The 144,179-nt window shown below is 37.5% G+C and overlaps 11 protein-coding genes and 1 long non-coding RNA gene across 13 annotated transcripts; 4 read left to right on the forward strand and 8 right to left on the reverse strand.

Moving 5' to 3' along the window:
* Positions 3,795-5,507, reverse strand: LOC18787520 (beta-D-glucosyl crocetin beta-1,6-glucosyltransferase). The gene has a single exon (XM_007220399.2). The coding sequence runs from the start codon at positions 5,463-5,465 to the stop codon at positions 4,095-4,097; it is 1,371 nt and encodes a 456-aa protein (XP_007220461.1). The 5' UTR covers positions 5,466-5,507; the 3' UTR covers positions 3,795-4,094.
* Positions 36,614-38,923, reverse strand: LOC18786510 (beta-D-glucosyl crocetin beta-1,6-glucosyltransferase). The gene has a single exon (XM_007220398.2). The coding sequence runs from the start codon at positions 38,737-38,739 to the stop codon at positions 37,369-37,371; it is 1,371 nt and encodes a 456-aa protein (XP_007220460.1). The 5' UTR covers positions 38,740-38,923; the 3' UTR covers positions 36,614-37,368.
* LOC18787001 (beta-D-glucosyl crocetin beta-1,6-glucosyltransferase) lies at positions 42,862-44,569 on the reverse strand. Its single transcript, XM_007220400.2, has one exon. The coding sequence runs from the start codon at positions 44,443-44,445 to the stop codon at positions 43,075-43,077; it is 1,371 nt and encodes a 456-aa protein (XP_007220462.1). The 5' UTR covers positions 44,446-44,569; the 3' UTR covers positions 42,862-43,074.
* Positions 46,352-48,167, reverse strand: LOC18787003 (beta-D-glucosyl crocetin beta-1,6-glucosyltransferase). Its single transcript, XM_007220396.2, has one exon. It carries the CDS (start codon positions 48,006-48,008, stop codon positions 46,629-46,631), a length of 1,380 nt encoding a protein of 459 aa, XP_007220458.1. The 5' UTR covers positions 48,009-48,167; the 3' UTR covers positions 46,352-46,628.
* LOC109947346 lies at positions 61,993-62,778 on the forward strand. Its single transcript, XM_020557291.1, has one exon. The coding sequence runs from the start codon at positions 61,993-61,995 to the stop codon at positions 62,776-62,778; it is 786 nt and encodes a 261-aa protein (XP_020412880.1).
* On the forward strand, positions 63,871-64,615 carry LOC109947347. The gene is made up of 3 exons (XM_020557292.1): positions 63,871-64,199; positions 64,285-64,369; positions 64,442-64,615. Exons 1-3 carry the CDS (start codon positions 63,871-63,873, stop codon positions 64,559-64,561), a joined length of 534 nt encoding a protein of 177 aa, XP_020412881.1. The 3' UTR covers positions 64,562-64,615.
* On the forward strand, positions 64,798-65,339 carry LOC109947058. The gene is made up of 2 exons (XM_020556432.1): positions 64,798-65,049; positions 65,145-65,339. Exons 1-2 carry the CDS (start codon positions 64,826-64,828, stop codon positions 65,287-65,289), a joined length of 369 nt encoding a protein of 122 aa, XP_020412021.1. The 5' UTR covers positions 64,798-64,825; the 3' UTR covers positions 65,290-65,339.
* Positions 73,649-75,523, reverse strand: LOC109947348 (protein FAR1-RELATED SEQUENCE 5-like). Its single transcript, XM_020557293.1, has 3 exons — positions 74,635-75,523; positions 73,905-74,541; positions 73,649-73,821 (listed from the first exon to the last, which is right to left on the reverse strand). Exons 1-3 carry the CDS (start codon positions 75,521-75,523, stop codon positions 73,728-73,730), a joined length of 1,620 nt encoding a protein of 539 aa, XP_020412882.1. The 3' UTR covers positions 73,649-73,727.
* On the reverse strand, positions 81,632-83,245 carry LOC18786999 (beta-D-glucosyl crocetin beta-1,6-glucosyltransferase). The gene has a single exon (XM_007217952.2). It carries the CDS (start codon positions 83,173-83,175, stop codon positions 81,850-81,852), a length of 1,326 nt encoding a protein of 441 aa, XP_007218014.1. The 5' UTR covers positions 83,176-83,245; the 3' UTR covers positions 81,632-81,849.
* LOC18784637 lies at positions 102,332-108,775 on the forward strand. 2 transcript variants are annotated; one of them, XM_020557043.1, is made up of 7 exons: positions 102,332-102,503; positions 102,616-102,695; positions 102,837-103,150; positions 103,378-103,498; positions 103,658-104,094; positions 105,209-105,524; positions 107,270-108,775. In XM_020557043.1, the coding sequence occupies exons 4-7, from the start codon at positions 103,391-103,393 to the stop codon at positions 108,497-108,499; spliced, it is 2,091 nt and encodes a 696-aa protein (XP_020412632.1). In that variant the 5' UTR covers positions 102,332-102,503; positions 102,616-102,695; positions 102,837-103,150; positions 103,378-103,390; the 3' UTR covers positions 108,500-108,775. The 2 variants fall into 2 exon arrangements, with proteins under 2 accessions (XP_020412632.1, XP_020412633.1); XM_020557044.1 differs by having other exon boundaries at positions 102,619-102,695.
* Positions 110,083-111,478, reverse strand: LOC109947532. Its single transcript, XR_002270301.1, has 2 exons — positions 110,980-111,478; positions 110,083-110,463 (listed from the first exon to the last, which is right to left on the reverse strand). It is a non-coding gene; the product is annotated as an uncharacterized LOC109947532 (long non-coding RNA).
* LOC18785491 (zinc finger protein BRUTUS) lies at positions 111,664-118,239 on the reverse strand. Its single transcript, XM_007219174.2, has 14 exons — positions 118,066-118,239; positions 117,636-117,845; positions 116,328-116,522; positions 115,973-116,226; positions 115,595-115,823; positions 115,096-115,264; positions 113,901-115,001; positions 113,728-113,797; positions 113,374-113,595; positions 113,160-113,297; positions 112,735-112,969; positions 112,550-112,609; positions 112,289-112,429; positions 111,664-112,198 (listed from the first exon to the last, which is right to left on the reverse strand). Exons 1-14 carry the CDS (start codon positions 118,237-118,239, stop codon positions 111,956-111,958), a joined length of 3,441 nt encoding a protein of 1,146 aa, XP_007219236.2. The 3' UTR covers positions 111,664-111,955.

The following is a 144,179-nucleotide window of genomic DNA, read 5'->3' on the forward strand; positions in this document are numbered from 1 at the left end:
TGTTTCAAAGTAACTAGGGGACACCCTCGTGGTGAGTTTGAAAACCATAACCCGTCATTTATATCAACTTTCAGTAAACTTATTCTCAACTAAACTTAACATATATATACCTTTATATGCCACAATCTGATGAAAGCCAAGTGCTATGATTCATCCTTTTCAACTATTGAATGTACATATATTAAACACTTAGCTAGTATGTTAGCCATATTGATCTCTGATTAACATATGGTTCAAATATTATATTAATAACCTTACAACATAATTAACCATATGAATATATAAGCATGTGATAAATCAATAGATAATTAAATACTCATCCTGAATTCACATAAAATCAAGAAATTAAGACCATAAACAAACCAATTGAACACTTGCACGCACATGAACTTTCTAAAAGCTTAAACATATTCTATGGAGCTCATCCTTATTATTTAATCCAAAGTCCTGGCGTTGGGCTCCTAGAAGTGCGTGCATTGAATTGAAGGTCATTCTCAAGCCTATGTAAGCTTTTTCACTGATTAGAACAGTCTAGAAGTGCCTCGGGACTCAAAAAGCGTTAAGTCCCAACAAGTCAACCTGGAACCCCGTGGGGTCCACAACCTCAAGACTCTGATCCGAGAGTTCCTAGAGGTTCTAACATGCCTAGGACATATGTCCCGAGAGTCTGGTCTCGATCGGAAGGTTGGACTACTCACGATTGCACGATTGGATGGTTACTGTAAACCTAGCCTTGGGTTGGCCTTTTCGAATTATCCGGGACTCCGATTCACGACCCATTGAATCCTACACAATCCTGGAATTACATAGATCAACATATAAGAAATTGAATGCGATCCAAATGTTCAAACGTATCAAACCCGAAAATCGCACGATATGCGAGATCCGTTCGGGGTTCAAACGTTGTCCGAATTGAGATCTGTAAATTCCTACTCACTCGTGACAACATAAGGATAATTTTAGGACTGAGAGTGACCTCACCAGGCTTCCACGCGCTGCCACACGCACCGGAAGAACGTGGGTGGCTTGATCAAATTTCGGCAACCAGAAATCTTCAAAACTGGAAATCCGCTTCCTACCCTAGGTAAAACACCTTATTTAGAACCACTTTTGTTCTTGGAGCTACCCCAAAAATGAGACGGAAGTGGCTGGAATCGAAGGCCGAAACTGGCCAAAACTTCAATCGCTTAATCAACCAACTAAACGCAGAAATTTCTCAAAAATAACACAACCAGCAGCTAGAACATGTTGAGAGGATAGAAAAGCATACCAAATTCGAAAGATTTGGTGGCCGGAGGAGTCCGAACAAGCTCCTAAAAATTTGCTAAAAAACTGTCCAACACTGCCTGTTTCGTGGCTGATTCTGGTGACCACGCCGGCGGATCAAAGCTGGGACCGGTGCTGCCAAGAACGGAAGTGTGTGGTGGCGGTGGTGTAGGAGAGAAGTTGGCTGGTCGTGAAGCTTATGAGGGGGATGAGAAAATCTGAGTTTTAAAACTGAACTTTGAAATATTTACGGTTATGTCACTTCGTTACAACTCCGATTTGAGCCCACTACGTGTCTACGGACTCATCTCGACGTGCTCTATGCAACAGTATAACTGTAATTTCCAAATTCCTTACCGGTCAAAAAGTCAACTTTTTCCCTAATAATTTATTCTATGGGCAAAATTATCTTTTTCTCTAATAATTTAATAATTAAAAATTAATTAAGGACCGGATTGTTACATATTACCTTTTAACACACATATTACCTTTGTACACAAATTGCTAAAAATAAAGAGATTTTAATCCAATTTTTGATTTTTTTGGTGGGAGCAAACTTTCTCATTGTTTATGAGTTTTGAGTTTTTCTCTCAAACTCAATATTATATTAACAAGTTTTAAAATTAGGTTAATTCATAGATGAATGATTGCTTGGTTGCATAAATTGAGAAAAATATTTTTAATAGTATAGATGATGTGGTTGTTATGCAACGATTTCAAAATATGAAAATTTGTCAAGGACAATTATAAATTGTAGTGAAATATTTTTTTTTTGGGTCAAAATTATGATTGTAATGAATAGACAATATTATTTTTGATATTTTAGTATGTCTTGAGTTCAAATTTTTTATTATTTATATTTTGTGAGATGCCTCCACACACATAAAATTCTAACTTCGCCACAGGCTGTTAGTGTGGCAGTGAGGCAAGTCAGCATGTGGAAGATGAAGTTCCACAAATTGAATGCATTGAGAGGATTTTTGGGAGAGTTTTGGCTTGATAGAGCTGAGATTTACAGGTGTGGGGCAAAATAAATATGTGAAAATTAATTTTCTTATTGGCGAGCTTCTTGGCTTACTCTAGGAAGGGAGATATGTGGCCTTGAGCTAACCATGGAAGCATAAGAATACTGACCATGCTTGGATTTTGAGAAGACTTCCTCGTTTTATTTATTTATTTATTTTTCATGACTCTTGTTCTTGAGGCGGTGGTTGGCTTATGGCCTCATATATAATTTGGTGTTTTTGGAGATCATATAGTGAGGGAACTCTGATGGAGATGAGTCATAGTTTGTGCAAGTGCATATGTAATTCCAATTTCCAGATTCAAACGGGATAAATTCTTCCAACAAAGGGCTCGTTTGGGAGTACTTCTTTCTGAAACGCTTCTACAAAGAAGCAGTTTGTCATTTGGATGTCACATTTGAAAGTGCTTTTACACAACATAATAGCGCTTTTGATATTTTGTTGAGTGTTTGGTTGACACAATAAAAGCACTTTTAAAAGTACTTTACAAAAATTTAAAGAATCCCAAAATATTATAATAAACATAGGAAATAAAAATTCACAGGATCCCAAAATAAAAACACAACTTAAAAAAGTATGAACTTCACCAAGTATAATTTTTAATCATTTTTTGAAAATAAAAAAGGAATTAACTAGACATAATAAGATTTTCAATTCTCTCACGTTTGTCAGCCATCTCATGCCCATGGGTTAGATTTTGTTCTTCAACCATCTCTTCCCCTATAGTAACTCCTGCCCCGCCAGAGGGAAGTAGCTCATCATCATCATCATACGGTTGGAATTCTTGATCTGTCATTGAATGACATCTTGTAAAGTTGTAAAGAGTCATTGAAGCAACAATTATTATGCATACATATAGGACAGCTCATAGGAAAGCATCTAAAACAATTTTTTTAAAATTTTTTTATTTGAATACAACCGATATTGGGAGTGTGGGGATTTGAACACATGATCTAGGATACAAGGGTAATGCTCTTAATTGTCAAAACAATTTTTTTCTACTTTTACTGAACACCTAACTTTTTACCACCAAAAAAAAAAAACTATATATATATTCCCATTTGTTTTTTTTTTTTCACTTTGATTTTTCTCAAGTTTTTAAAAAATAATAATTTTTCTTTCTCAGTCAAAATCTGAAGTCTTTGTGGTCCTTTGTTTTTCTATTTTGGTAAAAAGCTTAGGGCCTGTTTGGGAGTGCTTCTGAAACTGCTAAAGGTGCTTTATGACAACTAAAAGCGCTTTTGACAACGTTTGGCAAAAAAGTTGCGCTTTTGGGTCATAGAAGCGTTTTCTGGAGAAGCACCTGCTATGTACTTCTTCAGAAAGCACTCCCAAGTGCTTTTCCAAGAAGTACTTGGATTTTTTATGAAAATTCAAAATTTTTATTATAAAAGTGCTTTCGTTAGAAGTATTTATGAATAGAAGTACTTCCTAGAGAAACAGTCCCAAACGAACCCTAAGGTTTCAGTAAAAGTTTAAATTAAAAAACAAAAAAAAGGACAATTTTGACAATTCAAAAAAGAGGACACATATCACTCTTAGATTGAGCCATAATAGAAGTAAGGAGGGAGTTCCTTCTAATGGGTAAGGAGGGAAGTATTGTAAAAAAGGAAACATGTTACAAAAACACAAAGAAAACCTAACAGCATTACTTAAAAAAAGTAGAGAAGTCAAGCCCAACATTTTGAGTTTTATACACCTACGTGACGTGAGCATTCAATAATCATCCTACACATATGCTGATGTGAGCATTCAAAATCATTAGAATGATTTAATTGAAGACTCAACGTACGGACGTCTTTTTCACTTAGATTCCCTTCCCGTACAAACTTGCATCAGTTCCTCCACGACCCCATCAATCTCTTCATCCTCTTTCTTGTTCATGTTGTCTCTTATTTTCAATGCCTTTTTTCTCACTCCCTCTCCAATTTTCTCCACAAAAACATCTCTAATCACCTTTGCGACCTCTTCTCTTTGCAAACTTCCTTCACCTGTTCTCTTAACCTCAACACCAACACCCACCTCCTCCACTAGTCTAGCGTTGATCGGCTGGTCAAGATGCATAGGCATGGCTATAATTGGAACACCAAACTTGATGCTCTCCAACACTGAGTTCCATCCGCAGTGACTCACAAACCCCCCAACACTAGAATGCTGCAGTATCTTTGCCTGTGGGGCCCAACCCTCCATTATCACTCCCTTCTCTCCCACCCTCTGTAAAAACCCTTCTGGTAACACCTCTTCAACCCTAGTATTTTTCTCCTCCTTAGAAAATCTTATAACCCAAATGAAGCTCACTTTGCTAAGCTCTAATCCGTGAGCTATCTCTTCTATTTGCTCCTTGGACAGAAAGTACTCACTGCCAAAGCATACATACACTACAGAAGACCTTTCCATTTTGTTCAGCCATTTCATGATCCATGTTTCCTCATCAACTTTTTGATCCACTGGCTCTTGAACAAGCGTGCCAACAGGCACGATCTTTTTCCCCATTAAATCAGAGAGATAATCAATATATTTTTCTTCAATCCCCCTGGATGTCTTTACCAAAATGATGTTACAAGATCGAGCACTGCATTGCTGAACACGGTCTCCATCTTTGATGCCATTTGCTGAAGATTCCAACACGTTGTTGAACTTTTCAGCTTCGTAATCTTGAAGATAAATCGAAGGAAAAGGAAACTTGACACTAGGGTTCTTGAGATGTTGAATACTAAATGAAGTAAAGGCAGCACCCATGGTGATGAATTCGATGGATGGAAAATTTTGCAATGAAGCTAGAGAGGGCGCCCATGGTTGAAGAAAATCATATATGAGCAAATCTGGGCTTAGGGTTTTGAGGATGTTGGAGAAGTTGTTGCTGGACATATCAAAGGCCCTTTTGAGAGTGGACATGAGATGGGGAGGGAGGCCATTGGTGGTATGGTAGTGAGGTGGGAGTTCAGGCAAGTCATCATGTGGAAGATGGAGTTCCACAAATTCAATGCAATGAGAATATTTTTGGGAGAGTTTAGGCTTGATGGAGCTGAGATTTACAGGCGTGGAACAAATAAAGATGTGAAAATTTCTCTTGGTGGTCAGCTTCTTGGCTAGCTCTAGGTAGGGAGATATATGGCCGTGAGCTAGCCATGGAAGCATAAGAATAGTAAGTTTTCTTTGGTCAGAGTAAACCATATTTTGTTTTCCTTTCACTCTTTTGCTTGAGGTTGCTCGATTATAGGCTTATTGGTAGTTTTTTTGTAGCTAGCTCTATGCATATATATATATATATACACACACATTCATGGGAAAAGAGGCTTGGGGATGGGAAATCAATTGATTTCCTATGTTTGGTAAAGTTCGGGTATGAGAAATCGTTGCTTTGCACATGAGAAAGTAGAGGGGAAAGTGAAGCCCTCCTCCTTCCTTAGGTTTTGTTTTCCTCCTCATGGGAAAGTTTGGGAAAATGAGCTAATATTAAATACATATTTTTCATGACCATATTATCCCCATTAATAATTTAGAATTACATAAATGCATTCTATTTTTATTTGATTTCATATGGGTATAATTGAAAAATTAAACAAATTTTGTTTTACATTCCTACACAAACCAAACATGTGAAAGGAAATAAAGTGGTATTTCTTGGTTACTTTCCCAAGATTACCAAACATAGGAAAGGAATCTCTATTTCCCATCCCTTAGAAAATGACTTGGAAAGTAATTTCTCCTCAAATTCGTTCCGTGAACCAAACGGAACCTGCATAATAGAAGTTCCAAAAAAACACGTGATGATTGGATCATGCATATGTAAGTTCCCGAGTGATGATTGGAACAAGTTCCTAATGATAAAGACTCGAAACAAGAATAGTTTAAACTTTCTTCTTTGTTTGGCTTGATATAAGACGAATGCACCAAACAAACCGACTAATTGCTGGCACAATATAAATTGGGGCTACAATTACCTAATAATTAGGTACTAAGGGCTACAATTACCTAATAATATCAACTTTCATTATACAGATTTGAGAAACAAAAAGTTCAACTTTGATGACAAGCGATATTAAAGGAGGGCGTAATCAAACTTAGGATCTTGAGTGTAGAAATAAATACTTTTAACAACTTGAGCTACAAGCCTTTTGTAATATTAATGATATTTTAATTATACGTTTGAATAGTTCGCTTCCTTCTCTTTTATTTTCATTTGTTTATATTTAACTCTAATTTTATTTATATTTTTGGTCAAGGTAAAAAGACTTTGAATCTCTCTCCAATGATTTTCACAGCCGAAACTCCTTTAGTTTCCACAAATATTTTTTAATATTTCATGCATTTGTAAGTTTCCGACTCGGATGGTTCATGTAACCAAGAAGTTTAAACTTGTTTTTGCTTGTTCCGCCGACGAAAGCGCAACAAAAGGACAAACTACAACCAATACTTCTAGTATCACCAGTTCTCATTGAATTTGTTGCCGTGAATGTTTAGGATTCTGCCCAAACTAGTATTTGCGTTTCTGAATTGTTTGAAAACACATATGAAATTATGATTTCTCCTCCCCAGAAGACAAATTGACGAAGAAGTATCATGATTTTGATGACACAAATTAGAATCCAGGGTTTTCGAAGTGCCTAATGGACAACTATTAATTTAGAAATATATATATTTTTTTCGCAATGCAGAAACACATAAATCCCAAGTTTGAATTCATCCTATTTTTGTTTTTGTTTTTTCCTTTTTTAACCCAGAAGAAAAATTGAGTGCCACTCTGCTATGTAGAATGCAAGTTTTAGTTTAGATTTTTTTTTCTTTTTAGTCTCTTATTCTACATTTAGATCTCATATATTTACTCGCATTTTATTAAATCTAAGTCATTCAAACAATCTGACCACTTAACAAATTACAAGTACTCAAACTTAAAATCAGATTGGATGGACATGAGGCTTACACTGATGATTCTACACGTGCTGAGAATAGTCCTTTTATTTCTTTATTATTTTCTTGGTCGGGACTCGAGAGACAGGTGTAGTGTAGCGATGGAGACGAGGCCCGCAAGACATAAAAGTCTGAAGAAGAGAAGCGTGAAAGCTTCATTTAGACAGTTAAGTGCATACGTAACGTAAAGATTCAAAGACTATGTCCCTCTCCAAACAGGGAAAGATCTGAGTTGAAAGCAACAAACTACAGTCACAATAGGAAAGCATCTACAACGTAAAGAAAATAAGTTTACCAGAAGCATCGGAAAGATCTAGAGTCTGAAGAAGAGATACTGAAGTAATTGTTCATCGACTGAGCTTAAATGAAATATTAACTCTTTGTTGTGCCATAAGCACAAGATCTTAAGAAAAAAATTCAAGATAAACCATATAATATTTTCTAACCCACAAAATAATATAGAAAATAAATGCAAGAACAAGAGAATAGCAAGACACAACGAGGCTGCTTACAATCAGTGTAAATGAGCAAACAAATTCACCATCAACAAATTAGCATGCTTATGAAGTGTTTTGCAACCTCACAAACCAAGGCGCCATATACACCAAATGACTCTCACTGAAAAACTAAACAAAGAAACACACTCACACTAATGAAAGCAACGTTACAAGGTAGGAGATTGAATATTACATTTACAATACACTCATAAGTTACAAAAACTAATTACAAATATTTAGCGCATAGGTTACATAGAACTGAAAGGGTGGAATGATAAGAGCTATGGTGGTCATCCACCAACTCATGCATTTACAACACCGCCTCTTGAATGTCCACCATACAATACAATGATATAGTTGCGTCATTAAACACTTTGCTTGAAAAACTATATGGGACAAAACTTAGGCTACGGGAAAAAGAGTGCAACACAAATAATATTGATATCACATTTGTCTCTCCTACGGAATGAGCTTTGGTGATGTTTGTATAAAAATTGCGTACAAACCATTATTGGAAGATTGGGCTAGAGTGGGCTTTACCCTAGTGTTGACTTTGGAAAGAGACAAATTAGGCTTAGTTGTGTAAATTCAATCCAAAAAAAAATTAAATAATAGCCCACATCTACAGCCAAATACTTTAATACTTTAATTACTAAAGTTTTTTTTTCTTTCTCTCTCTTCTTTGGTTTATTCAGCTTTTGATTTGGCTCAAATAATGTTTATATCTCTCTTTGATTTTGTTTTTTCAAATTTATTGATGTTGCTTCTTTTGAAAATTTTGAAATATGGACCCTCCCTAACTAAACCACTCCATTGAGCAAAAGCCCTTGAGCTTCAAATTTATCTTCGTCTGAGCCTCTGAATTTTGGTTTTTTTTAGGTTTTTTTTGTTTGTTGTAGGTTTCTTTGTTCACATATCTCTCTAAAAATAGTATTTTTCTTAATGAATTCTGAAAATAGTTTTTAATTTGAAGGAAATATACGGAATTAGTAAAAAAGTATACCACTTTCATTAATCTGAAGGAAATATTGCTTTATATATATTTGTTTAAAAATAGGGCTTATAATTGATCTCAAAAAAAAAAAAAAAACAAATAGCCCACCCCTGTAAATATTCCTTAGTCCGCCATTGCATGGCATAATATTTGGTATGCTATGCTAGCATCTCATAAGCTCTTCAAGAGACCTGAATTTTATGATAACTTCTTAAAAAATTTGAATACATTTCAACGATATTAAACTTGAATTTGAACTCATAATTCAATCAAAGTACTCATTGAGGCAATTTAGATCATTTTCATTTTAAAAAAATTGGGTGCACACATTGAGCTTCATGCTCTTTACCTTCTTAGAGATTTTATTTGAGGAATTTATATTGCATCACATATTACATCTCTTAGGATTTGTTCTTATTATGTATTCTTTAAGAGATCTATTCTTGCAATATGCTTCAAACACTTCATAATCTTTATGAATTTTTCATGTAGATTTAAGGTCTCCATGAATATTGAGATTGAAACAAGGAGTAAAAGAGTTAAAAGTTTAAGAAATTTTTTCCCTGATTATTTTGTAATTATAATGTTGGTGAAAATCCAATTTCCTTTCTAGAATTTGTGAAATTTGTTATTTGGCTAAGCTAAAAGTATAATTTTGACAATAAAAAGCATATGAAAGTTTCTCTTTGGTTGGCTTCTTGGCTAGCTCTAGGAACGGACAGTGTGGCCATGAGATAACCATGGAAGTATAATAAGAATGCTTGGATGCTGTGAACAATCCATTTTCTGACTCTTTTTCTTGAGGTGGTTGTTTTCTTATGGCCCATCAGAGTTTATGGTCGACAGATAAGCTTCAAACACATGCATTGGTCGTGTCAGTTGCGATAAACTCTTCCCAACAATCAACAATTTCTAAGGTAATATCATCATTCAATCATGTGCTGAATTTAGAATTGTTTTCAAATCAAGGATTTGTTTTGGAACTCAGATTTTAAAACAATTAAAATTTAATTGGGAAGACTTTTTGTTTAAAGGAAGTTCGTTTCAATTCAAAAAATAATTTTTCAGTTTTTCAACTCAAAAGTCTTCTCAGTTTTCTTATTTTTCTTATTGGCGAGTTTCTTGGTTAACTCTAGGAAGGGAGATATGTGGCCATGAGCTAACCATGGAAGCATAAGAACGCTGACCATGCTTGGATTTTGAGAAGACTTCCTCTTTTTTTTTTCCCTGACTCTTCTTCTTGAGGCGGTGGTTGGCTTATGGCCTCATAATAGTTTGGTGTTTTTGGAGATCATATGGTGATGATCTGATGGAGATGAGTCATAGTTTGTGCTAGTGCATACGTAATTCCAATTTCCTGATTCAGATGGGATAAACTCTTCCAACAAATTAAGACTCTTATCATGCATACACATAAGAAGTGGAAATTTGCTTCTGTCTTAGTTTGGCCTTGATATAGGACAGCTCATAGGAAAGCATCCAAAACAATATTCTTTTTATTTTTTTTATTTGAATACAAGCGATATTAGGAGTGTGGGGATTTGAACACATGATTTAGGGTACAGGGTAATGCTCTTAACTATATGAGTTACAAGTCCCTTGCAAACAGTCTGAAATACTAAAAATAAAAAATAGATGCTCATCCATATGCACTGTCATGCCCCAACCCTTGGATTTACAAAACCTTGTGTTAAGACGTGATTCACACCTTAATTATAGAATTTAATAAAAACTATAACTAAAATGTGAAGAAAACATTTAAATAAATAAAATAAATATTTCACATAGAATATTCAGTGGAAATGACAACATGTGAAATCTTAAAAATTTTACATTATCTTACAAGTTGGCGTGACTTGTGGATATTGACTTACTTTCCTTACACACCAAGAATTCCTATTATAATTGTAATTGATTTACTTTAATTCATGATTTCCTACTGTAAATAGATTTAAGAATTTATTATTTACTTGCCCATTCAGGTTTCGTTGTATTATAAATATGACCTCCTACAAGGAGAAGAACATACAGAAAATTCCCACAAACAAATATTCTCTCATAGTTTTCATATTTTAGCATGGTATCAGAGCGGCAATCTTGGAATTGCTGACTCTAGTTTCAAACCCCCGCCGCCGCTATGGGGGTTGATGATTTTTTCAACCATCATGGAGGTAGCACCATCGACTCCTTCTCTCATTCTCAACTAACCATCGTTGAGTTGAGTGCCCAGATGGCTCCGCTCCTACAGATGCAGACTTTGACCCCAAACCCGATCCAGAATCAGGATCTTCTTTCGACAACCACGACCCCGATCTCGACTATGACAACGACGACCCCGACCCCTACTCTGAAGATGACCCCGACCCCCACTCCGATGACCCCAACCCCGAATTTGTCTCTGATTCAGAACCCGATCCCGATTTCGACTCCGACTCCGGCCTCGACTCAGGCTCAGATTTCGATCCAAATTCCTACTCAACTTATATCCTATGCATCTTCCGCTGCACAGATTATGACTTCTAGACTAACGACCCCGACATATGGACCAGATTGCACATATTGTGGTGATCCGAGACACACTTGTGAGACTTGTTTTAAATCGCATGGCTACCCCGATTGGTGGGCTATTCTTACAGATCAAGGACAATGCACCAGTAATGGTACTGGTTATGGATTCCATACTTCCGATAAGATTGATTCCAGGAGCTGGATAATTGATTCTGGTGCAACTGATCATATGACGTTTGATCCTGATGATTTTCTGAATACTACACAACCTCGACGAACTTGTATTGCAAATGCCAATGGTGTTACTTATCCTGTGACAGGGGCTGGCACTGTTGCACTCTCATCCTCTCTCACACTGTCTAATACTTTACTTGTTCCATTTTTATCCACTAAATTGTTGTTAGTTAGTCAGCTTACTAAACAATTGAAGTGTTGTGTACTCATTTACCTGAGTTTTTGTTTGCTTCAGGATATTCACACTAAGGAGATTCTTGGTCGTGGTACTAAGAGAGGGGGGCTATATTATGTCGATGACTTCAGTTCCGGCGTGCCTAACAGTGTGACACATCCCTTTGATAGCAAACAAAAGCAAATTTGGTTGTGGCACCTTCGATTGGGACATCCGTCTTTCAGTTATATGAAGCATCTTATACCAGATTTATTCTTAGGTTTCAAGGACTCCGACTTCACATGTGATACTTGTATTTTGGCTAACAGTCACCGTGTGCCCTACCTGTTGAGTACGAACAAGTGTACTTGTAAGATCCCACATCAACCAACGGAGAGGGGGTGATGTGCCTTATATATGCACACCTGCATCCATCTAGCACGAGGCCTTTTGGGAGCTCACTGGCTTCGGAGTCGTAGGAACTCCGAAGTTAAGCGAGTTGGGGGCTAGAGCAATCCCAGGATGGGTGATCCACTGGGAAGTTGCTCGTGAGCTCCTAGAAACAAAACCGTGAGGGCAGAGAGAGGGGCCCAAAGCGGACAATATCGTGCTACGGCGGAGTTGATCCCGAGATGTGACAATTTGGTATCAGAGCCACTCTGCCGTGTGGTGCGAATGTGCCGACGAGGACTTCGGGCCCTTAAGGGGGGTGGATTGTAAGATCCCACATCAACCAACGGAGAGGGGGTGATGTGCCTTATATATGCACACCTGCATCCATCTAGCATGAGACCTTTTGGGAGCTCACTGGCTTCGGAGTTGTAGGAACTCCGACGTTAAGCGAGTTGGGGGCTAGAGCAATCCCAGGATGGGTGACCCACTGGGAAGTTGCTCGTGAGTTCCCAGAAACAAAACCGTGAGGGCCAGAGAGGGGGGCCCAAAGCTGATAATATCGTGCTACGGCGGAGCCGATCCCGGGATGTGACAATTGTACTACTCCATTTACGTTAATTCACTCTGATGTCTTGGGACCTTCGCCTATCACTGCTCCTTCTGGTGTTCGATGGTTTGTCACATTCATCGATGATTGTATACAGATGACATGGCTTTATTTGCTGAAGAATAAAAACGAAGTGTTTTCCCGTTTTCAGTCCTTCCACAAACAGATGAAAACTCAGTTTAATGCTCAAATCCAGATTCTTCGCTCAGACAATGGTGGAGAATTTGTCAATCATGACTTTCAGACTTACTTCCAACAACATGGAATTATCCATGAGACGACTTGTCCTCAGACACCACAACAAAATTGTGTTGTTGAACGAAAGAATTGACATCTTCTTGAAACCGCCCAAGCACTTCTGATTGGCGCTCATGTTCCTCGCTATCACTGGGATGATGCTATTGTCACCGCAGTTCACCTGATCAACCGCATGCCTTCTGGTGTATTGACCTTTAAAACTCCCTTACAGGTGCTTGCGCAACACAGACCTCTGCTCTCTGTTTTGGTACTCACACCCCGAATCTTTGGATGTGTGGCTTTCGTTCATCTCCACAAAAATCAACGTAGCAAACTTGATCCCTGTGCGCTTCGTTGTGTTTTTATAGGTTATGCCACTCATCAGAAAGGCTACCGTTGTTATCACCCTCCTACCCAACGAACCTATGTCACTTTGGATGTGACCTTTCTGGAATCTGAGTTGTTCTTCCATGACCCATCATCCAATTCTACGCATCAGGGGGGGATACGAAGTGAAGAGCAGAATTGAAGCAACTTGGGAAATAAAGAAATTTTCCTCTGTACAGAAATGATTAATCATCCTGAGTCTGGAGCACGAGATTACTCTCTGTCGAAAAGCAACCAATCGCCCATTCATAGCGATCAATTGCCTCACCTACCTGATCCATGTGAAGATATTTTTGATCCGAGTCTCACACCTACAGACAATACAGAACAACAAGATGAAGACTCCCCCTCTAACTCAACAGTACCAACAGACCAATCTCCTGAGAATATCCTTGAGGTAACTACTCCTACTAGATTTGTGCATTTAAATGATTAAACTATTGGATATCAATTACCTTTCAGGGAAAATCGTGGGAAGCCATCAAACCGTTATGCACCTGATATTGGCAAGACATCCAAGTATCCAATTGCAAATCATGTATCCACTGAGAAGCTGTCTGAACAACTCAAGGCTTTTGTGCATCAGTTGTCTGCGATCCATATTCCAACCAAGGTCTCTGAAGCATTAAAATATCCTAAGTGGGTCCAAGCTATAAAAGAGGAGATGAAAGCTCTTGAGAAAAATCAGACTTGGACATTAGAGACTATACCTCGAGGAAAAAAGACTATCAGATGTAGATGGGTGTTTACTATAAAACACAATGTAGATGGATCTATCGAGCAATACAAGGCAAGACTTGTGGAAAAAGGGTACACACAGACATATGGTATAGACTATGAAGAAACCTTTGCTCCAGTTGCAAAGTCAAACACCATCAGAGTCTTATTGTCCCTTGCAGCTAATTTGGATTGGCCACTACACCAGTTTGATGTAAAGAATGCTTTTCTACATGGCGTACTCACGGAGGAGGTGTACATTTACATTCCTCCTGGATATAATACTACTTAGACTGGAACAGTTTGCAGGTTACGAAAAGCATTGTATGGATTGAAACAGTCACCACGTGCATGGTTTGGACAGTTCACCATGGCAATGAAGAACAATGGTTCAAACAGTGCAACTCAGATCATACTCTACTCTTGAAACATCGAAAAGGGAAGGTAACAACATTAATAATCTATGTTGATGATATGATTATTACTGGGAATGATAAACAGGAAATATCACAGCTACAAGACTATCTGGCTACGGAGTTTGAGATGATGGATCTAGGTGGACTCAAGTATTTCTTGGGAATTGAGGTGGCTCGATCCCAGCAAGGCATATTTCTCTCTCAAAGGAAATATGTCTTGGACTTGTTGACAGACACATGAATGCTAGATTGTAAACCTGCGAACACTCATATTGTTCAGAATCATCATCTTGGAGAATATCATGATCAAGTTCCAACTAACAAAGAAAGATACCAAAGGTTAGTAGGAAGATTGATCTATTTGTCACATACTTGACCAAACATTACTTATGCAATGAGCGTTGTCAGTCAATTTATGCACTCTCCAAGTGAAGACCACACGAATGCAGTTCTTCGGATACTTAGATATTTGAAGTCTGCACCTGAAAAAGGACTTATTTTCTGAAAGCATGGTCATATAAATATTGATGGTTATTCAGATGTAATGTAACAGATAGAAAATCCACATCCGGTTACTTAACATTCATGGGAGGTAATTTGGTGACATGGAGGAGCAAGAAACAGAATGTAGTAGCTTTATCCAGTGCAGAAGCCGAGTTCAGAGGCATGACTAAAGGAATTTGTGAACTTCTTTGGTTAAGAAAGTTGCTTACTGAACTTGGGTATAAACCTACATCCACAATGATTCTCTTTTGTGACAACAAGGCTGTTATAGCCATTGCACAGAATCCGGTTCAGCATGATCGTACTAAACATGTTGAGGAGGATCGACACTTCATCAAACAGAAGCTTGAGGCTAAAATGTTTCAGTTTTCTTTTGTGAAATCCGAGGATCAATTGGCGGATATTTTGACAAAGGTGATTTCCAGTAAAACATTCCACAATTCACTGGATCAGTTAGGCATTGGCGATATCTATGCACCAACGTGAGGGGAAGTGTTGGCGTGACTTGTGGATATTGACTTACTTTCCTTACACACCAAGAATTCCTATTATAATTGTAATTGATTTACTTTAATTCCTGATTTCCTATTGTAAATAGATTTAGGAATTTATTATTTACTTGCCCATTCAGGTTTCGTTGTATTATAAATATGACCTCCTACAAGGAGAATAACATACAGAAAATTCCCACAAACAAATATTCTCTTATAGTTTTCATATTTTAGCAAGAACTACTCGAGAGTTTACTAAAAGAGTAGTTCAGTATTCATCCACAAGCTATATACACAATACACTCTATAGATATGCCAAAATCATCGCAAGCTCTAGATTTTAGGTTCGATACCTGCAAAATCTATTAGAAGGGTGAGTGAAACCACAGTTTAGTAGGGACATAAACCTTTTCACGGTAAACTGATATAATTAAATTAAGTGAAAAATAATCACACAGCCAAATATCACATTATTAATAACAATGCATGAATGCTCTTCATTTAACCCGTTAATTCATATAATTAGACAAGCTTCACGACCCATACCATGCTTATACCACTTAGTCCCGAATGCCAATTTATATGAATTAACGCCCATTTCAATCATCCCATAATTCCCATTTTGTTAGTCATCTTGTCTAACTCCCTGTTGCCAGTCCTGAATCACCAAAAAAAAAAAACCATGTGCACTATGGGATCCCTGAGTACTAGTACCTGGCAAGAGTTAGACTCAACTACACAAAAGATCATTTCTATTACCCTCTTATCCACCATTATTTTCTCAACTTCAGAATTCTAGCCAAATTCCATGACATGATATAATTAAAATTATGCCTTCACAACAATGTGCCCATTTAAAACATCACTAATGCACATATAATTATGCCCACATTGTTCAAATAGTTAAGAGTACGTAAATACCCAATACATGGAACGTCAATCAAACAGTACCACGCATAATATAATGCTCAAGAAATTTAATTAAATCAATCTCTGTAAAAGGCCCCTAAGAAACCCCTGCCTTGATACTAAAGCTTTTGCTAGACCTATAAGGTGTTTTCCAATTTTCCACCGCATTCACAAACTCTGTCTTCTACTTTTTTTCTTACTTCTCTCTACCACTATTTCTTTCTCGTTTTCTTTGTTTTCACTTGTTGTGCAACTTAATGTCCTATATATATACAAGGAACAAGTCGGCAGTAAGTGATTTCCTATTGGATGGTGTATTCGGTTGTTATAAACTTACTAGTAATAGTTATCAATGTAGTTGCAGATGAGGAAGAATGTTTTTGTGACTCTTCCAATCCCTCTAATCCTATTTCTTATCTTCTTGGTGAGTTGATAGCCTCGATACTTAACAGATTTTATACTTTGACACGTATTAACAAGAACTATTTTAAAAACATATACATATATATATATATAATAGAATATGTATATATGTAATACACATATTTATATATAATAAGAATAATATATATGTAATAAGATATAAATATTTATTAGAACAGTATATAAAATAATATATATCATTCTTATTATAACAATAATTTTAATTTTCCCAAAATAATATATATTTAAAAATATGTGGTTTCACATGCATGTCCTTTTTGCTATAGACACTATTACAAAAATCGAAATAGACAACGGAAAACTACCGTCGTCTGGAAAGTTTTCAAACAGTCGTGAAATCGACTGTCGTCTCTTTTACATAAAACAACGACGGCTATTAACCAACGTCGTTAATACATTCCACGTAAAAAACTATTATAAACCGACGTGTAATTACTATATATATAGCCTAAAATAAAATCTTCAACAACCTTAGACGACGGTTTTATTAAAACTGACACGTCTAAAGAGTGTTACATGTCAAGATCAAAACAAGAACCGACGTACAGATAATTATCCACGTCCTAATTGAAGTAAAATAGACTTGGATAACCTAGAAACCGTCGTGGTTAACATATACTACGTTAAATTAACAAAGGCACTTACGTCTAAAAAGTAAAAGACAACACGCGCACAAAGCAACAGACGTTTAAAGCTTAGTACATGTCAATAGCCGCTCAATAACCGCAGTAAAATGAATTAACCACGTCCCACATATGGCAGAACTGTTGCTTATGTGATTATCCACGTCGCGGAGTAGTAGAACAAAGACGTTGTAACCATATTCCACGTCTGTTTCTTGTGAGAATTGTCGTTTAAATTATACAAAGAAGCCCCTTTGACAGAGTTAGACGTTGCTCTTGCTGTAGAACCGACTTCTAACAGGTTTAAAATGACACAATATTACTTAATACTGCCGTAACAAATCATATCCACGACTGCTGTTGTCAAAGACTGACGTTACAAAAAATATTGAAGGTGTTGACAAAAAAGAACCGACATGGATTATGCATTCAACGTCGTGTGGTCTAAAAATAAAGGACGTGGTTAATTTTTTCTCTACGTCAAGTGGATCCAATTGCCTGATGTTGTAATTCTTTACCATGTTGGTTTTTAATACATGATGATGTGGTTGTCCTTTTAAAAGTCGCTTGTTTTACCCTCCTTGACGTGTGTATGATATGAGACGTCAATTGTTTTAGACTAGCTGACGTGCAGAAAATCTGTCACGACAATTAATGCAACTGAATTGCCTCTATTTCCCCCAGACGACGGTAGGTTTTAAGTGTGGAAGTAGTGTTTTACAAAATCGTAAGTTGGAGTAATCTACCATCGTGTTATTCGAGAATATACCACGATCTTTGTTTTGTACTCGGTCGCTGATGTTTATACTACTTAATAAACTGACATGTTTTCAGTTTCAGACGGCGGCTTTTGTTTCTTTATGGTCTTTTGCATTTTTTTTCCATGACATTTTTGAAAGCCTAATGTTGGTTTTATTTTAGAAATCGATTTTTCCCCTTTTTTTACTGGACCGTCGTACTTTACACATTTAATCAATTTTTTTCAATTTTTGATTCATCGTGCCCAAAGCCTACATAACGAAAATGTGATCAGAATTAAAATGATGTACAAAGGTATTAATTAATGTCATACAATTAACTGAATAACTAATGTCATACACTACAACAATCAATCAATCCATATATCTTCACACCCATCTTTAATATTTTCACTCCCAAACTCACCCACTAGGTCATCATATGTGTCAACATTTGGTATCCCTCTAGTAAATGTCTCACACTCAATTCTAATATCACCTAGCACATCATCACCAATAACATTATTATATTCTCTATTATGCATTGATAACACTACCGACCAACCACGATGCATTGGGTCGTCAGCATAAAATACTTGTTTTGGTCATTCCTATGTCCAATTTTACTCAAATCTACAAAGGTGAATCCAAGTTCATCGACAACAAGGCCCAAAGTGTTATCTATCCAATCACACCTCAAGACAAGGATTCTAAACTTTTGGTAGTCAAGGTCCCAAATTTCTTGAATAACACCATAAAAACCCATATTGGAGACAATAGAGTTTTTATCCTTAGCACTAGCAACTTGCATAGTATGTGCAAGTAAATAAACTCCACTATTTTGGACAGTTCGCATATCATCTTGTGCCTTGGTGTTAAATTTAACACCATTAATAAGATAGCTCCTATATGATGGCATTGCCATGCTTGGACTAGCTGCTAGCCACCTCAAATTTTATGATACGCCATTATGCTCTTCCCCATTAAGTTCACTTTGAACTTGCAAATTAATCGTATATATCCTAATTCGATCTAACATATAAAAAGGAAGAAAATTAAAAGTTGAATATGTCATTCAATAACATATATACTTGAAAGTGTAGCCATTGAATGAAAGTGCTATTGTGCTTATCTTGCAGCCACTTTGTTCTCTTTCTAAATATTGGATAAGTGGTCTTGATGTGGATCATATGTTCCATACATTGACACGAAAAAATCAAGCATTACGGTCCCTTGTATATAAGATAACATAAGGAATAATAATATTTAAAATGGCTCTATATGAAAAATGGAACTCATGCGTACTCGATATAAGGTAGGACTTCCTCAGTATTCTCCAAGACATATAGATGTGTCTGGTTCAAAAAACCCGATCACCTAAGCTTACTGTGCAACCAGATAATGGCTTTGAAACTCCCATCTTCTAGCTTGAAGGCACTCCAACTGTACTAACATCAGATAAATGCTCGGTGCAAAACTCTACAACTTCTTCAGCTATATACCGCTCAATAATGCAACATCCGGGACGAGTACGGTTCTGAACAAACCTATTTAGCACTTTCATATGTCTTTCAAATGGATACATCCATCTAAAATATACTGGCCCATGTAGACGAACTTCTCTGACAAGATGTACTACTAGATGAACCATGATATCAAAGAATGAAGGGGGAAAGTACTTCTCAAGCAAACGCAACGTAACTACTACATCTTCTTCCAAATTATCTAGCTTGGAAACATCTACTGTCTTTGCACATATAGCATTGAAGAAGAAGCACAATCGAGTTATTGCATACCTTGCAGGCTTCTCCAAACAGAACGAATTGCCACAGGGAGCAATTGTTGCATCAAGGCATGAAAATTATGAGATTTAAGGCCAAGAAGTCTTGAATATTTTTAAGATACAAGATTTTTTTATATTTGAACAATAACCTTCAGGGACTTTCATACCATAGAAAGAATTGCAAACCGCTCTCTTATCTGCTCTTGACAAATTCTAGGGCCTTGGAGGCAAGCGAGTACGTCTTTCTCAATACTCGGGTTGCAAATCATTTTTGACCCCCATGTTCAATAAATCTAACCGAACAGCAATCTCATCTTTATTTTTTCTAGGGATCTCCAGCAATGTACCAATGATACTATCGCAAACATTCTTCTCAATATGCATAACATCTTGGACATGCCTCATAGGAAGGTATTTCAAATACTCGAGATCAAAGAATTTTGATTTCTTATTCCAACAAACTCTGTCACCATCATTCTCAAAAACACTTCCCCCATTTTTCGAGCCCCATATGTAATTAATATCTTCAACCATGTCCTATTCAAGTTAATGGTTCGGGAGGCGTGCCATATTCAAGTTTTCCATTGAAAGCTGCACGCTACCTCCGACATGGATGATTGATTGGTAACCATTTTTTATGACCAATGTAACAAATTTTGGGGCCATTTTCAACCTGTGACTAGGTGTATCATCGCCGCATATTGGACAAGCTTTATATCCTTTAACGACACTGTAACACCCCGACTCTAAATTAATCCCTTATTTAATTATTTAAAGAAAATTACAAATTTACCCTTAAGATAGGGGTATTTTGGTCATTTTCTTACCCGAAGAGAGTTTGGGGCAGTGACTAGTATTTTTGGATAGGTCGTACTGAGACGAGTTCATAGACACGTAGTGGGCTCGAATCGAAGTTGTAACGAGAGAGATATGGTCAAAAGAAACCCAATTGCACAATCATAATTATTTCGAAATGAGATTTTTATAAAAATCAGATTTTTTTTTCTCTCTCTCTCTCTCTCCTCGTCGGTCTCTCTCCCTCTCCTCGAAACTCCGGCCATCGGCCACGGCTGTGGACGGGGCCGGTACCAAAATGACCGAGGCGTTGTCCTCCTCTAATCCCAGCTAGGTCCCGCCGTCAGCCGCCATGGTTTCGCCGGAAAATGGAGAAGAAGCGGCCGGCGTCGTCCGAAGTTCTCCGCCGTTGATCTCCCTCTTCCGGTCACCGATTCCGACGAGTGAGGTATGGTTTCTCACCTACTTTTCATGCTCTAGCTGCCTGCTGGGTATGATTGGATTGATTTTTAGCGTAGGCAATTCGATTTTCGCATTGAAATTCGGCTAATTTTGGAATCACGATTCCGGCTAGTTCTGGTCAGTTTTTGGGGTAGATCCAAGAACAAAAGTGGCTCCAAATAGGGTGTTATACCTAGGGTAGGAGTTTGGAGCCATGGTTTTGAGATTTTCCGGCGATACGTAATCGCTTTAGACACCCAACGCTGCCCGCACGTGTGGCAGTGCGTGGGCGAGGGTAGTGAAATAGCACTATGTCTCGATGAGATCCTTAGGTTGTCACGAGTGCGTAGGATTTCGCGGATCTCAATTCGGACGTCGTTTGACTATCGAACGGATTTTCGTATATTGCGCGTCATCCGGGTTCGATAGGTTGGGACCGTTGGATGGTCTCGAATAAAATATATGTTAATCTAGGTATTTCTAGGATCATGTAGGAATTCACGGATTATAAATCGGAGCCCCGGATATTCCGAATAAATAATTTAAAGTTTATGTTTTATAATAACCGTCACATCGTGCGATCGTGAGCGATCCGACCGGCCGATCTGGACCAAACTTACAGAACGAGTGTCCTATACCTTGAAGAACCCATAGGAATTTTCAGATCGAAATTTGGAGGTCGTGGGCCCCGTGGGCCCATTTGACTAGGGGTAGGGTAGTTTGACCCTTAGTTGACCGTGAGTCTCCCGGAGTAATCTCACCTTTCCAGGGGGATTATCGGGTGCTAGACTGTTGTTGAGGTTTACACGATATTAGTAGTAAATTATATATTTATATACATTTGTAAAGGTAAAAAATAAGTCCAGAATGTCAGTTTGAAGTGCTTTACGCACTACCTTAGGTACCTCCCCGGATTTTAGTTACACTACAAGTACCACCCTATGAAAGTTAGGTCCCACGTGGCGTAGGTTATCCGGCGTGCGGACAGGCCCTATACGTGGCATTGGTAGTATCGGTGTATGGGGAGATTACGTGATAATATGTTGAGGTCACACGTGGCGTAGGTTATCCGGCGTGTTGACAGACCCCATACGTGGCGTTGGTTGTACCGGCGTATGAGGAGATATTGTGATATGATATTCAGGTCTCGCGTGGCGTAGGTTATCCAGCGTTGAGACAGACCCCATACGTGGCGTTGGTTCTACCGGCGTATAAGGAGTTTATGTGATATTATGTTGAAGTCGCGCGTGGCGTAGGTTATCCGGTGTGTCGACAGACCCCATACGTGGTGTTGGTTGTACCGGCGTATGGGGAGATATGTGATATGATGTGCAGGTCTCGCGTGGCGTAGGTTATCCGGCGTTGAGACAGACCCCATATGTGGCGTTAGTTGTACCGGCGTATGGGAAGATATTGTGATATGATATTCAGGTCTCGGGTGGCGTAGGTTATCCGGCGTGTTGACAGGCCCCATACGTGGCGTTGGTAGTACCGGTATATGGGGAGATTATGTGAAATACAGAGAAATGAAATAAGGTATTGCCTATGTGTGGAATTGGGTTTTAAGGAAGAACTACGTGTGGCTTGATCCCTCAGGGAGGGTACGTAGGCAGCCTAAGGTTATTAGGTGTAGCCGCGGACATAGACGTGATTGTGTTAGGAGGTTAAAACCTCGTATGTTGAAATTGAGAAAATTAGATGATGTATGTTGAAATTTAGTAGTCGTAATTTATATTTAAATTTATCGTTTGCCTTGTTTAAGGCATGAATTGATTTGCTAGCATGCTTGGTAGTTGAGAATTATAGAAAGGCCGAAGGCCGTTTATGTGAATTGCATGGAATTATATTGTGCATGCTGCCAGTTGTAGTTATTAAATGTGTTTTTATGCAGGTTGAAATTTTGGGAAATGTCCAATTTACAGGGGAGACTCTGCCGAAATTTCGGCAGAAAGTCTCGGTCTTTAGTAAGTGGGCCTGACATCGAGGTGATGTCGGGGAATCCACAGGATCCGCCTCGATTTTTGGAAAAATCGGGGCGGTTCCTTTCAGACACAACCAGATAAGTTCTCATAGGCAGAAAAATCATTAATTGTTCACAGTAATACACCTATGAGTGTAAAGTAATCTCCTATGTGTGCATCATACACTCCTTTAATCCCATCCCACAAAGATTTTAAATCATCAATCAGAGGCTCTAAGTAGACATCTATATCATTTCCATTCTATTTAGGACCAGAAATCAATAAGGTCAATATCATGAACTTCCATTTCATGCATAGCCATGGTGGGAGATTATATGTAACTAAGATAACCAACAATTGTATCTGCTACTTAAAGAACTGTGGGGATTGAATCCATCAGATGAGAGAGCCAATCTCAAGTTTCTTGGCTCTTTACTGAACTCGGGCCATTTATCATCAACAAGTTTTTAAGACGGGAAATTCGCTGGATGAGACATATGACCGTCAATTGCTTTTCTAGCAACATGCCAAGTCAAACTCTTAGCTGTCATATGTGATTGAAACATCCTTTTAAACCTTGGAATTGGAGGAAAATACCACACCACCTTCGCTGGCACACTCTTTTTCAAGATTGAATCTTTGCATTCCTTCCACCTTGAGATACCACAAGTAGGACAATTAGTTGAATCTTCATAATCATTCCTATACAAGATGCAGTCATTGGGACATGCATGGATATTCTCATAACTCATCCCTAAAGGAGATAATGTCTTTTTTGCCTCGTACATAGAGGAATATAGTGTCTTTCCTTCTGGAAGCAAATCTCCTTGAAGTATCAATAATTCTATAAAACAAACATCACTCATCCCATGTTTTGCTTTCAAATTATATAACTTCACCAAAGCCGACAACATCGTGTACTTACTGCAACCAGGGTACAAGGATTGATCTCAATCCCCAATCACATTGGCAAACTCATAAGGATCAAATCCAATATCGCCTAAATCATTATCATCCATCCCTACTTCTTTAGAAACAAAACTGAACCTACTTTGCTCATCTTCTTCCACATTTCTACTAGCATTAGTAGTCAATTCCCAAGGTTCTCCGTGCCATGTGCAAATCTGATAGCTTTAGTCAATTCCATTAAAGTATAAGTGGTCCCTCATAATTCCAACCCCAAACAATCGAATATTCCCACATTTAACACATGGACAACGAATATGAGTTGTATTTCCAAGATTTTCTACAGCAAAATTCAAAAATCCTTCCACCCCTAACTCATATGCCTTCGGTCTTCTATCCGCATGCATCCATGACTTATCCATCTCACACACTATAAAATCATATATATAATAAAGTGAAAAGACCAGCAATGAAACACTACTTTATTCACATAGCAAAGAATGAATTGAAAAAAAAAATTAACCAAGAATCAGACGACGGTTTTTACAAAAAAAATCGTCCTGTAACAGAGGGTCAGACGACGGCATATCTAGTTATCGACGTCTTTAAGCTACCCAAACCCAGATATTTGTATTGCTTTTTGAAGAACCGGGTTCTGGGTTCTGGTAAACAAAAGATGACGGTAAATGGAGAAACACCGACGTATCCTAAAACTTGAGACGACGGTTTATTTCACCAACCGTCGTCGTAGTTTACGAAAAACAGAAGTCTAAATCTCCCATCCTCATTCCTTTTCTAAGAACCCTTAACAAAATGCAAACATCAAAATATAAAAGAGCCATATATAGCTCCCAATTAAGAAACCAAAGCTACCAAAACATATATTAATAAACCAAAGCTACCAAAATGAACGAAAACATTTATGGGTTTTACAAACTAAGAGAATATTGAGAGAGAGCTGAGAGAATATACTTACATGGATATTGAGAGAGAGCTGAGAGAATATAACAAATGCTTGAGAGAGAGCTTAGAGAATATACACAATGCTTTGAGAGAGAGCGAAAAATTTAAGACAAATTTATGTTGAAGAGAGAGAAGGAAATATTTTAGGGTTAAAGGGAAATTCTGAAAATTTTAGATCACCGTCAAAATTTTCAAAGGACCGCGTTTTTCAAAGACGGCTAAGGAAAACTACCGCCATTGTAAATCATTTTACTACGACGGTTGAGGAAAACTACCGCCATTGTAAATCATTTTTATGTCGCCTCTATAAAAACCGACGTCTAAAATATTAAATAATTAGATTTGGTTTGCATTTCGTGGGATTCTAACGTGCGTAATTGACCAAAAAGAGCGAGAGAAAACCAGCGTCGTTTCTATAAAACCTAAACCCTAAACCCTAAACCCTAAACTCTAAAACCTAAACACTGAAAAAATTAACCAAAAATTGCTATGGACTCCTTACAACAATGCCTTCTATATTAGTAGGCTAAAATCGGGATTAAATAATTTTGAATTTTATGACCACCAATGGATCACATAAACCTTAGGGTTATGTTTATGGAAAGTATAAGGATTATTGTGTTTTGTCTCTAAATCTTTTTTACTTTTGTTATCACTTGTAACTTTGAAATCTAAAATTAAAATTTTCAGGCCTTTAGGGGGGAGATATTGTCTCAATGTGTTTATAGAATTTGAGACTGCGAAGGTTCTAGCTGATTGACTAAGGATGAGGCAGGATGGATGGAAGGTTTGCTTGGAGATTCTACCTTTGTCAGCTCTTCTGGTTGACATGTTGTTTATTCTGCCTGAGGAACTACTTCTAGATTTTTCCCTTTTCTAGCAGAACTAGTCTCTGGAAGTACTTGTGTGTCATCCTTATTCTTGAGGAAGACGCAGTATTGCCTTTGAACTCTCCTCTTTTGCATTCTGGTTAGCTTCAGAGTTGGTCTTCGGCTTTTTCCAATAGAATATCATCTACCTTCTATGATAGTTGCAAAGGGCTTGTCATTTCCAGGCATCTTAACTGGTATTTCCTTCTTTGGCTGCTCTATTATTCTCTTGTTGCGTTGGGCAGGCCTTAAATAGTCCTTCTGTCTGGCTCTATCTCTAGGTGGAGCCGGAACTAGGCCTTGTTGGTATGATGTTCCAATCCTGTCAAAAACACAAGGTGTGGGCTGACTTTGCCTAACCAGAGTTACCTCTAACTCACTTTCACATTTGCACCTGTTGCACAAAACTACCCCAGCCGAAATGGTTGCTTTTGGTCTTCAATTAGCCTATCTTTGGACTCTTCTGCCTATGCTGGGGCTAACTTTTGCTGTTAGTTTGCCTTTCTTTTGTTTTGGCCAATTTAAGTTGACCATGTTGACTTGAGGTTGGGGAAAAGGGTCTGTTGTTATCGAATGAGGTTTCTCAGCCAGTTTTAGCCTCCATGCTGTTATTCCTTCCTGTATGACGTCCCTGAAAACAACACAACTATTGGTGGAATGGTCCCAGGAGTTATGCCATCTGCAATACTGTCTGCCCTTGAGTTCCTCTAGCTTGGGCAACTTGTAGGGTGTTTCTATTGCCTTCTGTCGCAGCATGTCATCAAACAGGGCATCAACCTTGGTTAAATCGAGGGAATAGACTTTGTTATGAGCTGGTTTGTTTGGAACAAACCCTCTTGTGAATGGTGGTGGCTTTTGGTCCTTTGGTGGCTTTGTTAAAGCCTTGCAACTGATGAGATGTTTTAATTTCCCCATTTCTGCCACTGCAACTTCTCTCTCCTCCGAGCTTTCTATGCCTTCTTCTGATTCTACCTCAACAAGATTTACTGAAGAGGATGGGGTTTTGTAATATGTGCCTTTGAAAGAGTTCCTCTTCTATTGTTCTTCCCTGAGCAGCTCCTTGTATTTAGATGCTTTGTCTGCTAGTTCTGCCAGATCTCCAAACAGCATCCCATCAAATTTTTTTCTCAGAGAGATTTTAAGGGAGATTTGAGCCATTTGGATGAAGTGCCCTTCCTCCATAGGGATTCAAAATTTCATTTTGAGCTTTTTGAACCTGGTTATGAAGTCTTGGGCAGGCTCATCTTCCCTCTATTTCCAGGTTTGAGGGCAGCAAGATCACTGATGGTGACTTCTGGCTGAATCCTAAAATAGTAGTCATGGAAGACATTTTCCATCTATTTCCAGGTTTGAACAGAATTGGCTGGTAAGCTAGTATATTAGATGAAGGCTTGTCCAGAGAGAGAATTTCGAAAAAGCCTTAGTTTTAACAGAAGGTTATTTTCTATGGCTATGCACTGGAAAGAGAATCTGCCTATATGCTTAACTGATGAAGCATGGGTGTCTTCTCCGTTGAACAAGGTGAAGTGTGGTACCTTAAAGCCCAGGGATAGAGGTATTTGATCGATATAAGCTGGATAAGGCTTTCTGTAGGTGGGCCTTTCTCCTCTTCTGGCCTCAGGTTCCATCATCTCTCTGATCATTCTATAAAGTGCCCCCATGTCATTCAAAGCATTGACATGATGCGGGGTTCGCCCCTGTTCTGGCTAGTTGTGTTCAATCCTTTGTTCTACTTTATATGGCCTGGGCAGAACTTCCTCCCTATGCTCTTCCTCTTTTTCGAAATCTGGATGATTCCTTTAGTTTGCCCCCGGTCTGTTTTTGTCATTGTTGGCAAAGGGTTTAACTCCTACTCTACCTCTCATGCCACTTGCTAGTGGAGGGAATGGATTGGGGTCCATCCTTCTAGGTCTGTAGGGCAACACAACTGGTTGCTCAGGCAGAAGTGCCAAGGCCTGATCACGTGGGGCCACTAGTTGTGGAATAGGTGGAGGTTCTGGCTAGTTCTGAGGGGGTCTGAACTGGTGCAGAGCCTTCTGGATGAACTGAATCCTCATGTTCTTGGATGGGAAGGGCTCCTCCCCTCTGTCCAGCTTGGATTTCTCCATGTCCTGGTATTCCAGCTATCTGTGTGATGAGAGGCTTCTCTTCATATGGCCATGCCAGTCCTGGTAGAGGTCCAAAAGGGAGATCTAGCTGCTGGACCACCATGTCTAGGTTTGGAATTTTGGCAATAGTAGCCTCACGGTCCTTCCTGAACTGCCTGTTGACTTGCCATTACATCATGGTTGTCATGTTGTTTAGAGTATCTTGGCTCATTTGTGCTGTGGCTTCTTGCCGAAACACAGCCTCCTGTATCTAGTTTAACCTTCTGGAACCAGACATGGAACGTCTACTCGTGGTACTGCCATGGGCTGATTACCTAGCATCACTTTCTTTTGACTCAAGTCCTTTTCGGAGAGCTGCTTGATCTCTTTTCATGGCATAGCGTGGATTCTGGCTAGAACTTCCAATATTCATATACTAGAGGATTTTTCTAGAAATATATGTATTGAGAAGTCCCACTGGGCGTGCCAAATTGTTCATCCGTTTTAGATTTGTTCCTGTGATGGTAGGGTAAAGTTCCTCATTGACTTGAAAACCATTGGTGGTCAATAAGTCAACTTTCTTTTGTGTACAAATGTGCCACTGCTAGCAATAAAAACCCTAGCAGACTTCTTAAAAATAGAAAACTTGTGCCCAAGTTATTAACTTCTAAATAAGCGATTGTGAATTTGGGCGAGGAATATCTCCCAAGTAAGTTCTTTTCTTTGCCTCAGATTGGTGAGGACTTCACAATTTTTCACAGTACAAAACTGGTAGTTCTAGCTAGAATAAATGATAAGAAAGTGAACTGTTTTCAGGCAGAACTACCTTTTACAAAGCTTAAAAAGGAAGACCAACTCTAAAAAGACAAAAAGAGCTTTTGGACTTCAATTTCTGCTTGGATAAATGCTTCTGATCCGGGCTGGACTGGGTATGTTTGTGCTGGACTGGACTATCAACACCTTCAACTGTCAAGTTTTAGCTGTCAATGAATACCAATGTTCGAGTGTGGCAAAGCTTCAATCTATTTCAAGCCGTGCAAGGCTTTTTGAACGGACAGAATTGGAACCTCTTCAGTCTGGAAGGGGTAGAAGTGGCTGAATTTGGTGATTACTGAGCTGGAACTGCACTGTAGTACCTGTTCTGCTTGATCAGGGCTCTCCATAAATTTGTTGAGGTTTTAATATTGGTAAAACCCGAAGCTTATGTTGAACCAACTTTGTAACGAGAGAAATCTTGCTTTGAATGACTATTTCTCTGAAACTAAACAGAAGTTAGAGATTCTGGAATATAGCTGACTTGTTTCTTATGGCTCAATGAGCTTTTGGTTGCTTCAGTGTTTTGAAGGCTTTTGAGATCAAGTGATCATTTTGAGTTTTTATTTTTGATTGATTTTTTGGCTGTCCTTTTATCTGTTCACCTCATCTCATATTTATAGAATATACTGGAGTGTGATTTCTAATCTTTTAATAATGGGCGGCAAATCTTTTAAAAGATCTTTTTTTCTTTTTTCAATGTCATAAGAGAAGGAAGCTACTATTCTGACAGAGAAAGGTTGTCAACAATCATCTTTCAATTTTTCTATGTTCACTTTTTGTTCTTTGTAAAGAGAAAGAACACAATCTACCATGATGGTCAGTGTGCTTTTCCTGTTGAACAACTCCCTCGTTCTCTACTTATCTCTTGAAAACGTAGTCTGCTTATCTCTTGGAAAGACCACCTGATTTGGTGCAGAGCTTCTCTATATATATATATATATAAAGGGATTTTGATCTTCTTCTTTTGGCTGAAAAAATAGAGAAGTCTTTCTGTAAGACCTGCCTTCATTAATTTTCTATCAACTTCTCTGTAATAGTTGAAAATTTTGACTTTTCAAAGCCAGGTATTCACGTGGGGTTGTTTAGAAAAGATCTGTTGATTTTGTCAATCTTTTAGGGTAGAGATTAAATAGCGTAAAAAGGCTGGGCTAGTCTCTTTTTCTTAGTAGATAAAAAGCCCAAATATTTTGTCTCACTGCCCTTTTCTGGAAAATAAATGGGCTGGGTGTGTTGGAAATTGGCCCAATCTTAAGAAAGACTCTGGTGGCTGCCCAAAATTGACATAGGCTTTTCTTGATTTTGGGCTGGGCATGCCAAATTAGGCCCAAACAATGCCCCTTAAGTCTGAATTGTTTTTGGAATAGTTTCAGACTTAATGATTTGGCCATTAATTTGTGCGCGCCATTTCCTTCTGTTAGCCCACATCTGCCACGTCTGCCTATTATGATCAAGACTTCGTGGGAAAGTGGGCAGTTACTAGCTAGTTATTATCAGGTGGCGTCTTGTCTTCTTCTTCCCACGATTTCGAGTCTTTCTAAGAAATTTAAAAAGACCTCAGCTCCTGTTTACTCAAAACCTAACTTCTTCAGACCTTGATTTTCCTCAGTTTTCTCAGAATTTTTACCCTTTTCTGCGATCAAACCCTGCTTCCTTTCAGTTTGATTCCCCTATCCTAGCTCAAAACCCGAAAATGTCTTCTCCAAAAAATCGTGCCCAGACTTCTTCTTATTCTGTTCCTCCTACCTACATTACTGGGGCCGGTGTTGATAAGCATGTGATTGAAGTCCGGAGCAAGCTTCATCCTTTTGCCCAGAACGTTCTGGACAAGAACGTGTTACATTTGTTCGAGAACACTCTTGTTTTGGAGCCTCATCGGTTTGGTTCTGTCCCGACTGAAATGGCAGAATTGTTTAAAGAATATACTGAAGCTCCTCTATGCTTTCAGAGCTCTTTCGTAGATTTCAGTTTTATATATAAACTATCGTGTTTCTCCCTATAACATGTCGTTTTTAAGAATTGTTGTCAATGTTTTATTTCCTGCTACTATAAGACGGCGATTATTTATACATATGAGACGTGTAAATTAGAATGAGACGTCAGTCTTTGGGATTTAAATTAAGTTTTTACGATTTAATGTCATTTTAGTTCATATAAGGACATAAATGTCCTAACCAAAAATATATTTATGTACATTGTCAATAAATTAAAATAAACCTAAACATTGTTAAAATAAATTAGATCACTTATTATTCTGTAATTACTTGTTAACGAATTCAGCCCATTCCAACCTGACTTCGTCAATATGTTCTTATACATACTGAACTGGTTCCTTTTTCTTATCAAACTGCAAATAAATAACAAAAACCAACGTGTTATAAAGATTACAACGACTGCTTTTAAAGAAAAAGTTGTGGTACTAAAATAAAGAATTTATATCTTAAGTTTTGCCTTTTACCTTCTTCTCAAATGCTAGGCCTGGATCATGAATTATATCTCTCATGAAATGCATCACGTAATAGCCACACTCTACATTTGTTGGTTGTCGAGGAGTGCCATGTAGATTTTTCCATATGACTGATTTACATGATGATTAATTGCCTGTGTGAGAGTTATACATTTTGATTGAACTGTTTCAAGAAAATGAAAAGTGTTAATGATAAAAATAAAAATCTAAAGCAAAAATATTAAACGTCGTGGTAAATAAGTGAAGACGATGGTTTTGTTAAAAAAGTGATGTTGTATTTCATTTCAAACGTTGGTAAATAAAAACCGTCGTTGTGTAGAATTCTAACGTCGGTGACGATGAAAAATGACGTATAACCAAAAATTGTTTGTAAATGAAAGTTGAACAGAAAAAAATAAAACTTCCTTAAATGAAAAACACAAACGACGTGGTATTTCAATTAAAATGACGGTTTACAGAAAATACTGACGTTGTAAATGATTTCAAACATCGGTTTGAAGTTACCATCGTGTTTTCATTGTAACGTCGGTATTAGAAAAAGCCGTATATCATTCAAATGCAAATAAAAAAATGTTAGATTTTCATAGATAAACTTACATATTCACTATATTTCTCATGTCCTCGTCAACAACGCGGTTTGGCAATGAATCCATGTAATAGATAGTCTCCTTCGCTGGTCTCACAATTATTAACACCCAATGACCCCTACACATAATGATCCATATAGGTTAAATATACTAGAAAGAAAAATAGGCATCAAGTATAGTTAAGGGGACTAACCTTGGATTACAAGGCACCATGTAAAATTGATCCCCATTTGCGTTTTTCAGGCGGTCTGAGAGATGTTTCAAACGGTAAGATAACGTTCCAGATTGAGAGCTGACTTGTCCAAGGTCCACGAAGCCAATAAGGTTTACCATATTTTCTATTTTTAAATAGTCAAATAGGCACCTAAATATATGAAATTCAATTAAATGAGATTTTAACTTTAAAGAAAGGAAATGTATAATGCAATCACTGTGGATCCAATCTCAACCATGGAAGGAAATTGTAAAATATCTTCACACAAGAGGAAGGTATCATGGTTAATGCCAAAGGCTTCCTCTGGAATGTGAATTCTAATGGTCTCGTTAATGGGCTTCAACTTGGTCTCGACAAATTGAAATAAGGCTAACAGAGGAGGTGGCATGTCTAGCTTTGAGAGATCCTGTTACAACAAATAAATAAAGAAATATAAGTTAGTTTGTACACTAAGTAAAATAAACGACTCTAACTAAACCAATCAAACCGACGTGGTATATAATATAATCGACAGTTTCTAGAACATACTGAAGGAGTAAAGGTTATAGACGACGGTAAAGACATAACCATCGTTATGTAAATGTTCTAACGTCGCTGCATTATGGAAAGGTCGTCTAATTAAAATGCAGTGAAGCCTTTATTGAAATACACGACAGTTTATAAAATAAACACCGACGTAGTAAAATACTGAGACGACGGTTATCAGCAACGTCTATTTGAAATTATAAATCAGAAAAAATCAAATATCAAAGATTTTACCGTTTCATCTTGCCATTGTTTAGCAACATCAGCATCATTCGTGGGATTTTCTTCCTCCAAAACAAGGGGTCTCACATTAGAGCAGCTTGCTTTGTCAGACATTAGATTTTTTGGAGTAATTGGAGTTTTATTGAGCAAGTTGGGATCACAGTTGGGAATTAGTTGACTGAATTGTTTCAATAAAATTTCCCTCTCTGCTCTGACTGCCTCCAAAACAGTTTCTTTTGCCTTAGCTTTAATCTTTTTGGTTTCTTCTCTCACTGCCTCCATAACACTTTCCTTCAATTTGTTAGCAAATTTTACTCTCTGCTGTCTCGACAAATTGAAGAATTGAGTTGGGGAAACCCCAGCTCCAACACCTCTAACTCTCCCACCATGCTCAGGGGTTCCCAAAGCCAAGGTCAAAATATCGTTGCTCTCAGAGACAGCAGAGTGCCCTCGGAAACTTGTTTTTTCAAATCATCCTAAAAGTGAGAGAGAGAGAGAGAGAATGTTAGTGAGTGAACAGATAGTAAAACAGATTAAATAAACAACTATACAAAAATATTAACCGACGTGGTAAAGACTTTAAAAAACTGAAATCAATCCCCAATAGTAACAGGGACCATGCAGCAACGATTTGGTTGACAGTAGTATAGGTTGGAGATGCTGTTGATCATTAGATACTATTTTTTTAAATATCAATTCTGTAACATCCAGACCTAAAAAATTAATGATTTTGATTTAAAATTAAATTTAAATAAGCAATTACGAATTTACCCTTGGGGAAGGGGTATTTTGGTATTTTTTTTTTATTCAGAAAGAGTTTGGGGCAGTGACTAGTATTTTTGGGTAGATCGTACTGAGACGAATCCGTAGACACGCGGTAGGCCTGAATCGGAGTTGTAACGAAGAAACGGTGACCAAAATTAGTCCAGTGGCAAACTTGTAAATATTTTGAACTTGGGTGTAGAAAAATCTGAAACTGGCTTCCTCTCTCCTGCGTGCACACGTCCTTCTCTCTCTCTCCTCTCTCTCTCCTCGATACCATCACTCTCTGTCTCTCTCTTCGATTCTCTCAATTCTGGCCACGGCAAGGGCCGGGACTGGTTCCGATCAACTCCTCACAAAGCCCCGAACCAGAACCACCACTTTTCTTGGCCGGAAAGCTCGAGTTTCGCGTGGTAATCTCGACTGGTTTGAACCAGTTTTCCTCCGTCATTGTGCCGCCGCCATCGCAGCCCAATCTCGGTTAAACAAGTGAGGTTTCTTACTCTTTTTCCGAGCTCTAGCTGCCTGTTGGGTAGGATTGGATTGATTTTTTGTCTAGGATCCCGATTTTGAAACCTAAGTTTTGACGAATTTCAAAGTGAAATTCCGGCCGGTTGCCGTCCTAATTAGACCTCCCCGTAGTTGAATAAAGTGATCCTCGCTTCGAGTAGTAGCTAAGGTAGGAATGGTGAATTGCGGTGTGGAGTTTTTCCATCACTGAAAATTACTCTACACATCCACGCGTTGCCAGGGCATGTGGAGGCGCATGGGCAATGTGGTGAGACCACATTTTATCCTGATGTAGTCTCCTAGTCCTCACGTGCGCGTAAGTGTGCTCGAATTTCAATTCGAATGTTGTTTGACTATCGAACGGATTTATGCATATTGTTTCTTATCCGGGTTCAATATGTTCGGACCATTGGATCGAGTCCAAATTTACGTATGTTAATCTAGGCACCCCTAGGATCATGTGCGAATTCGCGGATCGTGAATCGGAGCCCCGAATGTTCCGATTCAATAATTTGAAGTTTATGGTTTGCGATAACCGTCAATTTCTGACCAAACCTACAGGACGTGTTTCCTAAACCCGTAGTCGGACCTTAGAATACTCGTTATGCGTGCACGCACCGGGAACTTGAGAAAATTAGTATTTAATTTGTAAATTCCGTTTTGAAGTGATTTTTTATTAATTAAGGGTGCGTATCTCGAAATAGGTGCTCCATCACTAGCACGCAGCAGGTAGGACCCTCTTGAGGTCAGGCAGTGTGGGACTACTTGTGAGTGGACATTTATTTTATATATGCATTATTTTCAATGATTGAAAGAATATGCATGAAATATATATATTTTTTGGAATAAAGATTGAGAAATTCATATGTTGTTATATCAGTATTATTTAATTTAGAATTTGGTTTGATTTGATGATGAGTTATATAAAGGTCAAGTTATTCGTGATTAAGTCTTGGATGAATTTTGGGGGAATCGGGAATTGAATATTATGGTTTATGGTGGGAACTTATATGATTACACTGTGTGGAGTACCATCCCCTAGTTACTAGGCTTCCCACATGTGGCGTTGGAAATTTTCCAGCGTGTGATGATGTAGTCTGCACGCATAGGACTTAGTATTGGAGCTACACGTGGCGTTGGAATTTCCGGCATGTAAGCTATGGAGTTTCGTCCCCCGGTTGGACCGCTCATCCCTAGACGCAGGATAGCAACTGAAAATCTTGCGGGTTAGCCAAACAATCCCCCGGTTGGATTGTTTCCCCGGTACCTAAGTAGTGTGATAAATATTATGTATATTTATAGATATATATATTTCTATGTGTGTGTGTGTGTGTGTGTGTGTGTGTGTGTGAGTATAAATCAGTTAAAGTATATGTAGTGGTTGGGTAAGAGCAGTATAAATTTTGGGGATAAAGTTTATGGATAGAGTGATTGATCTCAAAGGGTTTCGGAGAATGATGTTTTTGATCATTAAATAAAAGTTATGAATCTGCATGTCTTGAGCATTATTTTTAGACGGTGGGGTTATTATGTTGTTTTGAATGCAAATTTTGTTTTTCCACTCACATGTTTTCTGTTTTGCGCCCCCCAAACAGTAGTCGCTCAAGGGAGAGTTGCAAGCCATGTTCGAGGCCCCGAACTGTGAACATCAGTAGATTAGGTTTCGAGTAATTTCTTTCTACTCAACTGGATGTTCTTGTAAACTAAATTCGTTAGATGCTCTATTATTGCCCCTGTTAGGTTTTACTTGTGAGGCCAGAGGCCATTTAGTTTATACTGTTGAATAATAAATGCATGCTGCTGGTTGGGATTATATTGTGCTTATGCAGGTTGAAATTTTTGGGATTGTTCAATTTACATGGGAGACTCTAGCAAAATTTTAGTAGAGAGTCTCGGTTTTTAATAAGTGGGCCAGGCATCGGGGTAATGTCGGAAATAAGACTGGATTCGTCCCGGTTTCCGAAGAATTCGAGGCGGGTCCTGTCAAGTTCCTCCTATTAACAATAATAAATTAAATATTTATATAACTGATAACAGTTCCTCATATTAACAATAATAAATTAGTATTTTGTATAATAAACATGTTTAATGAAATTCATCTTCTTCTAGCATGTTTATTTAAATTCTAAGTTTTCTGAAGAAAAAAAAAAAAAAAAAGGAGAAGGAAATGTCCTAAATTAAATCTTAAAAGTTCATTTTTTTCTGTCCCTATATATTTTTTACCCAATTATAATTTGAGAAAAAAAGGTGAATTAACTGTCATTTCACCTTCATCATTTTCATGATTTATATAAGATTCTTCAAAGATCATTTCCACAAAAAATTACTTAAATTCGAATCCATTTAACCGTCTAATTAAATCGTTAGGACCGTTGAAATAAAATTTAAAGTGAGTTTAAAGTGAGTCCTACTATGTCTCCCTCAAATAAGATCATTTACAGGATCTGTCGAGTCATATGAGAATGTTTAGCTTTTCGATCCCAAGAGTTTGGTTCGATTTTCATATATATATATATATATATATATATATATACAAGTCAATTTACTTTAAAAAGTTCACCAAATTTTATTTTTGGTCTCGGTAGTTTGCTTGAGGGCCTTTTTCTGTCAATCTATTTGTTGTGATTGAAAGATTTTATATAAAACAAAAGATATGTTTTTATCTTAAAAAATGCTTATTTTCAGATCTTTACATATAGACATACATATGGCCTGAGAATTCAAGCAATAAAGACATAAGCTGATGAGCATTCATAATCATTAGAATGAGTACTGAATGGTCAACTCTTTCAAAATACTTCGGAAAAAAACAAAGGACAATACTTCCTTCCTTACTCATAAGAAGGAACTCCTTCTCACCTTCTATTGTCCCTCAACCACAAAGTAACAAGTGTTCTCTTTTTTTAATTGTCAATTTTTTTTTTTTCACTTTTACTGAACCCCTAGCTTTTTACCAAAGCAAAAAACACAAAACAATATTCCCATTGTTTTTTTTTTTCATTTTGATTTTTTTCTCAACTTTTTGAAAAATAACATTTTTCCTTCTTCAGTAAAAAATTGAAGTCTTTGTGGTTAAAAGCTAAGGTTTCAGTAAAGGTTTAAAATAAATAAAAAGTTTTGACAATTCAAAAAACAGAACACATATCACTTTGTGGTTGAGCCGCAATAGAAAGTAAGAAAGAATTCCACCTTACCCATAAGGAGGGAAGTATTGTCAAAAAGAAAACATCTTAAAAAACACACAGAAAACCCACCATCACTACTTAAAAGAAGTAGAGAAGTCCAACATTCTGATTTTTATACACCTACGTGACGTGAGCATTCAATAATCATCCTACACATATGTTGATGTGAGCATTCAAAATCATTAGAATGATTTAATTGAAGACTCAACGTACGGACGTCTTTTTCACTTAGATTCCCTTCCTGTACAAACTTGAATCAGTTCCTCCACGACCCCATCAATCTCTTCATCCTCTTTCTTGTTCACGTTGTCGCTTATTTTCAATGCCTTTTTTCTCACTCCCTCTCCAAATTTCTCCACAACCACATCTCTAATCACCTTTGCGACCTCTTCTCTTTGCAAACTTCCTTCACCTGTTCTCTTAACCTCCACACCAACACCCACCTCCTCCACTAGTCTAGCGTTGATCGGCTGGTCAAGATGCATAGGCATGGCTATAATTGGAACACCAAACTTGATGCTCTCCAACACTGAGTTCCATCCGCAGTGACTCACAAACCCCCCAACACTAGAATGCTGCAGTATCTTTGCCTGTGGGGCCCAACCCTCCATTATCACTCCCTTCTCTCCCACCCTCTGTAAAAACCCTTCTGGTAACACCTCTTCAACCCTAGTACTTCTCTCCTCCTTAGAAAATCTTATAACCCAAATGAAGCTCACTTTGCTAAGCTCTAATCCGTGAGCTATCTCTTCTATTTGCTCCTTGGACAGAAAGTACTCACTGCCAAAGCAAACATACACAACAGAAGACCTTTCCATTTTGTTCAGCCATTTCATGATCCATGTTTCCTCATCAACTTTTTGATCCATTGGCTCTTGAACAAGCGTGCCAACAGGCACGATCTTCTTCCCCGTTAAATCAGAGAGATAATCAATATATTTTTCTTCAATCTCGCTGGATGTCTTGACCAAAATGATGTTACAAGATCGAGCACTGCATTGCTGAACACGGTCTCCGTCTTTGATGCCATTTGCTGAAGATTCCAACAAATTGTTGAACTTTTCAGCTTCGTAATGTTGAAGATAAATCGAAGGAAAAGGAAACTTGACACTAGGGTTCTTGAGATGTTGAATACTAAATGAAGTAAAGGCAGCACCCATGGTGGTGAATTCAATGGATGGAAAATTTTGCAATGAAGCTAGAGAGGGCGCCCATGGTTGAAGAACATCATATATGAGCAAATCTGGACTTAGGGTTTTGAGGATGTTGGAGAAGTTGTTGCTGGACATGCTGAAAGCCGTTTTGAGAGTGGACATGAGATGGGGAGGGAGGCCATTGGTGGTGTGGTAGTGCGGTGGGAGTTCAGGCAAGTCATCATGTGGAAGATGGAGTTCCACAAATTCAATGCAATGAGAATATTTTTGGGAGAGTTTAGGCTTGATGGAGCTGAGATTTACAGGCGTGGAACAAATAAAGATGTGAAAATTTCTCTTGGTGGTCAGCTTCTTGGCTAGCTCTAGGTAGGGAGATATATGGCCGTGAGCTAGCCATGGAAGCAAAAGAATAGTAAGGCTTCTTTGGTCAGAGAAAACCATATTTTGTTTTCCTTTGACTTGTTTTCCTTTGACTCTTTTGCTTGAGGTTGCTCGATTATAGGCTTATTGGTAGTTTGTTTGTGGCTAGCTCTATGCATATATATATATATATATATATATATATATATATATATATACACACACAAAAACGCGTGATGATTGGAACATGCACACGTAAGTTCCAGAGAGTGATGATTGGCCTATGATAAAGACTCGAAACAAGAATAGTTTAAATTTTCTTCTTTGTTTGGCTTGATATAAGACGAATGCACCAAACAAACCGACTAAATGCCGACACAATAATTAGGTACGTAATAATATCAACTTTCATTATATAGATCTGAGAAACAAAAAGTTGAACTTTGATGACAAGCGATATTAAGGAAGGGCACAATCGAACTTAGGATCTCGAATGTTGAAGTACATGCTCTTAACAACTTGAGCTATAAGGTATTTGTAATGACAATTTATGGTTTTAATTATACTTTTGAATAGTTGCTTCCTTCTCTTTCATTTTTATTTTTATTTGTTTATATTTAACTCTAATTTTATTTATATTTCTGGTCAAGGTATAAAGACTTTGAATCTCTCTCCAATTATTTTTCACAGCCGAAACTCCTTTAGTTTCCACAAATCTTTTTAAACATTTCAGGCATATGTATGTTTCCGAGTCGGATGGTTCACGTAACCAAGAAATTTAAACTTGTTTTTGTTTGTTCCTCCGAAGAAAGCACAACAAAAGGACAACCTACAACCAATACTTCTCATTGAATTTGTTGCCGTGAATGATTAGGACTCTGCCCAAACTAGTAGTTGCGTTTCTGAATTGTTTGAAAACACATATCAAATTATGATTTCTCCTCCCCGAAAGAAAAATTGACGTAGAAGTATCATGATCTTGATGACACAAATTAGAATCTAGGGTTTTCGAAGTGCCTAATGGACAACTACTTATTTAGAAATATATATATTTTTGTGGCTAAAATTTAAATTTATTATATATATTCTCAATGCAGAAACACATAAATCTAAGTTCGAATTCATCCTTTTTTTGTTTTTTTTTTTTTGTTTTTTTAACCCAGAAGAAAAATTGAGTCCCACTCTGCTGTGTAGAATGCGCGTTTAGTATAGATTTTTTTATTTTTGAGTCTCTTATCTGGTTCCCGAGCTTCTACATTTAGGTCTCGTGTATTTATCTGCATTTTCTTAAATCTAAATCACTCAAACAATCTAACCACTTAACAAATGACACGTACTCAAACTTAAAATCAGAATGGATGGAGTAGAGGCTTACACCGATGATTCTTGGTCAAGACTTGAGAGACAGATGGAGACGAGGCATGACATAAAGTCTGAAGAAGAGAAACGAGGAAGCTTCATTTAGATGGTGGTGTAAGTGCATACGTAAAGTCCAGATTCAACAGGAAAGCATCTTAAACGTAAAGAAAATAAGTTTACCAGAAGCAAAAGAGATACTGAAGTAATTGTTTATCAACTGAACTTAAACGAAATATTAACTCTTTGTTGTGCCATAAGCACAAGATCTTATGAAAAAAAATTCAAGATAAACCATATAATATTGGGAGATTCACGTTTATACCGAATATAGGAATTCAAATTATAAAATAAATAAATAAATAAAATAATCGATATGAAATGGACTTTAGAAACACACACAAAGCCTATTTACAACATAACAAAAAGGTTTTTCCCTTCTTTTAAATTACAAAACTGCCATTGATTTCTTAAAACAAACCCAACTCCAAAACCTCATTAAAAAAGCACAAAACACTCAATAGGGTGTCAAAGTAATTTAATAATAAAAAATAAATTCAATAAGGCCAATTGAATTTTTTGGATTTTTTTTTGGGTTTGTTTATAGAAATTAATGGTGTAGGGTTTATCTATATTATTGGTGTTAAGAATGAATAATGACTAAATATCTCTATAATATTTTCTAACTCACAAAATAATATAGAAAATAAATGCAAGAACAAGAAAATAGCAATATGCAATTTAACGAAGCTGCTTACAATCAGTGCAAATGAGCAAACAAATTCGCTATTAATTTATGAAGTGTTTTTGTATTTACAATACCGCCTCTTGAATGTCCACCATACAATAATATAGTTGCATCATTAAAAACTTTACTTGAAAAATCGTTTGGGACAAAACTTAAGCTAAGAGAAAAAGAGTGCAACACAAATGATATTGACATCACATATGTCTCTCCTACAGAGTGAGCTTTGGTGATGCTTGTATAAAAATTGCTTTCACATCATTATTGGGAGATGTATGTATGTCATCAATCATTTGAATCTTGTTGAGGTTAAAGTAAAACCAAAAAAATATCAAGGGCCATTTTCATATAGTTTTTCACAATAAAAATTAACAAAATAACTTCATGTTCTTTAATATCATCAAAAAAATAATATAAACAAACTCATAGTTTACCTTTTCAATGATAAGTGTTTGGAAAATTTACATGGAATAATATTTGGTATGCTATGCTAGCATCTCATAAGCTCTTCAAGAGACCTAAATTTTATGATAACTTCTTAAAAAAATTTGAATACTTTTCAACAATATTAAACTTGAATTCAAACTCATAATTCAATCAAAGTACTCATTGAGGCAATTTAGATCATTTTCATTTTAAGAAAATTGGGTGCATACATTGAGCTTCATGCCCTTTACCTTCTTAGAGATTTTCTTCGAGCAATTTATATTGCATGACAGATTATATCTCTTAGAATTTGTTCTTATGTATTCTTCAAGAGATCTCTTCTTGCAATATGCTTCAAACACTTCATAATCTTTATAGATTTTTCATGTAGATTTAAGGTCTCCATGAATATTGAGATTGAAACAAGGAGTAAAATAAAAGTTTAAGAAAAATTTTCCCTGATTATTTTGTAATTATAATGTTGGTGAAAACCTAATTTCCTTTCTGAAATTTGTGAAATTTGTTATTTGGCTAAGCTAAAAGTATAATATTGACAATAAAACGTATACGAAAGTTTCTCTTTGGCTGGCTTCTTGGCTGGCTCTAGGAAGGGACATTGCGGCCATGAGATAACCATAGGAAGCATAATAAGAATGCTTGGATGCTCTGAACAATCCATTTTCTGACTCTTTTTCTTGAGGCGGTTGTTTTCTTAGGCCCATCAGAGTTTATGGTCGACAGATAAGCTTCAAACACATGCATTGGTCGTGTCAGTTGCGATAAACTCTTCCCAACAATCTGAGACTCACATCACTCCAAACACATAAAAAGAAGTGGAAATTTGCTATTCTTTGTCTTTGTTTGGACAGCTAATAGCAAAGCATTGGAAACATCGAAAAAAGAAAGTTAATTAATTTAAGAAAAACAAAGAAATCCTTCTTTTTTTTTCTTTTTTTTTTCAGCAAACCGAAACATAAAATCCGAAAAAGAAGAAGGCATGTCCAAAATTACATCTTGAATTTATTTTGGAGATTCACTATTATACTCAAATTATATATGAAATAAATTTTAGAAACACACATGACGCCAATTTACAATATAACAAAAAAACTTTTAACTTCTTGTAAATTACAAAATTGTTATCGATTTCTTAAAACAAGCCTAATCCTAAAACCTCATAAAAAAAAAATCAAAACACTCAATAAGGCATCAAAGTAATTTAATAATTAAAATTAAATTTAATAGGGTCATCTGTCATTTTTTGGATTTTTTTCGAAGTTGTTTATAAAAATTAAAATAATGTATAGTTTGTTTATAAAAATTAAATGATGTAGAGTTTCTTTATATAATTAATGTTAATAATGAGTATATGAATAAATGTCACTTTTCTTTATTAACCATTTATAATATATGAACTCAAGACTTCCTATCGAACACCGAATGGTCTTTCCATTCCTTGTTAATTCAAAGTCTGAAAATGTTCGGTGTCAGCTCATGAATTTAAAGGCTTAAAGGCTCAAAACTTGAACGAATATGAAAGAAAAAAGTCGTTCACCGTTCATCCTCTTCCTGCAGCTGTGCATGCTAATCACCCACTGAATTAAACATACAAATACGCTTTATGTTTTCTCAAATTGTTCTTTGAACTAAGTAGAGGTTGGAATACACTCGGGGTCAACATTGTTCAAATACAAAACACTTCTTAATTTTATATTTTATCAAAACAGATCGAAACTTCATTCAAACTGAGAACCTAGATTACAAAACTACCAGAAAAACTGGAATCTGCACTGTGGCCTCATTAAAACCTTGCTTTAAAAAACTCCTAAAAGAGGAGAATTCAGTCAAGAAAAAAGAGTACCACAGCAAGTGAAATCCGATATCATACTTCATTCCTTTCTCATACAAAGTTGAATCAACTGCTCTACCACCCCATCTATCTCTTCATCCTCTCTCTTTTTCATGTTGTCTCTCAATTCCATTGCCTTTCTTTTCAAACCCTGTCCATTTTCTTCCACCACCACATCTCTGATTACTTTTGCTATCTCGTCCCTTTTCAGCCTCCCGTTCTCGTTGCCGCCTCCTCCCATTCTCTTAACCTCCACACCAACTCCAACGTCCTCTACTATTCTAGCGTTAATAGGCTGGTCAAGATGCATAGGCATGGCTACAATTGGAACGCCAAACTTGATGCTCTCCAACACTGAGCTCCATCCACAGTGGCTCACAAACCCACCAGCACTAGAATGCTTCAATACTTTTGCCTGTGGAGCCCAACCATCCACTATTATTCCCTTCTCCCCCACCCTCTCAAAAAACCCTTCTGGTAATACCTCTTCAACCCTAGTACCTTTCTCTTCCTTAGGAAATCTTATAACCCAAATAAAACTCACTTTGCTAATCTCTAGCCCATGAGCTATCTCTTCTATTTCCTCCTTGGATAAAAAGTACTCACTGCCGAAGGAAACATACACCACCGAAGATCTTTCTCTAGTGTTTAGCCACTTCATGATTTTTGTTTCCTCCGAATCCACTTCTTGCTCTATAAGGTCTTGAACAAGTGAACCAACAGGCACAATCTTCTTCCCAATTAGATCAGAGAGATAATCAATATATTTTGCTTCAATCTCTCTAGAACTCTTAACTAATACGATCTTACAAGAACGATCGCTGCACTGCTTAGCACGGTCTCCATCACTGATGCCATTTGATGAAGATTCTAACAACATCTTGATCTTACTAGTCTCGTAATAGATTGAAGGAAACGGAAATTTGACACCAGGTTTCTCGCCATGGTGGGTACAAACTGACATCATGGCAGCACTGGTTGTGAAGAACTCGATGGCTGGAATGTTTTGTAACAAAGCTAGAGAGGGTGCCCATGGTTGAAGAAAATCATAAATTAGCAAATCCGGGTGTAGGGTTTTGAGGATGTTGGAGAAGTTAGGGCTTGCCCTGTCGAAGGCGGTTTTGAGAGTGGACATGAGGTGGGGTGGGAGGCCATTGGTAGTGTGGTAATGAGGTGGGAGTTCAGGCAAGTCGTCATATGGAAGATGTAGTTGCACGAGTTCAATGCAACGAGAGTATTTTTCAGAGAGTTGTGGCTTGATGGATCTGAGATTTACAGGTGTGGAACAAAAATAGATGTGAAAATTTCTGTTGGTCAGCTTCTTTGCTAGCTCTAGGTAGGGAGATATGTGTCCATGAGCTAACCATGGAAACATAAGAACACTGAATTTTCTTTGCTGAGAAGAATCCATTTTTTCAGACTCTCTCCATTCAGGTCGTTTGTTTTATAGATCTAATAAGTGAGATGAAAAGATGACAAAATATATACAGATGAGTCATGTGAATCTAGGTTTTTTCTTCGTAGTCAGAAGAGTCGTGCGTAAGTGCATGCGTGTATACAAGACAAAAGACATACGTTAGACTTCTTTATCTTCGTTCGTGCTGATATATATTAAGAAACAGACCCTTGCAACTCTAATATCCTAGACAAAAATTCAATTTTAAAAACTGATGCTATGTCCTGTGTTTTCCTAAACAATCCCTATTTTCTGTAGTCTTTCAATTATTCTAAATTTGCTCAACATTCAATATAACATCAATTTCTTATAAATCCCTGAACTTTCTCTAGCATTCAAAATTTTAAAACATTCTCAAAGTAATTCGGCTTCAAAGGAATGGTAAACTTAGTAATGGCTTCTTTTCCCCTTTCACGATGCAGTGGCTGAGAGTTCTGAGAACGGAAGTTGTAGTTGGGTGACTTTGATTCTTTTTAGCTGATGCCTACTGCTTGAATGAAATGGAGCAAAGAGGTCATCAGTACTTACACTGCTACTAGGAGGGTAAGCTTGATTATGTGTATACTATAACTTTAGAGTTTTGGTATTTGGAATGATGATAATTTCAATGTTACATTTATTTTGTTTACTACACTATGTTTCTTTGTTGAACTCAAATGTCATGCTGATAAAAAGAAATATATTGTTGTATGAAATTGAATCAATAAGGAAATTGACTGAGATTTAAAAATAAAATTACACAGACACAGCATGCAATATTAATGCAATATTAAATCTGTGTTAAATAATGTAGGACAGATAGATTAGCTGATCGAGGAGCAGCTGGATAAGCCCGTGCATGTCGTTGTGCCAGAAAAGCCCAATTCGTGCAAGTATGGGCCCTGAACTCTTAATTAGGCTATGATCTGTCATTTTGAAGAGAACGGCGTGACAAGTGCAACTCACTGCTGTATTGTGACATACGGACTATTTTAGTCAAATTCTATCATTTACATTGCATTTTCAGCATTTAAAGTTTTTTAAAAAATTTGGAAACTTTTGTTATTTTCCTTTTTTGTTTTCTAATTAGCTTTCTTAGCAAGTCTAGGGGTTCTCTTGTATAAAAGGAATGCATTGGAGCATCCTAAACTATTCAGTTTATTATCAATCAAATACTTTTGAGTTATACTAAATTTCGGATGGATCCGGCATGTTACTTGCAGGGTTATCATTCGATCTCCTTATTCCCTATATCTCGCTACGTCAGCTGTCATGGCCAACTGGGGAAGTCGTGTAATGGATATCACTTATGGTGTGCACCATGTGTAGTAAATAGTTGTCCAAAACCTTTCCCGCAGCTCTAGTGCAAGGGTGTATTGTGTGCACGTTTGAGGCGTGCATATAGGTTCCGTAAATTTCATGAGCTTTTTATGGCTAGTTCTTTCGGGAAGTGCATAGGGAGTGATCAACTTCTTGGTCACTAACCTGTTTGATATTCTTAGTAATGGGGTGTTAGTTGGATTGACTTAGACTTTTAGTTTGCTCTCAAGTGGTCCCGAGTTGAAGCCCCCACGGTATCCGTGTGTGTGAATTTTCCCCTTCCCTTTCCTAATTTAACAACAACAACAAAAAATACTTATTTGATATCCTGGTTTATTTATTTATTCTTTTTTAAAAAAAAATTTAAAACTTTTTTTATTAAAAGGGGTAATATCATACTAAACTCACACACACTACATAGATGATAGGACTTGAATTCACCATAATCGTTTTTTAGGAGCAATTACTTATGGTAAACAATTACTTCAAACCACTACACTAGTAGTCATTAGCGGCGTTTTATATTCTTGCACAAGCTATGTGGTCACTAATATTTTGTGTATTAAGGGCTTGTGGTGTTTCAATGTTGATAAAAATGCCAAATCAGAATTCAATACAAGAGTACAACCACCTAAAGGATAGCAATGAACAGATACTATTTTATCCACACAAAAAAAAGTTTATCTGATATGAGCATTATTCAAAATCATTAGAAAATGAGTACTGAATGCTAAAAAGACGCTAAAACGTAGAGTCAAAGCCAACATTCACATGATCGGCCATCAGATACGCTTAGCATTCAAAATCATTAAAATTATTATTGAAGTCTCAACTCCTTTTCACTTAAAAGTAGATATTTGTTTCCCTTCTCCTACAAATTGCATCAATTCCTCCACGACCCCATCTATCTCTCCATCTTTGTTTTTCATGTTGTCTCTTAATTCCAATGCCTTTTTTCTCATGCCCTCTCCAATTTTCTCCACAACCACCTTTCTGATCACCTTCGCCATCTCTTCTCTTTGCAAAATTCCTTCTCCTGTTCTTTTAACCTCCACACCAACACCCACCTCCTCTACTAATCTAGCGTTAATTGGCTGGTCAAGATGCATAGGCATGGCTATAATTGGAACACCAAACTTGATGCTCTCCAACACTGAGCTCCATCCACAGTGACTCACAAACCCACCAACCCTTGAATGCTTCAATATGTTTGCCTGCGGAGCCCAACCCTCCACTATAATTCCCTTCTCCCCCACCCTCTCTAAAAACCCTTCTGGTAACACCTCTTCAACTCTTTTACCTTTCTCTTCCTTTGGAAATCTTATAACCCAAATAAAGCTCACTTTGCTAAGCTCTAACCCATGAGCTACCTCTTCGATTTGCTCCCTGGACAAAAAGTACTCACTCCCAAAGCAAACATAAACAACCGAAGACCTTTCCCTTTTGTTCATCCATTTCATGATCCATGTTTCCTCATCAACTTTTAGATCCATTGGCTCTTGAACAAGCGGACCAACTGGCACGATCTTCTTCCCCATTAAACCAGAGAGATAATCAACATATTTTGCTTCAATCTCTCTAGATGTCTTCACCAAAATGATGTTGCATGATCGAGCACTGCATTGCTGAACGCGGTCTCCGTCGTTGATGTCATTTGACGAAGGTTCTAACAGATTGTTGAACTTTTTAGCTTCGTAATCTCGAAGATAGATCGAAGGAAAAGGAAACTTGACACGAGGGTTCTTGAGATGGTGAACACGAAGTGAGCTCAAGGCAGCACTGGTGGTGATGAACCGGACCGATGGAATATTTTGCAACGAAGCTTGAGAGGGTGCCCATGGTGGAATAAAATCATAAATGAGCAAATCTGGCTTTAGGGTTGTGAGGATGTTGGAGAAGTTATTGCTGGACATGTCGAAGGCCCTTTTGAGAGTGGACATGAGATGAGGAGGGAGGCCATTGGTGGTGTGGTAATGAGGTGGCAATTCAGGCAACTCTTCATGTGGAAGATGAAGTTCCACAAATTCAATGCAATGAGAGTATTTTGGAGAGAGTTTTGGCTTAATGGAGGTGAGATTGACAGGCGTGGAACAAATAAAGATGTGAAAATTTCTCTTAGAGGTAAGCTTCTTGGCAAGCTCTAGGAAGGGAGAAATGTGGCCGTGAGCTAGCCATGGAAGCATAAGAACAGTAATGCTTTTGTGCTCAGAGTAAACCATCTCTCTCTTTGGCTCTTTTCTTTCGGTTGTTTGATTATAGGCTGATAGGTTCGGTTATGGCTAGCTCTATGTGTGTGTGTGTATATATTTAGCATCACAGAAGTTGGAAGGGACGCGAGGAGTCTTCGTGTCAGTGCATACTTAAGTCAAGGGAAATACGTGGCATAAATTTTTGGGGTAATGTTAAGTTTATCACATTTTTATACGATATTTTTAATAAAGATGAAGTCCACCAATATAATAGAACCTATCTTTATTAAAAATGTGATACACAATGTGATATAAAAATATGATACGCATAGCATTTTCCAAACTTTTATGATAAAGATTCATATGAGGCCAATCACACAAAAGAAGTTCAAACATCTTCTTTGTTTGGCCTGATGTAAGAACCGACCAATGTTTCTAGAAGAAAGTGCTTAGAATACTTTTTTATCTTATATATATTGGAAGGTATTTGAAGTTGGAATTTTAATCGCCAATTAAAAAAAAAATGTTCCCTAAAGGAAGAGTGCCACTGCGTCATTGGGGAGATTGGATCGTGAGGGAGAAAGGGGTTATGCTGTCGAACATGCAGTTTTAAAGATTTTTCTTTCTTTTCTTTTTTTTTTTTAAACAACAATTGTTGTTCATAGAAGAAGCAGCATGATTTGGCAGAGAGGTGGCATAGATTCAATGCATAGAGAGACATGTGGCCGTAGGCTGAGCATTGACGGATGAGAATACCGATGTGCCGAGAAATAATCTAATTCTTAGATTCTTTTGTTGGTGTACAGGTGTACAGTTATGGTACTCATGATGTAGATGAGTCATGATACAATCTTTGAAGAAGAGCAACGTGGAAGCAACCAACATATATAACAACAAACTACACTCACAATAAAGCATACGAAAGCATAGAAACACCTTTTTACTTGAATGTCAATGTCATATGTGGTAAGAGCATGTATAAGGAAGTATGTAAATTTATGTTGTCTTTTAGACTCTCTTTTTCTTTACTTTGGTTCAACATGTATGCTCCTCAACGACTGATGACTCTCTTATTGGCTGTATTGTGGAGGATGTTTAAGCTCTGCTAAAAGGATTTCCACCAAACAAGTTCATACATACTTTCCGAGAAGCAAATGAAGCTGCTCATAGGGTAGCACAATATGCTTTGCACATAAATGATAGTTTGTCTTGGTCAGAGGTGCTCCCTGCGTTTGTGCAGGACGCCCATTTGGAACATTCAGATCGGAGTTAGGTGTTACGTTATCATTCATTGTATTAGTTTGCTTAGTTAAATAAAGTTTTTTCTCGTACCGTCGAGGTTTTTGCAATTATACTCTAAAGGCATAAGTATCATTGTACTTTTACGAATAGTTTGGCACAATAAATTGTCGTGAATTGATCACTAAATTCTGGGACTGTTTTGGATTAGATTGAACTGGCATAAGCTGGATTAAGTACTGACCTACATTTGATATTGCATCAGACTAAGAAACTAGATTGCAAAATAGTGAAAATCTATGTTTGATGCTTTGTCGAACTAAAAAATAATTATTTAAATATTTAAATATAATAATTTTTAGATAATTAAATGTAATTTAAGATCTTAAAATTATTAACATACTTCCTAGTTACCAAATTGACATGTGTTGGCATAAGCCTTCTTAATTAATCAAGAAGATTTATTTCTTTGATTAAATAAGGGATTTACTTTCTTATTTTATATAGTCGATATATCATTGTACAATTAGGAGATATTCTCCTAATTGATTACTGTATCTATTTCTTTGTACAGCTCTCATGTAAACTCCTATATATACCTCCTTATGGAGAAGAATACAATTAACCTAAAGTATTCAAACCATATTCATATTTTACCATGGTATCAGAGCAATCGATCCTAGCTTGTCTCTAAATCCTCATATCAAATTCCTCATATTCAAACACAAACCCTAAATCAAATTCTTCAAATCCAAATTCCTCACATACAAATCTCCCACTCTCATATCAAGTCCTCTTATCAAATCAAAATCCCTAAACACATCCCTTTATCTTACCCTCAAATCATTCTGCTGCCATAAACGCCGTCTCGTTTCCTCACACCGACGGCTCCTCCACCTCCACTCCCCAAATCATTGCTATTCACAGCGACAACTCCTCATTCCCTATCGGCGTCACCCTGACTGAGACCAATTATGCCTTATAGTCTCAAGTCATGGAGATGAGCATTGTTGCCTGTGAAAAATTGGGGTGCCTAACTGGCTAAGGTGTATGAGAGGCAATATGTCCCTAATTCCCTCCTCCGTGATTAGGGAGGGTTCACACACTCTCTCTAATTCCCTCAATTTGGATTCTGTGTTGATTGTTCCATCCTTGCACCATTGTTTGTTGCCCAAATTACTACGACTTTGAATTGCACTGTAACCTTTCGGCCTACTCATTGTGTTATTCAAGACATTCTCTGTAGCAAGACGATTGGTTGTAGTACGAGGAGGGGCAAACTCTACTACGTGGACTTGGCATCTAACAGAAGCCAGAGTCAGTCAAGCTTTCAAGATTGGGGGTGCTAGTGTTGAGAAACGAACTGCCGACGTCTGGTTATGGCATAGGCTTCTTGGACATGCTTCGTTTGGATATTTACAAAAATTATTTCCATCCTTATTTACCGGTTTAGATATTTCAAATTTTAAGTGTGATATTTATGAACTGGCCAAGAGCTATCGTGTTCCTTTTCCCTTGAGTTCAAATAAAATTTTGGTTCCGTTTTCTCTTGTTCATTCTGATATTTGGGGCCCTGCTAAAATTTCCACTCTAGGGGGAGCTCGATGGTTTGTTACGTTTATAGATGATTGAACCCAAATAACCTGGGTTTCCATTCTCAAAACTAAAAAGGAAGTCAGTTCTAAGTTTCAACAGTTCCATCAAATGGTGGAGACTCAGTTCATACCAGAATCCAGGTTCTCCTCTTTGACAATGGCAGAGAATTTCTTAACCATGATCTTAACAAGTTCTTACAAGATCATGACATCATACATCCACGCTCATGCCCATACACTCCCCAACAAAATAAAGTGGTTGAAAGAAAGAACAGACATCTATTGGAAGTAGTTCGTGCCTTTCTCTTTGATGCCAATATGCCTTATTCATTTTGGGGAGAAGTCATCCTCTCTGCAGCTTACCTCATCAATCAGATTCCCTTTAGTATCTTAAATTTCCAAACACAACTTCAAGCACTTCACCCCCATATCCAAATACCTCCCAGCCCAAACCAGGAACCCCGGAATTTCAATTGTATTGTATTTGTACACTTACATGATCACCAATGAAGCAAATTGGATCCTCGAGCTGAAAAGTGTATTTTCATTGGCTATGCTCTTCATCAGAAATGATACCGTTGTTATCATCCTCCAAGTCAGAAGGTCTATACCTACATGGATGTCGTGTTCTGGGAACACGATATATATTTCTCAGCCGCACAGGAGGAGAATCAAGAATCACTCCCTCCAAAAAATTTTGATTTTTTCCCTCAGAACTGCTCCCTGCCTCAAAGCGACATGTCGCACAACTCACTCAACTGGTCACCCCTAGACTTTCTTGTAGGCTAACAGTTTGCTTCAAAACGACTAGTAGCCTACTTCATGCGACTGATCATCCTTTTTTGTTCCTTCACAGCCGGCAACTCTGTCTCAAAGCGACCGGTAGCTAATAGAAAGCGACCGGTCAACTCCACACTACCAAAATCAGGATGAGGAAATTGAACCGTTTCATGAGATTTCTCCCGCTCCATAGATGTCTTCAGCTCTAGTACCACACCAATCATCTATTAAGAACGTCATTCAGGTAACACCTTCCCCTGAAACTGATAACACTAATGAAATATACCATGATGATGTGATTTCAGGAAACATAAGGGATGCAGACATCCCTACGTGTCTTCTCCTAGAAAGGACAAACCGTGGTAAACCTTGAGTACAGTATGAAGTAGATCTTAAAGCCAAAGAAAAGTACCCCATCAACAATAATATATCCCTAAGCAGATTGTCGTAATCAGATGCACATTTTGTGAAGGAGTTGGCCGACATATCTGTTCTCAGTAGTGTAATTGAAGTACTATGAGACTCAAAATAGAAAGAAGCCATGAAAGAAGAAATGCGAGCGCTTTAGAAGAATGTCACATGGGGCTCGTGCCTTTACCTCACAGAAAGAAGATAGTGGGATGCAGGTGGGTCTATATTGTGAAACTCAAAGCAGATGAATCCATTGAAAAATATAAAACTAGACTGGTGGCAAAAGGGTGCACACAGATATGGGGTGGACTACCAGGAAACCTTTGCCCCAATAACCAAGATCAACACTATCATAATCCTACTGTCTCTAGTAGCAAATCTAGACTGGCCACTACATCAGTTTGATATTAAAAATGCCTTCTCACATGAATGAAGAAATGCAAGCGCTCTAGAAGAATGTCACATGGGGCTCGTGCCTTTACCTCACGGAAAGCATATAATGGGATGCATATGGGTCTATATTGTGAAACTCAAAGTAGATGAATCCATTGAAAGATACAAAGCTAGACTGGTGGCTAAAGGGAACACGTAGAGATATGGGGTGGACTACCAGGAAACCTTTGCCCCAATAACCAATATCAACACTATCAGAATCCTACTGTCTCTAGCAGTAAATCTAGACTGGCCACTACATCAGTTTGATGTTAAAAATGCCTTCTCACATGGAGACTTGGAGGAAGAATTCTACATGGATTTACCACTATGATGTAGTGTAGCTCCTAACAAGAAGAATCATGTTTGCAATCTCAAAAAATCACTAAATGGTTTAAAGCAGTATACCAAGGCATGGTTTGCAGATTCACTAAATCCATGAAATTTTTTGGATACACTCAAAGTAATTCATATCATACTCTATTCTTGAAGCACAAAGGTGAAAAAATCACTGCATTAATCATGTATGTGGATGACATGGTTGTAACTGGGAACGACACATGAGAACAACAGAAGCTGCAAAAGTATTTGTCTAAGGAATTTGAGATGAAGGATTTAGGTCATCTGAAATACTTTCTCGAAATAGAAGTATCGAGGTAAAAAACTGGGATATTTATATCTCAAATGAAGTATGTGATGGATCTACTCACCGAAATAGGAATGTTTGGATGTAAGCCTACTGACACACCCATTGAGATGAACCACAAGTTATGTGAAGACATGGGCCGGGTGCCTACCAATAAGGAACAATACCACTGCCTTGTTGGAAAATTAGGAATGCAGTTGATCTGATCGGATCTTAAGGTATTTAAAGTCAACCCCTATAAAGGGACTAATGTTCTCCAAGAATGGAAACCTTGAAGTTATTGGATATACAGATGTTGACTGGGCTAATTCCATTACAAATATATGCTTTACATCAGGTTAGTTTACATTTGTTGGAGGTAACCTTGTTACTTGGTGAAGTAAAAAACAGAATGTGGTTTCCACGTCTAGTGCATAAGCAGAATATAGAGGAATGGCTTAAGGAGTTTTTGAATTATTGTGGATCAAAAGACTCTCGACCGAATTGGGCTTCAAACTAGAAAAGCCAATGAAGTTACATTGTGACAACAAGTTAGCTATCGATATTGCTCATAATCCAATTCACCATGATCGAACCAAACATGTTGAGGTGGATAGACATTTCATGAAAGAAAAAATTGAGAATAAGATCATCCGTCTACCATTCGTAAAATCAAAAGATCAACTTGCAGATGTCTTAACAAAAGTTGTTTGTGGAAGAGTGTTTTATGACTTACTTACCAAGTTAGGTATTAGTAATGTATATGCACCAACTTGAGGAGGAGTGTTGAAGTGAGCCTTCCTAATTAGTCAAGGAGATTTATTTCCTTGATTTATTAAGGGATTTACTTTATTATTTTATATAGTTGACATATCATTGTATAATTAGGAGATATTCTCCTAATTAATTACTATATCTATTTCCTTGTAAAGCTCTCATGTAAACTGATATATATAACTCCTTATGGAGAAGAATACAATTAACCTAAAGTATTCAAACCATATTCATATTTTAGCAACATATACATTTCCTTTCCCCAAACCAGAGGTTTTTTTGTTTGTTGTGAAAATTAAAAATTCCACACAATTTATGTATACTTGAGTCATTATTTATATGCAAGCACAAAGAATTTAAGGTTTGATATGCCAAATATTCGATTAATGTATCAATACCAACCACTTACATCAACTTGTGTGTCAAGAATTTAAGGTTTGATATATGCAAAACTCATAATTTCTTCATATATGCAAAAGGCATCTACATGACTCGAAATTAGAAGTTGAGCTAACCGCACACAATTCCACCATTAATACATACAAGTAAATTAAATATCCACAATTCCAAGATGAACCTAAGAAGCCCTATGATGAACAAAAGTTATATCTCGCAAGTGCACAAATCGATATGATAGTATAGCAAGCAAATACGAGAGTCGTTCCCATAAAGATTTGTACAGTTTATTAATTAATTCCAAATATGAATACTTTAAGAAAAATAAAAAATAAAATAAAATATTAAAATATTAAAATAGCTTAAAATAAGATTACTCGATTTTAATCTAAGTGTAGAAAATTAAGAAAATAAAATAACAAAAGTTGGAAATTAGTTTTGAAAATCAATGGATGAAAACTAGGACTCCGACTTTACCATAACAATCTTATTTTATGCATCGAGTTAATTTTGAGAATAAGGTGCCAATTCGATTCCAAGGATTCGTTCTCTCTTTATTTTGATGATTCATTCAGCTGCAATGTCACCAAGTATTCTCAATTAAACCTACTAATGAACCACATAGCCAAATTTACGAGAACCCAATAAGTGTAATTAAGAAAAACAATCAAGAGCATCTTAACTTGAACCCCGGTTTAAATAACAACTCATTCATTCATAGTGCATATAAGATTAAGGAAGAACCCCTCACCCAGTCTTATCTTAGACAATGCAAAATACATATAATGGTCAATTACAAGTATCAAGATCACAATTATAATAATGAATGAAACGAGGAATATAAATTGATTAAAAATAAAATATTAACTCAATAACATAGAACCATCATGTTAGGTTACATCGGATCCCTAGCAAAGAATTTAGTTACCCATAGCCATCTTCGAAACAAACAATATACTTATGAACATATAAAATATAAAGTTTGAATTAAGATAGAAAAACCCTTAAATGAATCCACTGTAGTTGAACTCCTCATCCAGCAAATCTGGAAGGCTATGAATTGCTAAGAATATGAGTATGTGAGTTGGATGTTTTGAGATATTTAACAATATGCTAGGGTTCACCCAATGTCACACCCCGGGATCGGCTCCGCCGTAGCACGATATTGTCCGCTTTGGGCCCCCCTCTCTGCCCGCACGGTTTTGTTTCTGGGAGCTCACAAGCAACTTCCCAGTGGGTCACCCATCCTGGGATTGCTCTAGCCTCCAACTCGCTTAACTTCGGAGTTCCTACGACTCCGAAGCCAGTGAGCTCCCAAAAGGCCTCGTGCTAGATGGATGCGGGTGTGCACATATAAGGCACATCACCCCCTCTCCGTTGGTTGATGTGGGATCTTACACCCAAAATATGTCCAGAATATGTATTTATTGGCTCTAGGACTTTCCCCAGTCATATAAGGAATAGGAAACTTAAAACTCCCAAACCCTTGGAAAAATAGCCAAAAAGGCCAAAAATTCCAAGCTAGATTCGAATCGTGCACTCGAGCGCCAGAATAACTATATATTAAAACACCCAAAAAAAACTCTTCGTCCCTGGTACTACCCCTCTCCTTCCCCCCACAACCTTCCTACGTCTCTTACCCAGCCGACCAAAATAAGCCTCCGCCACAACAAAAATTTTAAAATTAAAAATGAATATTTGTGAACAGTGTGGATGTCATTTGAAAATGAGTAGTTGCGTGCTCCTCCGGAAGCACACACTATAATAAGAGGTAAAAATTGATTGGTAGCATACTCGGCCAAACGTGTGATTTTTCGCCCACTACAGATCCCATACTACCCCCAATAAACTGAAAATCCATAACTCCAATGGCTATAAACCCCAAATCCTCAATAACTTTGCATTTTTCATGACGTTAAGCCCAAAAGTATGTAACTTTGCATTTTTCAAAGGATTAATTACATTTTTTGTCATTGCGCTTTGGCTCGAAATCAAATTTTGTCACCATGTTTTCAGTTTTCTTGATTTTGTCACCCTACGTGCCTTCAAATTGACAGAAATAAAGGATTGGACAAGATTTGTTAATGACTGCAAGTGGGGTAACGAAATCAGAAAAATTAAAAGCACGGTGACTAAATTTGATTTCTAGTTGAATTTCACTAAAATGTATAGGGACGTGGAATAATTTTCGAGGAAGCTATAGAGGGTGCCCATGGTAGAAGAAAATATGAGAGCAAATTTGGGCTTGGGGTTTTTTAGGATGTTCGAGAAGTTATTGCTGGCCATGTCAAAGGCCCTTTTGACTGAGAGTGGACATGATCAAGATGGGGAGGAAGGCCATTGGTAGTGTGATAGTGACGTGGCATTTCAGGCAAGTCATCATGTGCACACATGCACAAATTCAATGCAATGAGAGAGTATTTTTAAGAGAGTTTTGGCTTGATGGAGCTTGAGATATAGAGGTGTAGAAAAAAGAAAGATATGTGAGATGTACAGGAGACCGTGTGCTTGCATAGGTAGTTTTTGTATAGTGGATAGAGATGTATTACGGAGTCTTGCCGTGAGTGCATGCATAGGTAAGTTCCATTCTTAAAAAAGTAAACTCAAAAATTAATAATTTTTAAAATATAAAAAAAAAAAAAAAAGAGTTTTCATGTAACAATTTTAATATTTAAAAACTTATTTAGTATTGAACTTTAAACTATTTTTAAGATCTAAAAATAATTGAAATTAAAATCAGAAAATTAGGGCCTGTTTTGGATTTGAATCTAATTTTATAAACTCAAAAATAAATTTTAAGTTCAAAACTAAAAAAACCCGTTTTGTATGCCTTTTTAATAATCCGAACCTCGAAAAAACTTTTAAACACCAACAAATTAAAAGGAGAGATTCACTATTATACCCAATATAGATCCCAAAATATAAAAAACTCTTATATGAAATGGATTTTAGAAATACAAAACTCATTTACAACATAACAAAAAGGCTTTTAAATTACAAAACTGCCACTGATTTCTTAAAACAAACTCAACCCCAAAACCTCATAAAAAAACTCAAAACACTCAATAGGGCATCAAAGTAATTTAATCATCAAAATTAAATTCAATAGCGTCAGCTGTCATTTTTTGGATTTTTTTTGGGTTTGTTTATAAAAATTAAATGGTGTAGGGTTTATTTATATTATTATTGCTAAGAATGGGTATATGACTAAATATCTTATTTAAAAAATAGAGAAAGGCGGTTTTTTTGGAATTTTATTTTTTTCTACTCATCTCATCGCTCGAGCTACGATTGCTCTTAGCTCCTTCTGGTCAAGCTCAAGCTTCAAGCCCCCATGGCAGAAGTTTGAAGCTTTCTTGCTCCCTTTCTCTCCATCTCTCTCATAAGTAACTTTAAGGGCTAGGCATCTGAAGATTGCCCTCGCTGTCTCCTCTCGTCTTTGCGATTCTGTCAGTCAAAGTCTCAACATCACACCATTGGCTCGCCGTGAGCTGGAGTTGCACATCTCTTATGTCTACAATCGGGTAATTTTGAGTTCCCTTTTTGTCCTAGTTACTGAAGATTAGGGATTAATTTTCATTTGGGTTATGTTTGATTTATTATATATAGCTTATTTATATCTAATTCGATTTGATTTATATGAATTCTTTTGTGTAACCTAAACTGTAATTTTTTGCAAAAGCATGAACAGATAAAGGGTTTTGGAATGGTACCTCTGTAATTTCTTGATACGTTGCCTTTGTGATGAATATGAAGCCCTAGTGAATCAACAGATAGCAAGACATTAGAACTCTGGCATGTGAAAATGGGTTTTGGAAAAAAAAAAAAAAAAAAAAGAATGCCCATAAATATTGTGGTAGATAACATGATACCTCTTATTTATCTCTTTTAAGGTTGATTTGATTTCCTTTTTTGTTGCCTTTTTTATAGTTTGTCATGAGTTTCTTGTTCTTCAAGTAAAACCTTCTTTTCGAACTATCAGTCAAACTAATGCCAGATACATTTTAACGGCTATAAACTTGCCTGCATTATTTAGATGCTCATTCTCCAACTTGGACCATTGGAACAAATTGTTCATTAGATTAGAGCTATTGAACTTGAAATGAAAAGGGTATATCTAACTTGAGTTTCATGTCAGCTTCGATATGGCTGCACGTGTGGAATGATAGAATCATTGGGATTTGGGGATTTGAGTAAAAGTTCCACATCCCTCTTATGATGACTTCAAGGGCTGCTAAAATAAAAACACCCCAGCTTCACGAAATACATGGAGAACTCAATGAGGGTTAGATAAAGTTCAGCGGTTAGATAAAGTTCAGCTTCTCTATTTGATTTCATGGGTTTTCCCATGGGTTAGAGAAGGAGATGGCAGAGAGGGTAAGAGACAAAGAGGGTTTGGGACCTTCACCCTTGTCAGATCTCTCTCTCTCTCTCTCTCCCACCTCCAGCAGCTCCATACCACAACTATAGTCCAAATCCAAATACTGATTCGTTTTTAGGAATAACTCACCCAAGGTCAAATCCGAAATCTCCGCCAAGGTCCGTCAAGGAAGAATCTGGGATCTAAGATTTGGCAGTACAGACGGGATTTTCCGATATGAGTGGAGTCGATTTCGATATGCGTATATGGCGGGTTTTTTTGGGAATAATCTGGGTTGTGGTCGTTGTCAAGGATGAAGAGGACTGAAGGAGAAGGAGGTGGTTGGAGTGGTTCTTTAGGCGGCGACAGGTTTTTTATTTATAGGGATTCTTAGATCTAGGTCTAAAACGATTAATTAAAACCATTAGTTAATCTGGGTTTAGTCTACGCGTTTTTTGTTTTAGATATAGATCATTTGACTTTTATTACTTTTTTGTTGTTTCGATTTTACCCATTGGTGTAAATAAGAAAAACACATTGAAAATCTAAATTTAATGCATTATTTCCTCATAATTAAATTTCATATTTTGAATTTGGATTTCTTTCCTTGATAATATTTACCTAATATATAGATAAAATACAATGTAATTAATGAAAGTAAAAACTCACATATTATACAAATTATTTAGGCAAGCACCCACATGAAATTATGTACCTAACATACAAGTAAATAGTGTTATTATTAGCAATGGAAAAAACTTAATGATAAATCGTGTTACCTATAAGTTAGAAACATAAATTAAAAGACTACCTATAAGTTAGGAACATAAATTAGAAGACTACCTATAAGTTAAATACAAAAATAGGCAAATAAAAATTGTATGTTAACTAAAAAATAAAAAGGTACATAAAATACTATTATACAATGTCAAAAATATGAAAAACGCATATATACCTATGCAATAGGTAATGGAACAATATACCTACACCATAGGATAATATATTTATAAGAGTATGTAATATACCTCTACCATAGAATGACAGAAATAAAAATTGTTACCTATAACTCATGTGCTAAACGATGTGCTACTGTATTTGCTTCCCTAAAAACATGTAAAATAGAGGTTGAGTAAATTGAGCCAAAATAGACCCGTAGTCATCCACCAAGCACCCCAAAACAAAGCTCTGTGGGAGTGGACTATGGATCACCCAAAAAAGTGCATGGGCATCACCTTCCACAATCAAATGCTCTGGACGCCAAGCAGTCAATTTCCATGATGGGAGCATTCATGTACGTACAACATGCCAATTACAACATACCTACACCATATACGTACAACATACTTAACATACCTACATCATGGGAACACTCGTGTATATTTGAAGACATGGAGACATGTGCACGGTTCATGTGAAGTAAGAAGATGAAGAGAGAAAAAGTAAAAAAGAAGACATGAAAAAAAAAAAAAAATGAAGTGTGAATTATAGGTAGTGGTTAAGAGAATTTACCCATGCACCCAAGGTCCTAGGTTTAATTCTCCCCTCCTCTATTATCACTTGCATGTGTTAATAAAAATATTATAGGAGGTTAACATTAGGTCTAATATTAAATGTGATAATTATTTAAAAGGTCAAATATATTAACTGTATGCCTGATATGTCCCCTTCGACTATAATGAGTGGAAAGTTATAAGGGGTAAGTTATAAGGGGTTCACTTTATAGCCATTAGATAAATCCAAGGGCTGGGGAGAATTGAGATAAAGTTTCACAATTGGGTAGGTGAGGAACCCAAACCCGAATTGAATATCCAGCACGTCCAAAAAGAAGAAGAAGAGGGAAACACGTCCGAAAAAGAAGAAGAAGAGGCAAGTTCGAAGTTTGAACAGAAAGAACTCATCTCTCTAAAACCCAGAGGTCTGAGATACCCAATGAAGACAACGGCTAACGACAGTTGAAGGCAACGATTCGCCACTCCGTTCTCCAGACCCTGAAAAAGTATTTATTTGGAGTAGAAGGGGCAAAGGTGTGGATTCCAAATCAGTGAAGGGGCCAAGCAGTGGAAGGGGAAGGGGAGAAGCTGTATTCGTTGGAAGTGGTAGGTTCCATTTGTGGAGCAAAGAAACAGAAAGACCCCACACAGACACCTTGCAATAACCAGCATTTGGTGAGTAATTTATGGAATTTGAGTTTAGGGTTAGAGTAATGGTTTTCCCCAATTTGTACCATAAATTTTGTTGGATTTGGCATCTCTTCATTGTGCTTCAGTTGCATGTTAATTTTTGCTTAGGTATATGTTAAAAAAAGAATGAAAATCAAGTCAATAACAAGTGAATAACATGTCAATAATGATATGAATAAGATAATGGTGTTGAATTGGAGGAGGCCCTCAAAACCTTCCATATTTGAAGCAGTGCATAGTGCAGATTAAGAAGAGGCGCTAGAATATATATATATATATTTTATGAAGTAAATATGATTTCCTTTGTTACTAAATTTGCCTGAGAAACATTTGAACAGATAATAATAAACTCATGAATAGAACTGCAAAGCATTTGATGAGTAATGTAAGGAATTTGAGTTTAGGGTTAGAGTAATGGTTTTCCCAAATTTGTACCATCAATGTTGTTGGATTTGGCATCTCTTATTTGTGCTTCAATTGCATGTTAATTGTTGCTTGGGTATATGTTAAAAAACGAATGAAAATAAAGTCAATCACATGTCAATAACATGTCAATAACATGTTAGTAATGATATGAATATGATAATGGTGTTAAATTGGAGGAGGCGCTCAAAACCTTCCACATTTGAAGCAGTGCAGAGTGAAGAGTACCTCTCTGGCACTAGAATTTATATATTTTGTGAAATAAATATTATTTCATTTGTTACTAAATTTGCCTATGAGAAATGAGAACAGATAATAATAAACTCATGAATAAAAGTGCAAAGCATTTGAAATGAAGGTTGATCTATGACGATTGTGGGTGACTGAAGAAAAAGCTAGAAAGAAATAAGGATGTGGCAATTGCTTAGCAAGCAGATAGCAGAGTACATGCTTTGCTTTGCTTCCTTCCACTATATTTCTTATTTATTTATTTTGGGTTGTGTATGAGATGACAATAATTGTCATGTGTGTGAAGTGCAGAACTTGCCTACATTGCACTCACACGAGTATGGATCCATAAATAAAACACGTGAAATTGTTTGTAATTCACATAATCATTGCATTAACAGGTATTTGCACAAAAATTGTCATATTGCTTTGATGATGTTAAAGCCTGTGATCAGTAATCCCTATGCTCATGTACTTTGTAAAAGTTGTAATGTGCCTGGTTGACTAGTTGTGATTGTGCAAATACGTGGTAGTATATGTGTTCACGTTATTTCACATTGTATTTGAGGAAATGGGATCCAACGTGGAGCTGGTATGGCCAGAGGCAAAGGTATATTCGTCACGGGTGAACAACTGCTCACATGCAAATTCATCTCTAGCTGCAATTCGAGCGAAGTTGAGTGCGGAACAATTAGAACAATTCAAGATATCATGCTTTGGCCATCTTCTGAATATAGATAAGATTCAGTTTAGCGGGAAGATTGTGCATGGGGTTGTGTTGCGTAGAGTAGCGGGGCAGGGTGTGAAAGACTTGGATGGACTGAGTTTCTTATTAGGGTGTGACGTTGCTCAGTTCACTCGTCAGGATTTCTGTTTGATCACAGGGCTTCGTTTTGGGGAAGTGCCTGAAGTTTCCAGTGGAGAGAGTGATGAAATCAGACTTCAGAAAAGATATTTTATAGACGAAGGAATTACATGCAATGCTTTAGAAGAAGCATTTCTGAGGTGCACAGAGGAAGATGACATCTACAAGCTAGCTCTTGTTTACTTTGCTGAGTTAGTGGTTTTGGGAAGGGACAAACATTTGAACATCAATCTAAATTACCTGACCCTTGTAGAGGACTTGGATGCGTTCAACAGGTATCCGTGGGGTTCGGTGTCCTTTGACAAAACCCAAGACAGTCTATTTTCTGCACCAACAAAGTACGTGAAAAGCTTGGAAAATGAAGAGGGAAGAGGGAAGGGGAAAAGTAAGGTAACGGGAACAAGCCGGAGAAATGAGAAGGGCAAGAAGGATAAGCATGGTGAAGCGCAAAGGAGTGGCTGGAGTTTTAAAGGTTTCACGTATGCTTTCTAGGTACATGGTAATAATGTTCATGTCAGTTATGTTTTGTTTTTCTTTAAAACATAAATAATGACTTTTGTCCTGTGAATTGTGTAGATTTGGGTATATGAATTAATTCCTAGAATGGCGGACCTGAATTACTGCAAGGTTGTTGATCCGACCGCTGTCCCGCGTATTTTGCGATGGAGAACTACTACGTCTGTTCCAGAGATGAGAAAGTTGAACAATTATTTTTTCCAGAGCAAAGAGGTTTGGTTTGCAGCCCTTGGAACTATTGATAAGATTGAATGAAATTATGAAGTAGAATGATTTAATATGACTCTTGTCTGTATTCTGAAACAGTCAGTTCAGTTGCGGGCGCTATGTCCGAGTGAAGAGGAAATGAGACAACCATATTGGAGTTGGCCACAGGATTGCCCTGCTGTTGTCTCGGCAGAGTCAATTCCTTCTTCATGTGGTGATCTTGATGAGTTGAACAAGGTGGTAAGCTTGTTGAGGTCCGAGTTGTTTCAAGTAAAGCGGGAAAAAGACGTCCTTCACTTAAAGGTCATACGGATGGAAAAACTGTTGGACCAATGTTTAGGTCCTCAGTTTGAGCAGGAAGTAAGGAGGGACCTAGCTTTACTGAAACAGAGGACGAATCGTTGTGTCGTCTCACATCTATTTAAGGGATATGGGGAAATGGATGACATTCAATGGGATGAAGGGCCAAGTAATAGAAATGAGGGAGAGGAAAAGGAAGATGAAGGGATTGAAGGGGGTGAAGGGCCAAATAATAGAAATGAGGGAGAGGAAAAGGAAGAGGAGGGGATTGAAGGAGAGGAAAAGGAAGAGAAGGGGATTGAAGGGGGTGAAGTGCAAGGAAAACCAAGTGAGGTAGAGGAAGGGCCAAGGAAAAGAAGTGAAGGAGAGCAAGTGCAAGTAAAAAGTAGCAAAGGAGAGGAAGCCCAAAGACAGAGCAGTGAGGGAGAGGAAGTGAAAAGAAAAAGCAGTAAGGGAGAGAAACTGCAAAGGAAAAAAAGGGAAGGCAAGGAAGTGAAAACACAAAGAAGTGAGGAAAAGGAAGTGCAAAGAAACCAATGTGAGAAAGAAGATAATGAAGTTATGTTGCTTGGGGGTGACATTGGCGAGAGCACGAAGGGGACACTGCTTGAGTTTACTGTCGGGGACATTGATTTGGATGAACCTACAGCTGTGCTATCTCAGTTGAACGTGTGGTTGAATGATAAAGGTAAAGCTGTGGCACAAGGGGTCCAATTACGGAAAAGGAAGAGGATCATTCCTATGTGGAAGATCATTGAAGGCAGTGAATTGGTTCCAAAAACTGGGGCACAGACAACCGGACTGAAGATGTTAGACCCAATGAAGGCGATTCCGCATGATGATCTGGTGAATTTGCTGAAACTTTGTTGGGAATGGCGCCAGGACCCAAAGTAAGTCCCTTGCAATTATAAGATAGAAGCATGACTGTATATAATTTTTTATATACAGTGTTCTAAAACTATTTTATATTCATAGTTTGGTGATGCAATTTGGCAACGTGGAAGCTGAGATTGAATTCTTCGCTTCCCTCGTGAAAGCTGATGGTTGGCTGAAAGGAGATGTAAGTGTAATTGATTATGCATTTGTTTTAATGTACATAGATTATGAGATTGACAAGAAAAACATGTTGCAGCACATTGATTTGGGGTTGTATCTCATCCGGAAGCGACAACAACAGTTGGAGACAGATTCGGTAGAAATAGCGGACTGGACAACGACCGATGTTTTTTTTATGGTATGTCATCGGCCTTGACCAAGTGCCGTTAATAATTACACATTTTCCATACACACACTAGTGGAGGTGTTTAACCATTGATTGTTTTGTATTTCACAGAATCACATTCGTACTTGCTTTGACGATAATAAAAGAAAAAAACAGCAGCTTGGGTGAAAAATCAGAAAAAGTTTACTAAACGTTGTAAATGGGAAGGTTCCTCCGTGTGGGTTGGATTGGCAGAACGTCTATAAGGTGTATACTCCATTTATGTTGACGAAGTACAAGCATTGGGTGGCTGTAATGATTGATCTGGTATTGTGTGAAATCAAAGTGTACGATTCAAAGGTTTCACTAATTCCAGATGACATCGTCAAGGAAGAACTCGCCCCGCTATCAATTACGCTTCCAAATCTTCTCAACACCATCGACTTTTATGAAGAAGGTGTTTATGCAAACAATTACAGCCGAGATTGGTGGTGTCCGTGGCCAATAGAGCGTGTGGATGTTCCACAACAGTCTAATGAGTAAGCACAACTTGCAATTTAATTTTATTACTTTCAATTGTCAATTACGTTAAAATGTCATTAGTTGAATTGATCGAGTTCTTGTTTTGCTTCAGAGGCGATTGTGGCATGTTTGTGTTAAAGTACATTGAGCTTTTCAGCGCTGAGCTTCCGTTAGCTACTTGCACCTCGCACAACATGCCTTTTTTTCGGTTGAAATTGGCTGCGGAGATAACAAGGGGAGATGCTTACTTCCCATGATATTGGTTGAAGATGACAAATGGTACATGAGAAGGTTTTGGGAATGTCCATTCTCAAACTAATGTAAATACATAATAGAGGGTCCTTATCGAATTCTACCGCTAACTCCTTCATGACATTTACATGTTTGTTAACCAAACTGCATTGAATTGGAATTTTAAGACTGCATATGTGAATTGGGATTTGAAGATGGCTTTTTAAGTGTATTACATCATTGCAAAGTGATATGTCATTGTTGATGCAAGCCACCATTAATCGCAATGTGTTGCATCATAATAGGTGTCTAAACATGCGAAAGGTTTTCGGCAGCTCAGTAGCATAAAAGTAGAAACATAGACAATATACACAAAATGAACAACAATTCACAAACGCACCGACAAGCAATACACACACAACAGACAAACAATATACACAAAATTGGCCTGCCATATACAGAGAATAGACATGCAATATACACACAGTAGACATGCAATATACACACAATAGACATGCAATATACACACAATACTCCCTTAACACACACAATAGACATGCCCTTGCCCACAATAATGATGCAATCTACTTCAGTCCCCAAGTACACCAACCATAGGGAAGTCCTATTGAATATGATATTAAACTTAACAGTTGTTCTTCCTACTAAAAGAAAGAATAAGGTCCGTTTCCCCCCTTCATTCTTACTTGAGTGATACTTGTGGCCCCAATAAACATCCAATTTCGGGGCAATGATATTCCATATACATGCAGCAAACTATCAATAAACCTTCAATAAACCTTCAAGAAACATTCAATATCGTTTCTATAACATGCGAAATACATGCAGTTACCAAATATTACAAAATGGGTAAAATGGTCTCATTGGTGGTGCATGCAACATGTGTTGTGCGGGAGAACTTTCACAATCTTTTAAACCGTGCAGTTAAATGATCATTAAAAGAACAAATAAAATGACAATTGATACAACTAATAAAACTAATACCAAGTCCTTAATGGACTTCAGCATGTTCAGCACTCTAGCATCATACGTGTCATCTTGATGTTCTGCTTCAGCGGAGGTTACATCAACCCATTCGAATCCATTGCAACTGGTGGCTCCCTAATTGCAGGCATCATATATGGAATATAATTCTGTCAGAGTTAGACATACGTTTTTTTTCACCCACATACATATTCTTTAAATTAAAACTTACATAGGAGGTTAGACACTTCTAGAATGGCTTCCCTCGATTTTTGTCAGATTTTGAAACCCGAAGCACCATTGTAGCTCCACAATACTGACACCTCTTTGTTTGAGCGGGAGATGAAGACGAAGACATGTTGAATCTTCTCAGTTGTACCTCTTCTCACTCAGATCTTCTCACTGAAACCTCTTCGGACTCATACCTTCTCACTCATAGTTGTCATTTATACCCCTTCGCTCATAACCCTAAACTTGTCACTCAGCTCTCTCTCATCTCTGCCCAAATCGAGTTCTATTTCTTTTTTTTGGGATCATTTGGTGGGTTGGTCACGATGTCGACACCTGTACCGTCAGCATTGTGACATCTTTTAGCCCGAAAAGCAATATAAACTACTTTACTACCAAATATATTTTCTGAATAATAAGGGGACACTGCTTCAATTTTATTAATTTATTTATATTTCATTAAGGCAACTAGTTGGATAAGAATCCGTCATTATTGGTTCCATTTTAATAACATTACTAGGGATAGTTGGGTGTGGGAAAATGAAAAAGTATATGATGGGACCTTCTGTCACTAGTCAGTAATCCATCACATTTGTATCAATGAATTTGATAGTGGGATAAACCCAAAAATGGCTATGCAAATAGCCATTTAATTAACTTTTTGACTGTCTGACTCTGTATGCACCGTTATGACGTTTTCCCTTCTTTTGTCTTAAGTTTTAATTCACTTGGGTTCAGTTTCTTTCAAAAGGGTCAACTTGGAAAAACCCCAACTGGAAACACCTTTTCAAAACACTATAAACAGAGGCTAAAACAAAACGTGTACCCCCAAATATTATCATTTATCCCCTCTGCCACTCCTCAAATCGTTCCATTCCAAAAACTTTTCAATGAATTCGAAACACTTCACTACAGTCGGAGGAAAGAGAAGGTAACATGTCCATTTGGATATGCCCGAAGCCTTCATCCCGGAGTCCGCTTGGTTTCAAGTGATGTTATACGTGGCAACCGAATCATCGGAAGATCTCTTCCGTATGGCATCTGTGTGCCGATTGTTCCAAACTTTGGCAAACAGTCCACAAGTGTGGAACACCATTTCAATGGCAAAGTACCCAGACCATCCTATCTGGTACCGTGCCAGACCTGCGGTCCAGCATTTCTTGCAACAATGCAGGGCTTGCGATAACCCTGAGTCCATATTTAGAGAAGCATTCGAAGGTTTTTCCAGGCACGGTAAGGTGGAAGCGTTGTATGGGATGCGCATTGCAGCCACGACAGGCCATATGGAAGCGGCATATGTAGTTGGACTACTTGGTATGTCCGGAATTGGTCAGTCAAAAGAGGATGCATTACAATTCTTGTGTTCTTTGAATCAACGTAACAACATTGATATGAAAGGAACCAGGGATGCTTTGACAGGAAGATTTCGCGGAGCATTTGTTGCAAGACATATCGTAGATATGTTTGACTATGGGAAGATTAAGTTCAATCGCTGCAGCGCTTGTAACAACAATGAATGGTATTTTGTTATTCCAGGCTGGCCTAGTGAAGACAAGATAAATCCTGCGTTGTGGACTTGTTGCAATCGATGCAAATGGCACCGTGAGAGTATTTTTTGGTTCAAACTGATGCGTGAGTATGTTGTGCGAGGGAATCACGTATTTTTGCATTAGTTTTAGTACGAATTTACGGTTTTGATGCATTGTGGACTTGCTTCTCTTCACTTCTAGGTTGGCTGGCTACGTTGTACAAATGTTGTTTAAATGTTGTTCAAATGTTGGTATTTTGTCATAAACCGTTTTATATATAAATGTATAATATTTATTATATAGCGGAATTATTACTTACATCATAGACGGCTAGGAATGACATTTTACTGACACAGATATTTTGCTCACCGACCCCAATCTTCATATTTGGTAAACGAAAAGTCATGCATGGAGTAAATAGGTGTCTTTTCACCAGTGCTTGGGAATGACATTTTCCCACTTAGCATATCCGAAAGGATTTGGTTACACGTTTCTTAACCTAGGGGATTGAACAGTGAATGACGTAGAATATTTTTTTTGTGTGGAAGGAGTACAATGGATGACTTGTATATTTCCATATTATGTTTCAAAACATCCCTTCAACCTAAAAAATAAAAGAATTAACAAATTGAAGAACAGAGAAACCGATGAGCACTACAAATGGCCTATTCGCATGGAAAATAAAATTGTTTTCAACAAGTTGGACTAAATATAATTAACAAATGGACAGCCTAAAAAGTAATATCATAATAATTATAATAATTGTGGATAAATAATAATAAAATACTAATGTAGCATAACCATGAAACACGGAATGCAGTAGGAAGATGAAATCGCAATAAGTTCGTAAAAATTTTCGAATCGTTTTTCTAATTTTTGTGTATTTAGTTCTGAATTTTTCAAGAAAAAAAAATAAAATAATAATTTAGGGTAAAATGGGAGGATGTGGCCATGTTCAGTAACGTACACTTGTGCAAGTAGTCAAAAGTGACGGGCTGAGATCGCGGCAGGTGTCATATTCTTTTTAATTTTGGAATGTTTTGTTAAAAAATCTTTGAAACTAGGTAATAAATAGTAGGAAAATCCTAAAAATGGCCCAAAAATTACTCCGGCCTCCTTTTGACGTCATAAAACTAGGAGAACCTATAAATCATTCGTCTCGCAATGAAATAATCCAAATTGTTTTACATAACTCACTTTCCTCTTAACCCTAAGTATTGATGTTTGTTAACTTAAACTTCAATAATCTACTTCAGCAAGCATCTCCCGTTAATGTTCGGAAATATTTTTAAAAATGCGTAACAATGAATCGGAGAATTCAGCAAGGGAGATGGAGTGTCAATGAGTTCGTAGCAATTTTCGGAAATAATTTTGAATTTTTCTGTATTTAGTTATGAATTTTCCAAGAAAAAAGGTAATAAAATAATCATTTAGGGTAAAATGGGAGGATGTGGCCATGTTGACTGACGTACACTTGTGCAAGTAGTCAAAAGTGACGGGCTGAGATCGCGGCAGGTGTCATATTCTTTTCAATTTTGGATTCTTTTGTTAAAAAATCTTTGAAACTAGGTAATAAATAGTAGGAAAATCCTAAAAATGGCCCAAAAATTACTTCGGCCTCCTTTTGACATCATAAAACTAGGAGAACCTATAAATCATTCGTCTCGCAATTAAATAATCTAAATTGTTTTACATAACTCACTTTCCTCTTAACCCTAAGTATTGATGTTTGTTAACTTAAACTTCAATAACCTACTTCAACAAGCATCTCCCGTTAATATTCGGTAATATTTTTAAAAATGCGTAACAATGAATCGGAGAATTCAGCAAGGGAGATGGAGTGTCAATGAGTTCACAGCAATTTTCGGAAATAATTTTGAATTTTTCTGTATTTAGTTATGAATTTTCCAAGAAAAAAGGTAATAAAATAATCATTTAGGGTAAAATGGGAGGATGTGGCCATGTTGACTGACGTACACTTATGCAAGTAGTCAAAAGTGACGGGCTGAGATCGCGCCAGGTGTCCTCTTCCTATTATTTTGGCTTTTTTAGTGCAACAATCTGTGGAAATAGGTAATAAATTCTACGAAAATCCAAAAAATGCCCGGAAAATGAGAAAATCAAAATTATTTGTACATAACTCACTTTCCTCTTAACCCTAATTCACGTTAACACATATATTTCGGATAATATTCGATATATAATTTGTAATAATACAATATTTAGTTTGACTAAATACAATAATATGTTTTGTTATAATAATGTACATCCATAATAATTGCACATGCTTTGAATCCATCATTGCAACTACGCCTAGAGCTTTCAAGACGTCAGTTCGTATTCAATAAGTTGTCCACATGCAACTGCACCTAGAGTTATTAACACGTCAGAAGTATTCAATAAGTTGTCCATATGACGCCGCATTGGGAATCAGTAATATATTTTCAATCATGTCCAATCACATTAAATAATGCCATACTTTTTCTCAATAACCTCACACAAGTGAAGCAATTTTAAAACCCTTAGTTAATATTTGTCCTACTCTATATGAGTGATTATATAATCAGTCTGCATTATTTTGCACAGTATATGTTCACTTTGAGAGGGATTCCACAAACATAAAATATAAAGAAAGCAAGAAATAGTAGGAGATGAACCAGTACAAAAAACAATATATAAATGGTACATAATAATTCCATAACCTTGTCACAAACGCACTCACAAAAGCATTTCCATAAACCTTGTCCTAACATATAATAAATAAAGGCAACATTGCATATGATGCAACCATGTCCAAATCTGATACGTGATCAACAAAAAATGGACATGGCAGCAACATATGACTGAAGTAGATGGGCTCTTTGCATCTTGTGTTTTCGTAATTAAAGACATCAAAATATTAAGGTTTAAATCTTCCATAGTAGTTAGCATCAAAATAGCTTTGAAGCAGAGTGTAACGAAAATTCCAATTCCACTGATTTGCCTCTGCTCAAACACGAGAACCAAAATGGTTACTTCCCTTGCTGAGTATATTTGGTGACGTCGGAAACGGTAATAGATGACCAATCAAACCCGGGTACGACGAGTTTTGCATAGGATCGGAAGTAGTCGAATCCAGCTTGCATCACACGCTTCTTTGACTCCACTGCATTAGATGAGTTCTTGTATTTTTGAACAGCTACACTCCGAAGTCGTTTGTGTCTACGCTTCATGCGCTGCAACTTCGCCCTATCCAGATTGGCCTGCCTTTTGTCATCTTCAATTTGGCCTTCAACAAATTCCAAACGTGCCCTTGCCCTTTGGATTTCATCACCAAGTTGAAGATGCCTATCCTTCCAAAAAGCAACAACTCTTTCAGACTCAAAACTTCCAACAAAATGGTCATTCTGTCTAGGAATGTGACATTGCTTGTCTGGTGACTCACTTACGTGTCGAAGGCGGTCTTTGTTTGGAGGGGTGTTTATTATGCTCACATCAAACTTGGTTAGTAAATCCATTCTTTGGGGGGAATGAGTTTGTTTGCTTGAGAGAGTATCGGTAGATGGAGACAGATTCGGTGGAGGAGTGAGTTTTGTGTGGAAGGAGAATTTATATGAAAGGGGTGATAGTAATACCAAGAAAAGGGTTCCCGCCAAAAAATATTTGGTTGACAATGTAGAAATTATTTTTTGGTCTGATACAATCTAAGTTTAATCCTAACTAGTTTGGTTGAGTTAACTAAGTAGATGTCACTTCCATTGACTTTCTTTCAACCACTATCAGTGGTGGAGGTGTAAGAAGAGTGTGAGGTTGACATGCTTGAAAAGCAAAAGCTGACACCTATTTTTAAAAAATTCTCGCCAAAAAGTACATATGTTGACTATACACAAGCTTTGGTATGTTGGTCTATAAACCTATGTTCCCTTTCTCAAACGAAATTGCATAGGCAATCCTCATCCTCCCAAAACAAAGAGGATAATTCAAGCATGTCAACCTCTTCAGGCGCCAACAACACAATCGAAGATGACAAATTGGAGTCGCAGGTTCTATTTCCACATTGTACTCGCCGACCCCTTCCTTTTTCAACATCATTTGGGAGTGAGGGGGACTCCGATGATCCATTAGAGGCAATACATGCAGTCAGTGGCAAGCTGGATTATAATTCCAGACTGATCAATTCATGGCACGAGAAATGTGTTGACGAGGCAATTTTGGCTGATCTTAACATTAGAGTGAACAAAGCGTTCTCCCAAAAGAACAAGTACTTGAAGCTGAGTCATAAAAGGAAGCTGAAAGCTGAGGAGTTGGATACAGTAATGAATGATGAAATGAAAGGTTGTTTGATGAACCATATGCGATGCGAAGAGCACTATAGTGAACTGGAGTTGGCATTCAACGAAGGATTCGACAAATTCCGAGCATTTGCGGCAACTACTCATACAAGTTATGATTGGAACTATGTGTCCCCTGATGTTGTGAGAGAGATACTAGACGATGGGGGTGACATGAATGAGCATAAGCACGTCAAAGCTGCTCGGAAGAAGCCGACCGATACGACTAAGTGATTGCGGCTACCGCTGTTCAGTTGGTTGAGGGTGACCGTGGTATTGCACATATACTCCCTTAATGTCATTATCTAATTTAAATTAACACAAATATCAGTTTCATTTGATTCATATATAATTATTGGGACTATGTATTGCAAGTCATCATGTGTTATAATGTCTAACATTATATTTTGCAAATATGGAAATATTATTCAATAAGAAGTCAATATCACAGCAATCCGGGAATCAGTAAATGCTCCTTATCATGTCCATTTACATTAAAGAGCTGGCGTACTAATGTGTTAAAAAAAAAACTGACACGTGAGTCATAAGTAACATAACATGTGCTATACATTGTTTAGTGAATGGTTTTTGGTTTATTTATATATAATAAAATTCCAAATATTGCTGAAGATTTATTTCGTCTATATCACTAGGGATATGAGTGGCCATAAGCATGTGACACCTGCTAAGAAGAAGCTGACCAGTACGACTGAGTGATTGTGGCTACCGTTGTTCAGTTGGTTGGGGAGATCGTGGTATTGCTAAGAGGGAGCACATAATATGTTTTGCAATCAAATGTTCTTTTGTGTGTGGAATTATGAGTATTTATGTAATTTAGTGTACCCTTTAATATTTTTCACCTAAGTATCGAAATGTAATTAGCTGCAATGTTATGTTTCTTTTTTACACGCTGCTTTCTATTTGCTCTGTTCCAACAAAGTGCTTCAAGTATCCTTCAGTTACAAAAGTGTACAAAATCGTGCCCCTAATAACCAATCGGAAAAAGTGGCTACTGTTGGAAATGATTACTGGTAATGGAAACAACAGCTGGCTGCTGGAAATGCTGCATTAGCCTGAGGATTTGAAAAATGAATCTCTGTTAAAACATAATTCACCCTAAACTGCCCATTTTACATGGTAAAAGTCATTGCTTCTTCACATAACTACAAATTTCATACTTGATCAAATGTCTATGAAAATTTATAAATAGGGAGAAGACGTAAAATTAACATATCTCCAAATTTCATGGAAGAATGAAACCAAGCAAATTTTCATTTCAATTACCAGTGGACATAGTAAGAGCTCATCGGTGGACATGAAAAAAAAAACACAATAATATTCAAAAACTGAATCTATAAAACTTCACCTGATCATTAATCTTCATAACAACCACATTTCGTCTAATACAAATATAAATCATTCAGTTGGTCCGTGCATCCTGTCAAAATCGTCGAATAATGGGTCACTACGATGTATTGGAGTTGATTCGTCATTGTTCGACGGTGATGTCCTGCATAAACATCAAACACAAGCACATAAAAATGTTACCTATTCAAATTTTAGATGTTATTACAAATAGTGTTAGCATCTTACGGTGTGTTCAAGGCTGGGCATTGTCTTCTATCATGACCAATGCGTCCACACTCCCGACAGTGTCTAATCCCTCGCTTCATTGCCTTTTTCTTTGCTCCCGTTACTCCTTTCGACCTTCCTTTGCACCTCACTCTCTTAGGGTCTTTCATATATTGTGTTTGAGAGCTGGACCCTCCAACTTCGTTATTACTTGGTCCATCCTTCAGCAACTTCAACTTCACCTGCAAACTTTTTAAAGTCTCTGACAGTAGCTCACATCCTTCTTCACTCATTAATGCATCCTCAACCACATCTGAAGCAAGTCGAGACATTGTACACCGCTTTATTAGAAGGCCAGGATCTGCACAGTCTTTAATTTCGTTTCCATTTGCATCTGACACCAATCCAGATTTCGCAGTTTTCTTCCACCTCTTCAAAATATATTTATCGGGCATATATTCAATCTGGTCCCTTCTGAACAATGCTAGGATGTGCTTGCAAATAATTCCAACAAATTCAAATCTTTTGCAGCTACACGATGCGTGGTCAGAATCTTTGACATATACGACTTCTGCCACTCTTGTTTCCCAATTTTTCCTTTCGCTCACGTTAAAGACAACTTTACAAGCATCCTCTGTTTTGAGCTCTAGGAAACATGCTGTACTTTGTATTAGTTCTTGCTCAAACTTTTGAAACATTGTCCTTGTGTACAAGGTAGCCATTTGTTTGTTCATTGGCATCGGTAGAAGACATTGAGCCACTTCAAATGCATCTACATGATCAGCAACTAACTCTTTTTCACGTTGATGAGAAAGTGCCCTCTCAAATCGTATTATGAAATCCATCAACGAATTTCTCCTTGATATGTATTGCTTGAAAAAACCATGAGAACCTTCCGCTCTTTGGCTGCTTGACATTCCAGCGGTAAAAAATTGTCGTGCGTAGGCTGGAACCCAAGATTTCCTTAAATCAAACATTGAACTTAGCCATGGATGGTCAGTCAAACCAGCCTTTGTAACCACAATATTCCATTTTGCATCAAACTCATCCTTATTGTCAGTATCCCATATGGCTTTCTGAAATTCACGCCAATACTCCTTATAAGCATCACGTGGTAACTTAACAGAGAACTTTGATGTGATGTGCCATATGCAAAGTCGATGAAATGTAGTCGGGAAGGCTATTGAAATAGCTATGGCCATTGCCGCATCTTGATCTGTAATGATCGTTTTAGGTTCCCCACCTGGCATGGCTTTCTTAAACTCCTCAAACATCGAAACAAACGACTCAGTCGTTTCCTTGCTCAAAAATGCGCATGCTAAGACAATTTTCTGACCATGGTTATTAACTCCCAACATTGGTGCAAATGTCAAGTCGTATCGATTCGTGTTGAATGTGGTATCGAATACAACAACATCTCCATAAAACCCATACGCCCGTCTAGAAGTTGCATCTGCCCAAAAACATCGACTAAACCTGTCATGCCCATCTCCCTCAATCCTGAAATAAAAAGCCTCATTTTTTTTCTGTTCAGCCATAAAATACTCGGTCACTAGTTCAACATCGTGGTTCCTCAGCTTCCCATTCACACTACATTCAAGATTGTAGATATCTTTTTTGATAAAACCGATTTTATCCATTCCTCCGGATTGCACCTCGAAAATACTTACCTTCTGATGAATGGGAATATTAACTGAACCCAACTGTTTTGTGAGTACTTTTGTAGAATCTGAAATATGACGGTGTGATCTCAATAAATGCATTCTTTCTGAGGGTGTCATCTTATGATTGTGTCCCTCTGCAAAAAGAGATATGGTATACTTCTTGCTCCCATTTGTCTTCACAACCACAATCTTAGCTTTGCAATTGCATCTACTTATTCCCCGTTGTCTTTTTCTCTCCCGAGTTTCATCCTTCCTGTATGCACCTTGTTTGAAACATACAAATTCTTTCCTCAAAATCTCTTTCTTATTTTCCCCCAAAAGCTAGAATGAAGTCGAATATCAAAGCCAGCAAAGAATGCATATCTATTATAGAAACTGTAAACGAGGTCAAGCGAGTCAAACTTCATCCCAACTGCTGGTGTTTCATCATTTCTTACTTCAGGAATATAAACCCTCCCATTAGCTGTTGCACATTCATCACTCTCTGAGCTCCCAGACATTTTATCTACGTATATTATTGATCCACTTCTATATTACTGCATAGTAATTATTCATTCATTAATCAGTCATTACTGCATCACAACATATCAATGCATTCCACTTACACAAAACATTGCCCAAATTGACACAAAATACGCATAGCCTAACTTCCGATTACACAAAACGCAAGCAAAATTTCATAAATGTTACGTCATCTCTTGTGAAATAATCTGGTAAAAATAACATTAGAACCAACATGTTCAACTAAGAACACAAATGCAATTCAAACCACCAATTACAGAACTTCACCCAATATCCTCTCCAACTGCTTACTCCTAATGTCATTAAGCCTAAGTTTAGGTTCTTTTACCTACATTTCATAATTTTCCACCCCGACCAACAACAATGAACTAAGTATATTGAATATTCATAAGGAAATGACACATTATTGATTCCAAAAATGAGGCATTATTGATGCCACAAATGACGAATTTCCCACCCTCACAAAAAATAAACCTAACCCAATAAAATCAATCCAGCAAGTGAACTTACCTCTCAAAATCAATCGGGAGCTCTGCAGTCAGTCAGCTTGAAAGAATGTGGTGGACATTAGAGAAGACTCTTTGGTATTTGAGACTCCATCTCTACCAAAATCGAGGAACAACTGCTGCTGCGGCTTCTAGCTACAAAAAGAGATATGCTACTTTGCTTTCATCTGGAATCTTGTCAGCTGAATGAAAAAGAGAAGGGGTTTTCACTTGAGCCATAGAATCAAAACAGGGCAACAGCTAGGTAAGAGCCATTCTTCGTAATACCCAGGATACCATAGATCGCAGGCCTCCCAACGAGCTAATGACAATCGAGTGACTATAAGGTTCGGGAGATTTGGATCCTTCTAATTGTGGGTTTGCTTTACATTCAAAAAGAGAGGATTGTGTTCTTCAGTTTTTCACAGAGAGGGAAAGAGGGGAACAACTGAAGTTGGGTTTCTAACGGGTTAGATTTCAACCCGATTCTACATGCACCCTCTTTTAAAAAACTCACCGTTGGATGAAATCCAACGGCTCTTACATACCCCTCAAAAACACCCCTTATAACTTTCCACTCACTATAGAAGCCCTCTGATATGTCAACGGGTTTGTCCACAAGAGCCCAACACAAACTCAAGCCCAGATCACTTGAGGAAGTGACTGGACCCCATCAAGTTGCCTAAAGCCAATCTTCCCTGAGCCCGCCCAAGCCTAGAAAAAGTAAAGAAAGGCAACCCAGGCTAGAAAGCAACCACACAATCGTGGCCTGACACATCGAACCAATCACCTCACCTTTGAGAGGCCTAATGACACATGGGACAAGACCTACTGTGTGTCCCATCAAGCGTGCGCTACTCCTAAGAGGAAATACAAAAGCATGAGGATCCCACTAGCCATCCATTTCGAAGATGCCACACCATCACTAGACCAACAATCCCACATTGAAAAGGACCAAAAAGAGGTAAATCGAAATCCCTACATGCTTAAGTACAATATTTTCAGTCATTCCTTGAGAAGAATCTGACCTAGACATCGGAAGGTGGTTGGTGAATCCACCACAACCACCACTTTAGTGACCCCTGCCTCTCTTCCTTTTCAGGAGATCGGAGCCACCATCAGCAATGCCTCGCTGCATCGAGTGCAAGGAAAAGGAGGTCTACATAAGTATGCTCTTCAAAACCTGACGGTGCACACTTGAGAAAGGATTGACCTAATGGTTTGAACGCACTATGATTGATGGTGCGAAAACCAAGCATCAACAATAACTATTGACTTACACATAAAAGAAAAAAGAATTATTGACCTAAAATAAATCAAATAATTAGTAAAAGGATAACATAAACGACATTAAAAAATTTGAAAATTGAGAACTACAAATATTAGCTAACTCATCATAAGCTTGCTGTAGTGTCAACAGGATCTAGCCCAGTAAAGAAGGTCCAAACCCTCATGATACCTTGTAGTGTGTGTGTGAGAAAATCCCCCTCCCTCTTTTTAACATTTCATATGTAAGTTCTAGATACTTGGAATGGTTCATGTAGCAAAGGAATTTTAAATTTGTTTTTGTTTGTTTGTCCTGTATGCAAAGGCAGAGGGAGGCCTAGGCTAAAAGTGGCATTGGGCCTCATTTTATCCCTTTAGTATGTGTATACTATATGGAGGAAGATAATAAGAAAAAATGATAAAATTTCAACTTACACTTCCCACCCCCAAAAGAAAAAACATTCAATCTCTACCTGTGTGTACGATGAAATCACCAAAAAAAAAACTACAACCACAATAAAACTTCTAGCATTAGTCGTTCAATGTATGTTGATTGGTTATGAAAAGTGACATTGTCCTTTTCTTGGTTTATACTAGCTCTTCATTTAATGTATGTTGTAGGAGATGCTAAGTTCGAATTTCACTTTCCTAGGAGGAAAAAAAAATTGACATAGAAGTATCATGACTTTGGTATGAAAAGGCCACAAATTAGAATTTTTTATTTTCGAAGTGTCTAATCGACAAAAATCAACTAACTATTGATTTTGGTAATATTTATTTTCTCAATTCAGAAACACATCCCATATTCGAATCCATCTTTAGGAGCTATTGTCCTTGAACTTTGTATCCACTTGAGCTTTAGTTCCTCAACTCTATTTTCGTATGTAACAAAAGTGGAGTAACTTTTGTTACATTTTTCCTTCAAAATGTGGGGCAAATTGGTCAAGGACGGATCTACAGTTGGGCTGGAGTGGGCTCCAGCACATTCCTGATTTAGTAAATAGGCTTAAAGGTGCAGGCTAACATAGGAATTTTAGAAACCAGCCTACCCTTCTATGCATAAGTCAGCCTATCACTCTAATATAAAAAGAAGGCTACCCAACGAAAATAATAGAACAAAAGCCTCCAACCATCTGACCAAACAAAAAACACGCCTCCAACCAAGAAGTAATCCAAGCCAAACAGAAAAAAAAAATTTAATAATAATAATTGCCTAAAAGCCTAAAAGCACGAGAGAATCAAAGAAGAAATGACTCTCTTCCTCTCCAAAATTGTGTCAATATATCTTCAGTGGTTCTTCAATCTTAGTAAGTTTCTCTCTTTATTTTTATTTTAATTGTTATTGTTAAGTTTTTATGATTTAGGTTTTGTTTGTTAAATTTTGAGTCGCGCTAGGCGCGTGATAGGAAATTTTTTTAAAACAAATTATAAGTTGCGCTACGCACGTGATAGGGAAAGTCTCCTGTACGCGCGTAGAGATGCCAGTTGCTAGTAAAAATTCTGGATTCGTCCTTGACATTGGTCCTTTTAAGTGTTTAGTCTTTTTTTTCTTTTTTCTTTTTTCTTTTTCCTAAATTAGTTTAAATTAAAATTTAAACAATTAAAAAAAAATAAAAAAACAAAAAAACAAAAAACTCAACCCTCAACCCTCTATGCTCTCTGTCTTCTTCTCTAATAGGGTTAGGAGTTTCTCTATCTTTTTTCTTTCAATTTTTGCTTTCCCTCTCTCAACTTCAATGGCGTTGTGCATGTGTGTCTGGATAATTTTGGGCGGGGAGTGGGTGCAGTGGTAAAATTGGGTGGGCCCTGATTTGGAATAGGGCATGTGGTTGTACGGACTCTGCAAGGTAGACCGTTGGTTTCGATGATGGATTTTTACATAACACCAGAAAACTTTATGACCAAATAATAAGCAATTATATATACTGTGGACTTCGATGATGGACTTTTTTAAATTTTTTATTTTATTTTAGAATTAAAAAAGATAATAGGTAGTTGTGTTTCATAAAAATAGAATTCATTATCTGATTTTATTTTTTATTTTTTTTATATGAAAAGTGTGAATTTATCATATTATCCTCATTTAATTTATAATTTCAATTCTTAATTTTTGCATTAAGCAATGACATTTTCTGGTATTTTAAATGTAGAGAAAATATGGAGAGTGGAGAGGGAGAGAGCTTCGGGTATTTTTCTCCCTCATTTTGACCGAAAAAAGGTAACATAAGTTGCTCCAACACTTACGTGTGCACATATCCATTTAAATATCATTAATATATCGATAATGTTAGAGGCGATAATTTCCAACTCGTTCATGCTTTATTTGGACAATATATCGCGATATTATCGATAAATAAATGAAAATTTTTGAGAAATGGCGGTTTCGCACACAAGGAGATTCGAACCCCTCTCTTTCTCATCCACCTACTGAGCCTTATCCAACATGCTGCAAACGAGTTTGTTAATAAAGCTACGACGTGTAATATTTATATGGTCCTAAAAATTTCTGCAAGCTAATATTATCTAGGATAAATTTCAATATAAAAAAATCCCTGATGATAAATTTAGGCATATATTTAATGTTATTTATTATTTTATTATGGAGTTGCATTTTTTTTGGGTTATATATTATGGAATTGTACAGTCCCGATCTCTTGGACCACAGGAGTCCAAGAGATTTGTGGTCACTCCCCGTTGAATGTAAATTCAACGGTTCACTCAATCTTAAACTCCTTTTAAGAAACTTTTTTGAACCATTAGATTAATATCCAACGGTGAGTGACCACAATCTCTTGGACTCCTGTGGTCCAAGAGATCAGGACTATGGAATTATATTATTATTCACTATTGAGTTTTAATATTGTTCATTATATGTGATACTAAGTTTTAACTTTAATAGGAATTCTTTCTATGTGGTACTAAGTTACTTATATATATATATATATATTTTTTTTTTTCAAAGTCATATATCTTATCATATGTAATATATTGTAGTAAATTATTATAACTAAAAAATTATGGTGTGTTTAATTTTCTTCACTAATTACTACATATTTTCTAAAGACACAGTGTTTGTCAGATTGCTACATAATCAACTTAAATCACTCAAACTCATCATGCTATGCATTTTATTCCAAATTTTTGTGATAAAATAAAAGAAAATTGACTAAATAAACATCCTTTAAAGTTTCAATAAAAAAATTTCAAATTTTTCTCACAATTTCTATAATTTTATTCAATTTTTATCGATATTTGTATTAATATATCCGTATTTTTAGACACCGATATTTTCGAAACTCTCGATATTTTAGCCCTTATTCGGGATCATAACTGCTAGAAAGCATTTACTGTATATATATTTTTTGTTAAATTTGTCATCGTGATCGAGTTAAACGATCCCAAAAGAAAAATATCTGGACTTACAAGACGTAACCTATAAGGGGAAGAGTGCCACAATTTTAGATATTTTTTATTTGACAACAATTTTTCTTCATGGAAGTATCACGATTTTGACAGTGGCTAGAGAGCAGTTTTCAAAGAGTTATGGCTTGAGCAGTTCTGGCTGAGAATAATTCAAATTTTTTTATTCCTTCGTCGCTGTACAGGTGTGTAGTGATGGAGACGAGACGAGTCATGATCGACAAAAAGTTTGAAGAAAAGAGAAACGTGGAAGCTTTATGTAGGCAGTTTGGTCTAACTGCATACTTAAAACTCCCAGATTTAAAGCCAACACAGTAGCCAGTGAAAAAAAGTCTTAGAACAGACTAATGAGAAAAAGTCTTGAACAGATTAATAATTTCAAGTTCAAATCGCTATGACAAAGAAAAAGCCAGACTTACTCTTCGAAAAGAAACTTACAAGTCTATAATAATATATAAAAGCTGGCAATTTTATTGCTTATGGAACACATACAAACTTTGGTCTTCATAGTAATATTATTCTCACACACACAAAGAAAACCAACATCAACATTAATTTTTTAGTGACTAGACAAATTGCAAATTATATGCTAAACGTCGTACTTGATTCCTATCCGGTGCAAAGTTGCATCAACTCCTCCACCACCCCATCTCTCTCTGCATCCTCTTTATTTTTCATGTTGTCTCTTAATTCCAATGCTTTTTTTCTCACACCCTCTCCAATTTTATCCACCACCACATCTCTAATCACCTTTGCTACCTCTTCACTTTGGAAACTGCCTTCTGCTGTTCTCTTAACCTCCACTCCAACACCCACCTCCTCCACTAGTCTAGCGTTGATTGGCTGGTCATAAAGCATAGGCAAGGCTATAATTGGAACGCCAAACTTGATGCTCTCCAACACTGAGCTCCATCCACAGTGACTTACAAACCCACCGACACTATAATGCTCCAATATTTTTGACTGCGGGGCCCAGCCCTCCACTATCATTCCCTTCTCTCCCACCCTCTCTGAAAACCCTTCTGGTAACACCTCTTCAACCCTAGTACCTTTCTCTTCCTTAGGAAATCTTATAACCCAAATGAAGCTCACTTTGCTAAGCTCTAACCCATGAGCTATGTCTTCTATTTCCTCCTTGGACAAAAAGTACTCACTGCCAAAGGAAACATACACAACTGAAGACCTCTCTCTTTTGTTCAGCCATTTCATGATCCATGTTTCCTCATCAAGTGTTTGACCCATGGGGTCTTGAACAAGAGGACCAACCGGAACAATCTTCTTCTTCACTAAATCAGAGAGATAATCAACATATTTTGCTTCAATCTCTCTAGATGTCTTTACCAAAATGATCTTACAAGATCGAGCACAGCATTGCTGTATGCGGTCTCCATCCTTGATGCCATTTGATGAAAACTCACACTGATTGTGGAACTTTCGAATATCGTAATCCCGAAGATGCAAAGGAAATTTGGCAGTAGGATTGTTGAGATCGTGAGCACAAACTGAACTCAAGAGCGCAGCGTTCATGATGCTGAACTCTATGGCTGGAATATTTTGCAACAAAGCAAGAGAGGGTGCCCATGGTTGAAGAAAATCGTAGATGAGCAAATCCGGCTTTAGGGTTTTGAGGATGTTGGAGAAGTTGGGGCTGGCCATGTCAAAGGTCTTTTTGAGAGTGGCCATGAGATGGGGAGGGAGGCCATTGGTAGTGTGGTAATGAGGTGGCAAGTCATCATGTGGAAGATGTAGTTCCACAAATTCAATGCAATGAGAGTATTCTTCAGAGAGTTTTGGTTTGATGGAGCTGAGATTTACGGGTGTGGAACAAATAAATATGTAAAAATCCTTGTTCTTATTGGTGAGCTTCTTGGCTAGCTCTAAGAAGGGAGATATGTGGCCGTGAGCTAGCCATGGAAGCATAAGAACTCTGACCATGGTTGGATTTTGAGAAGAATCCTTTTCTTTTTTTCTGACTCTTTTTCTTGAGGCACTGGTTGGCCTATGGCTTCCTCATATATATAGTTTGTTTTCTTGAGAAGGATGAGTCATGAGCCACAAACGTGTTGTGTCAGTAATTAATTCTAATTTCCGGATTTAGATGGGATTTTCAGTTCATATCATAATAGATGTTGGGTGGTGATTTTCCCACTTCCATTTTGTCCACTTACACTCTTTTTTATTTTTTAATGATTTTTACTATACTAAAAAAGAAATGTGTAAGTGAATAGATGTTGGGTGGTGATTTTCCCACTTCCGTTTTGTCCACTTACACTCTTTTTTATTTTTTAATGATTTTTACTATACTAAAAAAAGAAATATATAAGTGAATAAAAGAAGAACAAGAAAATTAGCTCTCTAGAAGGATATAAAAAATCGTACGAAAGTTCCAGATTGAATGGGATGTACTTGAGATGAATTCGTAATTATTGGCTCTTCCAGGGATAGACTCAGGCAATTCCTTTGACTTATTTTCTTGAGGAACTGCGTGACTATTGGCTAATATTTTGTTTTAATTTTTTCGAGATATTTGTAGTGATGGTATGCTTGATATACATCATTCAAATCATAATAGAAGTTAGTAGAAAAACGTGCGAAAGTTCCAGATTGAATGGGGACGTACTTGGGATGAATTCGTTGGAATGTTTCAGATTATTGGCTCTTCTATCTAGCGCCAGACTTAGGATTTCAAATTTGATTGTGCTAAATTTACTTTACATATATAAACATATTAAGTATATAAAAAATTCGACAGTACGATATAATTTCATTGATAACAGAAAATAATAATACACCTAATTAAGGGGGCATAATAAACCTTACTCCTAAAATAACACTATATAAGTTGTACATTTCGAGTCTTAATATAATTAAAATAATTCATTATTGATTCATTATCTATATGAGTTCGGTGACAAAGTCGACAGCTCTAAGAAACAGTCATAAACAATTTCTTCTATTTTTCTTTTTTTTTTCCACGGGGTGTGCATTCTTTTTTTTCTCTCCTTTTTTTCCCTATGTGTAGAAATGTGCAGCTTGTTATAAAATAACCTGGAATATATGCGGATATTGAGCTACACGTAGAATAGATAAGACACAGCTTTTAACGAGGTTCGGCTATGCCTACGTCCTCGGAGAGCAGCAGCAGTAACCTTTCACTATAAAATAATATGGCTACAACTTTAGTGTTTACAACATATGTGGCTCACTGAATTTTCTCTCTAGGAGAATTTCTCTCTGCTTTCTCTTCCTTTCTCTTTTTTTTTCTTTCTTCTTCTTTCCGTTTCTCTTCTTATTTATAGGCTGAAATAATCACTATTCATCACTATTCATCACTGTTCACCCGTGACAGACAAACTCTATCAAAGCCGCCAAATGAACAGTAATGAACAGTAATGAATAGTTGTGTGAGCTCCATATCAAGACTTTTACAACACTCCCCCTTGGAGACCACATGTCCCTAGATTGGTTGCCTCATTAAAACCTTGCTTGGAAAAACCCAGTGGGAAAATCTAAGCGAAGGAAAAAGAGTACAACGTGCATATGTCCTATGTTAGAGGACTCTTGAATGCTCCCCCTGATTTTGCATGCTCCAACTTGATTGCTTGCAGAGTTGTCGTAATCCGATGCCATGTACTAACTTTTGGAATGTATATTTCGGCAATGATTTAGTGAAGAGATCTGCCAGGTTATCACTTGAGCGGATTTGTCTGACTTTGATTTCTTGACTCTTCTGGAGCTCATGTGTATAGAAAAACTTTGGTGATATGTGTTTGGTCCTGTCACCCTTGATATATCCTCCTGTGATCTGAGCAATACAAGCTACATTGTCCTCATTCAGAATTGTTGGAGTGTCTGTTGTTGAGGGTAGGGCACATGTGCTTCGGATGTGATGGATTACCGATCTTAACCAAACGCATTCACGACTGGCTTCATGGAGGGCAAGTATTTCTGAGCGATTGGAAGATGTGGCCACTAATGTTTGTTTTGTTGAGCGCCATGAGATCGCAGTTCCTCCACATGTAAATACATACCCAGTCTGTGATCGTCCTTGATGTGGATCAGAGAGGTATCCTGCATCAGCATAACCAATAATACTTTGGGCGTTGGTCGATTCACTGGAATAGAATAACCCCATGTCTGTTGTCCCACGAAGGTATCGTAGAACATGTTTGATGCCGGTCCAATGTCGCCTTGTTGGAGCAGAACTGTACCTTGCTAACAGATTTACTGAGAATGATATGTCTGGTCTGGTACATTGTGCTAGGTACAATAAAGCACCTATTGCACTAAGATATGGTACTTCTGGATCAAGGACCATTTCATCATTCCCTTTTGGACGATATGGGTCTTTCTTAGTGTCAAGCGATCGAACGACCATTGGAGTGCTAAGTGGATGGGCTTTATCCATGCCAAACCGTTTCAATACTTTCTCAGTATAAGTTGATTGATGCACCAAAATTCCATTAGCACTATGCTCAATCTGCAAGCCAAGACAATATTTTGTCTTTCCAAGATCCTTCATCTCAAACTCACGTTTGAGATAATCAACAGTCTTTTGAAGCTCTGCAGAAGTTCCAATTAGATTCATGTCGTCGACATATACTGCCACTATCGCAAATCCAGACTTTGATTTCTTAATAAACACACATGGGCAAACAGGATCATTTGTGTATCCTTCCTTCAGTAAATACTTACTGAGACGATTGTACCACATTCGTCCAGATTGTTTTAGCCCATATAATGATCTTCTCAATTTAACTGAGAACATGCCCCGTGGTTTGTTTCTGGCTGCTTCAGGCAACCTGAATCCTTCTGGAACTTTCATGTATATATCTGTATCCAATTCTCCATACAAATATGCGGTAATGACATCCATGAGTCTCATTTCAAGTTTTTCTGAAACCGCCAAACTTATTAGGTAACCGAATGTAATTGTGTCCATTACTGGAGAGTACGTTTCCACATAATCAATTCCAGGCCTTTGTGAAAAACCTTGCGCAACGAGTCGCGCTTTATACCTTGAGATCTCATTTTTCTCATTGCGCTTTCTTGTAAATACCCTCTTGTAACCTACAGGGTTCACATTGGGTGGAGTTGGACTAATATGTCCAAAAACACTCCTCTTTTCCAAAGAATTTAATTCTGCCTGGATTGCATCCTTCCACTTGGGCCAATCTTGCCTCTGTGTACATTCATTAATAGAGCGTGGTTCAATATCATCATCTTTTATGATTTCAGCAGCCACTGAGAATGCAAATATATCATCGATGATCATCTCATTTCTACTCCACAATTCATTAGTGGACGTATAATTTATGGAGATTTCTTGACTTTCAGGTACGGTTGCCACTCCAGGGGCACTTGTTTCACCAATGACGTTTTCCTTGTCAAGAAGTACCTGTCCCTCTTTGGGGGCATTTGAATTATGAATTGTGGGCTCTCTATTTATTTCATTTGGATTCATTTTGTCCATCAACTTCCTCTTTCGAGGAACTGAATCCTTTGAGCCTAGTGGTCTGCCACGTTTTAGGCGTGCAGCAGATGAACCATTTGCTGGCACATTGCTTTGTCCATTATGGACATCAATCCGTGCGGGTGCATTTGCAGCTGGGATATGAGATTTCGTCACCTTTGCTGCATTATTAAATGCATCTGGCATCTGATTTGCAATACTTTGGAGGTGAACGATCCTTCTCACTTCGTTTTCGCGTTGAGCAGTATGAGGATCGAGATGAGACAATATGGATACATTCCAGGATAATTCATGTCGTTTTTCAGGAATGAGCTTGCCTTGTTCTTTAGACACAGATTTTTCTCCACCTAAAGGTGGGAAGATTGTCTCATTAAAATCACAATCCGCAAATCGTGCGGTAAAAATATCACCCGTCAGGGGTTCCAAGTATCTGATGATAGATGGTGAATCAACACCAACATAAATTCCCAATCTGCGTTGAGGGCCCATCTTAGTACGTTGCGATGGTGCAATAGGCACATATACCGCACACCCAAAAATTCTTAAATGTGAAATGTTTGGTTGATTTCCCAATACGAGTTGTATTGGAGAACCTTGATTATTAGCGACTGGCCTCAATCGCACAAGCGATGCTGCATGTAAAATGGCATATCCCCAAGCAGAAACTGGCAACTTTGTTTTCATTAGCAAAGTGCGTGCTATCAATTGAAGGCGTTTAATTAAAGCTTCTGCCAAGCCATTTTGAGTATGCACATGGGGAACAGGATGTTCAATATCAATGCCTAATGACATGCAGTAGTCATCAAAAGTCTGAGATGTAAATTCACCAGCATTATCGAGTCTGATTGAATTAATGGGATAATCTGGAAATTGGGCTCGTAATTTAATTATCTGAGCCAAAAGCCTAGCAAATGCCATATTCCGAGTAGATAAAAGACAAACATGTGACCATCGGGTAGATGCGTCCACCAAGACCATAAAGTACCGAAATGGTCCACATGGGGGATGAATGGGTCCACAAATGTCCCCTTGAATTCTCTGCAAAAATGATGGAGACTCAACATCAACCTTTGGTTGTGATGGTCTGATCACCAACTTCCCTTGTGAACAAGCTTGGCAAAAGATGTCGCTTGATAACATAATGTGTTTAGTCAACAAGGGATGTCCTTTAGAGTTGGTGATGATCCTGCGCATCATGGTGGATCCAGGATGACCCAATCTGTCATGCCAAAGCTTAAAAGCATTTGAGTCAGTAGACTCTTGGTCCATGACACTATGTGCCTCAATTGTCCGTATGGTTGTGTAATACAACCCTGATGAGAGCTCACAAAGCTTTTCCAGTATACGCTTTTGGGTATCACTGGAGGTAATACAAAGATATTCCATGTTTTCCTCTTTCTTTGTTTCAACATGGTAGCCATTCAAACGTATATCTTTGAAACTCAACAGATTCCTTCTGGAGTTAGATGAATACAAAGCATCTGGAATGGACAATATTGTTCCATTCGGTAACATAATTTGGGCTATTCCTGAACCTTCGATCAGATCTGCAGGACCTGATATGGTTGTTACCTTTGCTTTTGTAAGCATTAATTTTGAGAAATACTTCCGATCTTGAAAGATCGAATGAGTAGTTGCGCTGTCTGCGAGACAAATATCTCTGCCATAGACTTTGTTTTGAGGGCATCCATAATTTACATCCATGCCACCAAATAAGTAAAATGAGCTGGAATATATAAAGAAGACAACATTACCACTTTTATATAAACAACACTTCAGCTAATACAAATAGTACATTAAGGAATTTAATCTAATTCGGACTTAATAAAGAAGACAACATTACCACTTTTATTGGATTGAAATTTAAACAACACTTCAGCTAATACAAATAGTACATTAAGGAATTTAATCTAATTCGGACTCATAACCTTCATTCCCTTTTTTAGTAACAAAATCAGAAACATCTAGATGCGTCTTGTTTAGCTTACGTGATATTTCTGATGAGCCATTTGTGGCTGGCGGAGCATGATCAATGTAATTTATCTCCACTTTCCTGTTCTTAAGTGAAGCTTGATAGAGATCCGCCAAATGCCTGGGCGTACGACATGCGCGCATCCAATGTCCCCTTGCACCACATCTGTGACAAGGGCTTTCAACATTTCTAGGCACATGGCTCATCTGTGCCTTTCCCTTATTACGGGATGCATTTTTGCCATTCATGGATGGACCGCTCCTTGGACCTAAATCCTCTGAACGAGCACCACGATTTTTTCTACTTCCTTGCCAGTGGCCACGCTTGCCCCCTCGCCCACGTCTGTGGATACTGCCACGAGATGAAGTAGCATTCACTTCCTGAGATGTAGCATTTATTTCAGGAAGTGGTGCTGAGCCCGATGGGCGAGATTGGTGATTCTTTAATAAGAGCTCATTATTCTGCTCAGCTAACAAGAGGCAAGATACAAGTTCCGAGTACTTCTTGAAACTGCTATGTCTGTATTGCTGTTGAAGGAGGACATTTGAAGCATGAAAAGTGCTCAGAGTTTTTTCGAGCATATCCTCCTCAGATATATTTTCCCCACATAGCCTCATTAATGAGGTAATTCTGTGCATAGCAGAGTTATACTCGGACACTGACTTGAAATCTTGAAATCTCAAGTGGGTCCATTCGTATCTAGCTCTTGGGAGAGTCATCGTTTTCTGGTGATCGTATCTTTCACCTATAGCTTTCCACAGAACCAACGGTTCATCAACCACCACATATTCGCTCTTCAGCGCTTCATGGATGTGGCGGCGAAGAAAAATCATGGCCTTCGCATTCTCTTCAGGCGAAGCATCATTCTCATCTACAATTGTTTGTCCGAGGCCATTGGCTCGTAGATGAATTTTGGCATCCAGGACCCATAATAAATAGTTGTCCCCGGAAAGGTCCAAGGCAGCAAACTCTAGTTTTGCCAAATTTGCCATCCAAAACTTTAGGCTCGAGATCTGGAATATTAAGCCACTTATTAATAGGAATTTCAGGTCCTCATTATTCAGGTATATTAATTGAATATTAAGCCACTTATTAATAGGAATTTCAGGTCCTCATTATTCAGGTATATTAATTGAAGATAAAAGTAAAGTGTTATGAATTTGCTGGTATGGACGATAAACCCGCACCATACTTTAAATAAAATTAAATGTGGGGTTAAAACCACCACCGAATAAAATAAGAAAAGTTAGTATTAGTAACGGTCTCCCACTGATAATATGTTTAGTATTACCAATGGTCCATTTTTGTTAATGGTTAGTAAATGTGCGGTAAAGTAAATGTGCTTGTATGGGCACTAATTCTGCTCCATTCATTTAAATAAAAGTAAAGGCGTGGACGATAAACCCGCACCACCCTTTAAGTAAATATTGTCGTATGGGTAATAAGCCTACACCATACCATAAATAAAATTAAATGTGGGGTTAAAACCACCACCGAATAAAATAAGAAAAAATTAGTATTAGTAACGGTCTCCCACTGATAATATGTTTAGTATTACCAAGGGTCCATTTTTGTTAATGGTTAGTAATAGAGAAGCAGATAGATATAGTATTGAGTTGGAAAATTTTCAGAAATAAAAGGAGAGACTATCGTGCTGATAACGTGTTATAAAATAACCTGGAATATATGCGGATATTGAGCTACACGTAGAATAGATAAGACACAGCTTTTAACGAAGTTCGGCTATGCCTACGTCCTCGGAGAGCAGCAGCAGTAACCTTTCACTATAAAATAATATGGCTACAACTTTAGTGTTTACAACATATGTGGCTCACTGAATTTTCTCTCTAGGAGAATTTCTCTCTGCTTTCTCTTCTCTCTTTTCTTTCTTTCTTTTCCTTTCTCTTTTTTTTTCTTTCTTCTTCTTTCCGTTTCTCTTCTTATTTATAGGCTGAAATAATCACTATTCATCACTATTCATCACTGTTCACCCGTGACAGACAAACTCTATCAAAGCCGCCAAATGAACAGTAATGAATAGTTGTGTGGGCTTCATATCAAGACTTTTACAACACAGCTTTTGTTTTCTTCCTTTTTTTCTCCACATGCAGTGCAAAGGATTTCTTGAGAGGATAAATTATTCAATTGGCTGGGCTATAAATTTTTTTTTTTGGGCAGCTTAAAAAACAGCCATATGAGTGGTGGCTTTGGTTAGTCATGCTTATGGTCCGTCCCTCCCTGGGCTCTTCTGCAATATTGCATGTGCATTCAGTGTTCAGGAAAATCTGGAGCACACAGTTAATCTAACCTCCTTGGCAATGACAAGTCCCCCAAGCTGAAGGGTTTTAATCGGGCACATTTTTGTACTACTACATGTGCATGGAGAGAAATTTCTTGTCATGTTATCCTCGTTGTATTTCAATTTCACATGTTTCATGCATACACAGTGGCGGATCCAGGATTATGTAAACAAGGGGGCTTAGTGTAAAAGTTCTGAAATTTTTCTACAAAGAAAATAATGCTAAAAAGATAGAAAGATAGTACTTCCATTCATAATTCATAACAAAACCAATAATACAAGTTACAATTGTCCACGACGAGTTTTCATATTCTGAAAACGTTGCATTATAATTTCGTTATCAATACAAGCAAAAACATCTCTCTCAATGTAAACAATCAAGCTATCATTCAACCATTGATCTCCCGTTCTGTTGCGAAGTGGATTTTTAATAATATTCATAGCGGAAAATGCCCTCTCCACTGATGCAGTTGCAACCGGTAAAACCAAAGCCAATATAAGAAGCAAATACACAAAAGGAAATATTTCATGCATTCCTTTCTCCACCATTTTTTCCGCAAGACTACTAATCCCTTCCAATTGAGAAAAATCACTACTCGAACGCATATGATGAACATAAACACCAAGTTGATCTTCAAGCATCAATAAGTCTCTATCCGAAAAATCATAAGGATAAAATTGAGCAAGACGAACTAGCTTTCGTTTGTCAAAAGCCACAAAGTTATTTTTTGGACTCAAGCATGCCAAACAAGTAAGTAACTCAGTACTTACCTCGTTGAAGCGATCATTTAATTCCGCAAGTTGCCCATCAATTACATGAATAAAGATCTCCACACGATAACGATGATAATTTGTCTTCATTGGAGCATTACGCCGTGATCTCCCTGGAATTACATATTCCTCATCCATGGTAGGAACTATAATATCATGTTTGTAACAAAACGAGGATGCTTGCTCAACCAATTCTTCAAACTCATTATCCCTCATCAACTGCAGGTTTTCCTTGCATGTTTTCACTAAATTCATTGCACTCACAATGTCTTGATCTTTCTATTGCAATGCTAGAGACAAAGTGTTTGTTATTCCCAATATAGCTTTCATTACAAATAAGTGAAACACAAACTCAAAAGATTGTATTTCTCTCCATAACTTATAGGCTTCACCCAAACTATCATTAGGATTATCATCAACATGATATTTGAAGCACATTCACCACAAATGGGAACATAGAAATGATACTAATCAACGTACCATAATGTGAGTTCCATCGTGTATCGCCGGCACGTTTGAGAGTCCTTTCTTGATTTAAGCCCCGCCCCGTTATAAGACAATCATCTTCAAAAGCTCTCACATGCTCTTCTTGGTATTGTGCTCTAAGTGCATCGCGACGCTTACAAGATGCTCCAACCACATTAACCAAACTATTAGCCGTTGTGAAAAAAGAGTTGTTTAAGGACCCGCCCCGAATTTTTTCCAAAACCCGAGACGAACCCTTTAAAATTCCTGACATCACTCCGATGCCAGACCCAAATACTAAAGACCGAGACTTTCTGCCGAAAATTCGGCAGAGTCTCCCCTATAAATTGGACGTTTCTCAAAATTTCAACCTGCATAAAAACGCATTTAATATTCCCAACTGGCAGCATGCACAATATAATTTCATGCAGTTCACATAAATTGGCCTTCGGCCTTCCAATAATTCTCAACAGACTACCAAACAATTCAATTACCAAATATGACTAATATTTAGTCTGCGGCTGCACTAATAACCTTAGGCTGCCTACGTACCCTCCTTGAGGGATCAAGCCACACGTAGTTCTTCCCTAAAACTCAATTCCACACATCGGCGATACCTTATTTCATTTCCCTGTATTTCACAAATCCTCCCCATACGCCGGTACAAACAACGCCACGTATGGGGCCTGTCAACACGCCGGATAACCTACGCCACGTGCGACCATGCCATACTATCATAATATCTCCCCATACGCCGGTACAACCAACGCCACGTATGGGGTCTGTCTCAACGCCGGATAACCTATGCCACGTGAGACCTGCACATCATATCACAAGTCTCCCCATACGCCGGTACAACCAACGTCACGTATGGGGTCTGTCGACACGCCGGATAACCTACGCCACGTGCGACCTCAACACAATATCACATAGCTCCCCATACGCCGGTACAACCAACGCCACGTATGGGGCCTGTCTCAACGCCGGATAACCTACGCCACGTGAAACCTGAACATAATATCACAAATCTCCCCATACGCCGGTACAACCAACGCCACGTATGGGGCCTGTCCGCAACCGGATAACCTACGCCATGTGGGACCTCACTTTCACTTGGTGGTACTTGTAGTAAATCCAACATCCGGGGAGGTACCTACAGTAGTGCGTATAGCACTCCAAACTGACATTCTAGACTCTGTTGTACCCTTGTACAACCATATATACTTATATGAATAATTCTAATAGTGTAACCCTCCACAATAGTCTAGCTCCCGATAATCTCCCCTGGAAGGGTGAGATTACTCCGGGAGACTCATGGTCAACCAAGGGTCAAACTACTCTAACCCTGGTCAAACGGACCTGCAAAACCCACGACCTCCAATTTCTGATCCGAAAGTCTCTATGGGTTCTACCATGTATAGGACACTTGTCCTGCGAGTTTGGTTCAGATCGGAAAGTCGGATTTCTCACGATCGCACGATCTGACGGTTAATATAAAATATAAACTTTAAATTATTATTCGGAACATCCGGGGCTCCGATTCACGATCCGTGAATTCCTACACGATCCTAGATTAACATATATTAAATTTGAGACCATCCAACGGTCCCAACCTATCGAACTCGGATAACGCACACTATGCGATTATCCGTTCGACAGTCAAACGACGTTCGAATTGAGATCCGCGAAATTCTACGCACTCGTGACAACCTAAGGATCTCATCGGAACACATCGCTACTTTTTATACAGTGCCCACGCGCCGCCGCACGCGCCGGCAGCGCGTGGGTGCCCAAAGCGATAACGCTTCGGCGGAAAATCTCAAAACCACGGCTCTAAACTCCTACCCTAGGTATAATACCCTATTTGGAGCCACTTTTGTTCTTGGACCTACCCCAAAAAGTGGCCGGAAATGGCCGATCACGGCGGCCAAAGTTTTGGCCGATTTTCAATTCGAAAATGGAGTTGTCTACGCTAATAATCGATCTAATCCTACACAACAGGCAGCTAGAGCATGAAAAATAGGTGAGAAACCATACCTTGCTCGTCGGATTTGGTGGCCGGAGGAGGGAGATCGAGCTCCTTGAATTTTGGGTTAAAACCGGTCGGATTTTTGCATTTTCCAGCGAGCACGGGTGGTTCCAGTGGCTGAGATTGGTCGGGATGGAAAGAGGAAGATGGCACGGTTCTTTTGGGACCGGTGCCACCCCGAGTGTTGGCCGGATGCGGCGGCGGCGGCTCAAAAACCGCCGCTGTGAACAGTAACAGGGGGGGCTGTTCTGCGCGCAGGAGAGAGAGAGAGAGAGAAAATCTGATTTTATAAAAAATCCCATTTCGAAATATTTATGATTGTGCCACTGGGCTTCTTTTGACCATATTTCTCTCGTTACAACTCCGATTCGAGCCCACTACGTGTCTATGAACTCGTCTCAGTACGACCTATCTAAAAATACAAGTCACGGTCCCAAACTCTCTCCGGTTAAAAATATGACTAAAATACCCTTAATTAATTAAATAATTAAATAAGGGTTAAATTTGGGGTTGGGGTGTTACAAGTTGACATCAATGTTTTTCTTTGCTACCGCAACAAGAGCTAGTTGAAGTTGATGAGCAAAGCAATGAACATAAAATGCACAAGGTTGTTCTCTCAAAATCTTTGTCTTAAGGCCATTGAACTCACCTCTCATATTGCTAGCTCCATCATAACCTTGTCCTCGTAGCTTGGAAAAGCTCAAATTCGCGGAAGAAAAGAATTCATCAATTGCTTCCTTTAGTGCACTTGAAGTAGTGTCGGTTACATGTTGAACCCCTACAAACCTTTCAATTATTTGTCCTTTGTCATTCACATAACGCAACACCATCGCCATTTGCTCCTTTATTGAAACATCACGTGCTTCATCCACCATTATTGAAAAATATCTATCTTTTACATCACTCAAGATAAGATCAATGGTTTCTTTGGCACAAGAATTGACAAGATCTTTTTGAATTGAAGGAGCTATTAACTTTAAATTTCCCAGAGCATTTTCCAACACAACGGCCTTAACTTTTTCATCATGATCCGCAAAAAATTGCAAGAGCTCTAAATAATTCCCTTTATTACTTGATTGTGCACTTTCATCATGACCACGAAAAGAAATCCCTTGCCGCAACAAATACCTAGTGCACTTAAGTGATGCATTCAAGCAAGTACGATAAGCCGTGCGAGCTTGGCTTGTTTGCTTGATCACAATTGTTTCAATGTGTGTAGTTTGATGCATCAAATTGTAAGCAACTTCTCTAGCTTGGTTGTGAACACTACCAACCGGTCCAATATGAAGGTTAAATCTTTCTTTCGCCTTCTTCCAATTATTGAAGCCTACCCCAGTGAATGCATCACCACCCACTTGATCAAAATTAGATTTGAAGAGATAACAATGAAGACAAAACGCAGCATCTTTAGCAATACTATATTCCAACCAATCATGATCATCAAACCAATGAGCAATGAAGCGTCTATTAATTCATGATTGATTAGTTTGTGGGAATTTATAACTTCTAGGTTGACAAGGTCCCTTTTGTAGATATGCTCTTCGGATCTCATCCCTAATATTAGGACTATAATCCGCCATTCGAGTTCTTAGTCCAGGGTCTGCTTGAAGATTAGCTAAGATCTCATCTACTTCAATTGGTCTTGCATTTGAACTACCCGGATTAGACAGAGAAGAACTATCCGTAGATAATTTTCTTTTAAAGAATCGTTCCATAAATCTACAAATCAATTAATTCAATCAATCATTAATTTTTATCCAAATTATCATATGAATATGAAAATTTCAATAACCCACTCTCAATATTCAATATACTCCCTAAACTCATATCAATCAATATTCAATATACCAAATTATCATATCAAATAGCAATCAATATTTAATATACCCAATCAATTCATATTATCAATCAAGCATAAACTCAATCAATCTACATTAATATGATTATCACTATGATTCATATCCATAAATTTAATTACATAAAAAAAATATCAATATGATTCATATCCATAAATTTCAAGCATAAACTCAATCAAGCATAAACTCAATCAATCAATATGATTCATATCCATAAATTTCATTACATAAAAAAAAATATCAATATCAACAATATATATTATCACTATAATTATTAATATCAGATTTTCCATGCTTACTTACTTGTAGTTTAAAAAATGGGCGGCGGACGGCGGTAGAAGGTGGTGGTGATCGGCACTGGGCCACCGGTGAAGAGTTGATGGAGGTTGTCCAAGGTTGGGAGGTTGGGAGGTTAGGGTTTGAGAGGATGGGAAGAGGGGTTGTGGAATTGGGAATGAAAGGTTGGAGAAAATGAATCTGTGCAGAGCTGCTGTGCGTGTGTGCTGTTCTGTTTTTTTTTTTTTTTTTTTTAAACCTGGCCCAAAACGACGTCGTTTTGAGGCCAGGTCAATTAAAAAAAATTTGACTGAGCCTTGACCAAACGACGTCGTTTGGCAAGGCTGGTTTTAAAAAAAAAATTACGCGCAGCGCAGCTGCGCAGGACATTTCGTTGGGGCATTTCGTCGAGCACATTGTGTGCATACAAGGGGGCTTCCAGCAGCTGTCCAAGGGGGCTTTCATGGACTCCCTTGCCAAATTTCCAGCCTTCCAAGGGGTCGTCCGACCCCTCTTGTCTCAACGTGGATCCGCCACTGCTGCATACACCTACTCGTTTTGTGTTTTGTGTGTGTGTGTGTGTGTTTTTTTCTGAGTGCTTGAGAGAGAACATGAGAAAGGAGGAGGGAGGAAGGAGTAACAAAAGTGAAAACAAAAATTAAAAACTGAAATATATTTGAAATTATTTTCACTTTTGTTACGATTTCCTCCTATATCCTCTCATCTCTCTCAATCTCACCCTCACTCTAATTCTCACTCTCATTTTCCTTTATACTCTACCATAAAAAATGAAAATTAAAAAGTAAAATTAAAATGGTTATCGAACAGGCTATTTTTCCACGTCACATATGACATATCAGTTGGTGTGAAATGAACAATCATTTTTTATCCCGAGAATCTTTTTTATTTTTTATTAGGTTTTTTGAGAATCGTTTTTACGATGGAATCCGACGACCGTTTGCCATCTGGAAAAGTTAGAGACCTCGAAAATGAGGTTTGTGTTATATTTAGTAAATGCAGACAACTACAACACCACTTGTTAAATGCAAAGCTCTTGATTTGTTGGGTGATAATAATATTAATTCACGCGGAATAATGAAGACCATGTAAAGATTGCTCAAATTGCACGCAACTGCACCAAGCAAGATTCTGAAAGCCTAAAACAAAAGGACAAAGTACAGCTAACAGTCAAGCATTTGAAAAGTTTCAAAGGAAGAAACTGTAGACAAAGAAATTTTGGAAATTCGTGTTTACAAAAACCAAAGTTAATCGATGGTTGTAGGTGGTTTTAGTTCCCTCGTCACTTGTGGGGACCGAAAATCAAATCCCACGTAGTATGGCCAAATTCATGTGGCACGATTTGTAAGATAATATCTTGTTTTAACCATGTTTGTGATCTTCTAATGGCAGTTTACATTGATCTAGGAGTATAGACTTAAACATTATCTGCAGTTCTTGTTAAAAGAGTGTTTGAATTGAAAATAAGAACCTTGAGAATTCCTAATTCCATATGGATTAAAATTAACAACCAATTTTAATGCAAACTGGATTACTTAAGTGTTTTTTAATGGCCAAAACACTTAAGTAAATGCATATAAATAGAGGTCCATTCCCTAACAGTCAATTACTCTACTCATACAGAAATCTCACCACATTGGAGAGAGAGCTCAAGAACTGCATTGGAGAAGAATTTCTATCTTACCTATTGAAGCTATGTCGAATCAAGGTTAGTGTTAATGAATGAAGGCATGACAGAACTTACATGATTAAAAGCAAGTGAAGACGTGGATTAGTTGGACTTCCCTCCCACTAGAGAAGTGTGAGGTAGGAAGGGCATAACCCAACCAACGACTACCCACGATTATGAAATGGAGAATGGGATGCGCAAAGCCAGGGAGGTGGAGTTGAACCCAAGGTCTTGAAGCGCTAGAAAAGCCCAACGGAGCCTCAACCAAAGGTACGAAAAATTTGAGCATTGAGAGTTCACTGAACAAACACTGACTTGAGCGTCAAAATATCTTTTGTAATTAGCAATGCATTTGAATAAGAGGAGCCGGAATGGGCGAAATTATACTTGGATGGACTACATACAGATAAGTACGACATATTCACTTTGATGATTTTATAACTAAATGCCACTAATTTACATAGTGCTTATTTTAAATTTGGATGTCCATCTATCTTATAAATGCACATTGCATTAGACATTCAAGCATCATAAGTTTTAGGTATTGACTACACTGCATTGATGTAATCACGCCACTTCATCGTGAGAATTGTTCCGTGGACTAGGCCACATCATTGTTTTTTAGGCATGTCAATAACAAACTTATGTGCCTCTCACAACAAGTAGATTTGGCATTCGTGTCGTGTTTGCAGTATTTGTGTTAACCTACTTTTTTTAATGGGTTGACACGACACGACCCGTTAAGAAAACGGATGAAAAATATCAAACACGAACACGAAATCAACCAGCAAGTAGTTATAAGGAGCAGCGGATTAATATTAATGGATGTAGTACACCACGAAGAATGGAATCATCAGCCTCCATACTAGTTCATAAAAGATCCAGCCGGAGTCTTGGATCAAGGGTTCAGATCCAAATGCATACAAGTTTGCTCAATGATTTGCAAGAGGCCATTGTTGGTAACAACCCTCCTGTGCTCATCTTCCTTGTCATTCCCCTTGCAATTGTGATTGATTTTTATCACTTCAGAAGAGTAATCACTTTATTATTACCATCCGTTTTTCATCTCATAACCAAGGAATCTAGGTGGCACAGAGAGAGAGAGAGAGAGAGAGAGAGAGAGAGAGAGAGAGAGAGAGTAGGGGGAATGGGGGAGAAAGAGACGAAAGAGAGGAAAGAGAAGGAGAGAAAAGAAAATAAAAAAAAGAGAGAGATATAAATTTATAAAAATGCCCTTGAGCTTAACGGGTTAACATGTATTTGCGAATTAACATGACACGACCCATTAACTTAACGTGTGGCTAACGGGTCAACACGATATCAACACAAAACGATAACTCAGACCCAAATACTAAATTTTTTTTTACGAATTCATGTCGTATTAACGGGTCTGTACGATATTACTATGTCTAACAACAAACATTTGACTTGTTATAAGATATTTTATCAAAGCCGTCCATGCGACAAAAGTATGCTTATATCATGCACACAACAAGTGTGGGCTTGGGGCATCTATGCTGTTGTGCAAATGTTAATATTTGGAATTGCCTAAGCACACTTGTCAAAATTTTCTTGCTTATGAGAACAGTAGGTTCCTATTTCATGTATTTAGAATTAGTTGTTCAAGTATCATGCAGTTACTGATCGATGTATAATTACATATTATTTTGTACCCTTCTATCTTATGATTTCGTTATTTTTTTAAATTAAACTTGTGTTTTTAATTTATTTTGTGTTTGTTTCAGTGTTTTAAGCTTTAGGACTTGTTGAGGCTCAAAAAATCTAAAGCTGGGTCAAAATATATTTCTAGTCAAATACAACACTTAATTGGGGAAGAAGCCCGATTGGGGTATGCAAGAGTTTGTCGTGTACGCTTGCACAAGTTATGGTCCACGTGCCACACCAAGAAAATACGTAATCCACTACGCAGAAAGGTCGTAACAAGCCCTTAAAATGTGGCTCTATGAACCCGTGCTTATAATCCCATTGAGTGCCATTTGGCCCGGCTATAGCCTATTACAATATGGCAAAGCTCGACCACAAGCATGCCAAATAACACGCAACGCCAAGTGAAAAACCTTTATCTTGGCATCAAGCCACGCTACAAGCTTAAGTGGGTCCAAACTACACGAATTCTTGGGGCTTGCTGAGCGGGTTGTGGTATGGATGATTACGAGCTCATGAGGCCCATTTGTAATACTCCAAAAAAAAATTAAAAGTGGACTTTCGTATTTCAGTGAAAAATAATAATATTACAGTGAAGAATGATTATGGGTATTTTATCAAGTGATTTTGGATTGAGACTATTGGATTAAGTGTGTAATTTCAAGTTGGATAAAAATGCCCTTATGTAACATCTTGTGAATTTTTCAAAAGACATTTAAGAAATTGAGGTGAGACCATTATGATTCTTAGGTAGTACGATAGCAGTCGACTCAACTAACACGTAGGTAATCGTTTCTGATTTTTGGGCCAAAATGACCAAAATACCTATATGTGTTAAAATAACCAAAATACCCTTGTAGGGGAAGAAAAAAAAAAAAAAAGGAAATCTGCAACGTGTATGCAAAACCATACTCTTCCATTCATTCTTCCCCCCTTCCTTATACATTTCCTTCAAAATTTGATCTTGATATCAATTAGGGGTGAGTTGTTCACCTATTAAAGATGAATCATCTAGTTTAGGCTAAGTGTTATGATTTCTTAAGCTAAGATAAGATTGTAGGATGAAGGAGATGGGAGTTGGTTAAGGAAGAGAATGTAGAATAGGAGGAAGAGAAGAAAAATTGCCAAGGCAAGTCAATTTCGGATTTTTGATTTTTGATTTTTTTTTTTTACTTTGTGTTTGCGTGATTCTAGTCCCTTGAAGAGTGTTTTTGAGTCACTTAAGTGATAGGGGAATTGAATTGGAAGAGTTTGAATTTTCATTTTCGGGTTAGGTGGATAGAGCAATTTTTCAAGTGTGGGTGTTTACGATTTTGGTTCCATTTTGAATTTTTGATGAGTTCTAATAACAGGTATGAAGTTTAGAAGAGTTTTAGAAGCTTTAGGAACAACATGGGGGGTGATAGAATGGTTGAAAATGACTTAGAATCAAATCTGGAGTTGGGCTCACCCATCTCTCACGAAATATTGAGTACAACCAGTAGCGTGTGGGGTGAGTGACTTGTGGGATCGGCAATGGGTTGAGTAACATGCGGGTTCAGCACTGGATTGACCCGCATGTTCACTTGACCCTTCTTCCTTATCCTCATGTTCACTATTGGCTTCCCTATGGTCCTCACAATTCTATGCCCCCAAATTCTCACTGTTTACTGTATCAGGGTCCTTAGCTTGGTCTCTTATAGTTAGAGCCTCTTTATTCCTACCTATTGGAGTTTCTTCAACACGAGCCATATAAGTGTGTTCCAAGTAAATTACCACCACTCTTTGATAGGTAAGTGATACTAGATCACATCATTCAAGTACTTGAAGTATCCATTTCTATATCAAGTTTCTCACGATACTCTGGTTAACAACCTCTTGATTCCCTCGACACAATTATTGTCAAGTTAAATCTCTACAATATTAGAACTCCTTCTTAAATTTTGATTTCTTCTAATTTGATTACTATGATTCGTCTAGTCTTCATAATCGAATCTCACTAGATGACAATGTTGAAAACCTTAATCCCCAAATTTTAACTTTATTTCTCAAAATTTTAATTCAATTTGTGTGAGGGTGGGTTCTACTTTGTTGCATCACCCATTGAGATTGGTAGAAAATGGCCCACGAGGTAGAAATTCCTAAGGGATTTTTGTAGAAATGTCATCTGAACTTGGACATCAGTTTTAATTTGTCACCGTAAAGAAAAATTTAAGCAAAATGTCACCTTAAGTTTTCAAAATCTATGATTTGTCACTTGACTTTAACATCATCCAATTTTCCATCCATTTTGAAGGGTATTTTAGTCTTTCCAATATGTAAACCCTTTTTTTAATATAATTTAAGGTGAAAATCATAAATTTTGAAAACTTAAGGTGACATTTTGCTTAAATTTTTATTTAAAATGATAAATTAAAACTGATATATAAATTCAGGTGACATTTCTACAAATATCCCAATTATTAAAACATCTTACTCATGTTATTAATTTTGACGAGGTGACAGTCGAATATCAAACATTAATTTGACCTCAGTTTCGAGATCACTGAAAGAGACTTAAGGCGAAAGAAAAGAAAAACTAAAAAGGAAATGTCCCAATTGGACCAAAGACATCATTTTTTTTTTCCAAGGACCAAAGACATCATTGGCTTATTGCTTTTGCACCGTCATTCTTCAAATGGTCGCGACAAAGAAGCTTCCTCTGTTCATTCTCGACGGACCCAACTCCCTCTCGACAGTGAAAGTAAAAGTCCCCGTTAGGGTTCATCATTGATGGAGCTGTCCTTCTAAGGTAAGCCAAATTTCCTTTTGTGCAATTTGTCATCGGGATGCTCTTCAATTTCATTCGTTTGATGTTAAAATCTCTGTAATTTGAAGTGATTCCCTGTCTTTCATGATTGCAGCAGCTCAATTTTGAAGTTGGGGGTTCTGTTTAATCTTTCTTGAAAATGAACAATTCTAATCAGGACACGCAAGATCAGAGGTAAGGATCATCTGGGCATCTCTCATTTCTTTGGTTTGGGTTTTTTGATATGAGGGTTTCAATGTTTGAGGTCCTTTATCTCATATGGATGTGTTATACTATCTCCGTCCCTATGTTGGTTAATAATTTTCTTTTCTGTAGCATGCCTTTCTACTTTTTGGGTTTGAAGAGAGCTGAAGAAAAGCAAAGAAATTGGAGCTGATTTTGGGAGACCAGGGGGCCTTTTGCCTGGCTGGGCTGTCCGCTGGAACTGCTTTTACGCCTATCCATTTATCACCCATCCCACCTCTTGGAATCTGTTCGTCGAAAAAAATCCTCTCCGAACCCAATATCTTCCAAGAGGCCAAGAATCAAACGTGCCTCATCAACTATAGCACTCCCCCTCATGTGCCCTCGATTGCTCGTCTGCTGTCGGTGGTCAGGTACTGTCGTGTAGCAGCGACGTCGTCTATCAGGTACTGTTCTCGCCTCTGGAATTGAGTACGCTCGATCCAGATCAAAATTCGTTGGGGGTCAACCAATTAGGCAACTATGGGTTGTTTGAAAGAGTGATTTATTCTTTTATTCCTTTTGAAAGAATATACATATGCATAAGCACACTCACACAACAATTTATTCGTCATCTTGTTGATTTTATGCATTTTCGTTTTGGTGCTAATGAAATAGTTTCCATACAAATCAGGAGTAATTTGGGCATGGAGGATTCCACTGCAATGACTATCGAATTTCTTCGGGCACGGTTGTTGGCCGAGAGGTCTGTTTCAAGAAGTGCAAGACAGAGAGTTGATGAGCTGGAACGAATGGTATATTTAATGTTATGGCAAAGTCTATGGAGTTTATCTTGTTATTTCTTTTTCAAAGAATCCCAACCTCTCTCTCTCTCTCTCTCTCTCTCTCTCTCTCTCCCCATTCTCTTGTACTACTTTTACAATAGTTTTTTTTTTTTTTTGTAAACAATTCAGGTAGAAGAACTGGAGGAGCAACTTAAGATTGTTTCTCTTCAAAGAAAAATGGCTGAGAAAGCCACAGAAGATGTTCTTGCCATTTTGGAGAGTCAGGGGATAAGTGACATTTCTGAGGAGGAGTTTGATTCAAGCTCTGATCAGGAAACGCACCAGGGATCTAAAGTGGGAAATAGCTTGGCAAATGAAGAGGAAAGCTTTGTAATTTCGAAGGTCCGAAGAAAGGAACAGGAGGAACATTCAGGTTCTGATGCTGATTCTTCTCTCATACCTGGTAGAAGCTTGTCTTGGAAAGGCCGCATTGATTCTCCACGTTCTCGTGAAAAGTGTAAGGATCTATCCGTGAGAAGACGTAGCAGTTTTTCATCCATTGGTTTCTCCTCACCAAGACACCACCTTGGAAAATCCTGCCGCCAGATAAAACACAAAGAAACAAGGTTTGGATATTTTGCTTACCTTACTCTTATTTGTGTGTGCATAATACATACAAAGCTTGTGTGTTTGATATATGCATGTATGGATTTAGGAGAATTATTTAATGTGTATGTCCTCATTATAAGAAAAAGAGCACATTGTCGGGACCCACAATGTGGTCCAAAGAAACGAACCCTCTATTTTTTCACTTTTACTTTCATGTACCATTCATTAAAAATAAATCAATAAAATTTAAAACCGAAACCCTTAGCCATCTATTTTCCTTTAAATAAGTAGGCAGAAGCAATGGTTTTGATAAACAAAGTGTTGATTGAAAACAGGCTATCACCATTCCTTATTTATTGAAAACAGGCTTTGGAAAGTGTTGATTTTCTATGGGGAAGGTGATCCCATAATGTGGTAATTTATTTTCTTAAAACCGGAAGATCCTCTTTAATGAGTTTCCATATATATACACTTGAAAGCAATTGAAAGAAGTTGAAAGTAAGGACTTGTGTATTCGTCCCTCAATCATATTTGATCGGTTGATATGCATATAAAATTCTAACACCTATTGCTCACCTTAACCATCCATATCTGATCGACCTATAGGATATAAAATATAAGGGGACTGTATGGATATACGAGAAAGTAAATCAATTAACAATAGCTTTTGTCTGTCTTTTTCTTAAGCCAAAACACTGGGCATATAAGCGTTGAGTTCTTTCATAAACTGAAAAATGATTAATGCTATATGAGAATCAAGGAACGAAAGACAAGAGAGTGTAAACCAATTAAAAGATTTTGAAATGTTATATTATTTTCAATAATTAATAAATGGAGGCAGCCTCAACTATATGTAACAGTCTGAAAGGTGTTAACTGGGTTGTCATTTCATATCTGTTGCATTATAAACACTGCAGTCGCTGATATACAATCCATGCTAGATTTACATCATAATGTTCATAAAGTTATTATTATATGATATTCTTCCAACATTATAATACAATATATAAATTTGGAAATGGAAAATAAAGAAAGAAAACAGATTTTCCAGGTGAAACTTTTTGGTGCATGAGCTCTTTATAAGTTTATAACTCTTAGTTTTAAGTATGATGGTCTGATTGTAATTTTCAGATCAGACAAGTTTGATTCTCATGAAAATGGAGTTGGTGCTTCTTCAGAAGGGCTTCCAAATTTCTCAAATGGTGGACCTGAGAAGTTGAGAGAAGGTTCTGAATTCCCAGAAGAGAAGGTTTTATCCAATGATTCACTCTCAAGGACCAAAGAAAATCAAAGAGATAGTGACCTGGATTTCAATGGGCATGGAAGAGACAAAGACATGGAAAAAGCACTAGAACATCAGGCGAAACTTATTTGTGAAAATGAAGAGATGGAAAAGGCTCAAAGAGAATGGGAAGAGAAGTTTAGAGAAAATAACACCAGTACACCGGTATGCTTTATCTGAAACTGTTGATGTCATAGACCATGTAAATGCTTTTTCTTTGACTTAAAAACTTATCACTGTTGTTCTGCATATCTGCTTAATGCTTGTAATGTATGCCCTTCTGGACTATGTAGTGCTAGGCCATATGTTAGTCTTCTTGAATTGAGCATGATTGCACCATTTTCCAATTTTTTTTAGACATGCTTGACCTATTTTAGTGATGCAATATAATTCAGCACATGTTTCTTTAAAGTGTTTTCAAAACATCACAATTTTCAACTGTTTGTTTGGTATTGCATAGCTTAGGTTTAGAGTATGCTTGATAGTCAATCAGCATTTAATTGGTTGAAGTCACTTAGTTCCGAAGAACTTATTTATTTCTTTAAGCTAAAAACTGAACTTATTTATCTCCTTAAGCTGAAATTTGAACATACAAGTCATCACAATTGATAACATTATCAACAGCACTTAACAATTTGAGGGGCCACCACATCATTATCAGAAAACTATTAACTACAGGTCAGCACTAACATAATCACTACCTCTGCAAAATATCATCCATGGCACACTCATCACTTTATTATCACTAATTGCCACAGGAATTGGGACTTTAGGGTTATGGGGTCGTCTTCAACAATGAATTCAGGAATTTCTTGTATGACCTTATCTTTGAGACCTTGTATCGATTCCTTTTCTTAAAAATATATATATATATATATATATATATATAATTCTTACCTTTTTCTACACTCATCAAACTCTTTGGAAAATGTTTTCCTAATTTTCAACCAACTATTGTAATAAATTTCCAATTGTCAAGCTACAATAAAATACATGAGGAAGGTGTATATTCAGCAATCTATCTTCCAAGTGATCCAAAGGTTCATCAACAAGTATAACCTCTGACTCATGTTAATCACCAAACTCTCACTCAACAATATCATAAACAGAACCTGGATAATCAGAGATAACTGCTACCTCTTCTGCTCAATGTTTATTAATGGAGCTTGTTTTTATTTTTGGGTTGACACCTACATTGTGAACTGGAAACTCAATACTAATTCTCTCCTTGATCTATAAACATACCCATTGCCTGTATAGAATAAAGGGGAAAATGAAAACAATCTAGTCAGTTGCTTACAGTACTAGGTGAAGGTATGGAATAAAATATTAGCTTCATACAGGACTAGTTATACATGTTTTTCATGTCAAATTCGAGTCATTTGTGTTTGAGACTAAGTTGGCTGTTATTATTTGTGTTAACAGGTTGTATTTTCAGGTTTCTGTCAAGTGATAGTCAACCAAGAATTTACCTGTTAATTTAATGTTAGCTTGGTGTTGTTTTATGGTATCCTGCTTAAAATAGACAACTTTACCGTAAGCTTTGTATTTTGTTTTCATGGCTTTGAGGCGCTTGCTTCTAGCGATTATTTTGGGAATGAATATTGATGAATACGGCATTAGCCTCGAGTCTTCTAAAGATATGTATTTTGTGTATGAGTGAGGACTTTCTTTGGGTTTAAATAAGATAAAACCAAATTAACCTGTCTGGAAATGAACATACAATAGGCGTTGTTCTCCTTGTGATGTCTGGTTTGCTACAAGTAGCATATGTTTCTAAACAGTCATTGGTTGCATTAGTCAATAACTGTTTTTTTTTTTTTGGTACCTAGGAAATCGCTTCATTAATTATCCTCTCCTCTTGTTTGGAATCTTAATGCACTAAACCTGGTGGGTTTTTGGTCATATAGGATTCATGTGACCCTGGGAACCATTCAGATATCACTGAGGAAAGAGATGAGATCAAGGCTCAAACGCCATGTTCTGCTGGGGTGGTGGTTGCCCAAGCTCAAGAGACAAAGTCAGAGGAAGGAGATGTTTGCCTACCTAAGGAAACGTTCAAAATTCAGCAAAATGGTTTCCTACCAGCTTCACATGTAGATATGGGAGGGTTACAGGATCAGCTGAATAAAAGCACTGTTGCTCCTTCACAAGTTGAAGAATTTGCATTCCCTACCGAAAATGGAAAGCAAAATCATGAGAGCCTAGAAAACTTTGCTCGTCACCCTTCACATGGCTCCCATCCTAACCCACTTGTGCATGGATCAGCCCACAACCGCTCATCAGATGCCTCTTCTTCTGTTGCAGGCAGTGGTTTCCATAAAGGAAATGCTTCAGGGAGCAGAAGCGACCTATATGCATTGGTGCCTCATGACTCGCAGGATAGGTTGGGTGGTGTACTGGATGCACTTAAACAAGCAAAGCTATCACTACAACAGAACATGACTAGATTGCCACTAGTAGACGGTACATCTGTACATAAATCCATTGAACCGTCTATTCCTGTTATGAAAACTGGAGACAGAGTCGAGATTCCTGTTGGTTGTGCTGGGCTTTTTAGACTACCAACTGATTTTGCAGTTGAAGAAGCTGCGACTCAAAGTAGCTTCCTTGGTTCTTCTTGGTCTGGAAGGTATTGTCCTGAAACACTTGTTACAAGCTCTTTTGTTGAGACGAGACCTACCTTTTCCATGAATGCTGCGGATAGATATGTCCCCAGTCCCTACATTGAGACAAGACAAACTTTTTCTACTAATGCTACTGATCGATTCATCCCCAATGCTTATGTTGAGAGTAGACCAAACTTTCCCGCAAATGCTGCTGAACCATTTGTCACTAGTCCTTCCGTTGATACTAGATCAAATTTTCCTGCTGATAATAGATTTCTTAGCGGCCCCTATTCCGAGTCTGGGTCAAGAGTTTCTACGCTGCAGCCAAATTTTGATCCTTACTTTGATATGGGGTTACCCTCATTGAGATATGCCCAGCCACCTTATCCCAACTATCCCTCTGTTCCAGACCGAACACCATGGATAACCTCTGATGAAGCACTAACAAGAGCCCTTCCGAGAAAGCCAGTTGGGGCACCAACAGATCGGTTTTCATTTTACGATCAATTTCGACCTAATATGTACAGATAGTAGCATGCCATTGCTATTTATTCAGTGTGAAGCTTAGAAGTGAATAGTGGTTTTTGTAGAAAGGTTTTGAAGTCAGGGCCCTCTTCTTAATTGCCCGTGTATCCTCATCAGGTTTCTGTATTTATTGAAGGTGACTCAGTCTGTACACGCATGTCCATCTTATTTCCTCCTGTTTAATGACTTGTCAAAGAATTCTTTGAGTTTGTGTATGTGGCCTAATGGAATGGTTAAATTGATTGGAAAACAAATATTAAATAAAAATATTTTTTCTGATATACACTCCGGGGACTTCGCGCTATCTCGAGTCTCGACGTACATTGCGTCTATTTATATAGGAAGTATACCAACACATTTCCTCCATCAGTAGTAGAGAACTCAACGAAAGTACACATTTCCTCTATCTATAGGCTCGACACTAATTCAACACTCCTCCATCAACTTGGTTTCGACTTTCTCATTTTACCTTGTGGCCTCCACCATGAGTCAAAGAAGAAGGTTATATGTAGCCCTACTCTGCAAGAAATAAGCTAAAAATTAGTAAGAGGAGTTGAAGGTTTCTAACCCAGGATCTTATGAAACAAGAGCGTCTTAAGCTATTAGGAAATGAGTTAACAATTTACTAGCACGTGTGAGGTGTTTTACATATCTAAAGTTCCCAATTTACTAGTTGTCACTCACATAAATTCCTAAATAATCTATACTATTGTGATCTTCCTCACTATTTAGAATTTGCACCACTACAGTATAGAATTTCCATGGAGGTGGAGTTGATGCATCTGGTGGGATCTACTCCTTTGGTGTTGTGGGATCGTGAGGGGTTGCTAGAGATACTATGACTTCCTTTGAAAGTCAATGTGGAATTTGAGTGGTAATTGCTCTCACTTTTTGGTGTTTCCAGTCCCATGGATGCTTCAGAGTTAGTTCTCCACACGATCTCTAGTTAGCACTGGTTCTTGAGTTCTTACGGATCCTGTCAGCTTCAACTCTGAGTGAGCTGGGATTTAATTACATATGGAGTTTGCTCATTGTTCTTGCACCGGTTGTTTTTATTGTTTTATTTCTACTTTCTTGTCCGCAAGAACCCTTCTCTGGGAGCAGTGTTCTTCCTGTGTAATCTTGTATTTGCCTTCATATAAAAAAAAAATAATAATAAAAAAAGAGTAAAAGACCTAACTATCCTAACACAAGCCAAATCACTTGAGATCCATATCATAGTATGACATGTGGTCTACCTACTACGTATTAACCGGCCCACCGTTACCTTCCTTATTGATGCATCACAGATTCACCTATGGACAACACAAATCAGTCCCATATGCTAATGACTTGAGCCTCTCACACCAGTAACATTCTTATTCCATTACAACAACTAGGGGTGGGCACGGTCCGGATTGGTTCGGTTTTACTCTCAAACCACAGCTGAACCAATAAGAAAATAATGGTCCGGTTTGGTTCGGATTAGCCTAAAATCATAATGGAAACCGAACCAATCCAAACCACTTGTAATCGGTTTGGTTCGGCCGGTTTGTGCCTAACACAAAACCATGCATTTTTCAACCTGCTCTTACATTATAATGCTAACATTTTGCCATTATATCATTCCATTCCATTCCATCAAAGGCTAATACAACATCATTCCATTTATTCAAAGGTTGTCCAATGTCTAGCATGCATCTAAGTTCACAATTTCCATCAAAACAAACATATACATAATTTGCATTAACCAAGTAGCATTAAATTTACTCATTGCATTCATCACAATTCATAAGAGATGAGAACGAATCAATTTTACTTTAACATATTAAACAAATGCATTCTTTGTAATAGTTAAACATTCTCAAATCATGAATATCGGCAAGCTTATAAAGCTGCTGCACCAACTTGCTAATTGATTCGTCTGTACCAGGAACAACAGTAGTAATGCGAGAGAGCCCCTCAACTTCTGCATGGCCAACAGCTAAACTCTGGAAACGAGAAACCAGCTCAATTATAACAAATGCCTAAAACTTCTACCTTAACAGAAGACAAAGGAGGAAATAACAGCAGAAGGAAACCAAATTTCTCAATTTAATAACTGATATTTCCAAAGGATTCTTAAGTCTAAAATTCAACCAAGACTTGATTAACTATTCCAATGTCTAGCATGCATCTAAGTTCATAACTTTGTTCCTTCTTTAACAAAAAGAACAAGGAGAAAAAGCTAATAATAAGGTATCCTTCTTTAACAGGCATCAAGCATATCACATAAGCAACATTTTATATACATTATTCTATGAACAAAACTAAATCAAAGCAAGGTATGCTACAGTCTTTTTGTACAATAAAATAGATTAGCATATTTTATAACCATAAAAATGAAAAGTTAGGCCTCGTAGAAAATACCATTTTATTTTTCAACTCTCTAACTTTTTATATATAACCAGTTATTGGAGACAATACAAAAAATAAAGTAGTAGACAGAACTAGCATATTTTACAAACCCAGCTGATGATGACGATCCACCACCAACAATATTCCCATAATCAATCCTTGCATAACCTGGTGGTCGATGATGGAACTTGGGTTTTGTAGAGATGGATTTCGCTGAGGACAAATGGGTGGGTTTCGCCGAGTTCAAATCATGTTGGCTTGAGTTAGCGTCGAGGGAGAGGGAGAGGGAGATGTAGCAGAGAGACAAAGAGAGAGGGAGAGGTAGCAGAGAGAGGGAGAGGTAGCAGAGAGAGATGGAGAAATAATGAGAGGGAGTTGCGGCTAGGGTTAAGAGACGAAGGAAGGGAGATAGGAGAGAGGCTCTTCTGAGGGAGAGAGAATGGTTAGATAACTTAGATGTGTCCGTGAGTTGTAGTTTTGGAGTCCAATCAAGTGTTGCAGGGTACATGGTACACTCTTAAATAACCACTCAAACCTTGCCACATGTAAACTAAATTAAATAAATAATAAATTGATTTATAATCGGTCCGGTTCGGTTTAGGACAGTTTTTAAAACTCTCAAACCACAGCTGAACCAAACCAAACCGGTTCGGTTCGGTTTTTCAAAATATTGACTTTTTCTTTGGTCAAAACCAAACCAAACCAATCCAATATAATCGGTTCGGCCGGATTGACCGGATCGGCTGGATTGATGCCCACCCCTAACAACAACAACAACAACAACAACAAAATACTGTCGAAAATGTATCAAAATCAAAAGGCGTCCATTTAAGGTAGGTAATGTAATCATGGACATCCATATTCTAAAGACATGCCAAAAATGCCTTATTACAATATCCGCAGTTTGCACACTCTGAGGACTTTAATTCCCAAACCTCATATACAAAGGTTTGCTACCTTCAAACTCGTCAAACGAAAATCAGAATTTCGAACTCCGGTATTCGCCTACTACAAGGGACTTTATTGGACACAAAAATCTGAAAACTTGAAGTTTTGAGTTCTTCTCTGGGAAAGAGATGCCACAATCTACCACATGAAAATGTTGTACTTGTTCCTCCCCAATGCCTTGAACCAAAGTAAAATTAGAACAGCACTTAAGACAAAAAACAGCACCAAAACGCACAGCGCCAGACAACACATCAGGAACCTGTCTTTGGTCTTCTGTCCTGCAACTGCATTCTCCAACCCTCTTTTTAATCCTTGCAGAAACCGAGGATGCTTCACATTGTGGAGTTCAAACCATAACAAAGAATGATACAACATATTTACCTGCAGCCAAAAGAAAGAAATATTCTTTCATGTTTGATTATGTGCATGTTAAAAAGAAACCATACATCAACTAAGCAAGTTTAGCCTTACCCAAAACCATGCGCGGCCAATGAATCTTCCTTCAGGATTTGTGTTAGTCCATGAAGTCTCCATTTGAGCTCTTTGATCACAGTTGAAAAATTCCATGGTCTCATCTCCACCAACCAGAATTGAGGACTGAGCTGATGCCATCTACATGATAGTCCATGGTTAAAATAGATAACAGTAATAAAGAGACCATTCTGAAACTAAGAATAGAATCAAGGGAAATGAATCAGGCATTGAACATAATAAGCCTATGAACTCTCTTACCGTCGTATTTCCCGAAGATTTGCTGCAGACTCGACAACTGTAGTGACTCTGAGAGCAGGCCTAGCCAGACATAAGAATGTGTGAGATTTAATTCAATGACTATTCTTAAATCTTTATTCAATAACAGAGAAAACAGAAAAAGAATAGTAAAACATGTATTGTTTTCATGTGAGATAAATAAAGACCTCCAAGCAAGCTGAATGCATAAAGTGGCCACATGGTAAAGCTCTAATGCTTGCAGTTGATGTGAACAAGAACTCATTGCAGATAGGGCAGTTAGTTTCTAGGCATTTCTCCCGGCACTTGTGGTTCACCAAACCGATGCCCAAGCAACAATTGCATGTCATGCAGTGAAAATAATCAATGCCGAGGCCCTTCCCAACACGGCATAAATTGCAAAATGGACAATGATATACGTTCCTGAGAAAGGAAAAGTAACACTGATATTAAACCAGAAAATTGTTGCCGTCTACTGATATAAAGAAGAGTATCATCTGTATAAAGAACAAAGTTTCCTGAGAAGCAAATCTTATTATTTCGCACCCTTCAAAATTATTCGCTTGAATAATTGATAAGTTACAAGAACAAATTTTCGAATAAACTTCGGTACCTGTCATCATCAAAAAGTTTGCATGTACTACAATAAGACTTTGCCATTGGGAATCCGTTGCAAGAAGGGGTCGAGCATATTGGCCCAACTGGCTGAATATTAAGACATTGCATACACATCATTTCTGTTGTTGCTTTCCTGCAGTAAAAATAATAAAATGTCACCTAGATAGAATGGCATAACTCGACAAGAAACTATATCACCAGAAAATTACCAATCAATTGTGTGGTCGCTGCTCATGTCATGGCAATATCTACATGTAAACAGCCTGCCACAGCAAGCAGCGTGGAGTTTGCAGTTCCTTTTGTAATGCTTACAACCGTATACTCTTTTCTCAGGATCTCGAAATTCTGGTGACTGTCCCACTGAATCGTCACCATCAAATCTATCCTCTGCTAAGGCCTGAGGTAAACTCTGCTGAGCAGCCATCCAATAACTAAGATAGAAGATGAGTAGTTTATAAATAGAGAATATGACCTGGGCATGAATAGTTAACTAAATCATTATGTTTCATGTACAATATAATAATTTTAGAAATCTTAAAGCACATAGTTACCAACAGACTAACCTAGTCATTAGATTCTTCAAGTTATTCTTCTTACGAGACTTGAACGTGTGATCAATTCGCCGCAGGCTTCCTTGAAATTTGGCATATTGAATTAACAAAAATATAGAATCATGCAAAAGGGAACAAGACCAATATAGGATATCTGCATGTTTGCAGCATTTTCAAGCACAAACCTTTTGGAGAAATCCTAGTTTCAAGCTTTCCAGTCTGTGAAGTTGAGAGTGAAGTTTCATTCCAGCATTCAGTAAGCCATTCGTTGAACATTGTATTTTTGGTAACTTGCTTGAAGTTATTCATCATTTTACTCTGTTCATCCGCAGTAAGTGCTGAAGTTACCCATGGTAACATAGATTTTAGCACTTCAGCACCGGTAGTCCCCAGTATGAAACCAACCATTTTGTTTTGCTCCTCCACAGAGAAGTGTTTCCCAATTAGCGGCCATAGTTCAAGCTCTTCCCTGGACATATGCTGGTTTACCATCATTCTTAGTGTCTTGAACATTACATGAACACTGATAGCTAACTCATAGAACTTTTGCACGCGGTCACTAGACTCACTACACTGAGTACTAGAAAAACCTATCGTACTTGCGTGAAGGTGTGAAAGCTCAAACAGAACATCCGAAATATTTTGAAATGCCTGTTCCTCTTGCTTGTGATCCAGTGTGTATGAGTGACTCACATTATGAAGTGCATCTCTGGATTCCAATGCCGGATGCACTATGTAATCATCAGCATCACTATGAGCTTTATATAGGCTCCATAACAAGCAGAAACATCCAATGAACTGCTGAAGAAATATCTCATCACAATTGCTGAGTCTTTGAGATTCATTGTCTAGATATTCCAAGTCACGGCGTATTGCCTTATGAACTTGAAAAACAACATCAATTGGCTGTTCTGTAAGTCCAGTAGCCGAAAAGCTATTATATGTTTCCCAGACTGAGTGAGATGGGCCAATAGAGTTGAGATGCAAGAAACTAATTGACTTAACCTTAGAGAAGGTACTAAGACCCGGACTGTTAATGTTTAGTCCTGGACATGGGATACAGCCGGACCCACGAGAGTTGAAAGCATTAGTCTCTTGGTATGCTGCACAACAGATGTCTCTAGTCGACAATGCAGAAGCACAGGTACCTGATGATTGACCGAAATCTTCATCACGATTACCAAACCTTTTGACAGAACAGCATCCTATTGCACTTGAGCAGAAGCTGTCATTAAAAGGCTTGCTAGCCCAACCACAAAAGAGCTGGACCAGAGCAATATCTGATGCTGTTGTTGTATCAAACAAATTTGTAAGAAAGGTTATATAACGATAAACCAATATGTATGCCAACAACTAGCCATAAAGGGACAGATACAGAACCTGCCAGCTGCATGTTTTCGACAAAGTTCCTGGCTTCATTTGCAGTCATTGAGTTTACCAGCCATGGCAAGGCACTCTCAATCAATTTCAAGGGCATCACACACAATGTTTGATGCAGAAGTTCCCGTTGTCTTGTGATGCTAATGTGCTTTCGCACAAGTGGAAGGACCTAGACAGACAAAGAGCACAGCTGATGCTTTCAGGAATCAAAAGGGGTGTTTAGTGCTACAGGTTGGAGTCATGCAGTAGTAATTATTGAGAGCAAAGAGTAAAGAAGCATAGGGTTTCTGGTAACATCTTTACATTATTAGAAGTAGGGGAGATAAGAATATTTTTGGAAATTTGGTCATCTGTCAGTCACTTTCATGCATCATATACAAAACTTGTAAATAATTTTTTTCTGTGTATGTCTCTCTTTGGTTCATTCTACTGGTGCACAATTACAGGGAGCATGCTGTATAACTTTCCAAAAGCTATTTTATCAATTAAGAGATCTCACCTGAACTTCCTCATCATGGAAGTGCCGCGTTAAAGTTTCCATGATTTGATCAACATGTGAGCATATATTTGAATTAAGTTCAGCAACTGAAGAAGAGATTGTTCCTGCCTTCTGTATACTTTCAATCAAGCACCTAAACTGATTGAAAACACCTTCTTCTTTTGAATGCTCCTGGAAAGATAAATTTTTTCCATATACTGCAGGATATATGACCTTGGACTCAGCAACACTGCAACAGAAAACGAAACAGTATTTCAAATGAAAGAGGAGGGTATAAAATCCATTGCTGCAAATTAATCAAAGCATTTGTGTCAAAAAATTAAGAATTATTTTGATAAATAAATAAATAATGTAAAACAAGCTAATATTTTAGGGGACCTGTGGAAGATGCAAATTTCAGCAATAAAATGTAGCTTGTCACTGAAAACTGATAGGTCATATGCTTCAGAAATATGTATCGTCTTGGCCTTCTCAAGTATCTCATTCAACTCTCTTTTAATAGCATTGTGCCAAAGCATTACAGTGTCGATTGGATGCTCTCCAGTGAACTCAGATACAGAATATGCTCCATCGTTTTTATGAGATATCATGCTCGCCGGATAGTCTTTCCCTTCCATCCAAGAAAAAATGACCTTCAATAAACATAAGATGTAATCAATTGCATGTACTTGGTCAAAAACAACCTAAAAGAATTCAAAGCTAGTTTTAAATTAGCAGTTGAAAAATCGATAACCTGTTGGAGAAGCTTCTCCTCTGGTACTATCTTGCTCAAGCACTTGTGCAGATCCTGATATTTATCAGGCGAAATCGAGGATGACAACCAAGGGAGGAACTTAGCCACTACACTTGTTGGGATGCAGCACAAAAGCTGCCACACCAAAGACGCCTGCTCCTCAAGTGAGAAGTTCTGATTAAGCAAAGGGAAGACCTGATGTATTGAAAAGACAAACAAAAATGGTACAATATTTGTCACTTCAATCCAGGATATGAAAAAAAAAAAGCAAAAATTTGATAGACATTTATACATACATTATACATACACATATTGCAAATACACAAAGCTCAGTGTGTGAGACAGAAACTAATCTTATACTGAAACTCTTACTCACAATTGATTCACAAGGGTGCATGCATATATGTGCACAGATGTGTCATGGACTTTGTTTGTGAGAAATAGAATTTTTCACTGCCGAAAATGATGTTAATAAAATTGCATACGAGTAACTTTTGGGTTCACCTCATAACCTCATAAATCATCTACGCAAGAAAATCAGCCAAATAGAAAATCATGGACTATTTTTGAAAGGGTTAAAAGTGTTGTCTGACAACTAAACGGGCTAGCTCCTGATAGCATTTGTGTGAAAAACTTGAAAGTGTTTCTCGCAATTAAGTGGTTTCTCAGGATTCATTTCCAAGTGCTTTTCTAGAAAACACTTGGATCTTTAGTATAGAAATGTTTTTGAAAAAGCGATCAGGAATAAGCTTCTTACAAAAGCAGTCCCAAACGAGAAGTCATCTAATTGTAATCACCTATACTAGTTGAAGTACAACCGTTATATCTTTCAGTCACTCTCCACAGAGATGCACAGATCTCATATATAGTTGTTAAATTAGGGAAATCTATCCTCGATGGAGTAGTTTAGTATACCAGACGCATCATTTTATATTCTTCACTGTTTTTAGTCAACTAAGACGTGGTGCCATGCTGGTATTTATTATAGGTTATAAGAAAACAATGGCGTAGGACAAAAACCTTGTGTCACCAATGAATTAACTAATCTATCATACACTAATATATATATCTTGATTCTTGACCATCCATATTCTTATTTTCCAGTAAAACACGTGCCATTTGACATGAAATTTTTAATTCAATTTCGTAGTCAATGAGATGCCTTTCCGTTTTTTATTTTTATTTTTTTTTGCCCCCAGTGGAAAAGAAAGGAAAACGCATATCATTGACTGGTGAAGTTGTTGAGTTTTAATACTTCATATATAATATCATTATAGAATGCAACAAAATAAAAAATAAAAACCGTACCTGCTCCTCTTCCTTTGCCAAGCCTTGACCAACCAAGGTTTGTAAGGCTCCTGTAAGAAACGCCAACTCCCTTGAGAAAGTTTCCTCATTTTGTATGGTAGAGCTTTGCAGCTTAGACAGATTATCAAGAAGAGTCCTTTCACAGACGTGTTGAAGGAAGTACGTTGGTGCTATATTTTTCACGCGTGTATCAACAGCTGCAAATATCACCTGCAATTCCAAAATTTGTTCACAACACTAACCCCAAAATGTAATAGAAAAACTTGGGTAGGGAGTCACCTGGCCGCATGGTTAAAACATGTTCGTTTACATGTTTTAACTTGACGGTACTTGGAACTAAGTCAACATGTCACTTGACAGAGACACAAGTTTTTCTCTAAATGCACGTACTAAATTACATAGGTACATGTCTATTGGAAGCTGTACGTACCTCATCTTTGGCATTTAAGTAGTTCTCATAAATTGATTGGAGAAAACGAAACCGCTCCGAAAATGCTGCATGTTGTCCCATGGCATAGCCCATTGCCAACTGGTGAAGCACATCAAGCTCATTACATATCGCCTTATGAATGAATAAGATAACTGAAAGTGGTGAGTTTGCCATCTTGCCTTGCTTTTGGATTGTTGATTACAATTAAAGTGCAATTAATAGAAAGGACAGGGGGAAGGGAAGGTTATATAGTTGACATGGTGTGCGCCTTGGTGGTTGAATTTGGACACGATATTGAAGTCAATATTTGTTGTATGGGCATGGCTTACCCAAATGGATTTATAAACAAGTAACTAAGAGATCTAGTCATGAAGAGGAACAGACATTAATTCAAGTGATCCAAGAAATGCGTGCATGATTATTGCCATTTTATAACAAATTTGGTTGCATATGCATGCATCATAAGATGATTTTCTGGTCGTAAGTGTGCATGATTCTTGCCAGGCCCTACTGCTTTTAGATTTTATACTTCATTTGTCAACAAAAGCGGGTGCCTACTCATGCTAATAACTCTAAACACTCATAAAGAAACTTCAAGTTTGGTAAAGACAGCTAATCAAGGACAATAACATATATATTTGCAGGAATATATGAGCGTCATCTATTGTTCAACTCTACCATAACGACAAGCAGATTAAGCAAAGAACCTGAATAAATTTAAAAATGAGACGTGGTGCACTTAGCTAATGCATACGTGGAGCTCATAAATGGGTATAGAATGGTATAGATGGAATATGCATCGATAATGGATGCATGGTGTTGGTAGACTCGCGAAAAGGGAATTATTGTGAGAATTCTATGGTTGTTTGTATATTTTAGAGAAATGAGGAATTTTCAGAAAGGAAGAGAAAGATGAGAAAATGACTGTCTGTATTTTTCACACACTGTTTGCTTACATAGTGTACTCGATAGTGAGGAGAGAGAAGAGATTCTTCTCTAACAGAATTGCAGCTGTCATCCTATGAGGTGTTTACACTTCTCATCCCAAAACTAAGCTAAAGAATCCACCTGGACTATGATCCAATGGTTCTAATTACATCACAAATAAAATAAACATAAAATGATTGTAATAGAGCTTGGTGACTTCAGCTTCAAGGAAAGCAGCTGCAGGATTACATTCCAACACTCTCTTCTAATCCTTTAGCTGTTTTCACACCAAGTAGGCTTCTTAAACTAACGAAGCGATCCTTAGGCAGAGCCTTGGTCAAGATATCAGCAATTTGATCTTCTGTCTTGCAGTAGATTATTTCAATTTCTTTTGCTTGAATAGCTTCCCTGATGAAATGAAATTTCCGACTGATATGTCTAGTTTTCTGGTGATGAACTGGATTCCTTGCCATTGCAATAGCAGAGGTGTTATCACATAGGATTGGTGTACCTTCTACTTGTTCTTCACCAAAGTCTTCAAGCACAAATCTTAGCCACTTAGCTTGTGAAGTTGCTTCTGCAGCACTCACATACTCATCTTCTGTCGTGGACAAAGCAACTGTGTTTTGCTTGATAGAAGCCCAAGAGAACATGCCTGAGCCTAGTGTGAAAGCATATCCAGAGGTGCTTCTCATATCATCCTCACTCCCTGACCAATCACTGTCACAATACCCTATTAGAGTAGTTGTTTTCCCTTTCACAAACTCAATGACAAAATCAAGTGTGCCTTGTATGTATCTCAAAACTCTTTTGGCAGTTCCCAAATGCTTCTTTGTGGGATTGTGCATGAACCTAGCAAGTAAGCTAGATGCAAATATTACATCTGGTCTTGTGGCAGTCAAGTAGAGCAAGCTCCCTACTATCTATCTGAATTCACTTTCATTTGCTGCTTCACTTCCATCTTCTTTACATAATTTTTCATTCACCACAAGTGGAATTGCCACTGACTTGCAGTCCTTCATTCCAAACTTCTCAAGAAGTTTCATTGCATATTTCTTTTGGTGAATGAAGATGTGCCTATCTGTTTGAACCACTCCCATGCCAAGAAAGTGATGTAACAACCCCAAGTCTGTCATCTCATAGTGTTGCATCATATCTTGCTTAAACTCTTCAAGTAGTTTGGGACAACTACCAGTATATATAATGTCCTCTACATAAAGTAAGACAATAATAATACCTGCAGTGTCATTTGTTTTGACATAGAGAGTAGCTTCGCTAGAACTCTTTTTGAATCCTGCATTGTTGAAGTAAGCATCTATTTCATCATATCAGGCCCTTGGAGCTTGTTTCAGTCCATATAGAGCCTTGTTCAACTTGTAAACTTTGGTTTCCTTATTCTCTTGGACATATCCTTGTGGCTGTTCAACATAGACTTCCTCCTTTAGAATGCCATTGAGAAAGGCAGACTTCACTTCCAACTGATACAAACTCCATTCCTTTTGTCCAGCAAGGGCAATCAAGGTTCTGATGGTATCTAGCCTTGCCACTGGGGCAAATGTTTCATTGTAATCGATCCCAGGCTTTTGTGAGTAGCCTTTAGCCACTAGTCTAGCTTTATTCTTCTGCACAGTGCCATCTAGATTAAGCTTGACCTTGTAGACCCACTTGACACCAATTACTAGTTTGTCAAATGGTCTGTCAACTAATTCCCATGTATTGTTCTTTTCAATCATCTCTAATTCAGCCTTCATTGCATGTCTCTATGATTCATCCAAATCAGCTTCTTCAAAACTGTCAGGTTCCACAATGCATATGTTACATTTTGCCATGATGTCATTAATACTCCTCTACTTATGAGGTGTGTGATCAAACACTTGAGACCTGTCAAGTATTTCCTCATCTTGAGGTACAACTTCTTCTTCCACTTGCATTTGAGTATCCAAGATATGAGTTGGTTCATCAACTACCATCTGTTCATGTTCTGCATTATCCTGGTTTTCCATTTGCATAGGCATTCTCAACTCTACATTACTAGTGTTCTCCCATTTCCATGAAGCAGTTTCATCAAAATACATATCTCTAGACAAGATAATCTTTCTAGTTCTAGGATCATATAATCTGTACCCCTTTTCACAAAGTCCATAGCCAACAAGAATGCATTTGTAACTGTTTTCTTCCAACTTGTGCCTTAGTGCCGAAGGAATGAGCACATGACATAAGGATCTAAACACTTTCAAGTGTGCAATACCTGGCTTCCTTCCAGTATATGCCTCAAATGGTGTCACTTCTTTAAGAGACTTAGAAGGACATCTGTTGAGTAGATATACTGCGGTATTGACAGCTTCTGCCCAAAATTCATAAGGAAGCCCTTTTTCATGTAGCATAGACTTTGCCATCTCTATCACAGTCATGTTCTTCCTCTCATCTACTCCATTTTGCTGAGGGGAATATGCTACAGTCAGCTGCCCTTGTATTCCAGCTTCACTGCAGTACTCATGAAACTCATTTGACATGAATTCTCCACCTCTGTCACTTCTAAGAGATTTCACCTTATGTCCACTTTGCAGTTCTGTCATAGCCTTGAACTTCTTGAAGCATTCAAAGGCATTTGACTTATTTCTGAGGAAATAGACCCAAGCCATTCTAGTACAATCGTCTATGAATAACAGGAAATACCTGTTTTCTGACATTGATGCAGTTTGCATTGGTCCACAGATGTCTGTGTGTACCAACTTTAGTGGAAACTGGGCTCTCCAAGTGGATTATGCAGGGAATGAGCCTCTATGTTGCTTTCCTAGCTTGCAGCCTTCACAAACTTCAAAATCCTTTTCTAAACTGGGTAAGCCATGAACCGTGCCTTGATTTGCAAGTAGCCTAATGCTTTGATCATTAAGATGCCCCAGTCTCTTGTGCCAAGTTTGCAAGCTGTGTCTCACACTAGCTTTTAGCACCAACTGAGTAGCTGGCACCATTGTGAGAGGAAAACACCTGTTGCTAGTCATTTGAACTTTAGCAATGGGGTTTTGCAGTGACCAGTCATCAAAGATTGTCACCATTCCCTTTCCAAATACCAGGCAATTTCCATGCTCCATCATCTGCCCAACACTGAGCAAATTTTCTTCTAATCCAGACACCAACATCATTTCTTGAATGTGCTTTCTTCCTGCTTTGGTGTCTATCACAAGTGTGCCTTTCCTTGCAACTTGAACTGTCTCTCCAGTCCCCATTTTCACCTTGGAATTTACATCCCTTCTAATATCTACCAATAGCCTTTCATCTCCAGTCATGTGGTTACTACAACCACTGTCAACATACCATGAATTGTTTAATTTCACATCTGTCACAACATTGCATGCATAAAATAGAGTTCCAGTTTCTTCAATCTAATTAGCATAATTCACCTTCTGTACAAATTGATTCCCATGGCAGTCTCTGAGTATGTGTCCAAACTTTCCACACCCTTTGCATTTTGGTTTTCCTTCATACCAACACTTGCCATAGTGTAGTTTCTCACAGTGCTTGCAGGGTGTTTTGGTTCCTTCATTTGATGCATTTGGTTTAGGATTAGAATTGGACTTGTTACTCCAATTCTTTCCATTAGACTTCCAGTTCTTCTGAGATTTGTGATTTCCAGAAGAACTTCCACTCTTAGAGCTTTTACTCTCTATGTTCAGGCTAGTAAAAGCCTTTTTTGTGGAATTTTCAATATGCCTATCCAATCTGAGCTCAAAGCTCTTCAGAGATGCAAACACTTCTTGAATTTCAAGAGTGTCAAGGTCGTTGGAATGCTCAATCACAGAGCATATAGAATCATACGATTTAGGCAAACTAATCAGCAATTTCTGCACAACTCTTTCTCTAGGCAGCTCTTCACCGTAACTTTTCATTTGATTAATTAAATAAAATAGTTTAGCAATGTAAACAGATAATGGTTCACTATCCTTCATACGTGTATATTCAAACTCTCTACATAAACCTTGCAGCTTAACTCTTCGTACCTGTTTATATCCTCTAAACTCCTGCTTTAGAATATCCCATGCATCCTTTGAGGTTTCTTCATTCACTATTCTGGGGAAGATTTAGTCTGAGACTGCACTTTGGATCAATCCAAGTACACGAGCATCCTTCATCAAGATCTCAGCCATCGTAGACTTCTCCACTTTAGCAGCCTTAGATCCTTCTTCTTTTTCCTTTCCCTTCTTTGGATCAGAAACATCAAAACCATTTTCAACCAAATCCCATAACCCATGAGATTTCAAAATAGTTTTCATGCGAATGCTCCAAAACTCATAGTTTTCTCCATTGAAAACTGGCGTGCGAAGCTCAGCAGTGCCTGACCCTGCCATATTAGACTTTGGATTCAAACAGATACGCCTCTTGGAATATTGAGTGAGCTCGATTTCAGCTCAACCAAAAACCAGCTTTCGATTTGCACAGATTCACGCCCAGCAACCAATCGAACCTGGCTTGGAGGCCATGTTAGAATTCTATGGTTGTTTGTATATTTTAGAGAAATGAGGAATTCTCAGAAAGGAAGAGAAAGATGAGAAAATGAATGTCTGTATTTTTCACACACTGTTTGCTTACATAGTGTACTCGATAGTGAGGAAAGAGAAGAGATTCTTCTCTAACAGAATTGCAGCTGTCGCCCTATGAGGTGTTTACACTTCTCATCCCAAAACTAAGCTAGAGAATCCACCTGGACTATGATCCAATGGTTCTAATTACATCACAAATAAAATAAACATAAAATGATTGTAATAGAGCTTGGTGACTTCAGCTTCAAGGAAAGCAGTTGCAGGATTACATTCTAACAATTATTTGGGAAGTTTTGCTATTAAATCATGATTAGAATTTGGAGGAATGTTTGAGATGTGCAATCTCATAATTTTAAATTTTAACTAATGCTGTAAAATAGAGAGAGAGGGAGAGAGAGAGAGAGAGAGAGAGAGAGAGAGAGAGAGAGAGAGAGAGAGTTAAGAGTGTATTCCTCCATAATACAACATAAACGAGGAAAATAAATGGTAATTGTTGACTGGGTGAATGATCTCCTCGATGGGCTGGGCCCTTACTAGGGTCAGGACCAGCAAATAGGTTAAACAAACCCTAAGTGGAAGAACCCCTGCGAACTATCTGAGTAGGGAGGTCCCTCTGATCCTTTAGAACAACTTGCACACTCTAAACAACAAGAGAGACTATCGAAAGGGGGTACCGGTGTGGTACCAACCAAATCCCCTCCAATGCCTAAGTTAAGGGCTGAATTGATGATGTTCTTAAGGGAGTGAATGAGTGGAGTTTTCTGAAAAATGGAGTTATTACCCATGTCTCAATGTAGGTGAAACGTATTTATATGGGAAGAAAAGGGGACCATATCTCCTTAAATCCAGCCTGGAAGAGATCTTTAGCCATCAGCCATGCTAAGATATAAGAGTGGATGTAGGCGTCAGTCACCATGCTGACACCCATGTGGTTTAACTTGTCCAGAGAAGCGATCTTCCCAAGATTCTCTAGCCAACTTGATTTACTTCCCAAGTTCAACTAAGAGGGACCTTAGGGAACTCTGCCCAAGTATATGGCTCGAGTGGTTCTAGCCGTAAAAGCAACTCCACCCGTTTGCCTTTAGCCATGGCAAGGGGGGAGCTAGGGCAACCACTATTCACGTGAATAGTGGTTGCCCTTGCAAATAGTATTTTGTGTTTCCACCCATTGCCATGGCTAAGGGCAATTACTATTCATTTTTTTGTTTTTATCACAACTTTTTTAATGAAAATAATTAATTTCGATAATATTTTCAGATAAGATTTCCGGGTTCCTACGTGTCAAGACTATTCATAATCGGATAAAATTTCCGGATAAGATTTTTGGAATCAAATTTCGGATGAATTTCAAAATTCAAATTTCAGATAAATTTTTGGGTTCAAATTTCGAATGAATTTCAAAATTCAAATTTCAGATAAATTTGGGTTCAAATTTCGGATGAATTTCAAATTTCAAATAAGATTTTCATCCAATCAAATGAAGCCACGTGGCATGTCTATCTTGCCAAAATTTTCTATAAAATCAGAGGCTCAGCTCATACCTCTCACACCACATCTTTCTATATTTTCATTTCTCAGAGTTTAGATTTCATACTTCATTCATTCTCAATGGAAGAATTTAGGAGATGCTTGGAGAGGCAAGAGCGAGAAACATATGAGAGAAACCGTAGAGCAGATGAAATCAATGAGTTGCAGAGACAAATCGATGAACAAGTTCTCATAGCAGTGGCTTGGAAGATGAAGAGAACCAAGGTCGTCGCCGTGGTTCACAAGTCGGCCGCCGCCGGAATGTGGACAGACATAGGCATTCTCGGGGTAAGAATCTTTTGGAAGATTATTTTATCCCAACTTCTTTGTACTCTGATGTTGATTTTCGAAGGCGATTTAGAATGCAACCTCATTTGTTCAATAAAGTCATGCATGATAATTGCAATTATGATCATACTTTGTTCAAAAGTGTGATGCTACTTGGGTTATGGGGCTTCTTCCGGAGTAAAAGCTTACAGCTGTTATACGAATGTTGGCGTATGGAACATCTGCTGATCAGGTGGATGAGATTGCCCGGATAGGGAAATCCACTACATTGGAGGCTTTGGTAAGATTTTGTCAAGCAGTTGAAACTCTGTATACTAGGGACTACCTGCGTAGACCTACTCCCAAGGACCTCCAACGGCTTCTACAAAAAGCCAAAGCTCGAGGATTTCCAGGAATGATTGGTAGCATCGACTGCATGCACTGGCAATGGAAGAATTGCCCAACTGCCTGGCAAGGTGATTACGGAAATAGAAAAGGCCAAAAAAGTATCATCCTTGAAGCCGTTGCTGGCTTCGACACATGGGTTTGGCATGCCTTCTTTGGAGTTGCAGGATCCCAAAATGACCTCAACGTGCTGGGTCAATCCCCGGTCTTCAACGATGTATTGAGAGGCCAGGCCCCAATATCACCTATCAATTCAATAATACAGTGTACCAGACGGGGTATTATCTAGCTGACGGCATCTACCCGAGGTGGATCACTTTTGTCAAATCCATTCCGAATCCCCGATCCCAGAAGCAAAAATTATTTGCTACCTATCAAAAGGGATACAGGAAAGATGTCGAAAGGTGTTTTGGCATCCTTCAAGCTCGGTGGTTGATTATTCGAGGTGCGGCCCGTATGTTTGATGAGGAGATCCTCAGAAGCATTATGATGACTTGCATCATCCTCCATAATATGATTGTGGAGGATGAGTATGATTATGATGCTTTAGAGGTCTACGAACCGGATCCAATGAACATGGCCTTGACACGGATTTATGAAAGGCCCATGGGGCCAAATGGAGAACCATTTGAGCCGGAACCGTTGGTGAGGGATGGTCATTTGATGACCCGAATGATAGATCGATAAACAGAGATGCAATCTTCGTATATTCATGAAATGCGTCAAGTTCACTTGATGGAGCATCTACGGGCGGTGAAAGGCAATGAAGAAGAATGATGGAGCATAGATGCTTCGGTTATGTTTTATTTAGTTATGGTTTGGTTGTGTTGTATTTTTATTTATTATGCTTTGGTTGTGGTTTGTTATTATTATTGTCCCTTGTTTGTAGTTTTTTTTATTTTTTATTTTGTTTTGTTTGCAGTATGGAATATGTTGAATAAAAAGGTAATTTATTGAATGCTTTGTTTATTAAATAACGAAATCTAATACAAGTCATTACGAATTACTACTACTAAAATAAAATACATGAATTACAACAACTTTAATAGAAAACATGAAAAATACAAATACATAATAGGCTAACTAATTTAATGGTTTCCATCATTTAACCAATCCGTGTTGCTAGGCCCATCATCCCGAAAAAGTCTTCTTCTCATAACATCCCTTCGTTCTAGCTTCCAAAATTATTTTGTTTCAGGGGACATATGACTTGTATCCATGGCCATGGTTTCCCGATCCCTCTTGTCCATATCTTTTTTGCGCAAATACTCCCTTTCTCGTGCATACTCAGCTTGAAGGGTCAACTCGTTATCTTGGCGTTTCTGCTCCATTTCAATTCTTAGGGCGTTTTGCCTTGCAATTTCCTCCAAAAACTTTGAATTATTATTGCTTGAATTACCCACTTTCTTTTCCTTCGCGGCCTTTCGGCCAATGATCCTCGGCTCCTTTTCGATGGGTGAGTCTTGACTCATAGGAGAATCGAGAGGTGAATCCGATGCCATTGAATCACGGAGTGGCGTCTCGTTTAACACAACGGCGGGACCCGTCGGAATAATTATGAAGCGTTTGCAATATTTCACCACCTCCCAACATTCATGGTTGAAACTTTTTTTGCCACCCCCGGTTGCACCGAACCACATTTGTGCTTGAATCATCTATTTAACAAAAAAATGGAAATGCAATAAATATTTAAAATATATTGGATATGCAAGTAACAAAAATAGTAATAATGGAAATGCAATTAACCTTACAAATAAATTAGAAGTGCAAGAAAATTAAGAAACAAGTGGAAATGCAAGAAATATTAACAACATATTGAAAATGCAAGAAATATTAACAAAATATTGAAAATGCAAGAAATATGAACAAAATATTTAAATTGCAAGAAATATTAACAAAATATTGAAAATGCAAGCAATATTAACAAAATATATATATTAGGAGATTAAACTTAATAAAACAAAAATTATAAAATACTTACCTCGTTAGTACGATTTTCTCCGCTTCTATAGTTGTCCGTCGCTTTTGCTAGGGCAGCTCTCCATTTTCCCAACTCTTTATTGAGAATTTTCCACCTACTGGATAATGCCATCTCCGTACGAGTAGACCCCGGAATTTTTTTACAAAATTCGGCATGAATTTTTTTCCACATATGAAAAAATTTCATCTCATTGCTGGACACGGGACAATGACATATTTGGAGCCAAGCCTCACACAAGGAAAATCCTCTATGGTGCTCCAAGCCCCTCCGGTTTCGATAGAAGAAGCCATAAAAATATAAAATCAAAATACTAGATGAAAAAGAGGAAAATGTTGAGTAAATAGTGAATAATAGTAGAAGTATAATGAAATGTATGAGGATTGGTGTTGAAAGTGAAGGGTATTGATAGGTATTTATATAAAAAAACAATCTGAATTTTTTAGAATTTTTTAAAAAAAATTACGATATTTTTTCATATTTTTATTTCCCAAAAAAGCCTCAGCCGTAGGATTGGATTCGGAGATGCTGATCGGAGGGCTGGGGACGCGACACGTCGCGCTGACGTCAGTGCGCTCTGGTTCAAATTTTTTTACCGTTGGCGCGTGCAATGCATGCGCCAACGGTAAAAAAATTTGAAACGCGCTAGCTGACGTCAGCGACCACGAGCTGCAGGTCGGGCTCGTCTCCCCTTCGGGCTGGCCTGAGTTGGTGGGTCCCACACCCCTCTCGGGCCTGGGCTATGCGGAGGAACGAAATTGTTTTTTTTTCCCCTCGCCTCGGGCTCGGCCCGTCCGCTAGAGTGGCTCTAAGCAGATGTCATCCAACCCATCTTGGTCTGGTAGGGCCTGTGATATGATCGGGTTGGTAGGTTTGCTTTTGATGTAGTGACCCATCATGGCGAGTCGGGTCGGATCAACATGCGGGGGTGTCTACTTCACTTACCACGTGGCACCATGCTACAGGCTTGGCGATATGGTCCATTAACAGTAATCATATGAATTGCTCATCAATTTATAGTCAACTATAGAATCCCCCTATTCAATACATTTATGACACTTACCGTCTCGTCTAGTATTTTTCTTCCAATGTTGCCAAAGGTTAAATTTAGAGTGCTACTAATCGAACCCTAAAATTAACTAAGTACACCTTATGATCTAAGTACACCATAATATTTAAATTAAAATATAAAATTAACTAAGTACACCTTATTTAACAACCAAAAATACCCGCCTGATATACTCTATTTAAATAATTTTAAAAACTTATAATAAACATTACAAATGAAAAAATTGAAAAGATTTATTTATAAAAATAAAATTAAAAAACCTACCCAGGCCCTCACTCTCCTTCTCCTCCCACAACCGCCTCTATATTTATTTATAAAAATAAAATTAAAGATCCATTTTCAACATTTAAGTAAATGTCTTTGTCATTTTACTTTTATTTATTTTTATATTACTCCATTTACTTAAGTTTACAATGTAAATAAGGAAGTGCCCCCCATTTGGATTCAAATAAAAATACTAGAAAATTAAATTCCCACCAAATCAAAATATGAAAAATCGATTTTGGTGCAAAATACAATTTAGGCTAAAATCTCATAAAATCAAGTTTTCTTATTTGATGTGTGAGGAATAAAAGCCGCCAAAAATTATCTTGAGAAAATGATTATTTCGAAAACCCATTTTTCATACTTAGTCAATATTTTTACATAAAACAACTTTTCATGTATTATATGAATGCATGAAGAAACCTAAGGTCAATCTAGGTGAAAAGCCTTAGATGTTCAATCCACTATGGTGTTAAACCCTATTTGGTTTATGTTAAAACTTATTGAAAATTAGTCTATGGAGCTATGAACTAGCTTAGTTTATATGATTTAATGTTTACTTTTATTTCTACAAAGACTATAGAAATTGTAAGTACCAAAAAAAATAATCAATAAATTTTAAGCTAATAACTTTAGCTAGCCTACCCGTTCAAAAATTCCTGGTTCCGCCCTTGCTAGTCCCCACCTACCCATTCCTTCCTCAACCACCCATCCATCTCCAAGTTCTACACCCTTCCTCCCTCCCACACATATATCCCTTCATACCTAGCACCATATATGGTTGAAAAGTTCAGGCATGAAATTTATTTCCACTGAAGGAGGCAAGTGACATGACATGCTGTGATTGCTCAATGTGATTCCCACTGCCACCACCACCCAATGTTACATAAGGCATCAAGGTAAAGATACAGGTTCACTATTTATCTATATGCACCTATATTTTTCAGGTCCCTAATTTACCTATATTATATAAGTAAATTATTCACCTATAATTCTTTATGTTTTTCGCTACACCATGTATATTAATTTACCTAAATTTTTATTACTTATATTTAAAATATAATTTAAAATTGGCACATATTAATTTTGAATTTAAAAGAACGGGTACATTAGTCTATAAATGAAATTTGAATTAAAGAGAAGGTGGTAACAATTGATAGAATGAAAATTGAATATATTGCCATAAAAAATAAAAAATAGTCCAACGCCAAAATATAACACAAAGAAACCAAATTGATTATAAAAGAAACAAATAAGAACATTAATTGTCACCAATTTGGAAAAAGAATAAACATTAAATTACACCAAATTAGTTGAAAAATAAAGTCAATAGAATAATAAGAAATCTGTAACGATCCGGTCCTAAATAAATTAGTGAATATTAATTTATTGAGAGCAAATACCATTTTACCCCCAGAATATTTTATTAGGTTTAAAGTTGACTTTTTGACCGGGAAGGAATTTGGGAATTTTGACTACACCGTTGCGTAGAACACGGCGAGACGAGTTTGTAGAAACATGGTGGGCTCGAATCGGAGTTGAAACGAAAGAGATACGATCAAAATACCCTCAATGACATAACCGTAATTTTGATAAATCAGATCTCTCTCTCTCTCTCTCTCTCTCTCTCTCTGCGACGAAACCCCCCCTCCCCGATTGGATTTTGCGGCGCCGTCGCCACCATCGACCGCCGCTCATGCCGAGATCGAAGTCGATCGAACCGCCGTCGCTCCCTCTCCCCTTCCCGACCAAGCTCCACCCCTGCAGCTGCTGGAAACAGCCGAATTTTGCAGAAAATTGGTGGGTTTCTTGAGAATTTCCCGGAGCTCGTTCTCCATCACCCGGCCACCAATCTTGACGAGTGAGGTATGGTTTTCCACCTATTTTTCATGCTCTACCTGATGGTTAGATAGGATTTCATTGATTTTGAGTGTTGATAGCTTGATTTTCGAATTGGATTTTTGCCCATTTTTGGATCGCTATTCCCGCCACTTCCGGCCATTTTTCAGGTTTTGTCCAAGAACAAAAGTGGTTCCAAATGGGGTGTTACACCTAGGATAGGAAGCTTGGTCGGGGGTTTGGAGTTTTTCCGGCCGCCGGAAATTACCCAAGGCACCCACGCGCTGCCAGTGCTCGTGGCGGTGCGTGGGCCAGGAAAATGGACCAGCTTTAGGTCCCAAAGTGATCTACTGGTCCTCCTGAGTGCGTAGGTGTGCTTGGATTTCAATTTGGATACCGTTTGAGTCTCGAACGGATATCGCATATTGCGCGTTATCTGGGTTCGCTAGCTTTGGACCGTTGGATGGTCTTGAACTTAATATATATTAATCTAGAAATTTCTAGGATCGTGTATGAATTCACGGATCGTGAATCGGAGCCCCGGATGTTCCGATTTAATAACTTAAAGTTTATGTTTATAATAACCATCAGATCGTGCGATTGTGAGCGATCCGACTGTCTGATTTGGACCAAACTTGCAGGACGTGTGTCCTAAGCCTTGTAGAACCTATAGGAACTTTCGGATCGGAATTTGGAGGTCGTAGGCCCCGTGGGCCGTTTGACCAAGTTGAGGTAGTTAGACCCCTCGGTTGACCGTAAGTCTTCCGAGGTAATTTCACCCTTCGGAAGGTATTAGGATAAGCTTTTTATCGAGTCTAAATTTTTATTAGAGGTTAAATTGGAAATTGACTCGATTTAGGATTTTTCCTCAAAGGTTGTTGCTTATCAGTAATTAATATTATTTGATTATAAATAAAGTATAATGTTTTAGTTGTGTGGTACAGTATTTTATGGAATTTGTATGAAAACAAGCGTGGAATAATATTTAAACTGTTCTAGGATCTTATGAAATTTAGGTTTATGTGCATGATCGTTGGTCTAAAAATAATATTATTATTTTCTTGATTAAATTACGTTGCGGTCCACTATAGACTGGTATCACTAGATTAGGATTACCACTATTATTAGTTTAGATAATTGAGAGTATGTCAGTCTGAAGTGCTATACGCACTACCCTAAGTACCACCATGTGATTGTTAGGTCCCACGTGGCGTAGGTTATCCTGCATGCAGACAGGCCCCATACACGGTGTTGGTAGTTCCGGCGTATAGGGAGATATTGTGATATTATGTTGAGGTCGCACGTGACATAGGTTATCCGGCCTGTTGACAGACCGGATATGTGGGGTAGGAATTTCCGGCGTATGGGGAGATTATGTGATTATCAGGTCACCCGTGGCGTAGGATTTTCCGGCGGGATGACGGACCCCATATGTGGCGTTGGAATTTCCGGCATATGGGGAGATTATTTGATAGTTAAGTCTTCCGCGGCGTAGGATTTTACGGCGTTGAGACAGACCCCATACGTGGCGTTGGAATTTCCGGCATATGAGCAGATTATATGATTGTTAGGTCCCACATGGCGTAAGTTATCATGCGTGAGGACAGACCCCATACGTGGCGTTGGAATTTTCGGCGTATGGGGAGATGCTATGATTGTTAGGTCACACGTGGCATAGGTCATTCGGCGTGCTGACAGACCCCATATGTGGCGTTGGAATTTCCGGCATATAGGGAGATTATGTGATTGTTAGGTCTCGCGTGGCGTAGAATTTTCCGGCGTTAATACAGACTCCATACGTGGCGTTAGAATCTTCGGCGTATGGGGAGATTATATGATTGTTAGGTCACACGTGGCGTAGGATTTTCCGGCGTGATGAAAGACCCCATATGTGGCGTTGGAATTTCCGGCGTATAGGGAGATTATGTGGTTAACAAATAGATGAATAAAGGTATCGTATGTGTTTGGAATCGGGATTTAGTAGGAAGAACTACGCGTGGCTTGATCCCTCAGTAAGGGTACGTAGGCAGCCTAGAGTAGTGCCTAGGTGCAGCCGCGGGCTAAACTTCACTTGGACCTTGTCGATGGTCCTGAAATTCGGATGGAAACGAGACTTGATTGAATAAATATTTATTATTTCGTTGGACTGAGTGAATGTTGTTAATTTGTGGATGTGATTGTGTTAGGAGGATAAAACCTCGTATGTTGGTTATTCGGGAAGTTAATCTATGTTGATTTTAGTAGGCGTTCATAAGTAAGTTTGAGTTTATATTATGCATTGTTTAATGCATTAATTTGATTTAAGGACATTGTTGGCGGTTCTGTTTCGAATTATTTTAAGGTCAGAGGCCGTTTATGTGAACTGCATGAAGTTTTATTGTGCGTGCTGCCGGATGGGATATAAATTGTGAATTTTGTGCAGGTTGAAATTTGGGGAATGTTCAATTTACAGGGGAGACTCTGCCGAAATTTCGGTAGAAAGTCTCGTGCCCTTATTCCTTTTTGGGAAAAAGGATATAGTTTTATAAGTGGGCCCGAATTGGGGTGATGTCGGTAATTTCCACAGGATTCGTCTCGGGTTTCGGCAAATTCGGGGTGGGTCCTGTTAAAATCAACACAATTAATTGAGGAAAGGTAAACGGTAATGAGGAGTATTTTTGGAATCTAAAAAGTACAATAAATTAGATTTGTAGCTTGATTAGGTATCTGGTTGAGTTGGATCTTAGTCATCGGATTTTACTTAGAGTGCTGCTATTTGCACCCCCATGTCCTATTTCCCCACCCACCATATTTTCTCACACACCATATAAATTTAAAAAAATAAAATCCTATCTTTCCACCCTCCATTATTCTTAAAATATCCATTATCTTTCCACTCACCAAATAAATAATAATATATCATTAATTAATTAATAAACAATATAAAATACTACAAAAAAACATTATTTCTCTCTGTTCTACCCGATCCCCTCACCTCTCACTCTCTCTCTCTCTCTCTCTCTCTCTCTCTCTCTCTCTCCCTCTCTCTCCTTAGGAGGGGACTACTAATCCCATGTAGAAAGGGAGGATTAACTAGTCCTATGTTTACAAATGTATGAGATGCATATATTATATTGTAATACTAATAACATATATTACTATTATTATTATTATTACATACACATATACTATAATGTACATATATACATGTATATACACATATACAAGTATATATATATACACATATATACATATATAATATAGTATAAATACATATGGATATATACACATATATTATTATTATAATATACTCATATACACATACATATTAATATTATAATAATAGCATACATGTATATATGTAATATATATTATATTATATATTAATGTACATATATACACGTATATACATGTATATATATAAACACATATATACATATATAATATATAAATACATATATATTATGTATATACATGTATATATGTAATATATATTATTATAATACATGTATATAAGTATATATACATATATGTGTATATATTATACCCATGTATGTATTATAATATACATATACACACGTATATAGACATATACATTATATATTTATACTATATGTATATATATTATAATATACATATATACACGTATATACATGTATATTATTATTATAACATACCCATATATATTATCTATTATAATATACATATGTATATGTATATGTATTATACCCATGTATATATTATAATATATAGATACACCTATATACACATATATTATATACATGTATATACGTATATATATATATGTATATTATAATATATAATATATATACATATATTATACATATATTATATATACATATGTATTTTATAATATATATAATATATGTATATATACATACATATATAATATACATATATACATGTATATATTATTATTATTATTATTATTATTATTATTATTATTATTATTATAACATACCCATATATATTATATATTATAATATACATACATATATATAAATATATGTATATGTATTATACCCATGTATATTATAATATACATATATACACCTATATACACTTATATATATGTATGTACGTTTATATTATTTAAAATATATAATATTATTATAATATACTTATATACATGTATATACATATATATTATATATATTATAAAATACATATATACATATATATATATATATATATTTGAAAAAATAAAAAAATTATAGTCCTAGTCCAAGCATACACCAAACGCAGGATAAGTATTATCCAACTTAGACCAAGCCAAGCCAAGCCAAGCCAGTCCCTAAATATAGTCCATGCCAAGACAGTCCTGTGTACCAAACGAGCCCTTAGAGCCTAGAATTGCTGGGCTAATTCAAATCTCAGTTAAAAGACCCTTCATATTATTAATACTGAAAATTTGGGGGTGGATCTGCTTGGGATCTTTTGATTGTGGGGTGGTGACTATTAAAGAAACAAAGAAAGAAAAATAGAGGAGGGGTGCGCTGGTGGAGGCGAAGAGACATATGATGGGTGAGGTGGGGTTAATCTTTTTAATTTTTTTAATATTATCTTTTATTCATTTTTTAATTGGTTTTAATGTTTTTTCTCAAGTCCTTGGAAGTCATTTTATAAAAGGGGTATATTTGTCTTTAAAATTTTGAAGATAAAATGGGTGAGAAAATAGGACAGGTGGGTGGAATTATCAGCACTCTTTACTTATAAAAGTCAAGGTTTTATGAGGAGAATGTTTACCTAATGGTTAGAATGATGGAGTGCCACGTGTCACTGGTTAATTGAATAGATGTGTTCACACATGGGATTGTTATAATTGTTTGAACAATCATGTGTATTATAGTTAGCCAGTTGTTTGTAGATATAGTTGGTTAGCATAGTTAATTAATCAGTAACTACTGCTACTAAGTATATAAATTGTGCTATAATAGTTTGAGAGTTAATCATCTTCTTCAATCTCTACAATTTCTCTAGACTCCTCTTTGTTCTTTCTTCCCATGTAATCATGTCTTCATATACTGTTAGCATGGTATCAAGAGTAGCAGCGATCACTATTGTGTTTTTTGTATTCCTCAGGTCCCATCCCATTTCCTGACAGTCAAAGAAGCAGAGCTCAGTGTCTCAAAGTTTAACTAAAGCCGTGTATCGTGCATTAGCCAATACTTCATCTAAGGTAGTTGGGATTCGTCACCTTCTTGTTGATTTGCATGTATATCTACTAGAACCTCTTCTCGTATATTGTGACAACTTGTCCACATTGGCCTTAATCTCTAACCCTGTCTATCACTCTCACATCCAACATCTGGATATCGATTTCCATTTTGTCAGGGAACGAGTCCAACGTAAATATTTTCTGGTCCAATATATCTTCCCACTAAATATCAAATTGCTGATATCTTAACTAAAGGTCTTCATGGTCCAGTCTTAAACAAACATTGCAGCAATATCAGATTAGGATCCTATTCTGAGATTGATGTGGGATGTTTACCTAATGGTTAGAATGATGGAGTGCCACGTGTTAATGGTAATATTGAATAGATGTGTTCACACATGAGATTGTTTAGAAGAATCACGTGTATTATAGTTAGCCAGCTGTTAGTACATATATAAACTAGTTGGTTAGCATAGTTACTTAGTCAACTGCTACTAAGTATATAAACTATATTGTAATTATAGTTTGAGAGCTAATCAGAAAATCGTTCTGTTCGTTCTCTACAATTTCTCTAGACTCTTCTTTGTTCTCTCTTCTTCTTCTTCCTCTTGCCACTAAAAGAGAGAGGGAGAGAGGAAAAAAAAAAAAGAAGAAGAAGAAGAAGAAGAAAGCGGGTGGTTTTTCCCCCGAATCCCGTCGGATCTTCAGTGTTTTTTGGCTTTTGGTGGTCTTATGCCAATCTACTCTTCCTTTGACATATCTATTGTCTCAGCTATGGGATGGCTTTGGTATTGCCTAATCTTGCGAGGTTGCTCTTTAAGGTGTTGCGGATTGGTCGTGATAGATTCACTGCTCATTGATGCGGTGAGGCCCTGGAGTAACTAAGTAGTGCTATCTATGTCATGTCTCGAAGGAAGATTAGCGACGGTTGACTTTTCCTTTTGTCAGCGTTGTTTTAGTTTATTATTTTGGTTTAGTTTGTTCAATAAAGTCCATAACTCTATGAGTTTATGTTTTTTATACTTAATGTCATTGAACTAGATTCGGAAAATTAATGGCGGTATAGGGAATGATAGAAAAGTTAGTTTCAAGAGTGATTGTCTCTAAATCGTTTCATTTTTTTGGCTAGCTCAAGTGACTGGGGAAGTTTTACCCATGTCTGTTATATTTTTATTGGATGGCTCCCTTTACAGTGTGTGTCCTTTGTACTGTTATTTCTATTGATCTAATAAGGTGATGGGGTTGCAGGTAAGAAATAAGGTCTGGGTTTTATTTATAAAAAAAATAAGGCGATGGGTTGCAGCTAAGAAAACATGAGTTTCAAGGAGAAAAGGTAAATTTACTATAATAAAAAAATACTTAATGAATTGCTCAATTACTCTTGTACTGAACTAAACGATAATTAGCAAAGAAAGAGTTTCTCATTTGTGAAAAAAGTAACGATACTACATGTAACAGGGGTGAAAAATGCCTTTAATTTTTCTGCCCTTGCTCGGCTCATAGACACCTTCTAAGATCAGCTCACACACACACACCTTTTCACACTTGAGGCTATTTTACATGCATCGAAACAAGTTACAACTCCCACACACTCAACTTGATCACCTCTAATGCCAACTGCCGAATAGCATCCTATCCCAATTGATCCTCCGGTGGTATAACCATTAGAGCATTCAACAGCACCATTGGAACTTGGAGACTGCTACGGTCTTCAGCGCCTCCCTCTTTATCACCCACGATTGTGTTCAAACTCTGTTTCTTAGGAAAATCCTTCATTCGATGAGGCCATTGCCAAATGAAGCAACTCGAGAACTTCTACACGTCCTTCTGCTTGTCACCCTTGGGTCCACTCGAAGCAAAAACAAGCTCATTTCCTTTCTCAGCCCTTTTGTTGTTCGAGTGCTTTTTCCCACCAGCATCCTTCTTCCCACTCTAGGTGACTGCTGCACAATAGTCCATCAATCTATCCACTGTAGCAATGGAGGAGTTAAGGTCTCCTACATCTTGTCTCCTCAACTTCTATTGTGCCCAAGACTCAAATTCATGAGGAAGTTGAATAGCTTGTCTTCCTTTGACATGTTGGACACATCTAGCATCAAAGAACAAAAAAAGTCTTCACGTAGTCCCTCACTAAGCCTACTTGCTTCAAGGTCTTCAAGGACTCCCTTGCAATCCACGCATCATTACATGGAAAGCTCTACCGAGTACATGCTCGTGATGAACACCCTTTCTGCATTCGAAACCTTGGTAGCCTTAAAGTATTGCTCCATGTCCCACACGAAATTAGTCAACTTTTTGGCGCTCCGCTCACCAACATATGCCTTAGGCTTGGGCACTTTGATCTTTGTCATGCTTGGACCCTCTTCGCTCAAGCCTCGCTCCCAGCAAGTTTAATCACGCCCAATTCAGTCTCAACCAAGGTCTTAAATATCAATAGTTTTGAAAATATCGGTGGTTCAAAAACACGGAAATATCAATGGAAATATCGGGAAAATATCGATATCGATAAAAATTGGATAAAAACCACGGAAATTGTGATAAATACATGGAAATTTTTAATGAAACTTTAGAAGAAGTTTATTCAGTCAATCATCTATTATTTTGACACAAAAAATTGGAAGGAAATGCACTGCATAGTGTGTTTGAGTGATTTAAGTTGATTATATTGTGAGCTGACAAACTCTGTGACTTAGAAAATTTGGAGTAATTAATGAAAGAGAATTAAACATCCCTTAGTAATTTATTTAACATTTTTTAGTAAAATATTTTACACTTTATAAATTGCATGATAAGATACATGAGTAACCTTATTTCACGTTATTCACTGGACATGGTACACGTTGTTATATTTATTATTTTATCAAAAATTAAAAAATAATTAAAAATGTAAACCAACTTGATTTGTCGTGAAAATAAAGCACTCTACCATGCTTACAAAATAATAGTGAAGATTGAAAATTAACTAAGAACTTAAATAAAGTTATCTAAGGAAGAATTAAATAGGAAATAAAGAAAATGATTATAGAGATTTAAGTGATTAAGCAACAATTTATTTCACGTTATTTACTGGCCATGGTACGCATTCTTATATTTGTTGTTTATCAAAAATTGAAAAATAATTAAAGATGTAAACCAATTTGATTTTTCATGATAATTAGGCACTTTACCGTGCTTAAAAAATAATAGTGAAGATTGAAAATTAACTAAGAACATAAATAAATTTATCCAAGGAAGAATTAAATAGTAAATAATGAAAATGATTATAGAGATTTAAGTAATTAAGCAACAATTTGAAGGATAATTTAGTAATGTAAGTACTTATAATGAATAATAAAACAATCAATAACATTAAATGGATTAAATAGAAAAGAAATAAATTATATTAAGTAATTAAGTAACTGATCAACAATATAAAACAATAAGTAATTATGTTAATTTCTATTTTGAAAAACAGCTCGCAAGTATTATATATACTAGATTCCATAGTTTATAGTCACAAAGTTATGACCAGCGTGATGGTTAAGTGGCTACAGATATTAGAGTGGAGGGGGGGTTCGAAACCCCTGTGTGCGAGTGTGAGTGAATTATAGATAAATTGACGATATAGATGGAAATGTGCTAAAATATCACTGCCCCAAAAAAAAAAAAAAATTCGCCGATATTTGAGTGAAATTATCGATATTTCGTTCTATGGTCTCAACATCCTTAAGCTATGCTACTATGGCCTCTACCAAGCCATCCATGTAACCTAGAACTTCAATGACTTTCCTCTCCATCGAAGCCTTCAATTCTCCGAAGACTTTTGAATCTCTGCCATTTTCACATGGAGATCCTCCAGTTGCATTGCCACACTCAATGCATCATCACTCATTGGTGTGCCAAGATAAACTTCAATCCTGGTCACCCTATTCTTCAAGGGATCGCTTCCACTAGTCATTCTCTCACTCAATTGAAAATTCTAGTCTTGCTCGAAAATGCCACAACTCCATCGAATCCCAAGGGACAATTCTCACTTTCCACATAAACACAAACGTGACTCAGCAAGCTCTGATACTAGGTGTAAAATGGGTGAAAAAAGCCTTTTAATTTTCTGCCCTTGGTCGGCTCTTAGACACTTTCTAAGATCAACCTACACACCCATCTTCACACTTCATGCTCTTTTACATAGCAGAATAAGTGACAACTCCCACACACTCAAGAAAACTTGCAATATCAAGTAACAAACATAGAGTTTACTGGTACGCACTCCAAACCCTCTATTAATTCTCAAATATCAAGGAAACACAAGTTTCTTTCTTAGTTGGGTTACCACAGCCACCTGGTAACTCAACCTTGGCCACACAAGGCCTTTTATAAGCATAAAACGTTCTGAGGACAACCCCCAACTGCTGGGCTTTACTGCACTACTCGGCATCCAACATATTAGTATATGGTTAACATCCCCAACCGATGGGACTTGCTGGCAACACTCTACTTTACCATTTCATGATTGCATTTGCTCAAGTAACTGCCCATGGCTTTGTTGGCGCCTTCCCAACATGTCTGTACCCTTAATGGACATTTTACACTCCTAAAACCTCACCCACGAATTCTGGATCATGTTGCAGCTGCTGGTAACCACCCACCACAACTAGGTAACCGCTTGCACCTTTGCCACATCTAAGTACCCATGTGCCACTCACATGCATGTTCAAGCCACTTAGAACCACTAAAAACAGCTAGGAAACCGTCACAACCATTAAGAAACTACCCAGCACAATGTTTGTCCAAGCTGCACAATCTGTCTTCATTTGTCGACACCTCTTGTTGAGTGTTGTTGAGTGCTGCTGAGAGGATGTATCAAGTGTTGTCGATGCCTGTCGAGACAATATGCCGAGTGTTGTCGACAACATCTGCCGGTATTTGTCGACGGTTGCAGAGGAAATTTGTTGATAGCTATCGAGCCAAGTTGCATAGGCTGCTTCCAAGTGTGTTGTACCTCATGTTCACATCCAATGTCTTTGCTGCCTACTCTCAGCCAAAGACACAATTCAAACCTTCACTTGCCTTGTCTCAATGTGCACCACCTGTTGCACATCCTCCTTTCCTTAGCATGGTCCAAGACATCCAACCATGCCATGGCACATCTCACTTACTAAGGGTCTTGCACTAGGGGACTTAGTCATTTTGTTGCCTATTATTCGTAAAATACTTCTTTAGACCAAAAATAGAAAATGAGCCCATTCAAAATCATTTGGGTTTTTCATGAGCTTTGGGCCAAAAAGTCATGGTTTCTACCCAAAGTAAGGGAAGAAGTAAGTTCTGAAGTGGGCCAAACTATGGGCCTAATAGTTACAGTCCAAACTTTTTTTACTCTTTTTAAGGACCTTTCTTGTTAAGAAAAGCAATAACATACTAAACTTACACACACTACAAGGATGTTAGTATTCGAACCCAAAACATTTCTTTGGGGAAGAATTTGCTCCAAACTATTACACTATTGGGTCATTTGCATCTGGTCTTCTACTTAAACACACAGTCTAAATACATTTACTCAAAGAATTTCGACTGAGCTTGACAACTAGGGAGATTTCAAGCGCTAAACCAAAAGGAGCAACTGCATTAAATGCGATTTGAGCGTTGAAGTCCTACTGAACTAACTTGTCAGTAAAGGACTCGACTAAAGCCAGTTCTCACCGTCAGCTAAAGAATCAAGGGCATTTGAGTTCACTAGCTCACCCGTAAAAGGAGGATTGTCAGTTAATTCGTCCATCTTATCACCAAATGTGCATATACAAACGCCAAGAAGGCTATATATTTGCAATTTGGAAGTGTACGGGACATACAATCTCTCTTACAAAAAGACTTCAAACTTGATCAACACTTTATCTCATTGAAATCAGATTATATTTTCTTTATTTTAAGATTTCGTTTGTTTATTGCTCTGCCAACGTCCAGTGTGATTCCTAGTTTATAGAATTAGTCTTTTAAATTCTTTTACGTTCATCTAATCCTCGTATCATGAACTGAATAGAGAAATCTTCAATTCCAAGTTTTATTCTAGCCCATTTCAATCTCAATATAAATATGTTTACTCTTTGTCATCTCATAAAGCTCAAATCGGGCAACTTCAAGTTGCCTGATCTGGGATAGTGTAGCCTGATTTGCATGGTATTGTATCAGATACTATCTTATCAGCGTACAAAGTAGAATATTAGTCTTTAATCATACAAGATACTAAAAATAACAATTTGAGCCAATTCTTCATTGGGAGCACAATGGCTTGATTAGCAGTTAAGAAATTGATCGTGAATCTTAAACAGTTCAAACAACGGACGAGTTACACATCTTTTATTGGGATTAGCCAAGTACCAAATAGTGGCACTCCTATTCATTAAGCTACAAGGACTATTACAAAATCCATTACTTAGGCCCAAAGCGAGCTCTTTGTTCAGCTTGATCCAAAACATAACGGCAATACTGTCAAGATGTACACCTGCCATTCTAAGGGTGAACAATACCTCTACTTCTCTTCCTCCTTTATTTTCTCCTTCTTGTTTCAAACTAAATATAGTCATGTAGTGTACTTGTCCATGTATCATAATATAAATAAATAGTTATTAACATTGTACCTTAAAAATGAGCATGGTAGCGTCTAGAAAGCCCCTTACAATATTCCATTTTAAAAAGGACTTTTATAAAAATTGGTCCTTGAACTTTTTTAAAGTTCTCATTTTAATTAGTTTTTAAACTATTAAATCAATTAATGTAATCCTTCATCTTTTAGTCTAGACATCAATTTCGTCACTAATGTCATATTCAGAAAGAAAAAAAAAAAAACTTTCGTTAAATTTGATCACATGTCATCGTCATGACCAAATTCAAAGAGATATTATCATAAAAATAAAACTCATGTTTTTGCTCAACAATGCCATATCTAATTATGATTTCACACATTTGGGCTCCATCATGGAGAGTAGATACCTTTCTTGAGTACAATACACGATCTTTACTGTGTTTCATGGGTGGATAGGTTATATTTTACGAACATACACTTTAATGTTGGTCATGTGACCAATTTTCACGAGGATTTTGACGAAATATGATGAGAGGGAACAAATTGATGTCTAGATACTGCATTGATTGATTTAAAAGTTTAAGGACTTAAATGAGGACTTTTAAAATTTTTAAGACCAATTGTGATAAAAACCCTTTTTTACAAATACAAGATAGCCAAGTGTGGCATCGAATGCTGGCTAAGTGCCAATTTTGCTATCTTAAAACCACTAGATAGCTATTTTTGAATGTTAATAGTAATTATTAGCAATTTTTGAATATGTTTATTTTAGTGATGAGCAATTTTTGAATGTTTCAATTCAATTATCATCAATTTTTCTTTGGTATACTCTTGTATTGCTAATCGTGTTTATGATGTTTTGCACTTGTTCTTTTGAAGAAATGAAGGGCCCAATCCCACCACACTCTTATATTTGTGCATTAATTTTGGCTGATTAAGTTTGACCTTTTTTGAACTTTTGTACAATAAGGTAATAGAGGATAATGAAACAGGAGGGGGAGATGAAACCTTCTATACAAAATCTGCTTTTACTTTTCTCAGAATAGCTTTAAGAAATAATAACACTCCTTGACATAATTAAGGACAATTCATGCATTAGGATAAAAGGTTACATGTTGTAACACCCTGACTCCAAATTAAATGTCTATTTTAATTTATTTAAAATGAATTATGAATTTACCCTTGGGGTAGGGGTAAATGGTCATTTTCTTATCCGGAAGGATTTTGAGACCACGAATGGTATTTTAGGTAGGTGGTACTGAGACGAATTCGGAGACATGCGGTAGGCTTGAAACAGAGTTGTAACGAAGATTTGGCGATCAAAACATTATCAGTGGCAAAACTGTAATTATTTTGAAAAGTTTGGTAAAAAATCAGATTTTTCACCTCAACACTCTCTCTCCTCGCGCGTGTGCTCAGTTCTCTCTCTCTCTCTCTCTCTCTCTCTCTCTCCTCAGTCTCTCTCTCTCCCCGACACCGACTCTCTCTCTCTTCGGCTCTCTCAGCTCCGGCCACGGCAAGACATAGGACCGATCCCATTAGCTTCGTCTTGACATCCCGGTCAAGACCTGCCAGCTTTCCCCGTC

Source organism: Prunus persica, chromosome G2 (genome assembly GCF_000346465.2).
Source record: "Prunus persica cultivar Lovell chromosome G2, Prunus_persica_NCBIv2, whole genome shotgun sequence".
In the NCBI taxonomy this organism is placed as follows: Eukaryota; Viridiplantae; Streptophyta; class Magnoliopsida; order Rosales; family Rosaceae; genus Prunus; species Prunus persica.

Excerpts from the sequence above, each read along its gene's own strand:
- LOC18785491 (XM_007219174.2), bottom strand. The coding sequence starts at position 118,239 with ATGGCAAACTCACCACTTTCAGTTATCTTATTCATTCATAAGGCGATA. Across the intron at positions 113,298-113,373 it reads AGCGACCACACAATTGATTG|GAAAGCAACAACAGAAATGA; the intron begins GTAATTTTCTGG and ends TTTTTACTGCAG. Across the intron at positions 112,430-112,549 it reads AATCTTCGGGAAATACGACG|ATGGCATCAGCTCAGTCCTC; the intron begins GTAAGAGAGTTC and ends ACTATCATGTAG.
- LOC18787520 (XM_007220399.2), bottom strand. The coding sequence starts at position 5,465 with ATGGTTTACTCTGACCAAAGAAAACTTACTATTCTTATGCTTCCATGG.
- LOC18786510 (XM_007220398.2), bottom strand. The coding sequence starts at position 38,739 with ATGGTTTTCTCTGACCAAAGAAGCCTTACTATTCTTTTGCTTCCATGG.
- LOC109947058 (XM_020556432.1), top strand. The coding sequence starts at position 64,826 with ATGATTGATCTGGTATTGTGTGAAATCAAAGTGTACGATTCAAAGGTT. Across the intron at positions 65,050-65,144 it reads GTTCCACAACAGTCTAATGA|AGGCGATTGTGGCATGTTTG; the intron begins GTAAGCACAACT and ends GTTTTGCTTCAG.
- LOC18787001 (XM_007220400.2), bottom strand. The coding sequence starts at position 44,445 with ATGGATTCTTCTCAGCAAAGAAAATTCAGTGTTCTTATGTTTCCATGG.
- LOC109947348 (XM_020557293.1), bottom strand. The coding sequence starts at position 75,523 with ATGGATAAAATCGGTTTTATCAAAAAAGATATCTACAATCTTGAATGT. Across the intron at positions 74,542-74,634 it reads TGCATTTGAAGTGGCTCAAT|CATGTTTCCTAGAGCTCAAA; the intron begins GTCTTCTACCGA and ends TACAAAGTACAG. Across the intron at positions 73,822-73,904 it reads TGCCCAGCCTTGAACACACC|GACATCACCGTCGAACAATG; the intron begins GTAAGATGCTAA and ends ATGTTTATGCAG.
- LOC18784637 (XM_020557043.1), top strand. The coding sequence starts at position 103,391 with ATGGAGGATTCCACTGCAATGACTATCGAATTTCTTCGGGCACGGTTG. Across the intron at positions 104,095-105,208 it reads ATAAAACACAAAGAAACAAG|ATCAGACAAGTTTGATTCTC; the intron begins GTTTGGATATTT and ends TGTAATTTTCAG. Across the intron at positions 105,525-107,269 it reads AAAATAACACCAGTACACCG|GATTCATGTGACCCTGGGAA; the intron begins GTATGCTTTATC and ends TTGGTCATATAG.
- LOC109947347 (XM_020557292.1), top strand. The coding sequence starts at position 63,871 with ATGTTGCTTGGGGGTGACATTGGCGAGAGCACGAAGGGGACACTGCTT. Across the intron at positions 64,200-64,284 it reads GAATGGCGCCAGGACCCAAA|TTTGGTGATGCAATTTGGCA; the intron begins GTAAGTCCCTTG and ends TTATATTCATAG. Across the intron at positions 64,370-64,441 it reads ATGGTTGGCTGAAAGGAGAT|CACATTGATTTGGGGTTGTA; the intron begins GTAAGTGTAATT and ends AACATGTTGCAG.
- LOC18786999 (XM_007217952.2), bottom strand. The coding sequence starts at position 83,175 with ATGGTCAGAGTTCTTATGCTTCCATGGCTAGCTCACGGCCACATATCT.
- LOC18787003 (XM_007220396.2), bottom strand. The coding sequence starts at position 48,008 with ATGGTTTACTCTGAGCACAAAAGCATTACTGTTCTTATGCTTCCATGG.
- LOC109947346 (XM_020557291.1), top strand. The coding sequence starts at position 61,993 with ATGGGATCCAACGTGGAGCTGGTATGGCCAGAGGCAAAGGTATATTCG.